At 37.8% G+C, this 100,937-nt stretch overlaps 1 protein-coding gene across 4 annotated transcripts; it reads right to left on the minus strand.

The window, feature by feature from the left end:
• Positions 1–4,979: 4,979 nt before the first annotated feature.
• On the minus strand, positions 4,980–89,489 carry KLHL5 (kelch like family member 5). 4 transcript variants are annotated; one of them, XM_060111068.1, is made up of 12 exons: positions 89,211–89,489; positions 69,825–70,298; positions 55,769–55,951; positions 52,582–52,718; positions 51,855–52,051; positions 35,926–36,138; positions 26,670–26,856; positions 23,393–23,617; positions 18,724–18,886; positions 12,682–12,894; positions 10,978–11,149; positions 4,980–6,231 (listed from the first exon to the last, which is right to left on the minus strand). In XM_060111068.1, exons 2-12 carry the CDS (start codon positions 70,205–70,207, stop codon positions 6,175–6,177), a joined length of 2,130 nt encoding a protein of 709 aa, XP_059967051.1. In that variant the 5' UTR covers positions 70,208–70,298; positions 89,211–89,489; the 3' UTR covers positions 4,980–6,174. The 4 variants fall into 4 exon arrangements, with proteins under 4 accessions (XP_059967051.1, XP_059967071.1, XP_059967047.1 ...); XM_060111088.1 differs by lacking the exon at positions 89,211–89,489 and adding an exon at positions 62,184–62,228 and having other exon boundaries at positions 69,825–70,304; XM_060111064.1 differs by lacking the exon at positions 89,211–89,489 and having other exon boundaries at positions 51,855–52,003; positions 69,825–70,304.
• Positions 89,490–100,937: the final 11,448 nt, after the last annotated feature.

The following is a 100,937-nucleotide window of genomic DNA, read 5'->3' on the forward strand; positions in this document are numbered from 1 at the left end:
TAATTTACTAGCTTGAAAATAGGGCAGAATCAAATTCCAAATCTTAATAACCAGCCAATTTTTTGTGAGTTCAGTCCTCTATTATAGCATTTAATTCTTTATATCAAAGCTCCCCTGTTCAAATTATTGTGTGCTTTCTGTCTCCTGATTGGTCCCTGACTAATACATCATAACTACAGAATCATCTTCCTCATATCCTTAGAATTTTTAAGCATTTGTCTCTATTAAATTATACTAAACTTCTAATAATGGATTCATGACTTTCTACTAATGGCTCATCTTTTCACTTCCACTCATTACTGCTCTACTCAGCATCCCCACTCTTCACTCTATTGACAGCACCAATTCTTCTCTGTACCCAGGACATTAAATATGCCATCCTTACTAAAATGCCCTGCTTTTGTCCTCTCACCACAGAAAGGTACTTAGTAAGGATCAGTTTCTGCATGTGTGTGTGTGTATGCACTCATGCGCATAATAGGCAGAACTACCCAGCCTGTTTCCACTCATTGAAAGCTTAAAATGTAGCACAGATGTGATGAGGGTACTATCACAATATCTAACCTTGGCATCAAATAGGTATCATCATCCTATGTAATCAGGACAGCCAGAACTCACCTTCATGTGGCAATCTTGCATAGATTTTTGTTAAAGACTCTAAGGTCATACACATCTGGTTGGTTTTTAAATTTGGCTCTGTTAGTTTCTACATCATTAAGTGGGAATAATCATATCTACTTCATAGGGCTATTGTAAAGATTAAATGTATGAACATATACATGATGTAGTCAGCACACAGTATCTGGCACGTAATCAAGTTGACTCAACCTCCCTATATTTCAGTAAACAAATGACCAAGTCTGAGGCAATTTAATAAAACATGAGCTTTTAGCCCAATTTCATTTAAATGCTTCAACACCTAAGAGAGGCTCTGCTTGTCCTCAGGCCCAGAGACTCGGTGGGGAGACCTGACATACTGAGTTCAAGGCCTCATTCCTCAGTCTTTCATCTTCTTTCAATCACCTTCTTGATGTTGGAAGCTCCACCTTGGTTTACCATTTTCTTTGCTATGTAATTTCTCCACATCCTCTCCAACTCTTATTTTCTGTTTTTAAAATTATAGTCATCCTAGTGGATGTGAAGTGGTATCTTACTGTTGTTTGGATTTGCATTTCCCTAATAACTAATGATGTTGAGAATCTATTCATGTGCTTGATGGCCATTTGTATATATCTTCATTGGAGAAATGCCTATTCAAGTATTTGCCCATTTTAAAATTAGATTGTTTGTCTTTTTGTTGAGTGTAGGAGTTCCTTATATATTCTGGATACTAGACTTTTTTTTTTTTTTTGCTGTACGCGGGCCTCTCACTGCTGTGGCCTCTCCCGTTGCGGAGCACAGGCTCCGGACACACAGGCTCCGCGGCCATGGCTCGCGGGCCCAGCCGCTCCGCGGCATGTGGGATCTTCCGGGATCGGGGCACGAACCCGTGTCCCCGGCATCGGAAGGCGGACTCTCAACCACTGCGCCACCAGGGAAGCCTGATACTAGACTTTTATCAGATATATGATTTGCAAATATTTTCTCCCATTGTGTGGGTTGTTTTTTCACTTTGATAGTATCCTTTGATACAGAGGCTTTTCATTTTGATGAAGTCCTATTTATCTATTTTTTCTTTTGTTGCTTGTGCTTTTGATGTCATATTTAAATCATTGCCAAATCAAAGGTCATGAGGATTTATGCCTGTTTTCTTCTCAGAGTTTTATGGTTTTAGCTCTTATATTTAGGTCTTTAATATTTATATATGTTGTAAAGTAAGGACCAAATTCATTCTTTTGAACATGAATATCCCTGAAGAGACTATTTTCTCCATTGAATGGTCTTGGCACCCTTGTTGAAAATCAATTGACCATAATATGTTGACCACAGTTTATTTCTGGATTTTCTATTTTATGCTTTTGGTCTATACGTTTATCCTGACACCAGTACCATATTGTTTTGATTACTGTAGCTTTGTAATAAATTTTGAAATAAGGAAATGTGATTCCTTCAACTTTGTTCTTCTTCAAGATTGTTTTGGCTCTTTTGGGTCCTTTGCAATTTTACGCAAATTTTAGGATCAGCTTTTCCATTTCTGGAAAAAAAGGCCATTGGGCTTTTGACAGAGATTACATTGAATCTACAGACTAATTTGTGGAGTATTGCCATCTTAACATTAAGTCTTCCAAACCATGAACATGAGATATCTTCCATTTATTTAGGTCTTATTTAATTTCTTTCAGCAATGTTTAGTACTTTTCAATGTATAAGCCTTGTACCTCCTTGGTTAGATTTATTTTCAAGTATTGTAAATGGAATGGTTTTCTTAATTTCCATCTTAGTTTTTTTTTGGGGGGGGCTGTGTATAGGAATCAACTAACAATTGTGTGTTGATCTTGTATCCTGCAACATTAATGAATTAGCTCTAATAGTTTGTGCATTCTTTAGGATTTTTAATATATAGGATCGTGTCAGCTGCAGATGGAGAGTCTTACTTTTTCCTTTCTAATTGCGATTCCTTTTATTTATTTTCTTGCCTAATTGCTCTGGCTAGAACTTCTGGTACAATGTTGACTATCAGTGGTGGGAGTGAACATTTTCCTGATCTTAGAGGGAAACCTTTCAATCTTTCACCATTTAGTATGCTGTTAGCTGTGGGTTTTTCATGAATGCCTTTTAACAGGTTGAGGAAATTCCATTCTCTTCCTAGTTTGCTGAGTGCCATGAAAGGGTATTGATTTTTGTCAAATGCTTTTTCTTATCAATTGAGATGATAATGTTGTTTATGTTCCCTTCATTCTTTTTTTTAAATAACAAAGAGCTTTATTTTCATATCACTGTTCTAGTTTCTTCTGAGTTCTCTTCATTCTATTATGTGGTATACCACATTGATTGATTTTTATATGTTGAACCATCCCCATATTCTTGCAACAGATCTTAGTTTGTCATGGTATATAATCTGTCTTTGTCTGGCTTAGGTATCAAGGTAATGCTGGTCTTATAGAAGGAATTAGGAAGTGTTAACTCCCTATCTATTTTTTTGTAAGAGTTTAAGACGAATTCGTGTTAATTCTTCTTTTGATGTTTGGTAGACTTCACCAGTGATTTCTACTAAATTCTGGTTCTGTACTTTCTTTGTTGAGGGGTTTTTGATTATTGGTTCAATCTCTTTGTTATAGATGTGTTTAGATATTTTACTTCTTCTTGAGTCAGTTTTGGTGATTTGTGTGTTCCTAGAAATCTGTCCATTTCAATTAGGTTATCTATTTTGTTGGCAATAAAGCTTATTTTTTTTTTTTTTTTTTTTTCTTTTTGTGGTATGCGGGCCTCTTACTGTTGTGGCCTCTCCCGTTGCGGAGCACAGACTCCGGACGCGCAGGCCCAGCGGCCATGGCTCACGGGCCCAGCCGCTCCGCGGCATATGGGATCCTCCCAGACCGGGGCACGAACCCGTATCCCCTGCATCGGCAGGCGGACTCTTAACCACTGCGCCACCAGGGAGGCCCTAAAGCTTATTTTTGATGAATAAATTTGTTTATGGTTCAGCCATCCAAAATACCATGCAATTTATCTAATATTTATAAAACCTGAAATGTATGTTTTCTTGCAGTTACTCTTCTAAAGCAAAATGTATATAAAATTCCATAAGAGAATTAAACAAAATTTCCGCCCCAATAGTAAGAAACAAAAATCTTCTGATAAGAGTGTGACTGATAAATTTCACTTCTAAAAAGCATAAGCCTTCTTCACTTTCCTTTTTGTTAAAGTAAATGATTTCTCACATAAAAGGAAACTTCTTTTTCTACCTAGAAACAGGAGTGATGACAGAATGGACTCCTGAGCCACTGCCTGTGTTTGAATCCCTGCTCTGCCACTTATTTGCTATATAGAATCTTGGGGTTAAACTCTTCATGACCCAGGTTCCTCATCTGTAAAAAGGAGAATAATAACAGAACATACCTCATAAGGTTGCTGTGAAGATTAAGTGCATTAATACATGCAAAAACTTGGCTCCTAGTTCATAATAAACATTCAATAATTATAGGAAATATTATTATTTTTCATAAGGTGGTCATTAATTGGGGTTAAAATTAAGAGCAGCTAGACATCTCAGTGCAGAAGCTAACAGTAAAAGTCAAGGCAGCAATGTTAGATGATGCACACAAGGAAGGGCCATATTTTCCTCTAGAATTATAAGATCCCAGACTAGGAGAAGAATGAATGCTTTGGTGAATGCTCTGTCACTAGAAAAGAAATAGTTTTCTTTACTAGTACCCAGAAGAGCAGAGCCTACTGATGACAAAACTGCATTAGAGAGGCCCCTTCAGTGGGATAAAAAATCAAAGGGACTGTTCTATGAATCCCATAAAGGAAAGGAAGATCCTCAGAGAAAAGAATCAGTTCCTTTACTTTAAGGTGAGTCTGACTCCACTGCGGGCACAGGGAACAAGAGAGTGGATGATGAGTGGAGATGAGAAATGATCACAAGTGTAAGTACTTTCCTTCCAAATCACAGGTCTAAGCCGCCACAAGAAGGGATGATGTACTGACATATTTCTGCTTTTGAAAGTTTTGCTTTGTCTCTTACAGCTTTTCCTCTTCTTCTCTCCCTTACCCTAAATACATAAATATACTCTACCACTGATCCCTCCTTGTCAGGAAAGTAACTGAATTCATATCCACACTATAATGAATACATGAAATATTAATGTGTTTGTCACTATCACTGCTATTTTCTTAGTGGCCACACCAGTAAAATGCCCATGGAATTTATTTTGTGCACAGATGTACTAAGTTTTTTGGTTTCCTGTGTAGAAACATTTCACAAGCATTCAAAATCAGCTAAAATAAAAAGTTTCTTTTAATTTTTAAAGGAAGCAACTAAAATAAAGGCTACCCTGATATAAAATATAAAAACACATTAACCACAATATGGACTTTTAAAAGGTGGGAATTTAGTTTATACTCATTTTATATTAAGATATAAGTTAATGACTTATACCTTAAAGGATTTATCATAAAATGTTACTGCCCAGTGCATTTTTGCAAACAATAAATAATTCACTGAGAATATTAACATTCACATATGTAATTAAGAGCTTACAAATGTACAAAACTTCGGGTAATAAACACTTTAAACTTATTTTTCAAACATTGAATAAGCCCCTTCCCCCCAAACTGTTTGATTATAAAGAAGCACAAAGGATTAACTAACTCTGGCAAAAGATAGCAAACAAGGCAGGGGAGGCAAATAGAGATCTAAGTACATAAGAATATCCAAACAGTTCTGTCAATATAAAAAGATAAAATCAAAACATTTTTAATGATATAAAAGAAAGCAAATTCACATGATTAAATGTTAATTAGGTGAAAGAACATTAGAGGGTATATAACATTTTCTCCACAAAATTTGCATATCTTAAATTTAATGCAAAACACCATGTTTCAATTCTAATTTAAGAATATCAATAACATGGAGTTCTTGGTGAATCTAGATGGAATGAACATTTAAATAGATCCCAAAGGTCATATCAAGTTTTTATTTGGTCTTTGTTGTTCTAACTCTTTAATATTTTTATTTATTCATTGGACTAAGCCGATTTTAGAAATATATCCACAAGCGAAGCATATATAATGCAGCTATTTCTGAAAACAACTAAATGCATAGTCTTTAGTATCATTAAAACAGTGGTTGTGGTTAAGTAAACAAATGAATAAAAATTACCATAATTCATGTATGATAAAGTTACAAAGCAAAACATTAGAAGTTTTATCTGGGGTATTTGCACTGTAATAAAAGAAATGTGGATAATGTGAGCAAAATGTGCTTGATTATTAAAAGAAATGAAATTCCCGGTTAACACTGGGTTGTGTCAGGAGCAGTGCATTTGTCCTCATATTTTATATCAGGAACATACATTCACAATCCACCAGCTGCAGTTTTGATTTGCTAAGAAATAAAAGTATTTAATCCTGGTTCTTCCTTGTTTTAACATCTTCCCTTAGAGACCAGGCACTTCGTGCCCCGGAATGTGGCCTTGCAAATTTACTAAAAACGTATCCATTGATAGTAGAACAGTTATACTAAAGTCATAAAGGAAGCGAATATCTTCATTTAGAAAACAAAGCACTAAGTTATAACTTTACAGTCACAACGCAAGCCCCAGCTCTTCCTAGGCACAGTGGAGCAACCTAAAAAAAAAAAAAAAAAAGACACGTGTTGGGTTTGTGGGTAAAAACGTTGATAATACCACACCAGTCGGTGAAATACTGAAATAGTTCGTACTTGTTGGCAGAGAGCTGCTGCCCGAACTCTAAGGTGGCTCAGGTCTTAAACAAGACTCTTCCTCCTGATGCCAAAGCTTCATAGACTAAATTGTTTTGGGTATATAACATAATTATGTAGTATTTACTTCTCTTTAAAGGTGATTTTTAAAGACAGCACAGGAATTGTTCTACATGAAACCTATTTTGGCCAACATGATGCACAATGTGGATGTGAGGAAATGCTGAACACTTAGAGTAACTTTGTGACTAATATGGAGAAAATACCAAGTATTATCCTGAGAGGCCATGCAACAGAAGTGCTATCTCAGAGAGAGTACACAGAATATACCACATGCCCCGGGTCTGTCGACTCCAGAGGAGCCACTAACTTCACATTCACTGATGACCTTCTCAGCGTGGCTGAAGGGTCTAAACCCATTCTACTGCTTTTTACCAGAGTGAATAAATAATAAATACTACCGATTGAACTCCTTAGGAGTGGAAACAAACCTGGTGAATAAACTCCATGACAGTGAGATAGAAGTATGAGGTGCTACGGGAAAGGTATAATCTTGACTTATGCATTAGGAGCAATTCTTAAATCTTTCACTTCTTGTTTTCTTTTTTTTTTTTTAAAGTACTCTAGACACTGGGCAATTCATAGCAGAGATAAGTGTGGACAAGGATAGTTTTAAACGAAGGACTACTTGGAGCCCAGTAAGAATCTATGCATTTGAGCTAACAGAATTAAGACATTAGCATTTGGGAAAGGGTGACTAATATAAAGTACTAAGAAAGTCTGTTTTGTGCTTATGTATGTGGGTGTATGTCATAAAGTATTTTTGTCAAATACATGATATCAAAGTGACTTTCTAGTCATTTTGACTCCTCCTCCCCAGACCAATGAGTGGATTTTAAGAATACATCTGACTTCAATTTTAAGAGAATTCTTGGTTGTTCTCCATCTGAATCAGTTGTTTTGATCACTGTTATATCTTTTTGAACAAATAACCTATTTTAAAACCATATCTACTTACAGTATTCTAGAAGTAACCTCTACGTCATTTAAATCAAAATGTCTGTAATTAGCAGCTTTTCTCAAAACACTCAAGACACTAAGTCTCTACATTGTGAATAGCTGATGTTGTCACGACAACCAGCTAGAAAGTTTAGCTTAGAGAACTTGTTAAATACAATGCAGTCATCTCCTGCTTTGGGTCAAGGCTGGTAGTGGGGTGGGTGATGGCTTAAGACTTAGTAATCACATTTCATTCCCTGTACAAATAAATGTCCTCTTGTCCATTTGTAGAAACACTGAATGGAAAACATTTATTTTTCAGATACTATGGTTGTAAATTCACATTTAGGAGCTTTAAAATCACTTATATGTAGAATCTAGAAAATACAACAAACTAGCAAATATAACAAAAAAAGAAAGACTCACAGATATAGAGAACAAATTATTGGTTACCAGTGGGGAGAGGGAAGGGGGAGGGGCAAAATAGGGCTAGGGGATTAAGAGGTACAAACTATTATGTGTAAAATAAGCTACAAAGATATATTGTACAACACAGGGTATATAGTCAATATTTTATAATATCTATAAATGGAGCATAACCTTTAAAATCGTGAATCACTATATTGTATACCTGTAACTTATAATATTGTACACTGACTGTACTTCAATAAAAAAATTTTTTTTAAAGTAATGGAGATGGCATGTAAACCAAAGAGCGATGTGGTCACAGATTATTAATTTTGATACAGGGTGATTCAGCATAAGGTATTAATTATCTGTAACAGCAAGTCTGAAATACAGGCTAATAGGTTTCCTTATAACTGGCCTAAGGGCTTAAATAAAATACATCTCAGGAAAAGAGATTCTTCTATCTCTTCTTGGATTCCTTGGTTATCATTCACAATTACTTCTGCCATGGTAGGAGGCTGATGGTAGGTAATCTCGTAATTTCTATGAAATCCTGTAGCTCTAACTCAAGTTCTCAAATTATGCCTTCTCGCCTTCACCAAGTGATCTCACTTACTTAAGAAACAAGATCAAGGTCATAACAATCTAAGCCTCTTTTTCTATCCTTCTCTTCACTTGAAAACACTTTGTATCTTTCTACACTGATATTCTCATTTTTCCCTCCAGCTTTGGAGGATAAGATCTTTCCTCCAGTCTAAGGAGGACCTGCCTTTGCTCTCAATTCTGTTCCTGTCCTTCTTTCAGAAAAGTGCCCTTCAATTTTGCTTTCTCCTTCTAGCATCTGGAATCCTGTTCAACTCTCTTGTCTTCATCTCTATTGTGAAAAAGATCCTAGGCTCAAATTCTAACTCCACCATTTATCTGCTGTGTGACGTTGGGTCAGCTATTTAACCTCTCTGCCTCAGACTCCTTCATCCAACATAGTGAGGAAATAATAGTACTTTCCTTATAGGGTTGTTGGGAAGATTCTTTAATGTAAAGTACTTAGACCAGAGTTGGGTACATAATAAGTATTAACTTTCTATCATCATCATTATTTAAAAATTGTATGCCCCTCTATCTCCCACATTTACTTTTTTTTTTTTGTGGTATGCGGGCCTCTCACTGTTGTGGCCTCTCCTGTTGGGGAGCACAGGCTCCGGACGCGCAGGCTCAGCGGCCATGGGTCATGGGCCCAGCCGCTCCGTGGCATGTGGGATCTTCCCAAACCGGGGCACAAACCCGTGTCCCCTGCATCGGCAGGCGGATTTGCAACCACTGCGCCACCAGGGAAGTCCCCCACATTTACTTTTACTCTTCTCTTTACTTTTTACACTGTGTGGTGGCTTCTGCTTCTATCATATTCTCAAAGGTCCTGACAACTTCATGAATGACAAAACTTCATTCTTCCTTACACTGTTGAAATTCCCCTCTCCTTTTTTTTTTAAAAAAACATTTTATTTATTTATTTTTGGCTGCGCTATGCAGCATGTGGGATCTTAGTCCCTCCACCAGGGACTGAACCTGTGCTCCCTGCATTGGGAGGGCAGAATCTTAACCACTGGACTGCCAGGGAAGCCCCCCCCACCATCGCCTCTCTTTTAATGCTCTATTTCATTATCTACTAAGACATTCTCTGATCACTCTTTTGTTGTTTCCTTCAGAAGCTGCACCTCTCTATACAACCTAGTAAGTGTATAAATTAAAAATAAACAGGACTTGGTAATATCTCTTGGATCCATCTGTATATTTAACACCTCAAGCCTTATAACTGAAGTAACTTTATAAATGTTTTCCTTTCACCCAGGCTTCACTTACCTTGCCCCTAACCCAACTTACCCTGTCCCCAGCTGCTGACATGTGGACTTTCTATTACTGCATTGCTCTCTTGGTTAAAAGTCTCCACTGGTTTCTCATTACCAAACTCTTTAGGTTGACCATTGCAGACCTCCATCCTGACCCCAACCTTCCTCTCCAATAAGAACTCCTACTCTTCTCAAGTATGGAGCCTTATAACCCGCCACACTTCCTTAATAGAGCCTGCATACTTCTGCTTTAGTGACATTTCTTTCATGTTTTCTCACACAATTTCCTTTTTCCTCCTACCTTTTATTTTTTGGCCACGCTGCACAGCATGTGGGATCGTAGTTCCCTGAACCCTCACCCCCTGCAGTGGAAACAAGGAGTCTTAACCATTGGACTACCAGGGAAGCTCCTTCCTTCTATCTTTTTGAATTGGATCAATTCATTAAGGCTTAGATTAAATCCCACTTCTTCCTTACTGAAGCCCTCTCAACAGCCATTTTCTCTCTTCTCTTTGATTTCCTAGGCCATTCACTGCCTATACCATGGGACACTTCATACCAACTGCTCCACACTGTGGATCCTCCCTTTACGTGAGCAGATCTCACCTACCTAAGTAGTTAAGCTCTGGGACAGCAGGGATTCTCATAAGTATTGTTTTCTTGACAGTACTTACCACTGCTCCTTGTAAGTAGGAAAACCTTGGCTCAATTAAACATTTGAGTGCCTTTTATGTACCATATACTGAATTGGATGCCAGAGGCAGAAAATTCCTGGTTCTGTTCTGGGTGATGATGGAAACAAAGATCTCAAAAGATCATTCTTAGAAGCACTAGGCCCTCTCAGAAATAGACAAAGAGGGAATTTTTTCTGTTAACTTTGTCAGGTCAGGTTTCTTACTTGTTAATGTAATTTAGGATTGCCATCTCTACTAGGTTATAGCCAGACATTTGATCTGCTCCCAAATATCTGTGGCTTAAGTATTTAAAAATTATTGCTCATGTATGGGTAAGTGGTTCATTTGTTCCTGACTACTATCTTTGTTTTTAATTTTCCACAATCTCCCTCCCTTTATTACAGCCCTCTTGTGGTCCTATCAGCTCTATCAATGCTAGAACATCTCATCAATTTTCAGCAAGTAAATGGTGGCAGCTAACAATAATAATAATAACCAACTAATAAGAATTTCTTTGAGTACTAACTTATACTTTAAAGGTAATTTTGGATTTTAACTATACTATAAAATTAAATATTCCCTCTGTTTTCTTATATTTAGTTAAAAGATGACTTTATCATGTTTATGCTATATATTTTGGACATAATTGAGAGGATTTGTTTTACCAAAACAATTGTTTGTTAACAAAAACAGTGTAAGTGTAATAATGAAAAATGAAATGCCATACCTGGGTCCACTCATTTGTCTGGGGATCATAAGCCTCCACTGTATTAAGGTAAGTCTGTCCATCATACCCTCCGACAGCATATAATTTATCACCAAGTAAACAGACTCCCACGGCATCTCTGCTGATGCTCATAGATGCCACTGCAGTCCACATATCCGTTTTAGGATCATATCTGAAAGAAAATTTTAGAACTGGAGCTGATATTGTTCTCACAATATTTTACATAAAAATAGTTTCGTCATTTAATCTTATCTTATCTGCTATATAAAATACATTTGAACATATTTTAGAGAAAAATATCAATATTTTCCTGAAAACTTTTAACTTACAACATAATAGAATTATTTTGCAGATGCATAACACTTAAACTAGTCAAAAGAGCTAATGTAAATGTTGAAAACTGCTTTAAGGTTTCAGGTTGCCTACTGAAAATTTGAGGAAATCAATTCATGAAGCTCTATGTAAGATGACTTACAGTCTCAATCATTGCTAACTGTCCATTTTTGGAGCTTCTTGTTCCTTTCATGAAGTATGTTAATTAGAACTGCCCCAAATTGCTATCTAAGAGCAGATAGATCATGCTAAGATGACTTAACACTGCTTCCAATACTTCTTGTATCAATGAAGAATTTTTCACTGGATGCAGTCCTGTAGTGGGCCTGTAATTTATGGGGCAAAGTTTATAAAGACTTCTATATCCCTTTCCTGGATTACAACATGTAATAAGCATAGTCTGAATTATTTTCTCCCCAATACAGGTGAAATGTAGGTGTAACTATCATGCTCTCTCAGAAAACACCAACCAACTCTGCTTATTATTTCATAGAAAGCACTTGTTGTCATCAACAAAACCTTCATTTCACTTTTTATTCTTCTTCTAGTCATTTATAATTTATTGAATAATATACACACACACATTCATTAACTTCCCATTGCTCTTTAAAATCCAAAGTCTTTAATAAGGCCTCAAGACTCTGCATGATCTGCCCCAATGTCCCCCCACTCCTTTCCTGCCACTCTCTCCATCATTCTTTGTTCTCCAATGACAGTGGCCGCCTTCCAGTTTTCTGAATGAAACATATTCCTTCCTGCTTTGGAGTGTTCATACACACTCCTATTGACTCTACCTCCTAAAGCCCTTCAATTCTCCCCATTCCACTGACCATAGCAGATGGGAGCCTAAGCCACTGTCCAGAGCTTCCACTGACGTTGGGCTCTTTACCTAGGCCCATATTTGAGTTTCGAACAAGGATGACTTGATCAAGCTTTCAAGCCTTACTAGCCCTTTATTTTCTTTTAGTATTTCATACTACTTCATTTTATATCATAATATGTCAGGAATGTCCCTCTCCTTTTTGCTTCTTATTTGGCCTCCAGCCTGTAACTAATTCTCTGTGAATTCTGTCAAACCCCTTTTCTTATTAGGTACAATGTCCAGTACAAAATAGGTACACAATAAATGTTTGTCATATGATTCAATTAATAAATTGTATAATCAATTCTAAGGTCAGATTGAGAGAAGACTGAGTAGGCTCTTGGTGACAGACTGAGAGATGGCCTGAGCAGACCACCCAGTGTTTACAGAGCTCCTCAGGAACTGCCTTGCACATGGTGGATGCTCAATAAAGAGTTACCAATTCGTGTGGAAGTGTCAGAGGCTTAGGTTTGATTTTTTATTCCTAGTTTTCCTTCACAGGAAATTACCTCTCCACACAGTCTGAGAGTCTGGAAGTCAAGTTGGATGCAGGTGCGTCATGGCCTCCGATGGCGTACAGCAATCCATTCCAGGTAGTGACTCCTACTCCCCCCCTCCTTTTTGACATTTGTGCACAGAGTGTCCATTTATTAGTATGAGGGTCAAAACATTCTACTGACTTGAGACAAGAACTGCCATCACGACCACCAACTGCATAAAGTCTGTAAAAACAACAAATGGGATGATAAATAAGAGATGGTGTTATTATTATGCATAAGACAGAGGTTATTCTTACGGTATTTCATTGAATTCAAGGTGCCTATCAATGATAAGAAATACTGTCAATTTATGTGCCATTAAGAAAGAAGATGGGACTTCCTTGATGGTGCAGTGGTTAAGAATCTGCCTGCCAATGCAGGGGACATGGGTTCGATCCCTTCCAGGAAGATCCCACATGCCGCAGAGCAACTAAGCTGGTGTGCCACAACTACTGAGCCTGTGCTCTAGAGCCCGCGAGCCAGAGCTACTGAGCCTGTGTGCCACAACTACTGAAGCCCACGCGCCTAGAGCCCATGCTCTGCAACAAGAGAAGCCACTGCAATGAGAAGTCTAAGCACCGCAACAAAGAGTGGCCCCTAGTAGGCACAACTAGAGAAAGCCCGTGTGCAGCAATGAAGACCCAATTCAGCCAAAAATAAATAAATAAATAAATTTATTTAAAAAAAGAAAGATGTGCTACCAATTAAATGGCACATGTATATATCATATATTATTCTGTATATATATAAAAAAGAAAACATAAACTCACATGAAAACAATGACAACATTTTCACAGCTGCCATCTGTTTGACAAGTTACCATTGAGTGTAAAATGCATCACAATTTTAGAGATGTTAAAGTATGTCTTAAAATAGATAAAATATTGTGTATAAATATACTATGATATTTCTTAAATAGCTAAGATAGGACCTGGTGATAAATGAAAGAAACTAACCTTCTCTGAGCACCTACCATAGGCGAGGCACTTTACATATATTAATTTAATTATTATAATGATGCTATGACAAACCATTTGTATCCCTGTTGCACAGGTGAAGAAACTGGGGTTCATGGAGATTAAGAGACTTGTACATGGTCACCCAGGAAGAAGCAGAACCAGGACAACAGTTATATTAATGAGCAGTTGGACAGTCAAGAGTCATCTGGTATGTACTTGTAATAGTGAAATATGAGAATAAAACCATAGATTCAAATATATTGATTTACTAGGCAACGTTTAGGACGTTAACATACCATATTTATATTTATTGGTATGTTAACGTCCTAAACGTTGCCTAGTAAACCAATTTATTATCAATCAATATACTGTATTAGTTTAAAAGTTTTTTTACTCTGAACTTAAAATATAAAATATTTTAAATATTTAAACATTTGAATATTCTTTATCAAGCACAAAATCTTCTTACACTTACTATTCACTTAGGAAGCTCTCTGTAGATATTTTTTCTATCATTTAAAAAAATAATAATAAATTCAGTTCACTGCTTGTTCAAAAGCTCACACATTTTGAATTTATGGATGCCTTAGTTAATATTTAGCTATTTTTAATTCTTGAGAAATAATATTTGAACTATATCAAATTTCTGCCCATTAAAACTCTAAGTATTTATATTTGGATAAATATACATATTTTAAAGACAGATTTCATAATTTTAATTCATAATTTAAAGTACCTATGACACTCAAACAGGTTCTTAAATAATAAGACGACCATATCTTAAACAGCAAAACATGTTTGTAGCAGTGTCTTGTTCTAAACTTAAAATATATTAATAGTATGGAATTTGAAATTTATTTGAAACTTTAATCTGTTAAAAATTTTATCTGTTAAAAACTATTTTTTGTGCTACTGTTCTTAATATTAAGCTGTCCTCATCTTTAACTAATACTTGGAAAAATAATTACCTAAATATGGATCATAGAATATTAGAAGGAATCAACAACTAGAAAATGTCAATAACTAAAAATGTATGTACACACACACATATAGTATCATAGGCTTCCAGCACCCTACCCTCTTCACAGTGAATTCATGGGTCTTCCTTGTGCAAAGTGGTGTAGTACAGTGATTTAGAGCATGAACTCTGGAGCCAGACTCTCTGGGTTTGAAACCTGGTTCTACCACTTATCACTTACTAGCTGTGACTGTGGACAAGTTATTTAATCTCTGTCTGCCTGAACTTCATCATCCATAAAATCTAGAAGCCATGCCTCACAGGATTATTGGTGATCAAATTTAAAGTACTTTGAATATTGCCTGGCACATGGTAAACATGGTATGTGTTAAAGGGGAAAAATAAATTGTCTCTATTTGCATTCATTTAGGAAATGGTATTTTAGGAGATGTTAAATGTACAAACAACATTCATATTGAGATAATATTAAGGGCTAAAATATATTGTAATACTTTCTGAAGAATCATATCTCATGCAATGGTTTTCAAACTGTATTCTAAGACCAGGACTCTGTGGAGGATGTTAGGGGCCCCCCAAAACGGTTCATTAAAAATTAAAGATTAAAAAGTAGTTTTAATTTTCAAAAATATCACCTGGCTCAATTAAACATCATGCAAAATTCAGAACTCATCTATCTTCCCCATGACAATATCTATTACAATAAAAAGAGAAATATTATGTCAAATTGCAATAGTATTGTACTAAATATTTAAAAATAAGATTTAGGTTTCACCTGACTTCTAAAATTATGATCAAGAATACAAGTGGTTGGTAGATACTGTTTGAGATTCAGCTGAGAAAAAAAATGTCTACTACTTTCAAACTACTTGAGCAATTTAACTGAAGAATTTCCTGTGATTCCAATTAAATTGCTCTAGTAGTTAAAATAACTATTACCAATTTCAGCTTCTTATCTGTGAATCAGGATTTTCTTCATACTGGACAACCAAAACAAAACAGAAATAATCTGTGTTCTTTAAAACAGACTTATTCTTCTACATTGATTTTTACAGTAAGTAAATATTATAAACTCAAACTTATAATAAATTTAAAATAAGCTTATTATAATCTTGAACCTCCATTTGCCTTAAGTATCGAGGTTTTTGTAAGATTTCACTTGAAAGAAAGATTCTATTGACAAAAGTATTTGCCAGCCAATGGCTTAAAAGTAGCCTGAGCAACTGGAAGTTTAGACTAAGCTTCTTTCTGTTAAACATGGCAGAAATAAAAATTTTAACATTTTCAAAATTTTAAGATACAGAGTGTAACTCATAAAACATCAAAACAGTTCTTCCCTAAAGAAACGAACCACATTTTGCATCAGGAAGCATTGTAAAATAATTTAAAATAACAAAAACAGTATTTAACTGGGCTTTTCATTTTATAAATTTAAAAAATTGAGGCATAGAGAAATGATTTGTTTTAAATCACAAAGGACTGGTAGAGAGAAGATATGTAAGTAATTTTTTCAATCAACTGCATATTTAAAATATTAACAACATAATTTCTATTTTTTCCAGGTTCTGGATTTGTACCCCAAAATGGAAACTAACAAAATATTTTAAAACATTTCTACTTAATTTTAGTGCAAGCTTAGAAAAATGGTGGTTGATGGATTAACACATCCTCTTCTTGGGGTGACTAAAGCACTACTGCATATAATTGGTACCAGGATGTTCTTCACTAAGGTTGCACACTTCAGATTTATGTGCTGGATACTGTGCTAGGTGTAAGAAACAAGAAGTCAGATCAGGTCATTGAAGACCATGATCTGCTATAGGAGATGGACCAGTCAATAACTACAATAATAGAGTGGTACATGCTGCAATACAATTATATACAAATTATATACAGTAAAATTGCTGAGGATGGAATGGACAATCAGTGCAGGGGGAATGAAGAGACGAGAGTGGGGACTGGAGGTTTCCTGGAGGTGATTTTTAAGCAAGTTTCAAGGATGCTAAGTTTGCCAGGAAGGAAAGTGGGGGAAACAATATTCTAAGAAAGATGGTGTCGGTTAAAAGATAATAGGAATGTGAAACAAAATGTATTTTTCACAAATAGATTAGTTTTGCTGGAGTGTATTATGCATGGGTAGAGGAGAGAGAAGAGGCTAGAGAGGTGGACAGAGGCAAGATCAAAAAGGAGCCTTGGTCAGATAAGCTACTGAAAGGTTTTAAGTAGGAAAGTGACATGGTCCTATTTGTGTTTTAGGCAGAACATTAGGTGAGTCTCTAAAATGAAGAATGAAAGGGAGAGAGTTAAGGTTAGGGACAAAGTGACCAGTCTACCCCAATAAACCAGTTAAAATCACAACGTAGATATATGATACTTTCAAAATCAACTGTCTTACTACTTAGTAGATAAGAAGTCCTTAGCTTCTGCTATTATTAGGCACTCTCAGAATTATACTCAATAAATTGTGCTTCAGGTAGGTTAAATACAGAAATATTTATTTCTCATTAGAGAGCAAGAAAAGGTAAGAAAGTAAGATACTTCTATGCCTAGAAGTCCAGGATACTGTAGGTCTGGAAATCAGGTTTTAGAGAAGGCATTTATTCTTATGTCTTCTATTAGAAATAAATACTTCTAGCCAGAAATAGTAATTTCTTTTTCTTCACTTTCTATACTCTTTGGTGGCTGACTCTTCTACCAAAGAACTAGGAAAGAAATGTAGTGATAAAATTTGAAGTCATTTCTTTAGCTAAAACAAATGAGGGGAGGTGTATTGAGATCAGATATATTTAAAAAATGGGTTTCTATTTCTGTATCTTATTACTTGTAATCATGCTAAAAATTAACAACAAAAAAAGGACGCAACTAACAGGTTCTGAGGAAACAAGACCTTAGGTCATAAAATATAAAAATATTTCTAACATTTTCTCATTTTTTTGATAATCAGTAACAATCCAACAAATAATTTTAAGTCTCTATGTTTTAACCTTGGTTCTTTCCTCTTCCTGGAAACGATGATAAAACATTTTAAGTGAGTAAAGGTATGCAACAAACAACTTTTATTTAATAACCATAAGGGCTTCATTTTATGGAAGAAAGGCCTGAAAAAGATACTATGTATTTAGTATTTGAGTGGTGGCTCTATCCAAATTTGTTTACTCTATTTAGAGCAGATAAGAAGCAAGAAAGCACCTCTTTCTAAATGCATTCTAGTTTTCAGCAGTTTATCAAGATAAGAAGGAAGTAAAAGTAAGGGAAAATCAGTAGAAGAAATGGAAAGAATTATTTAGGGAAACATGAGAGAGACCATACAACTTTTAAAAGATCATATACTTTTAGGGGCTTCCCTGGTGGCCCAGCGGTTGAGAGTCCGCCTGCCGATGCAGGGGACACGGGTTCGTGCCCCGGTCCGGGGAGATCCCACATGCCGCGGAGCGGCTAGGCCCGTGGGCCGTGGCCGCTGGGCCTGCGCGTCCAGAGCCTGTGCTCCACAATGGGAGAGGCCACGGTGGTGAGAGGCCCGCATACCGGAAAAAAAAAAAAAAAAAAAAAAAGACCATATACTTTTTTTTTTTTTTTTTTTTTGCGGTATGCGGGCCTCTCACCGTTGTGGCCTCTCGCGTTGCAGAGCACAGGCTCCGGACGCGCAGGCTCAGCGGCCACGGCCCACGGGCCTAGCAGCTCCGCGGCATGTGGGATCTCCCCGGACCGGGGCACGAACCCGTGTCCACTGCATCGGCAGGCGGACTCTCAACCGCTGCGCCACCAGAGAAGCCCAAGACCATATACTTTTAAAGCTATATGAACCACCAGATTTTGACTACATTGAATATTCATATAAAATTTATTCACTCAAAATGACAACTAGAAATTTATAATATCTGCACATTAGAATAAAAGACTAACAATGTTGAGCTATTTATATTTAGAGCTATTATAAAAAGAGACTATTTAAAAAGTTTGTTTACATCACTCAGAGTTATCTCCCTCATGATTTCTATATATCTTTAAGTTGGACAAGATATAGCTTAATACATTTAATTTATTGTGTTTTAAGTGGAACCTTAAATATTTCCTTACTTTCCACTTAGTACTGCCACGCCTACTGTGCTTCTGGGAGTGGACATAGTGGCAACAAAATTCCACTGGCGAGCCTGAGGGTCCCATCTTTCCACTGTATTCAGATAGCTCCAACCATCATGCCCTCCTACTGCATACATAGGACCTTCCAATACAGCCACACCTACAAGGAGACAGGAAAGAAGCAATGACTTAAAAATCTTTTAACTGAAATGCAAGTACAATGAACCTTTAACATGCAAACTTAACTAGGCAAAAATTTATGATAAAGATATCTGGTGGGCTTCCCTGGTGGCGCAGTGGTTGAGAATCTGCCTGCCAGTGCAGAGGACACGGGTTCGAGCCCTGGTCTGGGAAGATCCCACGTGCCACGGAGCAACTAGGCCAGTGAGCCACAATTACTGAGCCTGCGTGTCTGGAGCCTGTGCTCCGCAACGAGAGGCCGCGACAGTGAGGCCCGCGCACCGCGATGAAGAGTGGCCCCCGCTTTGCCACAACTGGAGAAAGCCCTCGCACAGAAACGAAGACCCAACACAGCCAAAAATACATAAAATAAATAATTATTCTAAAAAATAATAAAAATTAAAAAAAAAAGATATCTGGCTTCCTCATAGCTCTTCTTGGTAGATAGGTGGGTGGGTGAGGGGGAGCAATAGCACTGTAGCCCTTAAAAGTTTTAGAGGCAGTATTTTGAGGTCCAACAGGGGAAAGGTATTTTAAAAAAATACAAGATGCACACAGTGCCATATTTAAAACATTTTTCAATAATTTGGATTTATAATATATTAGAACACAGCAATTTTTATTCTTTTCTCCCTTTAATTCAAATTCATGAGATTTGGGCCTCCCTGGTGGCGCAAGTGGTTGAGAGTCCGCCTGCCGATGCAGGGGATACGGGTTCGTGCCCCGGTCTGGGAGGATCCCATATGCCGCGGAGCGGCTGGGCCCGTGAGCCATGGCCGCTGAGCCTGCGCGTCCGGAGCCTGCGCGTCCGGAGCCTGCGCGTCCGGAGCCTGCGCGTCCAGAGCCTGTGCTCCGCAACGGGGGAGGCCACAACAGTGAGAGGCCCGCATACCGCAAAAAAAAAAAAAAAAAAAAAAAAAAAAAAAAAAAAAATTCATGAGATTTTGCTGTAGATTTGATCCCACAATCTATTGGTGTGTTTCATTGCGAGGGAACCAAGCCAAATTTCATTTGTTCATTTATTCAACAAATAGCTATTGAGTCTCTACTAAGTGTCAGGCACTTAGAACATAATAGATAAGGGCTCTACCCTGATGGACCTAATATTTTATTTTATTTTAATCATTTATTTATTTATTTTTGGCTGCTTTGGGTCTTCATTGCTGCATGCAGGCTTTCTCTAGTTGTGGAGAGCGGGGGCCACTCCTCATTGCACTGCGTGGGCCTCACTGTGGTGGCCTCTCTTGCTGCGGAGCACAGGCTCCAGGCATGCGGGCTTCAGCAGCTCTGGCTCGTGGGCTCCAGAGTACAGGCTCAGCAGTTGTGGCGCACAGGCCTAGCTGCTCCGTGGCATGTGGGTTCTTCCTGGGCCAGGGCTTGAACCCATGTCCCCCGCATTGGCAGGCAGATTCTTAACCACTGTGCCACCAGGGAAGCCCCGACCTAACATTTTAGTTAGGAAACAGATACAAAGTATATTTCAGGCATTGATAAGTGCTAATAAGAAAATAAAGTAGCGGGACTTACCTGGTGGCACAGTGGATAAGAATCCGCCTGCCAATGCAGGGGACATGGGTTCGATCCCTGGTCTGGGAAGATCCCACATGCCAAGGAGCAACTAAGCCCTTGAGCCACAACTATGGAGCCTGCGCTCTAGAGCCCGCATGCCACAACTACTGAGCCTGTGTGCGGCAACTACCAAAGCCCGTGCGCCTAGAGCCTGTGCTCTGCAACAGGAGAAGCCACCGTAATAGGAAGCCCGCTCACCGCAACGAAGAGTAGACCCCTCTTGCCACAACTAGAGAAAGCCCTCGTTCAGCAACAAAGACCCAACAGACAAAAATAAATAAATCAATAAATAATTATATCTTAAAAAAATTTTTTTTAAGAAAAAAAATGGAGCAAAATAAAAGAGTAGAGAGGATCAAGGGAGACCTCTCAGATAAAGTGATATTTGAACAAAAATGTGAATGAAGTTAGGAAACCAGACATGAAGGTATCTGGGGGAGAAGAAGGTGAGATAAAGAGAACAGTATGTACAAAGGCCCTGAGGCATGCTTAGTGTGTCTGTGGTACATACAGCAAGGAGGCTAGTTGGCTGTGGAAGGTGAGTAAGGGGGAGAGAGTAGGAGATGAGAGGAAGGGTGGAGTCAAATCACATGGTGGTTGGGACTATTGTAAGGACTTTGGATTTTATTCTAAATGAGATGGAAAGCCAGCAGAGGGTTTTGAGAAGAGGTATGATATGACCATAGTCAGGTGAGATATAAATATGTATCACTCGAAGGCCAAAACACAAATATTGTGATACGAAGACATTGACTTTTGTGAAATCATGGCCAGATGACATAAATAGTCACCATTCATGTATGACCAAAACCAACATATCATTCCACTCATTTGTGTCCTGCCAGTACTGGCTATAGGAGATCTATCTATCTATCTATCTAATCTATCTATCTCCAAGTACATATAACACATATTCAATTATATATGTGTGTGTGTGAGTGTAATTAAGTAATTTAAAATTTACTTAAGTAAAGATTTCTTTTATAAGTTCAAATTTAAAACATTATTATAAGGTAAACTAGTTACAACAAAGCTGTTTTGAATGACACAAAAATGGAAATAAAGGCTTAAGGAAGACACTTTGAGTGATATGATCATTCTCCTCTGAACTTGCTGCAGTTCAATAAAGTCTTTTGTATGGTACCTAGAACTAATGATAGTATTTCATGCACAATCTCATCTGCACAAGACATAGCTGGATCATGGGCATTCTCATTCTATGTAATACTATATCTATAAGATTTATCTTAAGTTAGAATTGATTTTCTTTTCCCCATAGTAGGGGAAAGTTTGCAGCTGAATCACACTTTTGACCCTGGATTTTATGGTCAACACACATTTGTAAGTCCTGTTCATGTTGCTTTTAAGATATATCTTCCCGTTCTGTGCCTACGTAATAGTTGATTTTATGGACTCAAGAGTAACGTGTTATGGTTTTCTTTGTTAAATTTCATATAGTTAATTTTAAGCTCTTCTCTCAGTACCTTAGCCCCAACTGTCTGGTTTTACTCACTTACCTAACTTGAAATTTAAGATCATCTTTCATTGAAACCTAAATGCAACTAGTAGAATCCCTTGTCTCTTTGATTTTTTGCTGTACCCACCACCATACCAATCTTCATGCCTAGATATTTTTCACTGGCCTTTTGGGCAACCTCTACTGTGGTGCTCAGTATTAATAAATTGAGTATAGTAGAAACCTATGCTATCCAAACTCAACTATCCTTTCACTGCTACTCATTCATCTTTTAACTCATCTTTTATGATAACCTATCAAATTCTTTATTGCGACTATTTTAAACATTTTCCAAATTGTGATAAATTGACGATATGGTCACATATTCTTCCTTTCCCAGAATACATGCTTATTTTCAAAGTGATTCTTGTAGGTCCTCCCATCAAGAGGAGGAGTCTATTTCTCTATCCTTTGAATCTGGGCTTGGCCATGTGACTTGTTTTGGCCAATGGGATGTTAGCAAACAAGAGGCAAGCAGAAGCTTGAAAAGTGTTTGTGCATTGGAGCATGCCTTCTCTTCCGGCTTTTGAAACCCTGTGACTGCCACCATGTGCAGAAGCCTGGGCTAGCCTGAATGGTTGCATCATATAGCCCAGTTGCCTCTGCTGCCCAGGCTGACAGCCTGTCTACCAGTACACACGTGAGTGAGGTCATTCTAGATCAACCAGACAACCAGCCTGCCTGCCCAACCTAGATTCATGAGAAAACCCAGCAGAAATCTCCTAAGACAGTCCAGACCAGAAGAACTGCCCAGCTGATACACAGATCCATGAGCTAAATAAATGGTTCATGGTTTAAGCCTCCAAGTTTTGAAAGTGGCTTGTTATGCAGCAAAATCTGGATGATACACATACATTGCAAGCCTCATCTTCCTCATCTTTGTATACCTACAGAACACAGAGCATGGCATATAGCACACACTAATCAATATCTGCTCAGTGAATTATAGAATTAAAGAATAAAAAGTCTCTATCATTACATTCTCTGTGCCACCTCAAAATTTTTCTGTGTCGTACTCATTTCTGCTTAAAAAATAAGGGATATAGATGAAAAACAATAATGCTAAAGGTTTTTAAATAAGTATGCCTTTCAATTAGGTTAGATAACACTAACTGTCAACATAGAACCCACATGTCAAAAGGTGGCTTGTCAGTCCATCGTGGTACACCACAGTTCTTAAATATTCACATTTTCACTTGTGCTGGTTGCACAATATACATTTATGTACAGGCTTGTTTTCTCTGTTTCTGCTTCTCAGATGACAGGGAGCATGTGCAGGAACGCTTGGTGACTGCTGTTGGCCCAGCAGCTGCCACACTGCTCTTCTGCCTGGTAAAGAATGTGAAAATGCCGTGCAAGCCTAGGGTATGACCTTATGAACGAATCTGCAGTTATGCTTACCAAGGCCATGCCTATGTGTAGACATAGGAGGCATCACACTCCAAGTTTTTGTTTTGGGGTTGTAGCATTCTACAGTATTCAAAGTCTTCAGTCCATCTCTTCCTCCAACCACATACAGTTTGTCATCTAACACTGCAACGCCGAACTGCAGCCTCCTCCCATTCATATTGGCTACAGGAGTCCACATATTTGTACGGAGATCATATTTTTCAATGCTTGTTGCTCCTTAATAGTGGTAGATAGAAGTTAGGCAAATAAAAAGCTCACCATGCTTGAGTGTTTTATGAAATTAGACATACAAAAGTATATTATTAGCAGTGACAGTAATACATTTAATAAATTACAATAAGCCCCCTGCATGAGCTCATCCTTGCTTGTATCTCTGTCCTCATCTACTATTCTCTAGTACCAGAGTACACCTGGCTCTGGTACTAAGAGGTCAAATGAGAAAGGATTATCAGTCAAAGGGGGCTGAGTAGCAACAGCCAGAACTGGGAGGAAAGCAGGGTAGTTTAGCACCGTGGAAGCCAAAGTAAAAAAGTGTATAGCTGCTGAGAGTATCAAGTAAGATGAAGACTAAAAAGTATGACTGGATTTAGCTGCATGGAGGTCACTGATGACTTTAGGCAGGGTCCCTTGTTTGAGCAGTTGAGACATGATTGGGAGGTGAGGAAATGGAGACAGTGAGCATAGATGATTCCTCTAAGAAGTTTGGCTACAAAAAGGAAGAGAGAGATAAGAATTACTCAGTGGGTTGAGGGAGGTTTCATTTTGTTTTGCTTTTAAAAGTGGAAAAACTTGAGTCAATGGGAAGGATCTAGTTGTGGGGAAGGAAGCTGAAAATACAGGAGATGAAGGGATCCTCATTAATGGTGGGAGGTTCCTGAAGAGGCAGGAAAGGGCAGTATCAGGGCACAGGGGAGGGGCTTTGATAGGAGAAGGGGGAGGATACACACTCTACTGCAACCAGGAAAGACAAGAGCATAAGTGTGCATCAAGTGCTTTGGGAGCTATGAGAGTGGAAAGTTTAGGGAATAACTGCTGGACAGTGTCTACATTTTTTTAAGAATTAGAAGAGCCAAGGAACTCTTTTGTTCTCTTTATGAGGTAAGAATAGTGGAATTAAGAAAAAAAAAGACCTACTCCGCTAAAACAAACAAACACCCAACCCCCAGGTATGAAGAGTTCAATTAGTATCGACTTTACTTCTCTCTTCTAAGCTTCTAATACAACATGCTATCAGTGCTATTCTTACAAAATTACAATCAAGACAAACATTTATTCTAAAGTATTTGCTACAATTAGGTCACCAGAGCACAGACGTTATTGATATCTCCTAAAATTTAGAAACAGTTTTGCCATATACATATATGGCAAGAAACCTTTGAAGGTTTATATATATGTGTGTGTGTATATATATGCATATATATAAAATATATTTTTCTTATATATTTGAGTTTTATTATTTTTTATTTACTTTACAAAAATTTTAAGTTATTTGTAATAAATACCAAGTCTCTTTCCATCTTTGCATTCTCAGTGGCATATAATAGACTCCACTGTATACAGTAGCTGTTCAAAAATATTTTTGAGGACTTCCCTGGTGGCACAGTGGTTAAGAATCCGCCTGCCAATGCAGGGGACAGGGGTTCGAGCCCTGGTCCGGGAAGATCCCACATGCCGTGGAGCAACTAAGCCTGCGTGCCACAACTACAGAGCCTGCGCTCTAGAGCCCATGAGACACAACTACTGAGCCTGCGTGCTGCAACTACTGAAGCCCGTGTGCCTAGAGCCCGTGCTCCGCAACAAGAGAATTCACCGCAACAAGGAGCCTGTGCACCACAACGAAGAAAGGCCGTGCACAGCAACGATGACCCAACACAGCCAAAAATAAATAAATAAATTAATTAAAAAAAATATATATATATATATTTGAATTTGAATAATATTCTTTGTAATTTTTAGCTTTAATGAGATTTTACTCATACACTCTGATTATTTTATGTAATAGTATACTTGAATCATCACTCTAAACTTGACCTTAAAAACTTCTTCCTTCCTCAAATAAAAAGGCATTGCTAATCATCTCTCTTCACTAATGAATTTAAAGAAGATTTTTAATTTGAATTTTAAGTTATTCCTTTTAGATCTAGTTCACTAAGCAGTATCATAGTCTTATGAACTAGTAACTAAAAATTCTTTTGCTAATATCAAACATATTCTTAAAAACATAAGATTTTAAAATACAGTCTAAAACACATATCTTAAAAAATGTATCTCCGGGCCTCCCTGGTGGCGCAGTGGTTGAGAGTCCGCCTGCCGATGCAGGGGATACGGGTTCGTGCCCCGGTCTGGGAGGATCCCATATGCCGCGGAGCGGCTGGGCCCGTGAGCCATGGCCGCTGGGCCTGCGCGTCCGGAGCCTGTGCTCCGCAACGGGAGAGGCCACAACAGTGAGAGGCCCGCATACCGCAAAAAAAAAAAAAAAAAAAAAAAAAAGTATCTCCAGGGGCTTCCCTGGTGGCACAGTAGTTGAGAGTCCGCCTGCCGATGCAGGGGACGCGGGTTTGTGCCCCGGTCTGGGAGGATCCCACATGCCGTGGAGTGGCTGGGCCCGTGAGTCATGGCCGCTGAGCCTGCACGTCCGGAGCCTGTGCTCCGCAGTGGGAGAGGCTGCAACAGTGAGAGGCCCGAGTACCGCAAAAAAAAAAAAAAAAAAAAAAAAAGATGATGTGGGACATATATACAATGGAATACTACTCAGCCATAAAAAAGAACGAAATAATGCCATCTGCAGCAACATGGATGGACCTAGAGATTGTCATACTGAGTAAAGTAAGTCAGACAGAGAAAGACAAATATTGTATGACATGACTTATATGTGGAATCTTCAAAAATGGTACAAATGAACTTACTTACAAAACAGAAATAGAGTTACAGATGTAGAAAACAATCTTATGGTTAACAGGGTGAAAAGGGGAGAGGGATAAATTGGGAGATTGGGATTGATATATACACACTACTATATATAAAATGGATAACTAATAAGGACCTACTGTATAGCACAGGGAACTCTACTCAATACTCTGTAATGAGTATTACTCTTTCCTCTATGTGAGAAAAGAATGTATAAAAAGAGTGGATATATGTATATGTATAGATGAATCACTCTGCTGTATACCTGAAACTAACATAACATTGTAAATGAACTATACTTCAATACAAATTTTTAAAATATTCATTTTTCCATTCCTTCAAATAAAAGATTATTTAATACCTTTTGTTGAATCCATTCCTCCAACTGCAAATAATGTACCAACAGTTGACTTCCTAGGTTTTGTCCGAGGACTCTGTAACATGGGCCGTCTCTCTGGTAGTAGGTGATACTTCATGGCTTCCATAATTAGTTTCTGACATTCTATATCATCTCGAAAAAGTGCATTATTTTCCATGTCTGCTAGGAACTAGAAGAAATAGTGAGTATGTGTATTGAATGACCAAGAAAATAAGGTTTTCTTATAAGGTTCTTATAAGGTTTACTTATAAAGTAAGGTTGAAAGAATAAACTAGTTCACAAATGGAAATGATCTCATTAAAAAAAAAATCCAAGGGGCTTTCCAGTGGTAAAGAATCTGTCTTCCAATGTAGGGAACGTGGGTTCGATTCCTGGTCAGGGAACTAAGATCCCACATGCTGTGGGGCAACTGAGCCCGCATGCCACAACTACTGAGCTTGCGTGAGCCTCAACTAGAGAGCCTTCATGCCGCAAACCACAGAGTCCACGTACCCTGGAGCCCATGCGACACAACTAGAGAGATGCCTGCACACCACAAGGAAAGATCCTGCATGCCTCAACGAAGATCCTGTGTGCCGCAACTAAGACCCAATGCAGCCAAAAAAATTAGAATAAATAAATAAATAAATAAAATTTAAAAAGTTAAAAAAAAAATCCAAGTCTGGACATCTATTTTTAACTAAAATATTCAACATTTACAAAATTTACACTTTACATTTCATTGAAAAACAGAAACTGGGGCCTCCCTGGTGGCGCAAGTGGTTGAGAGTCCGCCTGCCGATGCAGGGGATACGGGTTCGTGCCCTGGTCTGGGAGGATCCCATATGCCGCGGAGCGGCTGGGCCCGTGAGCCATGGCCACTGAGCCTGTGCGTCCGGAGCCTGCGCGTCCGGAGCCTGTGCTCCGCAACGGGGGAGGCCACAACAGTGAGAGGCCCGCATACCACAAAAAAAAAAAAAAAAACAGAAACTGAGGAGAAGTGGTATGCTTTAAAATCTTAATAGTGCTTATCTCTGGGTAGTGGGGAAACTGGTGTTTTAAATAATCTTTGTATGTTTCTGTATTTTCCAGATTTTCTAAAATAAATCATTTTCCTCTTTAAGTTAGAAATAGTTTTAACTGAAGAATAATAAGTAGGAGTTGACTAATTAGACTGCATTTATCTGACCTCTCTAAAGAATGTTCAACCAGGAACCAAGAGCAAAAACAAAACTTTCCAATTTTTTTAAGGGGCAAAGAACTCCAAATGGTGATTTATTCTAAATGAATTAAAATTCCTTGTACTTCACTGAATCCTATTTTTTTACCTATGTAATTTCATGTAAATGCATAAATATGGTCATACCCTGCCTTTTAAAAAATTATTTTTTTTCTTTTTGTACTTGGTTCTCCATCCCCCTCCCTGCCCCTTTATTGCCTTATTTCTTTCATTTAGGATATTGATCCATATGAAATTAATTTTTAAACAGAAGATGAGTTGAGAAATATTTTTTCTTCTAAATGAATAGCTAGTTCTATACTGGCACCATTTACTAAATAATTCCCTCCATTTCCAACTGAATTGAACCTTGGTCATAAATAGTCTCAGGATATATGAGATCTGCTCTTTGATCCTCTAATCTATTTGTCTATTCCTTTTCTAATACTATATTTTATTACAGCATCTTTATGGCATTTCCTGCTTATATGATATAAATCTACCCTCACTATTCATTTTCACAGTTTTCTTGGCTATTTTTGCATCTTTACTTTCCATATAAACTTAAGACAGATTTATCTCATTTCCCTTTGCCATCTTGATCCTGTTGGCATTCTAATATGAACTGCATTCAATTTATTAATTTTGGGAGAATTTACATTTTTATGATGCTAAGTCTTTTTGTTCAAGAAGCCTTTCCACTATTTATAGCTTTCTTTATATAGGTACTATTATGTCTTTTTAAATTAAATATACTAATTTTATATTAAATGTATTAAATAATATATTAAATATATTTTAAAAATTATTTTTATTGCTACTGGAAATGGATTTTTGAATTTCCACTTTACATATCTTTTGTCATTGTATACTTGTATCATAACTTACTACTTTACCACATTCCCTTATCAAACTCTAGCTATTAGGCATATAATCATAATAATCACCAAATAGGGATAGTTACATCTTTTTCTAATATGTATGCCAATTATTTCATCTTTATTTTATTATTGTAGTTGCTAAAACCTTCAAAGCAATGTTAAATAATTACGGTGATATAGAGTATCCATTTTTCTGGTTTAAATTGGTATGTTTTTAGTGTTTCACTATTTAAGATAATAGTTACTATAGCATTTAGTAATCCATCTTTGTTATAGATAGGTTGTTTTCTTCTCTCCCTATTTTACTTTAGAGTTTTAAAATTAAGAATGGTTGCTAATTTTTCCAGTATCTTTTATACATCTATTAATATGATCATATGGCTTTTTCTCCTTGAAGTTACTGATATAATTACCTTGACAGGTTTCCTAATACTCAACCATTCTTGTATTCCTAGAAAAAGACCTTCCTGGTCATAGTGTATTATCCTTTTGATACACTGTAGGAATGTATTTGATAATATAAGGTATATTTTATATATTTTATAATTCACCATTTCAAGTATACAATTCAATGATTTTTAGTAAATTTACCAAGTTGTGCAACCATTATCATAAAAGTTTTGAAACATTTTCATTACCCTGCTTAGATCCCGCATGTCTGTTTACTGTTAATCTCTGTTCCTATCTCCTGTTCCAAGCACTAATCTGTCTCTGTAGATTTGCCCTTAGATGTTTCGTATAAAGAGAATCATACAATATGCGGTCTCTTGTATCTTGCTTTTTTCATTTAGCATGTTTTTGAGGTTAATCAATGTGTAGCATGTATCACTACTTCATTTTTTTTTACTGTTGAATAATAATTCATTGTATGGATACACCACATTTTGTCTATCCATTCACCAGTTGATGGACACTTATATTGTTTCCAGTTTTGGGCTATTAGGAATAAAGCTGCTAAGAACATTTATGTGCAAGTCTTTATGTGGATATATGTTTTCATTTCTCTTGGGTATATACCTAGGAGTAGAATTGCTGGGTCATGTCATAAACTTATATTAACTTTTTAAGAAAGTGTCAAACTGTTTTCCAAGGTGGCTGCACTATTTATATTCACACCAGCAATCTATGAGGGTTCCTGTTTCTCCACATTCTCACCAACAATTATTACTATCTTCTCTTTTTAGCCACTTGAGTGAGTGGGAAATGCAGTTTTACTTTGCATTGCCTTAATGGCTAATAATGTTGAGAGTATGTTCATATTTTGATAATGGAAGAGAAGGAAGAGTCTCTAACAAAAGTCACTGTAAAATAGTTTGTGGCATTTGGAAAATTAGAACAGCGTGCTAAAGGCAAAAAAGCCAAATTAAGACATAAGTCTCAGGACCTATGCCAGAGTATAAATTCTGGTATTAATTATTCTATATTATTCTGTGCACACAAAATATAGTTATACTTGCTAGAGAAGCCATTAATGAATATGCATTGAGTTGGTTCATTTAGATTAATCTTAGTGTTTATATTACTTCGGTTATATATAATTGCTTTAGTCCTTTGAAAAAAAAATAAATGTGAAAAAATTATAGAAAGTAAAGTCTTGTAAGACTCAATAGTTACTGCAATATGAAGTAAAATATATTTCTTAGCATGCTGACATTATCTATAATTTTTGAACAAATGGAATTAATTATATTTAAGTAGAGAGATGAAAATAATGGAAGGAAATATGAATCCATTAATCTAAGTATCAGATTAATCAAATGGAAGGTACCAGATATCATTTGGAAAATCATTCAGAAGGCACTGATAAAGCACTACAAAATACAGATTCTCATACTCTTCATTTTAGGTGAATACTATGTACCTTCTCTGCCATAAAAGAATGGCAAATTATTAAAATGGAAACATTTAGAAAATAGAAGAAACATTTTCCATTTGTAAATTTTTATCTTCACTCACATACTTGTTCACTATATGACTATTTCACTAAAACTGTCCCTTCAACTACTACTAAGAGTGAAAAACAGAATGTGAATGATTTATGAACTCTACAGCCTTTAAAAAAAGTTTTGGTATCCAAAACTTGTAAAATAAAATACTAAATGTAAATACTGACTCATTTTATATTTCTGAATTTTAGTAAAAAACAATAATGAGAATTGAGAACAGAATAGTGGAGGCCAAGTTACTTGTAATACAGGGTAACCATTGGGAACATTAAGAATTTAGGTGTCAAAATCTTTAAAATAATGTCCTAATGCAGTTGACCCTTGAACAACGTGGATACAAAACACACAGGTCCACTTATATACAGATATTTTTCAGTAGTAAATACCACGGTATTACACAGTCCACTGGTTGAATCCACAGATATAGAGGAACCTCAGATATGGAGGTTATACATTATACACAGATTAATCCCCATGCTGTTCGAGGGCCAACTGTATTTCTATGCACATTATTTAAAATGGGATCAAACAGAAAAGCCTGAAATGCTTTTGAAGGTAAAATAAAACTACACACGCACTTGTCTTCTGGATTATTCAGAGTTAAAAAAAAAGCCACACTAAAATGATCATTTGGATGAGGATTACAATGATATATATGATTTCCTATATCATTTTAACTCCTTAAAATAAATAAAATTTATTTATTTTACACTACAATAAATTACTATAAGTCAGTTGAACTCTTTCTAGTTAGGGTAAATAGAATGTTTCTTATTAACGGAGTAGGGTAAAACCTCATTGAAAAAGGAATTATTTCACAAAAGTAAATTCATTAGGTAACTGGATCTAATGTCAATTAAAAAATATTAGTCATTTATTTGATAGGCACTAGACTTCTTTTGTTTTCATTTTTCACTTTTGTTTTTTATTGAAATATAATTGACAGAGAACATATTAGTTTCAGGTGTACAACACAATGATTTGAGATATATATATATATATATATATATATATATATATATATATATGAAAGTGATCACAATAAGTCTAGTTAACATCTACCCCCACAGAGTTACAATTTTTTGGTGTGTGATGAGAACTTTTAAGATCTTAGCAACTTCATCCTTTTCCTATCTTTTAAAATAAAACATTCAGAATACAATCCAACATTTTCTTGATGATTTCAGAGTCTACTTCAATACTTCATCACTTGACAACTCTAAGTCTGCAAACTTGCCCTTTACTTTTAGCAAGGGAGGAAAAAAAAAAAACCCTGCTAGTATCTCTAAATGCCATAATGGTGCAATAGAGTATTACCACTGCAGAAAAGAAAAACAGTGCTCCAAGAGGTGTTATTAACTTGTTTAAATTATACAGAGCAATGTGGCTTCCATCACTGCTACTCATCAAGCTAAGACAGTGGTTCTCAAACTTGAGTGGGCAACAGATGCACCTGAGGGCTTATTAAAACACAGCTAGCTTGTGTTTTAATAACCACCCCCAGAGTTTCAGATTCAGTAGGTGTAGACTGGGGGCCTAATAACTTTCATCTTAAACAATTACCCATGTGGTGCTGATCCTATAGTTGGGGATCACACTTTGAGAACCATTGGGCTAATCCAGCGGTTTTTCCATCCTTATCTGTTTTCTCTGTAGCATCTGATGATGTTAAAATTTCCTCCTTTCCTGGTGGCGCAGTGGTTAAGAATCCGCCTGTCAATGCAGGGGACACAGGTTCGATCCTTGGTCCGGGAAAATCCCACATGCCACGGAGCAACTAAGCCCGTGCGCCACAACTACTGAGCCTGTGCTCTAGAGCCCGCGAGCCACAACTACGGAAGCCCGCGCACCTAGAGCCCGTGCTCTGCAACAAGAGAAGCCACTGCAATGAGAAGCCCATGCACTGCAACGAAGAGTAGCCCCCTCTCGCAGCAACTAAAGAAAGCCCACGTGGCAACTGAGACCCAATGCAGCTCCCCACCCCCCAAATTTCCTCCTTCTAGAACTTGCAATCTCTTTTTAATGGTACTACAGGTATTTAGGCAGCTTTGGGACTACCACTAAATATTAGTAATTCTTAGGGTTCCACCCCTAGTACCCTCATGTTCTCTTTGATCAGTGTCACTCTCTTCCCCTTGGCTTCAACAATGTAAATAAGTAGTTTTCAAAACTTCTTAGACTCTAAGAGGATTAAAGGTGTCGAGAAGCTCTGGAAACATGGTTCTTCTACTTTCTTCCCCACCTTCAAAATCAGCTCTTCATCCTGTATTCTGTCTTAATCAACAGCACCTTCATCAACCTAGTTGCACAAATCAGAGTTATTCTGGACCCTTCTTTTTCTTTTTTACCTGCACCATTCAGTTGGTCATTAAGTTGCATCAATTCTACCTTCTAAATAGCTCTTGATTCTGGTAATTAATTTCTCTATCTCCACTTCCAGGAAGTGATTAATTCACTGGTCTGAATCCAAAAGACTTCCTAGGGTATTTCTACTTTGACTCCTCGAATCCATTCTCTGCAATGCAGTTATAGGATCTTTCTAAACTAAAATGATAATTATGCCATTCCCTACTTAAAACCCTTTAGTGCTTCCTCACTGCTTTTAGGATAAAATCCAAACTCCTTGGCATGACTGAGTTCCTTCACGATCTGGTCTGTTTACCTCTCCAGCCTCATCTCAACATTGCCCTTTTGTTTCTGTACTCTAGCCATGCAAGCTATCTTCAAATTCCAGAACACAATATATTTGCTCATGGCTCTATAACTAGAACCCCTTCTTCCCTGGGCTATTATGCCCATTCTTTTGGGTGGTGAACTCAGCCTGCAAACTGACTGACACTTCAGAGGTTCTCCTAGCTTCACCACCATTGGTCTGGGTGGGTCACTCCAATTATTTTCATAATACCATGTTTATGTATAGATCACAGCCTTCATCTCATTATACTGTAATTACTGATTTATTTTTATTTATTTATCTTATTATTATTTTTTTGCGGTATGCGGGCCTCTCACTGTTGTGGCTTCTCCTGTTGCGGAGCACAGGCTCCGGACACGCAGGCTCAGCGGCCATGGCTCACGGTCCCAGCCGCTCCGCGGCACGTGGGACCTTCCGAGACCGGGGCACGAACCCGTGTCCCCTGCATTGGGAGGTGGACTCTCAACCACTGTGCCACCAGGGAAGCCCTGATTTATTTTTTAATCTATTTCTTCCTCCACCTGATGTCCCTCCCACCACCTCGCAAATTTACACAAAGTACATTCAAAAGGCAGAATAGTTCAGTGGAAAAGGCATAGAACTTTATTTGGGTTCAAGTCCTACCTCTGTCTCATAACTCTAATATACGATGTTAGCCAAGTAACAAAGCCAAAGAAAACTACAACGTAGAAGGGATTTATGCAATCACTTTGAGATTTTGCGCATATGGTTTTACTTTTTTGGTCTGTTACTTCATTTGTACAACAGGTGTTAGACTAAATGTTCTCCAAAGTGCCTTTCAACTCTAAGATCTTAGGGCTATGATTATCAGCAGTATCCTGGATAAAAGAAATTTTAAAGATCTCTTAGAGTCATGCAAATATAGTATCATAAATATTTGAAGCTACAGGACTGAAGTAAATTGTCAGGTTACTTAATTGCACAGATTCTTTTCAAAGTCCACTAGGATTTTTCAGATTTTATTTTCTTTCATTTAGAAAAGGATAAGAAAAAAATTCTGTTGGCTATCAGCAAAAATAGTCCTCATATCTTGAAATCTGATTTTAAGAGAAATGTTTTATGATGTTATCGTTCCTGAATTGTCATCAGTTCGTGTAGTTTCATTCCTATGAATTCATACAATATTCTATCTGTGAAGAGAGGTCTTTCTTATAAAGCATCAGCACTGATTTTTGTTTCTATAAGGTAGAGAACAAACAGTAACTTTTGCTCACAACAGATGGAAATAATATATAATGCTCAAGATAAATACAAATAAAATAAAACTCATGGCACTTTAAACAACAACAACAAAAAATCTGATCTCAAGCAGTAACAGCTCATTCTTTCTTTACTTTCAAGGACTCTATTTAAGGCCTCAAAATAAGTAGCAAAGTATGCAGAGGAAATTTTTGTATATTCCAGCTGAAATTGTAAAAAGGGGAAACCATGCATGTCAATATGTTACTGATTGCTTTGAATATACCAACTAGATCTCTCTCAATTCTAAAATAATGATAATAATCATACTAATATTATTTATAACACATTTTATTTCACAGAGCACTTTTCTGATCCTCATAAAAATCCTGTGAGATAGAAAGGATGTTATCTCCACTTGACAGATGAAGAAACCGAGGTAAGTGAATTTGCCAAGTCACAGAGTTTTAGGATGTCAGAGCCAGAACTACTAACATGTTATTAATTTATATACCACCAGAATCCAGCATTTAGTGGATACTTAAATAAATGTGTGGCAAATGAATTAATCTAAATTTTCTGGTTCCTAGAGTCCAGTGTTTCTTTCATTAGCAGCTTTATTAATTCTTCAGTTGCTAGGATAGGTCTGCAGTTGCTAGGATAGGTCTGCAGTTGCTAGGATAGGTCTGCAGCTGAGTCAAATAAAATTACTAACCTCAAAGCAACAATGTTACTTAATGGATGCAATTTAGATAGTCAGACCTTCTGGGTTGAAAACAAACAGAATTTTTTTTTTGCTATCTTTTCACCTTAACATTTCATAGGGATATATATAAAATAACCATATTGAATAGAATAAATAAGCTCACATTAATGTAATTAATAGATAAGCTCATATTAATGTAACTAGCATAAAGTGAATACAGTAGTCCCTCAGTATTCTGGGGACGGGGTTGGTTCCAGGATTCGTGTGGATATAACATTTCACCTCAAATATGTAGTATTTGCAGATAACCTCTACACAGTCTCCTGTATACTTTAAATCATCTCTGGATTACCTACGATACCAAATACAATGCAAATGCTATGTAAATAGTTGTAAATGCAACGTAAATGTTATGTAATAGTTGCTGGTACAGGACAGCTTCAAGTTTTGCATTTTGGAATTTTCTGGAATTAAAAAAAAATATTTTCAATCTACGCTTTGCTGAAATTGAGATGCGGAGCCCACAGATGTGGAAGGCTGACTACTCAAAGTCGCAGCAACTACTATTGTTGAAATTATGACGTTGATTTTAAATAATCAAAAAGAGTTTACCTGTGGCGCAAGGAGAGGTAGCCTAATATAAGCCAAAAGTTTACTGAGATCTTTTCGTCTCTGTTCCAAATCATGACGGACCCAAGTAAGAAGTGCATTCAATATTGTCTCCTCACTAGGAATGTTCATGTCATCACTGGCCAAGAGCTTTGCAATTTCACTGGCTGGTAATAACACAAATTCCTGGTTTCGAATTACTTCCATGAAATGTTCCTAGAGGGAAAAAGAGCATATAATTGATATTGTTTCTTCTGTCCATCACAGTTTAAAAGAAACTAAACATTTTTTAATTAGATGCCAAGACACAGTTTATACTTCAGCCCTTCCTTACAATGTATTATTGCTTGCAAGGGAAAAAACACAGCAGAAAATAACATTTAAACTGTAATTATGTTGTTAAAATTCTTATTTCTATGTAAGTAGAATTAAAGCGTTGTATCATTTATTACAATTAAAAAATAAATTTGGGACTTTTACGTATTGCTTTGCTCAAGTTAGGGAATAGTTTTGGCAAGTCTTTCAAAGGAAGATAGAAAAAATGACATAGACACTTTGTATGATTAACATCAAAAGTGAGTTTAGATTTGTGGTGCAGAAGATTTTGGCCAAGAGGGGAGTGAAATACCTGGGTGAGAATGAAGTTATTTCTCTTACCCAGAAATGGCCTCTAGGGTGGCTAAATTTCCCAAGACCATTCTGAACCACGGAAGTCTTCTCAGACTCTGCCTGGGAAGAGAATGTGTCCTTAGAGCTATCCGTGAGCCAAACTGGCCTTTAAAAAAGTATTTTAATATTATGTATAAGACCACCAAGGATTTTAGGTCTGATTTGAAAACTTTAATCTCTTCTTACCTGATTTATGTACAAAGTTCTTTTAGTCTCATAGGAAAAACAGCCAAAACAAAAATGTTGACCTACAGTACACTGGGACTCCAGGGCCTTAGACCGAAGATGACTCAGTTCTGGCTACATTCTAGAATCAGCCTCTTTATAATTTGAAATGGAAGATAAAAATGCCCTTAGACCGGGTAAGATGGCGGAAGAGTAAGACGCGGAGATCACCTTCCTCCCCACAGATACACCAGAAATACAGCTACACGTGCAACAACTCCTACAGAACAACTACTGAACGCTGGCAGAAGACCCCAGACCTCCCAAAAGGCACGCCCCGCACTCCGTGCCCCTCCCTCCCGCCCGGCCTGAGTGAGCCAGAGTCCCCGAAGAGGCTGCTCCTTTAACCCTGTCCTGTCTGAGCGAAGAACAGACGCCCTCCGGCGACCTACACGCAGAGGCGGGGCCAAATCCAAAGCTGAGACCCAGGAGCTGTGAGAACAAAGAAGAGAAAGGGAAACCTCTCCCAGCAGCCTCAGAAGCAGCGGATTAAAGCTCCACAATCAACTTCATGTACCCTGCATCTGTGGAATACATGAATAGACAACAAATCATCCCAAATTGAGGAGCCAGGAGTCAGTGCTGTGCCTCTGAGGTGGGAGAGCGAACTTCAGGACACCGGTCCACAAGAGACCTCCCAGCTCCACATAATATCAAACGGCGAAAATCTTCCAGAGATCTCCATCTCAACACCAGCACCCAGCTTCACTCAACGACCAGCAAGCTACAGTGCTGGACACCCTATGCCAAACAACTAGCAAGACAGGAACACAACACCACCCATTAGCAGAGAGGCTGCCTCAAATCATAAAAAGTCCGCAAACACCCCAAAACACACCACCAGACGTGGACCTGCCCACCAGAAAGACAAGATCCAGCCTCATCCACCAGAACACAGGCAGTAGTCCCCTCCACCAAGAAGCCTACACAACCCACTAAACCAACCTTAGCCACTGGGGACAGACACCAAAAACAACGGGAACTACGAACCTGCAGCCTGCAAAGAGGAGACCCCAAACACAGTAACATAAGCAAAATGAGAAGACAGAAAAACACACAGCAGGAGAAGGAGCAAGATAAAAACCCACCAGACCTAACAAATGAAGAGGTAATAGGCAGTCTATCTGAAAAAGAATTCAGAATAATGATGGTAAAGATGATCCAAAATCTTGGAAATAGAATAGACAAAATGCAAGAAACAGTTAACAAGGACCTAGAAGAACTAAAGACGAATCAAGCATCGATTAAAAACACAATAAATGAAATAAAAAATACTCTAGATGGGATCAATAGCAGAATAACTGAGGCAGAAGAACGGATAAGTGAGGTGGAAGATAAAATAGAGGAAATAACTGCTGCACAGCAAAATAAAGAAAAAAGAATGAAAAGAACAGAGGACAGTCTCAGAGACCTCTGGGACAACATTAAACGCACCAACATTCGAATTATAGGGGTTCCAGAAGAAGAAGAGAAAAAGAAAGGGACTGAGAAAATATTTGAAGAGATTATAGTTGAAAACTTCCCTAATATGGGAAAGGAAATAGTTAATCAAGTCCAGGAGGCACAGAGAGTCCCATACAGAATAAATCCAAGGAGAAATACACCAAGACACATATTAATCAAACTGTCAAAAATTAAACACAAAGAAATCATATTAAAAGCAGCAAGGCAAAAACAACAAATAACACACAAGGGAATCCCCATCAGGATAACAGCTGATCTCTCAGCAGAAACTCTACAAGCCAGAAGGGAGTGGCAGGACATACTTAAAGTGATGAAGGAGAAAAACCTGCAACCAAGATTACTCTACCCAGCAAGGATCTCATTCAGATTTGATGGAGAAATTAAAACCTTTACAGACAAGCAAAAGCTGAGAGAGTTCAGCACCACCAAACCAGCTTTACAACAAATGCTAAAGGAACTTCTCTAGGCAAGAAACACAACAGAAGGAAAAGAACTACAATAACGAACCCAAAACAATTAAGAAAATGGGAATAGGAACATACATATCAATAATTACCTTAAATGTAAATGGACTAAATGCTCCCACCAAAAGACACAGACTGGCTGAATGGATACAAAAACAAGACCCATATATATGCTGTCTACAAGAGACCCACTTCAGACCTAGAGATACATACAGACTGAAAGTAAGGGGATGGAAAAAGATATTCCATGCAAATGGAAACCAAAAGAAAGCTGGAGTAGCAATTCTCATATCAGACAAAATAGACTTTAAAATAAAGACTACTAGAAGAGACAAAGAAGGACACTACATAATGATCAAGGGATCGATCCAAGAAGAAGATATAACAATTGTAAATATTTATGCACCAAACATAGGAGCACCTCAATACATAAGGGAAATATTAACAGCCATAAAAGGAGAAATCGACAGTAACACAATCATAGTAGGGGACTTTAACACCCCACTTTCACCAATGGACAGGTCATCCAAAATGAAAATAAATAAGGAAACACAAGCTTTAAATGATACATTAAACAAGATAGACTTAATTGATATTTATAGGACATTCCATCCAAAAACAACAGAATACACATTTTTCTCAAGTGCTCATGGAACATTCTCCAGGATAGATCATATCTTGGGTCACAAATCAAGCCTTGGTAAATTTAAGAAAAGTGAAATTGTATCAAGTATCTTTTCCGACCACAATGCTATGAGACTAGATATCAATTACAGGAAAAAAGCTGTAAAACATACAAACACATGGTGGCTAAACAATACACTACTTAATAACGAAGTGATCACTGAAGAAATCAAAGAGGAAATTAAAAAATACCTAGAAACAAATGACAATGGAGACACGACGACCCAAAACCTATGGGATGCAGCAAAAGCAGTTCTAAGAGGGAAGTTTATGGCAATACAATCACACCTTAAGAAACAGGAAATATCTCGAATAAACAACCTAACCTTGCACCTAAAGCAATTAGAGAAAGAAGAACAAAAACATCCCAAAGTTAGCAGAAGGAAAGAAATCATAAAAATCAGATCAGAAATAAATGAAAAAGAAATGAAGGAAACGATAGCAAAGATCAATAAAACTAAAAGCTGGTTCTTTGAGAAGATAAACAAAATTGATAAACCATTAGCCAGACTCATCAAGAAAAAAAGGGAGAAGACTCAAATCAATAGAATTAGAAATGAAAAAGGAGAAGTAACAACTGACACTGCAGAAATACAAAAGATCATGAGAGATTACTATAAGCAACTCTATGCCAATAAAATGGACAACCTGGAAGAAATGGACAAATTCTTAGAAATGCACAGCCTGCCAAGACTGACTCAGGAAGAAATAGAAAATATGAATAGACCAATCACAAGCACTGAAATTGAAACTGTGATTAAAAATCTTCCATCAAACAAAAGCCCAGGACCAGATGGCTTCACAGGCGAATTCTATCAAGCATTTAGAGAAGAGCTAACACCTATCCTTCTCAAACTCTTCCAAAATATAGCAGAGGGAGGAACACTCCCAAACTCATTCTACGAGGCCACCATCACCTTGATACCAAAACCAGACAAGGATGTCACAAAGAAAGAAAACTACAGGCCAATATCACTGATGAACATAGATGCAAAAATCCTCAACAAAATACTAGCAAACAGAATCCAACAGCACATTAAAAAGATCATACACCATGATCAAGTGGGGTTTATTCCAGGAATGCAAGGATTCTTCAATATACGCAAATCAATCAATGTGATACACCATATTAACAAGCTGAAGGAGAAAAACCATATGATCATCTCAATAGATGCAGAGAAAGCTTTTGACAAAATTCAACACCCATTTATGATAAAAACCCTGCAGAAAGTAGGCATAGAGGGAACTTTCCTCAACATAATAAAGGCCATATATGACAAACCCACAGCCAGCATCGTCCTCAATGGTGAAAAACTGAAACCATTTCCACTAAGATCAGGAACAAGACAAGGTTGCCCACTCTCACCACTCTTATTCAACATAGTTTTGGAAGTTTTAGCCACAGCAATCAGAGAAGAAAAGGAAATAAAAGGAATCCAAATGGGAAAAGAAGAAGTAAAGCTGTCACTGTTTGCAGATGACATGATACTATACATAGAGAATCCTAAAGATGCTACCAGAAAACTACTAGAGCTAATCAATGAATTTGGTAAAGTTGCAGGATACAAAATTAATGCACAGAAATCTCTGGCATTCCTATATACTAATGATGAAAAATCTGAAAGTGAAATCAAGGAAACACTCCCATTTACCATTGCAACAAAAAGAATAAAATATCTAGGAATAAACCTACCTAAGGAGACAAAAGACCTGTATGCAGAAAATTATAAGACACTGATGAAAGAAATTAAAGATGATACAAATAGATGGAGAGATGTACCATGTTCTTGGATTGGAAGAATCAACATTGTGAAAATGACTCTACTACCCAAAGCAATCTACAGATTCAATGCAATACCTATCAAACTACCAATGGCATTTTTCACAGAACTAGAACAAAAAATTTCACAATTTGTATGGAAACACAAAAGACCCCGAATAGCAAAAGCAATCTTGAGAACGAAAAATGGAGCTGGAGGAATCAGGCTCCCTGACTTCAGACTATACTACAAAGCTACAGTAATCAAGACAGTATGGTACTGGCACAAAAACAGAAAGATAGATCAATGGAACAGGATAGAAAGCCCAGAGATAAACCCACGGACATATGGTCACCTTATCTTTGATAAAGGAGGCAGGAATGTACAGTGGAGAAAGGACAGTCTCTTCAATAAGTGGTGCTGGGAAAACTGGACAGGGACATTTAAAAGTATGAGATTAGATCACTCCCTAACACCATACACAAAAATTAGCTCAAAATGGATTAAAGACCTAAATGTAAGGCCAGACACTATCAAACTCCTAGAGGAAAACATAGGCAGAACACTCTATGACATAAATCACAGCAAGATCCTTTTTGACCCATCTCCTAGAGAAATGGAAATAAAGACAAAAATAAACACATGGGACCTAATGAAACTTAAAAGCTTTTGCACAGCAAAGGAAACCATAAACAAGACCAAAAGACAACCCTCAGAATGGGAGAAAATATTTGCAAATGAAGCAACTGACAAAGGATTAATCTCCAAAATTTATAAGCAGCTCATGCAGCTCAATAGCAAAAAAACAAACAACCCAATCCAAAAATGGGCAGAAGACCTAAATAGACATTTCTCCACAGAAGATATACAGACAGCCAACAAACACATGAAAGGATGCTCAACATCTTTACTCATTAGAGAAATGCAAATCAAAACTACAATGAGATATCATCTCACACCAGTCAGAATGGCCATCATCAAAAAATCTAGAAACAATAAATGCTGGAGAGGGTGTGGAAAAAAGGGAACACTCTTGCACTGCTGGTGGGAATGTGAATTGGTACAGCCACTATGGAGAACAGTATGGAGGTTCCTTAAAAAACTACAAATAGAACTACCATATGACCCAGCAATCCCACTACTGGGCATATACCCTGAGAAAACCATAATTCAAAAAGAGACATGTACCAAAATGTTCATAGCAGCCCTATTTACAATAGCCCGGAGATGGAAACAACCTAAGTGTCCATCATCGGATGAATGGATAAAGAAGATGTGGCACATATATACAATGGAATATTACTCAGCCATAAAAAGAAATGAAATTGAGCTATTTGTAATGAGGTGGATGGACCTAGAGTCTGTCATACAGAGTGAAGTAAGTCAGAAAGAGAAAGACAAATACTGTATGCTGACACATATATATGGAATTTAAAAAAAAATGTCATCAAGAACATAGGGGTAAGACAGGAATAAAGACACAGACCTACTAGAGCATGGACTTGAGGATATGGGGAGGGGGAAGGGTAAGCTGTGACAAAGTGAAAGAGCGGCATGGACATATATACACTACCAAACGTAAGGTAGATAGCTAGTGGGAAGCAGCCGCATAGCACAGGGAGATCAGCTCGGTTCTTTGTGACCGCCTGGAGGGGTGGGATAGGGAGGGTGGGAGGGAGACGCAAAAGGGAGGGGATATGGGAACATATGTATATGTATAACTGATTAAATTTGTAAAAAAAAAAAAAAAAAAAAAAAAATGCCCTTAGATAACTTTTACTAGGCTATTATGCTAAACAATCTAAAGAGAAAAGAAACAGTCTTCTGTTGTAAAAGGTTACGAGTCTTAATGCAAGTCTTAATACAAGTCTTAATGGGCTGCTTACACAGTTATAATACAAACACAAATGCTAGAAGTATTGTCCCTTAATGTTTTTCTTATGCTTCTTAACGTACTATGGCTGTCTCAGCATACAGTTTTAATAAAAAAAGCTAAGGCTGTTTAAATCAGAGCTACTTAAAAATAGCTCAAGCTATTTAAATTAGAGCTAGAGATAAGGACTATCAACAATTATCTTCTATATTAAGATGAGAATTGTATTTTCCATATAGCCTCCAGTAATCCAAGTTAGGTACTGATCTAAGATGTATCTTGGGTTGACATTTCACTCCTTTTCAAGAAATTCTTAAGAGGAAAACCATACATGAATAATTAACTACATTCAATTGCCTCAATTCATCATGATTTGTTAAAGATGCCCAAATGAATCTATTTTAAAATGACTGATTATCATTTTTCAGAAATATATTTTAATAAAACCTCAGGGCTGGAATGGCTTCAAGCAAACTGTACTACTCAATTGTATACTGACATTATAAAATGATTTGGTAACACACAGCAAGAGCTATAAAAATGTTGAAGCTCTCAACTCGTAGTTATACCACAAGTAGTTTAATCCTTAGTAAATAATTCACAAGAGGGGGAAGAAAAAGCTGATGCTTCTCTAATGGTGCTTCTTTGTATTATTATTTATAATAGTAAAACAAATGGGAACTAGCCTAAATGTCCAGCTCTAGGGGGTTGTAACTCAATTGGCTATTATTCAGGCATTAAAAATTTTAGGAACAAAGACCACATTGATAAATGGAAAGATATTTATTATATAATGTTAGATGAGATTCTGAAGAAATCAAAATAATATACATTTCTAATTGTTCAAAAATATAATATATAGTACTGTCAACAGTTATACAACACTGAAGTAACTACTGCCATACTTTCAAATGGAATTAATTGCATTTTATCAATGAGAAAAAGATTAAATATTCATTTAATTAATAGTTTATTTGTTGATATATCTATTTCAGAACAATGCCCATTCCATTCTGGTATAATTTGTATTAAGTAAAAATGGAGTTTTTTAATATCTTATAGAAATACTACTGAACTCAAGGTTAAACACAAAGTGCTTTTCAAAAGTATTAATTTGGTTTTGAAGCAAGTATTTTAGCAAAATTCAATGTTTTTTACAGGTTTTCTAGATCAAGAAACAAAATTTAAAATTGGAAAATCAAATGTTTGTATTTATTTTATAAATCCACAATGACATTCAATATTTGTAATGATATAACCAGTCTTAGATTTTTTTTTGTAGAGGTTACATGATGTCTTCCAGGTCATGTTCAGTGGCAGTCATAACAAGAACAAAAGTTTCCAGATTTCAGGATTAAAAGAAGGAACTTTTCATCCTTTTCTATTTGTATTCGTGCAGGATGAGTGAATATCCCAAGTACGTGCACTATTTGCTAATTGTAATAGTTGATTTCACTCTGTGGCATTGTGCTTACTTCATATTTTAAATCCATTTTATGATACAAACAGCTATCATGCTACCAAACACTTGCTAGCATTATGCTCTTTCCTCCTTTGGAATAGTTTTCAAGCACATGAAATTACTGAGGGATTTATTTAAATTGAAGATTGAATTATGCTATATATTTTGATTCAGTTCCCACAGCAACAACTCAAATCACACAACTTGCCTCTAAATTACTTATTGTTATTAGAATTCAATTACATGTCTCTGTTGAAACAGAATAATGTCAAATAATGGCCTTGGGGAGAAAGAAACTACCACAACTAATTGGCTATGAAAATAGCTTTATAAACATCAAGCTAATTTAAATTTAATTTATATCTAAGCCTTAAAGGAGCAACTGTGCCTCTACTGTAAAGAACAGCAATGACCTAAATGCATACAAATGTTTGCATGTGAATAAAACTCCTTCTTAGGTAAGAGATATTACATAAATTATGTAATGATTACAAAGGAAAAAAAATCCAGCTTTATTTTATTTATATTTATCTTATCCAAAAAAATATTTGAACCTGAGCTGTAAAAGTTAAACTAAGAAATCTACAGGGAAGAATAAAGACTGGGGAGGGGGGAAGATAACTTCAACCACCAGAGGGCAGACAGCAGAAGCAAGAAGAACTACAATCTTGCAGCCTGTGGAACGAAAACAACATTCACAGAAAAACAGACAAAATGAAAAGGCAGAGGACTATGTACCAGATCAAGGAACAAGAAAACCCCCCAGAAAAACAACTAAAAGAAGTGAAGATAGGCAACCTTCCAGAAAAAGAATTCAGAATAATGATAGTGAAGATGATCCAGGACCTCGGAAAAAGAATGGAGGCAAAGATTGAGAAGATGCAAGAAATGTTTAACAAAGACCTAGAAGAATTAAAGAACAAACAAACAGAGATGAACAATATAATAACTGAAATGAAAAATACACTAGAAGGAATCAATAGCAGAATAACTGAGGCAGAAGAACGGATAAGTGACCTGGAACACAGAATGGTGGAATTCACTGCTGTGGAACAGAATAAAGAGAAAAGAATGAAAAGAAATGAAGACAGCCTAAGAGACCTCTGGGACAACATTAAACACACCAACATTTGCATTATAGAGGTCCCAGAAGGAGAAGAGAGAGAAAAAGGACCAGAGAAAATATTTGAAGAGATTATAGTCGAAAACTTCCCTAACATGGGAAAGGAAATAGCCACCCAAGTCCAGGAAGGGCAGAGAGTCCCAGGCAGGATAAACCCAAGGAGAAACACGCCGAGACACATAGTAACCAAACTGACAGAAATTAAAGACAAAGAAAAATTATTGAAAGCAGCAAGGGAAAAATGACAAATAACATACAAGGGAACTCCCATAAGGTTAACAGCTGATTTCTCAGCAGAAACTCTATAAGCCAGAAGGGAGTGGCATGATATACTTAAAGTGACGAAAGGGAAGAAACTACAACCAAGATTACTCTATGCAGCAAGTATCTCATTCAGAATCGACGGAGAAATCAAAAGCTTTACAGACAAGCAAAAGCTAAGAGAACTCAGCACCACCAAACCAGCTCTACAACAAATGCTAAAGGAACTTCTCTAAGTGGGAAACACAAGAGAAGAAAAGGACCTACAAAAACAAACCCAAAACAATTAAGAAAATGGTCATAGGAACATACATGTAGATAATTACCTTAAATGTGAATGGATTAAATGCTCCAACCAAAAGACACAGGCTCACTGATTGGATACAAAAAGAGATCCATATATATGCTGTCTACAAGAGACCCACTTCAGACACATATAGACTGAAAGTGAGGGGATGGAAAAAGATATTCTACGCAAATGGAAATCAAAAGAAAGCTGGAGTAGCAATACTCGTATCAGATAAAATAGACTTTAAAATAAAGAATGTTACAAGAGACAAGGAAGGACACTACATAATGATCAAGGGATCAATTCAAGAAGAAGATATAACAATTATAAATATATATGCACCCAACAGAGAAGCACCTCAATACATAACGCAACTGCTAACAGCTATAAAAGAGGAAATCGACAGTAACACAATAATACTGGGGGACTTTAACACCTCACTTACACCAATGGACAGATCACCCAGACAGAAAACTAATAAGGAAACAAAAGCTTTAAATGACACAATAGACCAGATAGATAAGGTACTTATAGGACATTCCATCCAAAAACAGCAGATTACACTTTCTTCTCAAGTGCACATGGAACGTTCTCTAGGACAGATCACATCTTGGGTCACAAATCAAGCCTCGGTAAATTTAAAAAAACTGAAATCACATCAAGCATCTTTTCCAACCACAACACTATGAGATTAAAAACAAATCACCAGGAAAAAAACGTAAAAAACACAAACACATGGAAGCTAAACAATACGTTACTAAATAACCAAGAGATCACTGAAGAAATCAAAGACAAAACCAAAAAATACCTAGAGACAAATGACAAAGAAAACATGACAACCCAAAACCTACGGGATGCAGCAAAAGCAGTTCTAAGAGGGAAGTTTATAGCAACAGAATCCTACCTCAAAAAAACAAGAAGAATCTTAAATAAACAATCTAACCTTATACCTAAAGGAACTAGAGAAAGAAGAACAAACCCAAAGTTAGTAGAAGGAAAGATATCATAAAGATCAGAGCAGAAATAAATGAAATAGAAACAAAGAAAACAACAGCAAAGATCAATAAAACTAAAAGCTGGTTCTTTAAGATAAACAAAATTGATAAACCTTTAGCCAAACTCATCAAGAAAAAGAGGGAGGGGACTCAAATCAACAAAATTAGAAGTGAAAAAGGAGAGGTTACAACGGACACCACAGAAATACAAAGCATCCTAAGAGATTACTACATGCAATGCTATGCCAATAAAATGGACAACCTGGAAGAAATGGACAAATTCTTAGAAAGGTACAACCTTCCAAGACTGAATCAGGAAGAAATAGAAAATATGAACAGACAAATCACAAGTAATGAAATTGAAACTGTGATTAAAAATCTTCCAACAAACAAAAGTCCAGGACCAGATGGCTTCACAGGTGAATTCTATCAAACATTTAGAGAAGAGCTAACACCTATCCTTCTCAAACTCTTCCAAAAAATTGCAGAGGAAGGAACACTCCCAAATTCATTCTACAAGGCCACCATCACCCTGATACCAAACCAGACAAAGATACTACAAAAAAAGAAAATTACAAATATCACTGATGAATATAGATGAAAAATCCTCAACAAAATACTAGCAAACAGAATACAACAACACATTAAAAGGATCATACATCACAATCAAGTGGGATTTATCCCAGGGATGCAAGCATTCTTCAATATATACAAATCAATCAGTGTGATACACCATATTAACAAATTGAAGAATAAAAACCATATGATCATCTCAATAGATGCAGAAAAAGCTTTTGACAAAATTCAACACTGAGTTATGATAAAAACTCTCCAGAAAGTGGGCATAGAGGGAACCTACCTCAACATAATAAAGGCCGTATATGACAAACCCACAGTCAACATCGTTCTCAGTGGTGAAAAACTGAAACCATTTCTTCTAAGATCAGGAACAAGAAAAGGTTGCCCACTCTCACCACTATTCAACATAGTTTTGGTAGTTTTAGCCACCGCAATCAGAGAAGAAAAAGAAATAAAAGGAATCCTAATCGGAAATGAAGTAAAACTGTCACTGCAGATGACATGATACTATACATAGATAATCCTAAAGATGCCACCAGAAAACTACTAGAGCTAATCAATGAATTTGGTAAAGTTGCAGGATATGAAACTAATGTACAGAAATCTCTTGCATTCCTATACACTAACAATGAAAGATCAGAAAGAGAAATTAAGGAAACAATCTCATTCACTATTGCAACAAAAGAATAAAATACCTAGGAATTAACCTATCTAAGGAGGTAAAAGACCTGTACTCAGAAGATTACAAGACACTGATGAAAGAAATCAAAGATGACACAAACAGATGGAGAGATATACCATGTTCTTGGTTTGGAAGAATCAATATTGTGAAAATGACTATACTACCCAAAGCAATCTACAGATTCAATGCAATCCCTATCAAATTACCAATGGAACTTTTTACAGAACTAGAACAAAAAAAATCTTAAAATTTGTATGGAGACACAAAAGACTCCGAATAGCCAAAGCAATCTTGAGGGAAAAAAACAGAGCTGGAGGAATCAGACTCCCTGACTTCAGACTATATTACAAAGCTAAAGTAATCAAGATAATATGGTACTGGCACAAAAACAGAAATATATATCAATGGAACACGCTAGAAAGCCCAGAGATAAACCCATGCACCTATGGTCAACTAATCTTATGACAAAAGAGGCAAGGATATACAATGGAGAAAAGACAGTCTCTTCAATAACTGGTGCTGGGAAAACTGGACAGCTACATGCAAAAGAATGAAATTAGAACACTCCCTAACACCATACACAAAAATAAACTCAAAATGGATTAAAGACCTAAATGTAAGACTGGACACTATAAAACTCTTAGAAGAAAATATAGGAAGAACACTCTTTGACATAATTCACAGCAAGATCTTTTTTGACCCACTTCCTAGAAAAATTGAAATAACAACAAAAATAAACAAATGGGACCTAATGAAACTTAAAAGCTTTTGCATGGCAAAGGAAACTATAAACAAGACGAAAAGACAACCCTCAGAATGGGAGAAAATATTTGCAAACGAATCAACGGACAGTGGATTAATCTCCAAAATATATAAACAGCTCATGCATCTCAATATTAAAAAAACAAACAACCCAATCCAAAAATGGGCAGAAGATCTAAATAGACATTTCTCCAAAGAAGACATACAGATGGCCAAGAGGCACATGAAAAGCTGCTCAACATCACTAATTATTAGAGAAATGCAAATCAAAACTACAACGAAGTATCACCTAACACTGGTTAGAATGGGAGTCATCAGAAAATCTACAAACAACAAATGCTGGAGAGGGTGTGGAGAAAAGGGAACCCTCTTGCACTTGAAATTTTGGTGGGAATGTAAATTGATACAGCCACTATGGAGAACAGCATGGAGGTTCCTTACAAAACTAAAAATAGAATTACCATATGACCAAGCTATCCCACTACTGGGCATACACCCTGAGAAAACCATAATTCAAAAAGACACATGCAGGCTTCCCTGGTGGTGCAGTGGTTGAGAGTCCACCTGCTGATGCAGGGGACGTGGGTTCACGCCCCGGTCCGGGAAGATCCTACATGCCGTGGAGCGGCTAGGCCTGTCAGCCATGGCCACTGAGCCTGCACGTCCGGAGCCTGTGCTCTGCAATGGGAGAGGCCACAAAAGTGAGAGGCCTGCATACCGCAAAAAAAAAAAAAAAAAAAGACACATGCACCCCAATGTTCCTTGCAGCACTATTTACAATAGCCAGGTCATGGAAGCAACTTAAATGCCCATCGACAGATGAATGGATAAAGAAGAAGTGGTACATATATACAATGGAATATTACTCAGCCATAAAAAGGAACGAAATTGGGTCATTTGTGGAGATGTGGATGGACCTGGAGACTGAAGTAAGTGAAGTAAGTGAAGTAAGTCAGAAAGAGAAAAACAAATATCATATAGTAACACATATATGTGGAATCTAGAAAAATGGTACAAATGAACTGGTTTGCAAGGCAGAAATAGAGACACAGATATAGAGAATAAAAATATAGACACCAGGGAGGGAAAGCGGGTGGTGGTGGGATGAATTAGGAGATTGGGATTGACATATATACACTAATATGCATAAAATAGATAAGTAATAAGAACCTACTGTATAAAAAATAAATAAAATTCAGAAAACAATAAACAAACAAACAAACATTTAAAGAGGGTGCCAGTCTCCTTAAAAAAAAAAAAAAGCCTTGGCGGGGGGGAAATATTTCAAAGGACTTAATTTAAAAGATGTTAAGCTAATACGATGCTAGGTCTGTACAGTACTGCCCTGTCACACAATCTCTATTTTTTCACTTGAAACACTTTGACATCATAAATAAGAAACATTTCTAAGAAGCAATTACACCACAGGGAGAATAAAGGTTCTGCTTTTGCCTGAGTGCTTTTGCTCACTCACATAGATCCCTATTGTGTTGAACAGAGTAAATCTAAATAATGATGATGATGATGATGATGATATCATTTATTGACTGGGTATACTATGTATCAATTGCTGTTTTAAGTGCTAAACTTCTACTAACTCATTTAATCCTCACATTAAGTTCATGAAGTAAGTAGAATTAATCTTCCTAATAGTTACAAATATCTATTCTTATAATTTTTCCAAATCTCTATTTCTCTAGTAGAAGATTCCTAAAGTACTGTTCAATCCCTTCACCTACAAACCAATTCAATGGAAGGAAGGGGGATGGAGGAGAGGGTAGACAAAAAAATCTCTCCTAAATGTTGACTAAATCATTAACATGGATAATGATATATGTGTATGTGAATGTTCACATTCTTTCTTCTCTCAGAAGCTGTATTGCCCTAAATGAAGCATTTAAAGCAAAAATTTCAATCACTGTCCAGGTGTGAAGACCCACGTGTAGCAGGATGATCATTCCTTAAAAATCCACACACCTCCGTTCCCCAAATCCCTCTACTATTAAGATGGTGGAGGCTGGTCCCAAGAGTATGCCCTCAACATGCCCTTATTTTCTTGCTGTCCTAGATCAATCTATATCTACTATCCTCCAGGCTTCTGAATCAGAACCCCCTGTGTTTTAGTTTGAGCACATAATTTGCTACAATTAATAAGAACATTTTTCTATGTAGTTAAAGACACTTCTAACATATAGTCAGATTTATCCTTAATAAAAAGTCTCCCTCTCATCCTCCTACCTTCTGTACTAGTACTGCACCAATACACTACAATCACTATCACCAACTTCCATCAATATGTGGACAATTCTGAAATTCATCCATGTGCTACAAAATAAACTGTCTGGGGGAAATCCTGCTTTAAAAAGCAGCAGATCTAAAAATCTTGAATGGAATAGTCCTAGGCTACTGCTCTGCTTCTTAGTGGCTATAATAACTTAAGGCTTGACTCATAAATCCAGGAGAACTATTACTTGATGTTTTTTCCTCATAACTCAATGAAAATATGACAAACTACACAGTGAGCCTGAACCTCAAGACATACGGCAGAGCCATGGGAAGACAGCAACATGTACATAAGCCTGCAACAATAAGGAATAAGGCAAAGAGCATATACCTTCCTGCTTTTCAAAAAATACATACCATAGTATAATTGTGAGCCACTTTATGCAAATCTGTACAACCTTGAGCATCAGCAAAAGAACGGATTCCAAGGCAGTTGGATGGGTGAAGCTGTTTCATTAAAAACTTACAGCATGCTTCCACCACCTGTGAAAGCTGAAGAAGGCAAGCTGTAGATAACAGGCACTCAATATTATCTTCTTTTAATTCAAGGCGGCCTTAATGATAAGAAGAAATTCCATTAACTATGGAATTATATTAACTTTAGTTTATAAGGTAATTGGTGTTAACAGTAATAATTCTAAACAAGAGCTCATTACATGCATTCCAGACATAGATGATTTAAGACATTCCAAAAAAAAAGTACTAAACATGAAAAAATACTATTAGCACTTTGTGACTTCTACTAAAATTTAAAAATAGCTTGTTTCCAGAATTTTTAAAGAATGATTTAATTAGTAATATATCTATTACATATAACTAAAATTTTAAATGCAATAATTAAAAAACATAACTCATCAAATTATTACATTAACATTTAAAATATCATTCAATAGCTTAATTATGATAACCATTTTAAAGGTTCTAATATAGAGATTTTAACCTATATACATACCACCAGGGGTGGTGATTATAACAGCAGAATTAACTGTTAGCGGTGGCAGGCTTTATTAAAAGCAGAAATCTGAAATCTAATAATACGACTTAAATCTACGAAGTTTTAAATTCATATTTTCAGATTTATTACCTGTATATGCATACTGAATCAAGGACCATAGTGAATTCGGTTCTACACCTTCCATTTTTATTTCTTCTTGTCTTGCTTCCCTGACATCATTAGTAAACATGGCAGCAAAATAATCTGAGACAGAAGAGAGCACCAATCTAAGAACATATTAGAAGAAAAACAACAAATCAGTGACATCAAAGCTGATATTCATTAGTAAATGCTTCTGCTTTCTTTTTCCTTATTTTTCTTTTCCTTTTTAAAAAAAATTTTGTTACCCATAGAAAGTGTTTGGTACTGAGAAATGCATTTTAAGTTTGACAAATTGCTTTATGCTCTAGCTCCTTCCTTTGAGTAACAAATTACCATTACTGAAAATTTTCTGCTGACATAAATGATTTACTCATTCACTACTTAAGTATCCCTTTTTGGGGCTTCCCTGGTGGCGCAGTGGTTGAGAGTCCGCCTGCCGATGCAGGGGACACAGGTTCGTGCCCCGGTCCGGGAAGATCCTACATGCCGTGGAGTGGCTGGGCCCGTGAGCCATGGCCACTAAGCCTGTGCGTCCGGAGCCTGTGCTCCGCAACGGGAGAGGCCACAACAGTGAGAGGCCCGCATACCGAAAAAAAAAAAAAAAAATACATCCCTTTTTAACATCCTGAAAAAAAAGCTACAAGCTCACAGCATTAAACTGATGATATTAAAAATGGGGGGGAAAATGTAAAGGTTCTTCTTTTCATCACTTTTGAAAATAACCTAAGTTTTTTTTTAATTGTAGATGTAGTCAATATATGGAAGACATTTGAGACTGGTTTTAGGTTATTTTAAAAAAATATTTATTTATGTATTTGGCCAGGTCTGTGCAAGATCTTCATTGCCACGTGTGGGATCTTCGTTGCAGCATGTGGGATCTTTTAGTTGTTGGCATACAAACCCTTAGTAGCAGCATGTGGGATCTAGTTCCCTGACCAGGGATCAAACCCGGGCCCCCTGCATTGGGAGCATGGAGTCTTAGCCACTGGACCACCAGGGAAGTCCCTAGCAGGTTATTTTTAAACTTCATGATTTTTAAATTATTATAGTATATTATAATGTTTGAATTTTGTTATAAAATTATATCGTTATCACAATACAAAACTATACTTTGTATTTTGTTATAATACATTATTATATATTAGGTATGTCTCTGTCCAAATTATTGAGAGTCATATATAAGCAAAAATAGGTTATAAATATATGTATTTGAAATGTGCATTTTTCATTTGATAATATGTCTTGAAGATATTTTCCATATCAGCACACTTACACAGATTTACTTTATTCATTTGTTAAAGAAGTAGAAATTATGATACAGGTAATAGTTGAAGCTCTCTCTGTGTTCCTCTCTAATTCCCTTCACCTCTCTCCCCAGGAGGGCACTGCTGAATCCTATGGTTTGCCAAACTGCTCTCCAAAGAGCTGTGCCAGTTTAGTCTAGCACCAGCACTGCATAAGAGTTAACCTTTCCCCACAATATTGTCGATGTCAAAATTTTGGCCACCTGCAAGGTGTTGAATGGTATCTCATGGTTGTTTTAATTTTCATTCACCTGATTGTTAGCGAGGTTGAAGGTGTTTTCAAATGTTTTTTGGCCATTCAGGTTTCTTCTTCTGAGAACTGCCCATTCATTCAGTTATTCACTGAACAAAAAATAATGCACACCTAATAAATACTGGGCACTGTTCTAAATACTTGAGATGTATTAATACCTTCTCTTATGGAGTCTTATATTCTATAGGGAGACAAACAATACCCAGCAGAAGTAAATTCTATAGTACATCAAAAAGTGATAAGTGCCATGGGGAAAAAAGTAGGGTAAGGGCAAATGGGGAGTGGGTTTAAATAGGTGGTCTCATGGGAAGGTGACACTTGAGAAAAGACTTGAAGGAGGTGCAGGAATTAGTCACACAGGTATTTGGGAACAGCATTCAGGCAGAGTAGCAGCCAGTGCAAAAATCCAAAGGCAGAAGCGGCATGCCTGCCACATGCAAGAGACCACAAAGGGGTCAGTGTGCTTCAAGTAGAGTGAGAAAGGAGGGCAGAACGGTAAAGAGGTAATGGCAGGCTGGGTCACATAAGTCACTGTGAGGACATGGGCTTTTACACTGTGACATGAGGAGGCACTGGAAAGTTTGATCAGAGAAGCAACCAGATCTAAGTTCCATTTTAAAGGATCACTCAGGGAGCTGTGTAGAAAATGGAATGTAGGGGGGAAAAGTGCAAACAGGGAGACTAGTTAGGAGTTTCTTGCACTGGTAATCCAGGTGAGATGGTGATGGCTTTCACAAGCATTGCAGGTAAGGTAATGAGTTTTGTTTTGTAAACAGGGAATTTGAGATGCCTGTATGAAATTCAGGTTGGAATATCTTTCTAATAAACCCATGCTCACAACATGGACTTTCTGTCACAATATATAGTAGCATCTCAATAAATGTATGCTGAACTGAGTAACTGAAAACTTTAAGACCAAGCCCATTTTTTGTAATTTTACTTTCGCTTTGGAGGGTTTAACAAAATTTTGGGACACAGTATTAATTAGTTTTGAAAGGTATTATAAAAAAAAACCTTTGGGATCATAATGGTGATTAACACTGAACAATTAAATATGTAATTATTAGGAGAAAAATAATGAATTGTTATTTATTTAACAGCTTCCATTTCCTTTTCTTACATCAAGAAGTAATACTTAATTTCTGTTAAAGGCTTTTATTCCCTAGCACCACTGCTTTTCATATATCTTGCAGGCAGGCAAACAGAAGTTGGAATAGATGTGGCTATTTAAAAACTCAACAGTTTTGCCACTCCATTCCACCAGACTTTTTGTTTCTAAATACTCAAAGCTCTAATTTCTACTGAGCTTATTGAAAGTTATTTAATAGATAGAATTAGGTGGAGTGCTGCTCATAGTAGCTGAAATCTATACCAAACAATACTAATTTCAGGCTGGTATGTTTTGATTTTATGCTTCTACAGAGGGAAAGTGATCCTTTTGGGGTCATTTAATGTCTAATAATTTCATATGCACTGTCTTCTTTGCAGAAACTCCATGAAATATACCACTTTACCAAAAGAGTCCATTGCATAATCAATTAGAACAAGTTACCTCAACATACATAATTAAATGATCAAGGAAATATTTCACACATATAGAGATTTAGAAAACAATTACCTATGAGCTGGAATTCTGCGATCACCAGCAACTAGAATTACATCGCATAACTGTTTGTGTCTCAAATAGTTTTCCATCTTTTTGAATGTTTGTTCAGCATGATTAAGGGCTTGGAAGAATTCATCTGATGAACATGGCTCCATAGTATGGCAGGATGATAATGTCTGACTGCTATTGGAAGTCCTGAAAAGAAAGAAAACACACATTTTGAAAAGTCGCTAACACATTAAAAATATCTTTCCTATTAAGTCCTTTTAAATCCTTCAAATGTAATAGAAGCAATGCTATCAGTCTATACTAATGAACAATCATTCATCATTTTTGCCTTTGAAAATCAAATGATGGCTCAAATCATATGTGTGTCCTGCAAACACTGTGAATGTGATACCTTCTAGTTAATAGCTACATATACTCTTTGCCTGTTCCTGAGGTCTCTTCTCTGGTTAATACGACGTCTCTGCTGAAAAAAGAGCCAAACTATATTCATATCAATAGTCATAGCTCCAACATTATATTTAAGGGCATAAGAGGTTTTTGTTTGTTTGTTTGTTTGTTTTACGGTACGCGGGCCTCTGTTGTGGCCTCTCCCGTTGTGGAGAACAGGCTCCGGATGCGCAGGCTCAGCGGCCATGGCTCACGGGCCCAGCCACTCCGCGGCATGTGGGGTCTTCCCGGACCGGGTCACGAACCCGTGTCCCCTGCATTGGCAGGCAGACTCTCAACCACTGCGCCACCAGGGAAGCCCAAGAGATCATTTTTTGAAGGCAGAAAGGGAATTAAACTCTTTTGGAGATATAAACCCAAGCCATCCTTTATTTAAAAATGGGTTATGTTCACAGTTCATTTATAACTGTTTAGAATACAAAATATATTATAAAATTATAAATTATAAATAATTATAAATTATAAATAATTATTAATAGATCATTATAAATAAATCACTATAAATTATAAACAAATCATTTGATTCTTGACTAGTCTTCAATAGCCCAGGTAACCTATAACTTAGATTATAGCTTAAAAGAATTTGATGGCTTAACCCAGGTATCTAAAAATTATTTGAAATTTCCAAATTATAATCTGAAGAGTATGAGTTCTATATTTTCATTATGATTCATTGATGGAAATGGTGAAAAAGTGAAAAGATTGGGACTAAGAATGAAATCCTAAACCCACCCCTCTCCCCTAGATCCCTTCTCCAAGATCACTTGAATCAAGTAATCAACATCCCTTGGTTATGCAATTAACTACAAAACCACCGACTATGCCGTAATTTAGTTATCATTTCTCATCAGATCTACTTTTAAGGATATAATGATTCTGATAAATGCTTTGTTGAATTAAGCCTCACTATATCTTAAGAGAATTTTCTTAATATAAATATATAATAATCTTATCAAAAAGTCTTTGGATCTTTTAAAATAAAGGGAACTGAAGCCAAGGAGATTAAGTGTTTTGCCAAAAGCCAGAGAGTTTGTTCACAGCAGAAATAGGGCTTTCGTAGAGAATGCTATGTGTTCACCAAAACCCTTTTTCTTTTTCTCCTGGGAATATAGCTAGACTACATTTCCCAGCCTCTCTCGCAGATAGGTGTGGTCTTATGATCGAAATGAACTGTGTCAACTCCAGGCTAGAGTGGCTAAGAGCAGGTGTGTATCTCCCATTCTTTCTTTCTATGTCCATGTGGACTGAGGACTTATATGGAGGAAGAGGTAAAATATACACAGGAGTGTTCTTAATTGAGAAGACTATACTCACACAGACTATACTCACAAGGACTCTCAGGTTGATTGAGATTTATCAGTTTTTAAAGTTAGCAGTGCCTCGACTAATAAATATCTCTAGCTAAATCCTCCCAGCCCATTGCATTTTCAACGCCATACAAATATGGGTCCTAAAATATGTTCTTGGGGGATAGCTGTCAATAATGATAACAGAAGCAAAATATATATTATCTAGAAGGTATATATTGCACACTATGAATATTATTGGTGTAATGACTTGGGAAATCTGGTATAAAATACTCAACTTTACATTTAAGATCATTAGTATAAAAATGTATTGAGTAATGTGTAACTATATGCTGCTTATATAAATAAATGAGAATTAGAAACCATTTTAAAGTCTAGGAAAAATGTAACATAAGCAAAAACAAGTAATGTTGATCTTGATGAATACCAAATTGAAGATTTAAAACATTTCTCAATAAAATGAAGTTTTATATTGTCAAAATACTGACAAATGATTGAGTATTAGTGATCTAAGGATGAGGGAAGATTAGAACACCTGATTTTTATAAGCCCAAATTCTTTCAAGAACAAGAAAATATGAGGTAAATAAATCAAGTACTTTTTTTAGGGCTCCTATATTTTGTATTACATTTCTTATACTATATAATAAATTCTCAGTAATGACTAGACAATGAGTTAGTTGAATGTTTTTGAGTGATGAATTGCCATCATCCAAACATAAATGTTAATCCATGTCAAATTTTGAAAGAACAATAGAACTTCATAACACCAACATCACTAAATTATTATAGGCTAGCTTTGATGTTGGTATAAGCCCAATTAATAAAGAGACCATCTTTTTTCTTGTCAAGAACTTTCAGAGTGTTTAGTTCTTCAGTCTATGACATGAATCAGGATAATCTGGAAAGCATTTCGGCATTTGTGTTCAAGGTCTCATTCCTTAAGACTGATTCAGTAGGTCTGAAGTGAGACCTGAACATCATATTTTTTAAAGCCCTATGTGCGATCCTAACACATCACAGGCTGAAGACCACCAGTACACTTCAGGCAAGAGATGGATACATTACACAAATCAACATGTGTTCGACTTACAGATTCAAAACATTGATATACACAATAGATACTTTACTTCAGACTTGTAAACTGAATTTCTTTGAATATTTTAAATGTACTAGTAAAACTTAATAGAATATTTGTTATATTCAAAATGAGCATAAAGGTAAAACATCAAAATTGTTTATGTACACATTAACAAAACAACTATTTATGATTCTAAAATAATATTTCAAACTTTTTTTTTAAAAGAGGTGTTTAATTTTTATTGCATCATCCAATGCTTCTGAGAATCTGTTGAAGCTTTTCCCAAATAAATGCATAGTTGCCTTACACAATTTTGCATACAATTTCCGAGGAGATTCTTAGAGCCCCCTGAAGCCTGTTCACTGATCTACAAGTTAACAACCACAGCCCTAAAGAGATAGGAGGACCTGTCTGAAGGCATTCAAACACCTAAAAAGAGGTCACATCAAGTGGAGGAACAGGATCTGGAGGTTCTGGAAGGCCTTATGGGTAGGCCCGTCCAAGGGCTGTTAGAGAGACAGCCTCGGCTCCAGGACTTAAGACTGGCTCCCCTGGGCCCACATCCTCTTGTGGCAACTCTGGGTTGGATTTGGGAAGGTCCTAGAAAAGAGGGACCAGCTGTCCTCTTGACCACCAACCTTACCCTCTTTGCTGATTTGTATTAGCTATTTGGCTCCTAGGAATTCAAATTTTCTACTCCTATTTACACTCTCTGCTGAACATTTCGAACTTCTTAATTTGCTTTCAAGGCTTCAGTTGCTATCACATGTTAAATAAACATGTTATTTCAATGTGACAATTGATTCAGAGATTTCTGGGTATAGCAATCACTCCCACTGCTCCAAATGAAGGATCAAAAGAAGTGCAGGCTTCTGATTTGTAGTCTATGGAAAAGCAAAGCTATCCATTCACAAAAGGAACATGAAAGGGGTAGGAACAGAGCTACTCAGGCTTAAAGAGCTGCAGAGCTTTCTAGTGTTTCTTGTTCTGTTTTAAGAAATTTGGGGCCTTGCACATACAATTTTAATAATGGAAGAATTTACTTAAAAAAAGAATTTACTGCATATCCATACAACTGTAGAACCTAGGTATCAGAACCATTATACACAGAATTTTTACATCTAGAAGGAACCTATGTAGTCATTTAATGCAACTCCCTTATTTTGCAGATGAGAAAATTTTGAGGCCCCAAATGGCTCAAAGTGATCAACCAAGGACATATAGGCAGCTGGATACAAAACCAGGGATCAGGAGGCATTCAGAATGTTGGTCAAATCACTCACAAAGGAATGGAAATTTTTGCTTACCTTTACCCTAAGGCATCAGTGAGTGCAAGGACCAAGGGTATGAAGGGAGAATGATAGTACAATATGAATGAGGATAAGTTAACAATAACAACAACAACAAAAGACATGAGAATTCAGGATCCTAGGCAAAAGTCTACTGCTCTGTTACTGCCCCTTAGCTAGGGTTAAGACATCAAGAGTCTCTTAGGTTTCCATGGGGCAGAGATAACATCTCTACCTCTGGCTAATCAAATGTTTTTAATACTCTGGCTCTGTGTAATTTATAATGTCAGTACTTTCTTACTATTTCTTTTCTTTATTATGTGTTTTGGTTTGGAAGCTTGAATTGGAGAGGTGTGGGGTAGTGATTAAGAGCATTTTAGGAAGGTTCTAGAGCTGTGCTGTCCAATATAGTAGCTGCTAGCCCCCATGCGGCTATTTTAATTAAAATAAAATAAAATAAAAAAGTTCTTTAGTTGAACTAGTCATATTTCAAATGCTCAAGTAGCCCCATGGGGCTAGTGGCTGCCAGATTGGATGGTGCAGATATAGAACATTTCCATCATTGCATAAAGTTCTATTGCATAGTGCTGATTCAACTCTGTCACTATGTATCTGGATGAGTTATTTAACTTCTCTAAGTCTTACCTCCAATAGCAATACAGGAATAAGTAATACATAGTACTTTCTTTTAGAGGATCCTTCATGGGAGGATTATTAAATTAATGCATAACCCTAGCACAGAATAAGTACACAATCAAGGTAAATAAACTCCTATTAGTAGATCCTTGCTTTTCAAAGGCCAATGGGAAGGCCTGTAGTCTCAGTCTTTTGTCTTATACAATGTTGTTTGTTTGGTTGTCTTCCTAAAAAACGATCGCTAACATTATCAATTTTTATAACTAAATTTCCTGATTCCTAATTAAAATGGCCTTTAACAAACCCAGCAGACACCCTAGCCCACAATATAAACATCTGGGAATAGGCCATTTATGGAGCATTTAAAACATATTTCTCTGTGATTTCTACTAGATCTTTACATGGTAACAGAGGAAATATATCTAACATTTCTGCTTAGTTTTATTTCTTTGATGTTACTAAGATGGTAAGTCATATTTCAAAGAATTGCATCATGAGTTCATTCAAATCTTTTGTAACAGACGTTCACTGTAATGAACTCTACATTGCTGGATATTTCCAGGCTACCGGGAAACATTTAATTTTTAGCTTATTGACCCTCTGCAGTAGGCTATGAATTTGTAAGTCAGAAAATCCTAAACATAGAAAAGAGGCAAGTATCAAACAAATCAAATCACCAACTATTTATAGAGTAACTCCTGAGATGCAGCATTGCACCAGTTGTTAGAAACTGGGGATGCAAAGAAGGTATGATTTTTTTTTTTTTAGTGAAGGGACTTAGAATTTGAAGACTTAAGTTTTATAAAGTGGAAAAAAGTAAACAGCAATACTAATACTTGCAATTCTTCAGATTTCACACATTTGTGTGCACACAATATGCACCATGGCCAATATTATCTTTTTATTAGAAACTATTTAGATTTCCTCACTATCATCACCAGAACTTGCATTAGGCTTTCTTAATGGAGTAATTTTTCAAAAAGAAGTTTTCAAAATCACTTCACAGGGCTTCCCTGGTGGCACAGTGGTTGAGAGTCCGCCTGCCAATGCAGGGGACACAGGTTCGTGCCCCGGTCCGGGAAGATCCCACATGCCGCGAAGCGGCTGGGCCCGTGAGCCATGGCCGCTGAGCCTGCGCGTCCGGAGCCTGTGCTCTGCAACAGGCCACAACAGTGAGAGGGCCGCGTACCGCAAAAACAAAACAAAACAAACAAAAAAAAATCACTTCACAAGAATTATACTGTATATGATTTTGAGTAGAAAACAAAGCAGCATTGAAACTCTAAGTGGTCTGTTTGGCTCACTCCCCAGGTAAGTGATAAGCTGCCTCATAGCTTCTGGCATTCAGAATTCATGCTTTTGCCAAAGTGCAGATTACTATATCATGAATCTTTTGACATCTTTTACACATATTCAAAGTCACAAATGTAAAATAAGAATGTAAATTGCTTAGTATAGGCTAGCAGTCTCTAAAAAAATTTTTATGCATATCCTTTTCAGTATACTTTTAAGCATGTACCCCAATATATGGATATTTATGAGTTTATAAAAGATATACGTATATCATTGTACAATTATTATTTACATTATAAAACAGAAAAAAATAGATTTAAAAAATAAAATGTAAATAAACATTCTAGTATATATACATATAATTACCATTTCTCCAACAGATCATCTTGTACATCCCCAATTGGAACGTAACTGCGATCAGAATTTACAGAAAGGAAAGATCAGTATGGGCTGGTGTTCAGAAAGGCAACAAGCAGCAGGTGAGATCTGAAATACATCTTAAGGTTTAGATGAGCAAGGATGAAGAGGAGTTGGGGTTGTCTCTTTTAAGGAGAGGACAAGGCAGGTGCATAAAGAGAAATGGCAAGAGGCAAAGAAAAAGAATACCTTCACCTCTTCCCTTCTCAAGAGAAATACTTTTTCATTTTGGAATTTAAGGAGTTCTCTGCTGGTCCTGCAGTCAGAATATCTGTGGTGAAAAGAGTCAAATGTTGTTTATATAAGAATCAGACTTTCTTAAATAACCAGTGTGAAGGAGAAGGGCCAGTGGGCCCTCTCATACGATGCTGCTGAGAATTAAAAGAGGAGTAATGTTCCTGAAATAACTTTGAGAATACAGATCAAAAACCCTAAAAATGTGCACACCCTTGGGACTTTATCCAGAGGAAATGGTCATCTGTATGTAGAGATCTAACTATGGGGAAGGGGTTATCACAGGTTGTTTCTAACAAGAAAATATTGGAAACAATCTAAATTCCAAAAAAATTAGAATATTGGTTAAATAACCAAAAGGTATGTCTGTGCAAGGGAGAATGATGCAGCCATTCAAAAAGATACAGGAGAACATTTAATGACATAGCAAGCTGTTTTACTGCACACTGCTTTTGCCTATCCAGGATTCTTTCTATGGTAACAGACCCATCTCGACCTTTTGGGAAACCACACATACCCTACCTCAGTTCACAGGGCTTGGGCAGAGTTGAGTCTTCCCCCTGGGCAGAGGTGAGCAAGCGACTGAGGCCTGGCCAACAAGAGTATCATATCTTCTGGTTATAATGACTGATTTGGGTGGACATAAGATCCAAACAAGACCAATGAGAGTCCATTTCAAGACGTTTGTTGGTACTCTTGGAAAAGAGTCACTCTCTTTCCATTGAGGAGGTTAAGCTGATAAAAAGTAAACCTGAAGCTGCTAGTGGCTTTTTGCTACCACAAAGAAAGCCTGCCTAAGGAAATGCCATCACAAAGGAAAACAGATACTAAAGAGGGGGAAAAAAAGGATTTCTGGTGTTATTTGAGTATCTGGATTCATCATGTCTAAAGTTGAGTTTTTATTTACTTATGTGAATCAAAATGTGCTACTTTTTGCTTGTCAGTTTGAGTTGGGCTTCTGCCTTTTTTGACCAAAAGAGTCTTAATTTTATGTTTACATTAGGGCAAAAAAGGTTACAAAACAGTAAGTACAATAAGATTCAGATTTTTATTCTAAAAACATATTTTTATTCTATACTTACCTAAAATATACTGGAAGGATACTTCCTCAAATTGTTAATGGTTATTATTTTGGGGTGGCAGGGTAATTTGTCATTTTTGTTTTTCCATTTTTGCTTATCTCTATTTGCTCACATCTCAGTGGTAAAAATAGTAAATAATATGGGAAAAACTCATTAAAAAATTAGATCCAAAGATTCCGAAGAGTTCTATCCAGCTGTCCTCACCTCTTGCACCCTGTTGATTATAATCTCCAAACCATTCTTCACGTCTACCACAGTAATGAGTTTTAGCTGGACACACAGCTACCCAGGCAGAAACCACAGCTGTGCCTCCTTTGCTACTAGTTGTGGCCATGTGACTAGGTTTTCAACAATGGCACGTGAGCAGAAATGATACATGCAACTTGTGTTATTTGCTTAATGTCCTCCCTTTTCTTTCTTTGGTCCTTCCCATAGGCTAGAATGCAGAGGGGGAGCTGAGGAAGCTTTGACCATAAAGAAATAATAACACCCTACAGGATGGAGAAACAATTTGGAAGGAATCTGGGTCTCTGAGGGAACTTGTGTAGCAGAGCTACCTGTCTGCCCTGGGCCACTTCCCCATTTGTTAGGTGACAGAGAAATAAACTTCTATTTTATTTGAGCCACTATATTTCTGAATCTCTTTGTTATATTATCTTAGCCTATTCTCTACTAATATATTCCCTAAAGTTAAATGGACAAATTATATGGCTCTGTGCATATGAGTGATTATGTGGGGTGTGTATGTGTATCACTGTTTTCATGCCTAATATATCGTAATTCTAAAAATGTAAAACTTCACTATCCAGTTCCAACTAGATGAAAATAAAATATAAGCAATAAGTGTCATAAAAGGTTCTTTTGCCTTAAAAATCTGGACTTATAAAGACCAGTTGTGCAACTGTAATGCTCAACATTTTTCCTAAGCTGATTCTTTCTAGGAACTAATATGATTCCAATAAATTCCTATTCTGTTTAAACCAGCCATTTTCAGTTGCTTAAAACTAAGAACACTGATTGATACAGTGTACAGACAGGTTTTAGAGGGTTCACGAATTCCTTGAACCCCATATGAAATATTTAACACACACGTGCACATATGCACATGTATGTGCACACACATATACAGACGGTTTTCTGGGGAGAGGTTCCATGGCTTATGTCAAGGGAATCCACGATATGACTTGGGCATACATATGTGAGGGAGGACACTGCAATACATCCTTCCCAGATACAAGTACAATGTAGCTGAACTTCTTTGCCATCTCTGGAAGCAAAATTTTTTTCATGTGGAAACATATAAGATTTTAATTTTAAAGTGAACCAGAATTAATAGAATGGTTCAAACAAGGAGATACAGAGACAACCTAAAGACGGTCAAGAAAAAGGAGATAGCACTTGAGAAATGGTATATTATGAAGATAACCCCTTGTTGGGAGAGAAGGACCTAAATGCCTTCAAGATGAGTCAAAGAATAGCAAATCAACTGACAAGGTATAGAAGAGTTCAAGGGTATCTGCAGTTGAAACACAGAGTAGCAAACAACGGATAAGACAGATCGGATGACTGTGGGTAAAGGGTTGTGGGTGTGTTGAGAGAGATTATACCTGTATGCCAGCCAGGGTTGGCTTTTTCAAGAACCAGGCTGAGAAAAGTAGTTGAGGAGAGAAAGTGAAACTGGATAGATTGAATCATTAACTGTTAAGTTGATCCAAGTTGAACTCATTGATTAAATGAATAGTCACAGAGAACTGCTTACTGGTATGTGTGCATGAAATCTACATGTTAATCGTTTGGGTTCAAAATGCAGCTATTTCCAAATGATCAAGGTCAATATCAACAATGATAAGTTAGATTGATGATATGTATCTTTGATATGATGTGCTGAAAATGGTACTTTACCTTTGTGGTCTTCCTCCTTAAAACTCATTAACCCCCACCTAAGCATGAGAAAAATATCAGACAAATCCCAACTGAGTAAGACATTCTACAAAACACCTGACCACTACTCCCCAAACTGCTAAGGTCATCAAACAAGGAAAGTTTGAGAAACTGTCACAGCCCAGAGGAGCCTAAGGAGATATGATGATTAAATGTAACTGGTATCCTGGACTATAACAGAAAAAAGGACGTTAGGACATTTTCTGTAGTAGAAAAAAGGAAATTAAGGAAATCTGAATAAAGTACGGGCTTTAGTTAATAATGATGTATCATACTGGTTCAACAGTAACAGATACACCATATTAACATATTAGTAATAGGGAAAACTGGGTGTGGGCTATAAGAAACTCACTATACTATCTTTGAAATTTTCCTGTAAATCTAAAACTATTGTAAAAATATAAACTTTAGTTTTTTAAATGCAGTTTCATTTTACTTACTAATCTTGAGCAAGTTACTTACCCTTTCTGTGCCTCATTGGCCTCATCTCTACAATTAGAATGATAATAATAGCAATCTAATTCAGAAATTTGTGAAGACTAAATGAGGTAATATAGTGCTAAAATGCTTAGAACAGTGTCTCACAGATAGCAAGCACCCAACCAATATTAGCTATTATAATTTTGGGATATTTGTATAGAAGTATTTTATACATATTGACTAAAAATAGTCTGATATATAAAATATTAAACCCTAACTTTATAAACAAAGGTTGAAGTAATGAAAATTTCTCCAATATGTCAATATTACATAATTTCAAAATTGGCAAATCCAGTAAAGTGTAAACCGTGTTTAAGCTATGGTCACATGGTGAGCCACTATGTAAACCTGGCTGGCCCTGGTGAAAATTCATCCTGAGTTAAAGTCATTGGAATCTACGGCTCACATAGGTCACAACTGTTACTCAGGGTCTAAAATTCCTCATGGTATAAAAAACAAAGTTTGTATTTTAATAACAAAGTAATGACTTAGAGATGATTCCATAGGCAGAAAGTGGCTAGGCTATAGACCCAAGATCCAAGTTAAAAGATAAGAAACTTTCAAATCACTTAGATGTGTGACAGCAGAAATTACCATAAGTCGAAGGCTCAGGCAGACACTTCTCCTACTTAGAATACAACTGATCAAACATATTAGCAACATATGCTGCCTCTTAACTTCTGCTTTAACTTGTCTGGACCCACTGAAGGTGCTATGATTCTGTGTATGTAAAACCACTAAGTTGTCTTCCCTTTTTTCTAATAACTCAAAATTTCAATCTAAGTTCTGAGGTCTATGCAAGTATTATGACCGCTTAAATGAGAAATTCTTCGTATATTGTACTTCCCCACCATGTGATATCAATCTATAGTATACTCAAATAAAATGTTTACTATATATTTTATTATTTGCAAATATTATATAATGAAAATAACTATTTCCAAGTTATATACAAAATCTGATGAATATCAGTATAGCTTCTTTTGACATTAACAGTGATAGTTTTTGATTTGTTTACAGTAGAAGGGCAAACACCTAGAGAGACTGCTTAATCAAAAAGCTGGGGGCAAATAAACTTATCCTCATAACGAACATCAAAGACTCAGAGCTGGAGAACTAAAGGAGGATGTGAGAATTAGATATATTTAATCTAGGGAAAAAAATGGAAAAGTAAAAGTATACACACAAATGACGTTTCTAAAATCTAGAATGCTTTTTACTTTTTTGCAATAAGATGTTGGGATAGAAATTTTAAACCACCAGGAATATTAAATTTCTTTAACAGATTTCCCCTCTTATATCTAAAAATCAAAGACATGTTCTCTAAGTACATTTTATTTTTGAAATAATATTTTAGAAATAGTTTGGTCACTGCAGATGTGAACTGTTCACTCCCATCTTATTATTTACTTTCTCAATCTTCTTGATTAGCATTTTAAAAACATTTATTTTAAATTTTAAAACATATAATTTTCTTATTTTTATAGCTCCTACAACTAAAAATGACAATTGTATTTTCTTGAAGTATGCACATAGCTACCTCAGTAAAAAAAAAAAACAATCTTTTTCTGTCATAATGAATATTCCATCAAGATGATATTTTAATATGGACACTAAAGAATAGATTAACTGGGCCTCCCTGGTGGCGCAAGTGGTTGAGAGTCCGCCTGCCGATGCAGGGGATACGGGTTCGTGCCCCGGTCTGGGAGGATCCCATATGCCGCGGAGCGGCTGGGCCCGTGAGCCATGGCCGCTGAGCCTGCGCATCCGGAGCCTGCGCGTCCGGAGCCTGTGCTCCGCAACGGGGGAGGCCACAGCAGTGAGAGGCCCGCATACCGCAAAAAAAAAAAAAAAAAAAAAAAGAATAGATTAACTTAATTTCAGTAATCATTAGCTATGCAAACTACTTCTGTTGAAGGAAGTAAATTATAGTGACCTATGTGTGTACAACCTTTCTAAGCTTATACATGTATATAAATTTTATATTCACATATGCATAATCTCTCCAGGTAGTAGATACATGTTAAGATTTTCATAACTAATGCTGGTAAACGAATGAATGTTTTAGTTTTTTTTTTCTAATTTTGTTAGAATATTCTTGATACATTGCATTGGTTTCAAATAAAAAGATGATTACTCTTTGGTTTCCCACCAAATGGGAATGGTTTTATCCCAAAAATGATAAACCCTGAACCTTTTTTTTTTTTTTTTTTTTGTGGTACGCGGGCCTCTGTTGTGGCTTCTCCCGTTGTGGAGCACAGGCTCCGGACGCGCAGGCTCAGCGGCCATGGCTCACGGGCCCAGCCGCTCCGCGGCATGTGGGATCTTCCCAGACCGGGGCACGAACCCGTGTCCCCTGCACCGGCAGGCGGACTCTCAACCACTGCGCCACCAGGGAAGCCCCCTGAACCTTTTAATATATACTTTATTCTTTTTATGGCAACAAGTATCCAAAGAAAATACAAAACAATGAAACCATATTAATTCAAATGATCTCCAATCAAAATTATTCATGGCTCCTATTCCCTTAAAATAATGCTAAATCATGAACTAATTAAATTAAAAAAAATTAAATACACTAGTTACCTATGTAAAGATATTCCCCTCTCTCCATTACACAAATGATTATAGAGGACTGTTCTATATTTGTTATTATTCCAGCATCACAGTTCAGAATTCCATATTCTGAAGATTAGAAGGCGGTAAATATCCCCAAGTAAAAGATATTTGAATATATGAACTCATTTTGTCTCCATCTCTTATGATGCCTATATTAATAATAACCAACATACAAATTACAAGTGTTATCAAAACCTGTAAAGAAATTTTAAAAGAAAAAGGATTCAGTAATTAATCTAGAAAAATAATAAGCCTTTAAGTATTTTTGAATGAAGATGAATCAGAAAGATGACTTTCAGGCCCTAACTTGTTACATAATATGCTATAGTTTTGATAGTTTAAATTGATTAAGAAGAAATTCATTTCAGAGGTAAAGCCTGGTTCCATGGGTGAAGGTGGATAAAGTCATTATGAAATTACCAATCTTTAATTTTCTCTCCTCAAACTCATTTCCCCTTCTTTTTGCCCCCTTTTCACCAGCTGACCACATCTAGCTCCTCTATGTTCCCTTACACTCTCCTGAAGGAATGTCCTTCACTTCCCTAAATAGCACAATTTTCAGAGAAGTGAAGGCAACAGGAATTAGTAGCTGTCATCCTAGAAAGAGACATGTTACTGTATTCCCTGAATTAGTCTGGAGGGCTGCAACATAAGACAAAGAGAAATAACCATAAGAAAAATATTATTGATAACTACAATGGTGTAAAAATTATTGGCAACTACAATATGCCTCTCTTCATAAAACCTTTCATTTTCATAAAAATTTTAAAATGACTCTATAATCTGTTGCAAACTAAAATGTCATAAAAATTTTTATACTATAGAAATGTCTTCTATAGTTTTGCTATGACTATAGAAGATAAACGAATGAAGCAAAATGCAAGGCAATGATGCATAAAATTGCTACCATGTATTATTTTCAGGGCAGAGCCAGATCTATATAGGGAATACAAGATATTTCAAAATGAAAGCTATTTGTTGTCTTTATAATTTTACAGAATTAAAATCAATATTAGAACATTTAAAAAAATCCCAGCAAAAGTACCACATATACATACCAAGATATTACGTATGTGTATATATGTAGAGGTATGTGTGTATATATATATATATATATATATAAAATCATAGATTTTATAAAATCATAGATTTTAAATAATAATACTAAATTATTTTAAACAGTATATAGAATATACCCCCACACCCCATTTCTATCAGTAAGAAAATAATCAACCTGCTTGAACTGGAATCAGATTCATTTTCTTCTTCACTAGTGCCATCATCCACTTCTGGTCTATCCAGCCAGTGTGCACCGCCACAATCTTCTGCTGTAAACTCAAACGCAGGGACTTCAGAGGTGGATGCCATTGGCCAAGAAGGTGAATTCTGAAAATCCAGTTGGCTGGACCTTCGGTAACCAATTGACGCCAAAGGCAATTGTAGGCTACACGGATCTAAAAACTTTCTCCCACCGTTTGCTCCAGTCTGTCCTCGATTCCAAAATTCTCCCTGCTGGCTGTCAACTGTAGAATTCGGAGATGATGCTTGATGGCTAAACCACCTCCATCTGATTTTCAAAATCTGCTTCACATCAAACTCTTTACGAGAACCAGACATCCTCAGAGAAACCAAGTGATCGTCTAGGCAACGGGCAAAAAGCACTGCACAGAGATTTGTGCATCCAACCAAGACAAGAGAAGTATATGCCCTGTTGTACACAATAAACAAATTGAAAGGAAAATAAATCACACTCATATATATATCTACATTTACTTTTATACCAATATATCAGATTATAGAGAACAAAGGACAATGAAAAAAAGATGAAACACGGTGGAACATTCCATTCAATCAGAGCAAACTCTCATCCACCTATCCTGAAACAGCTAGACCACTGTCCCCTACTCTCCTTTCCCTTACTGACCATTAGCTCTCACAAACACTGACAGCATTCATTAAAGTCCTTTTAAACACAGAACACCACCCCCTTTTCTTAAACCACAAACGACAGTGACAGAAAGCACTATCCCATCGCAGTGTCTCAGTCTCTGCTGCTTAGTATATTAACTCTTTTATTGCTGAAACAAGAAATGTATGCCACAGCATTTTCCTTTGTACTTAAAAATCACTGTAAAACTAAAATGTTTCTATTTTTATACTAAGTTCCTAAATGAGATATCACAAAACAACATGTTGTTTTAAAGTTTTTTTAAATTACGTGAGTTATAGTGATTTTCAAGCTGGCTCTTTGGATGCGGGGTCAGGAAGAAGGAGGAATACAAAGGTGGGGTTCCCGTTCACTGCTCTCCACTTCTAACTTCTCCCTTCAGGAAAGGAGTGTGTTTCATTAATACAGTAAGATCTGGGTAACACTTCATCTGAGCAAAGAATATTTAGAAGACTAAGAAGAAAGAAAAAGTCTGAAAACTACAAAGGATCAAAATATGACAGTACTTATTTTTTCTCAAATAAATGACCTGAAGTCCATATTGCTCTGTACTTAGGATTGAGCCACTCTGAATTACAACAATAGCCAAATTTCTATGACACTACTTAGGAAAAGGCAAGTGTGGCTCAAGAAAGCTACCTAGGACTGGGATAGGATTATTTCTTCGGTATATAAGTACCCTGATGGTGCCCTCTGTTGTTGGCAAAACGAAGCAATGGTCTGAACATGGTTACAGCTAAGGAGAACTGATAAAGCAAATAAAAATCTATCAAATGCAATCAAATTTTAAAATATTGAATGATTATTGTGAGCAAGACACTCTATAGGCATTATGGGGGAACAGATACATACATCTTGGTTCCTACCCTCAAAAATAATTAAATCGAGTTACTGAAACAACAAAATTGATAACTTAAGTATAAGAAATATTATAACGCTGCAGTATTAGCATTTTGTCATCTACAAAAACAGAGTCTGAGTTTTCAGGGTGCTCAATATCTAGTGCTATATCAAAATGACAAATGACAAAATGACAAATAAATGACCAAAAAAAGCTGCTTTGGAGGCTTACAAAAATATTGTGAGGTACATCTTAACCTCACACAGCTCTTTAGGAGAATAAAAATTATTGAGAGAAATAAGAATAATAGGCATGAAAAGCCATATATAATTTTGTGCCAAATACTGTAGGACAAACCATAAATACTATAAGAAAGAGAAAGGAGATATCAGGATGGTGTGGAGTGCTATGGGCCAGTTTCATTAGGGAGAAGGCTTCTAAGAATAGTAAGAAGTTTTACAGCCAGCATGATGAAAGACTTTATAAAGGAAGAAAGATATTAACAAAGCATGAAGTGAGCATACTGACAAAGAAAGAGGGGGGAATATCAGTTTGGTCAGCCAACCAGAAATACCTAATTAATATTAAGGAGAAATAAGAGATAAATTTGGATGCATAAGATGACATAAAATGCCCTGAACACACATCAAAGGTGTAAAGGTTAGCAGGCAATGTTTTAGAAAATTAATTTGGCAGTAGTATGCAGGATGCATTAGAGAGTGAAATGACACCATTCCCTCTCCTCTCACCTCTGTCAGACTCCTTTTATCAACACCCTTCTAACTCCACTCTACCTATCCAACTTTGTTTCTAACTATTTTGCAAATGGACACACTGCTTCATCAGTTAAGACAGAGCCTACTGTGCTTCCTGTTTTACATGCTGTTTGTGTCCCAATTTCTCTGGTTTTGAAATCCCACTCATCCCTCAAGGTTTAGCACAGATACTGCTGCCCTTAGAAAGGCTTCTCCAATTACTCTAGCCTTGTGGTTCTCAACAAAGGTAGCACCAACCCTCTGCTCCCACACCCCAGAAAGGCTTCTGGAAGTAGGGGGCATGGATTTTTAGTTGTTGGAATGACCAGAGAGGGCTATGGGCATTGAATGGGCAGGGGCCAGAGATGGTAAACATCTTGCAGTGCGTGGTATAGACCCACACAATGAAGAAATGCCACTGTAGTACTTCACAATGACCTTGCCATCACGTCTTCATGCAAATAAGTATTTACCAAGCATTTACATGTTTAAGGCACCACAAGAGGTAGAAAAATAAATAAGATCTTTCTTTAAAGAGGGCTATACTCTGGTGGAGAAAAGGATAATTAAATGAATATTACAAATAAAGAATACATTTTAATATATATAATTTTATATAAATATAATTTCAAATTTTAAATTCAATCTGTCAATATGAGAACAATTACCAGAGAGTCCATTTACACTGTGCCAGCTCCAGAAGCTAATTTTAATTGTTTTGCTGTTTGGTTGATTGGTTGGAACCTGAACACAAGAGTGGACTTCATTAAAGACCACTGAGATGGGCCTCCCTCGTAGCACAGTACGTAAGAATCCGCCTGCCAATGCAGGAGACACAGGTTCGAGCCCTGGTCTGGGAAGATCCCACATGCTGCGGAGCAAGTAAGCCCATGCGCCACAACTACTGAGCCTGCGTGCCACAACTACTGAAGCCCACATGCCTAGAGCTTGTGCTCCGCAACAAGAGAAGCCACCGCAGTGAGAAGTCCGTGTACCACAATGAAGAGTAGCCCCTGCTTGCCCCAACTAGAGAAAGCCCACGTGCAGCAATGAAGACCCAATGCAGCCAAAAATAAAAAAGTTTAAAAAATTTATTAAAAAAGACCACTGATATGCAAGACATTTCCCAATATAGAGAAGAAATCCAAAGACGTGAACGTTAAAATGTTGAACCATGCCTCCACTCCCAAGAGGGGCCAAAGACTCTCTTCACCAAGACAGTGAGATATACATTAAATAAATACCTCTTTAATGCAGTAGCTCTTCGGAGTAGGCTAGAGATGCAGGTGGGAGATTAGCCACTGAAATAGGCTTTCTGATTTTAAAGGGATACTAGGATCTTGGGTTGACAAAGGCCAAGTAGCAGCCTTTAACCACTGTTGTAATAGTCATGGATTTGGTTACATGCATACATACATACATACACATGTATATACAAAAGCTCACCACCACCCCAACCTTTTGTATCGGTGGACTCATACTGCGTGCTATTTTTCACTGAGACACTTATTTTGTCAATCTTCCTCCTTCTTCCTGGTAATCAGTGTTGACAGCTTGGTATACAGCCTTTCACACCTGTCTCTTTGTTTATAAAACTCATATCCAAACTTATATACACATATATAGGAGCTTTTGTTATTGTTTTATAAAAGAGATCATACAGTATACATATTTTTGGCATTGTGCTTTTCCCACCAAAATTATATACATGGAAATATAAACTAATAATGATCTTTTTAATAGTTGCATAATATTCCATAATCGTAAAACACAATTTATTAAATTACTTCTTTGCTAGTGGGAATGCAGATTGATTTCAGGTTTTTTTGTTTTATGTTATTAAGATAATGTTAAAATAAACATCGTTGTGAAGCTTTTGTGTCTCTGGAATTTATTCACAGGAGTGGAACTGCTGGGTTGCAAGTATGTGCATTTTAAATTTGAAAAGATAGTTTACTTTTCTGAAATTTACATTTTCAAAAGTAAAGTGAGTGTATCCTTCTCATTCATTTTCACAGGCCCACCAGTCAACAATAAGTATTATAATTCTTTGTATTTCTAATATGAGTCCTCTATTATCAACATCATTTTGATATAAACCACCCTTTTCCCACTGAATTGAGGTATTATTTTTGTTATGAATTTTAACAATTCAGGATGCTAATTCTGTTGCACCATTTGTCTATTTTTATGCCAATATTAGTGTTTTAATTACAGTACATTTACAATATGTTTATTATTTGTTAAAGCAAGTTCCTATCTCCACATATATTCTTTTACAATAAATTTTAAACTAATTTTGAATATGTACTCTTCTATATATACTTTAAAATAATATTACCCAGTCCTCTCAACAAAAATCTCCAACCCTAGGGACTTCCCTGGTGGTCCAGTGGCTAAGACTCCATGCTCCCAGTGCAGGGGGCCTATGTTTGATCCCACATGCTGCAACTAAAAGATCCTGCACACGACTGGCACAGCCAAATAAATAAATAAATAAATATTAAAAAAAAAATCCAACCCTACTGAGATTCTAATTGGAATTGCATTAAATTTGTGTATTAATTTTAAGATGATTGGCATTTTATGATATCAAGGCTTCACATCCAAGCATATGTCTTTTAGTTTGTTCAGATCTTATGCTCAATAATAAGATTTTAAAATCTTTTAACTATAGGTCCTGTGCCTTTCTTATTAAAATTTTTATCATGTTCTTTTATTTTCTCTTTTTTCACTGTTGTAAATGCAATAAATTTTTTCTAGCATTTCCACGTTTATTGCCATTATAATAAAAGTATTAAGTACATTTATCTTATATCCAGTCCTTTTATCATACTTTCTCATTAGCTATGATATTTTTAAAAGTGTTCATTTCTTGATAAGTTAGAGGCAACTTTGAGACATCTAGGTTGAGCTGTCAGGTAGCTGGATAAATGTTCCTGGAGCTCAGATCCAAGCTCCAAGGAACTCTAACAGATAAAGGCAAAGGACACTAAGAAGGAACAACCAATGAAGTAGAGGAAAATCAGCAGCCTATGGTGTTAGGCAAGTCAAGGGATAAAGGTGTTTCAACCCAAAAGCCATGGTCACAATGTCAAATGAGAGGTCAGGTACCACGTGCAAAGAAAAATGTCCACTGGAATTGGCAACATAAAAATTTTGCCAAATAAGATAGGAGCAGTTTCAGTAAAGGGTTGGGACCAAAGCTAGACTGCGGCGGGTTGAAGAGTTAACGGAAGATGAGAAATAAGAGAGAGTATGTACAGACAACTCCTCCAGAAAATTCTGCTCAGTAGTGAGGCTGTGGAATGAGATTACAGCTGGAAGAGTTGAGGAATCAAGGCAATGGATTTGTTTTGCCTGCTTGTTTATTTGTTGGTTTTAAAAAACACAGAAGATATTAGAATGATGAGAATGATCCAACAGGAAGGTAAGACTGGTGATTGCAGGCGGAAGCACTGGAGCAAAAAAAGTGAAGACTTTGATAATAGAAAAAGGAATGGCACCTAAGCACAGTGGATGGCTTGGATAATCACTGTAGGTGGGATATTTCCTCTATTGTAAGATTTATGACTTTCTAAATGCATTGATTATTTTAAAAGGAAAGAAAAGACATGCACTAGTCAGCCTATTCAAGTTGAAAACCAAATAAGCCCTCTAAAAGGAGTCATGAAATAATAAAGATTAGAGGAGAAACTAAAGAATTAAGAAATGAAATGATAGAATTGGAGATCTAGCTCTTTAAAAATTTGCTGGTACTGATGAATTGGGAGATTGGGATTGACATATATACACTAATATGTATAAAATGGATAACTAATGAGAACCTGCTGTATGAAAAAAAAAAAAAAAGAATCCACCTTCCAATGCAGGGGATATGGGTTCGATCCCTGGTCAGGGAACTAAGATCCCACATGCTGTGGGGCAACTAAGCCCGCACACCTCGACCACTGAGCCCCTGTGCTCTAGAGTTCACGTGCCACAAAAAAAAAAAAAAAAAAAAAAAAAAAAATTGCTGGTATCTTCTCTTACCTCCTAGCAAGTTCAATCAAAGAAAAAACAAATTAGAACTTAGAATGAGGATAACATGACCATTCGAATAGAATACTTAAATAAAAGACTTAAAAAATAAAAGATCACTATTGCAACAAAAACTTTAAATGTCATATTGAGTAATGGAAATGATGATAAATGGAGAGAATTTAGGTAAGCAAAGTTGGAAAATACTCCTCAAAGACAGAATTTGCTCAAAATCTTTTATAGCTAGGTCTCTAACAATTTTCGCCTAAGCTTAAGCCTGTCTAAGCATGGGTATTTTGGGGAAAAATCTTTACTCTTACAACATACATTAAAAAATGATCTATTGATAAAGTAGCTTGTTATAGCCCCCTGATAGAAAGGGGTTTACAGAAATATTTCCCGGCTTTAACTGAATTCTTGGGCCAAATACTTTATGAAAAATATGTAGTAAACTTAAGCATTAAGGTTTTCATGGCATGGAATTCAGCATTTATTTAAATAACACTTTTTCTTCTGTCCCATCAACATTTACTATACAATATAATACTGTTTCACTCAAAAATTTATGCATTTCTGATGAGAAGTGCTTCCTAGGGTAATTATTTATGAAAGAGCAATACATACTAAAAGGCATTACATTGTTAAATTATCAAAATGGTTTGCACAGGCTACTCTATATAAATTAGATCCCTCATCATTCTCTATCCCCTTGACCCTCTTGATTTTTTTCACAGCACTTATCACCCCCTGGCATATTAGATGCTATTCCCTTATTATTATCTTTACCCTCACCACAAAGTTAGCTGCAGTACAGCTTTGTGTGACTCGCTGCTATAGCCCTAGCACTCAAAACAGTACCTGAAAGACAGGTGCTGAATAAATATTTCTCTAATGAATGAATGAATCCAATAACTATAAGAGCAATAATAAAAGATATATACTTATTATGTACATTTTTGAAATTATAAAATAAACTTAAGGGGCTTCCCTGGTGGCGCAGTGGTTGAGAGTCCACCTGCCGATGTAGGGGACATAGGTTCGTGCCCCTGTCCGGGAAGATCCCACACGCCGCGGAGCGGCTAGGCCCGTGAGCCATGGCCGCTGAGCCTGCGAGTCCGGAGCCTGTGCTTTGCAACGGGAGAGGCCACAACAGTGAGAGGCCCGCGTACCGCAAAAATAAATAAATAAATAAATAAATAAAAATAAACTTAAGAACCAAATGTTAAAAAGAATATTAGAAAACATTTACCTCTGGTGACAAAACCTTTTTAGTATTTTTTCAACTTAAGAAAAAAAGCACAAAATATTACTCAAAGAATTTCTCTTTTCTATTTCATTCTTTAGGCATAAAATTTGCATCACTTTGAAATCTACTGGCTAAACAGCAGATATGTTTTCAGACTGACATTTCTTTCTTCAAACTGATTATCAAATTATATTCTGTACCTCTTTCTTGTTTTAACAACATTGTTTTACTTAAATTTGAGATACAAAAGCTCACACAGTATTTAAAATAGGTGTGTCAATTATGAATACATTTTTTAAATGTAATTAAGAAATCCACATGCAGTTTCTGCTTCAAAACTTCTGAAATGTTAGTTTGTGAATTTAAAAGATGAGATTATTCAATATGACAATAGCAACACTGAGATGTCACTATGATAGACTGCAGATGAGCTCACTTCAACAGTATGGCTTTTAAAGCTATGGTTTCACTCAACAATTTAAATTACAAACATTTAGTAACTGGTTTATATGTGTAATCTTTATTATACAAACCTTTCTTCACATAATTTTTACGAAAACAGTATTTGTTTTCTGAGTAATCAATTTTAATGAATCTATTCCTATAGTTTTAAGTGTGTACTACATATTGCATAAAACACATTAAGAATTAATTTTACTGTACTAACTTAGCAGCACTTCACCTCCCCAATTTTCCCCTCAACTATAAAAACAATAAGTTACAACACATGATTTCAAAGAACCCTTTAAAGTTTGATAATTCCAGGACACTTTTTTTTTTTTTTTTTTTTTTGCGGTACGCGGGCCTCTCACTGTTGTGGCCTCTCCCGTTGCTGAGCACAGGCTCCGGACGCGTAGGCTCAGTGGCCATGGGTCACGGGCCTAGCCGCTCCGCGGCATGTGGGATCTTCCCGGACCAGGGCTCGAACCTGCATCCCCTGCATTCGCAGGCAGATTCTTAACCTCTGCACCACCAGGGAAGCCCTCCAGGACACTTTTAAAGCTCTGTCAAATTAGGTCTTTTATGAGAATTTGGCTTATTTTAAAAATTTGAAGACTGATATAATTCCACTAACATTTAAAAATGTATGACAGCAGGGCTTCCCTGGTGGCGCAGTGGTTTAGAGTCCGCCTGCCGATGCAGGGGACACGAGTTCATGTCCTGGTCTGGGAAGATCCCACATGCCGCGGAGCGGCTGGGCCCATGAGCCATGGCCGCTGAGCCTGCGCGTCCGGAGTCTGTGCTCCGCAACGGGTGAGGCCACAACAGTGAGGCCCGCGTACCGCAAAAGAAAAAAAAAAAAAAAAAGTATGACAGCAGAAAATGTCAGTCAAGTATTTACCCAGGTTAGGAAAGATTTGAGATTTAATTTTAACTTTAATTCCAGAAACAGATATTCTGTACCTCTTCCCCAAACTCATTAAAAGCAAACATTATAAATGTAAAAAAAAAATCCTGTATTTATATAAACTCAACAAATTTTGCTATAAGCAGAAAGAACTCAAAGATGAGAAATATAGACAGTAAAATCCATCAGGGCAGGGGCCACTATATCTGTAACAACTTGTATAGTGCATGACATTCAAACTTTTACTGAATTTAAACCAAAGAATAAATGAATAAATTAATGGAACAGACCTTGAAAGATCCTAAAATATAGCAGGAGAGGGTTTTGAATGAAACCCTTACTAATTATCAAGAGGTAGGTATGTCCTTTATTTGGGAGAGGATGAGGTTCTTGAGTTAAGAATTTTGAGGTATACCTCAAAAAAATTAATTTGGTAAGTGAAGAATGGATTTGTGAGGGAAGATGCCATTGGTAGGAAAATCAGAAAACTCTTTGAGGTCAGAGGATAGTAACCCTGGCAGGAAACAATGAGATCTGAAAGTGGGGTGGCTGTTAAAGATACTACAAAAACAGGCCTGATAAAATGTCTGTGGCAAATGGACAGGAAGAAGTCAAAGACGACAGCATTTTCAAATGTGGGTGGCTGCAAGAATGGTAATATTAACATAAATAAGGAAGTAAGAAGGATACAGTTTCAGGGGGACTGAGTGTAGCTTTAGACAAACTTAGCTTTAATTATTTACTTGGCAACAAAATAGCTAGGAATATGGAGTCTAGAGCCATATTTAGCTTATAGTTAAAAATCCGGGCCTCCCTGGTGGCGCAAGTGGTTGAGAGTCCGCCTGCCGATGCAGGGGATGCGGGTTCGTGCCCCGGTCTGGGAGGATCCCATGTGCCGCGGAGCGGCTGGGCCCGTGAGCCATGGCCGCTGAGCCTGCGCGTCCGGAGCCTGCGCGTCCGGAGCCTGTGCTCCGCGACGGGGGAGGCCACAGCAGTGAGAGGCCCGCATACCGCAAAAAAAAAAAAAAAAATCAATCTACAATCTATTTAAGAAATCAGAAACTTAAAGTGTGGATAGATGAATCCTGGGCTGTTAACATTGGGTATCTTTGCATTCTTTCCACTCGTTACTACAAACACATGGCATCAAAATTCTCTTTTGTAATAAAAACAAGCTTAGAAACACACTCTGAAATCCAAAATTAAATTTCTAGCACAATGCTAAACCTTTCACTCTTAAAAATATTTGGGAAATATTTCTGATTGAACAGTAAATGAAAATTAAAAATAAGTATTGAATTTAAATTCAGCTGTAAAAAGCTAAGAGATTTAGTTTAGCTTTGTAAGTTACACGGTAGACTGAAAACAGCAGTTGAGAACTCTCCTATACACTGAAAACTGAAGACTAACTTCATGGTAATAGCCATCTAATACAAGGATTTTATTTCTTTGTGTACCCTAAAAGTATTGTGATATATACTTATATGAGATCAAGGTGAAAAAAAATGAGTGGGGTAAATTTTAACCTTTAAACTAAATTATGTCTCCTTGCTATATGGTCACATAGCATTCCAAACTACTAGCTCAGATAATTCAATAATCTCACTGGGCTTCCCTGGTGGCGCAGTGGTTGACAGTCCACCTGCCGATGCAGGGGACACGGGTTTGTGCCCCGGTCCGGGAGGATCCCACGTGCCGCGGAGCGGCTGGGCCCGTGGGCCATGGCCGCTGAGCCTGCGCGTCCAGAGCCTGTGCTCCGCAACGGGAGGGGCCACAGCAGTGAGAGGCCAGCGTACCGCAAAAAAAAAAAAAAAAAAAAAAAAAAAACCTCACTGGAATTATTTACTTAATGTCTGCCTTCTTCCCTAGACTGGAAACTCTATGAAGGTTACAGAAAAGGACTACGGCTTTTGAAGCACTTACAATACAGGAACTGACATTCAATTTTTTTTTTTTTTTTTTTTTTTTTTGCTGTACGCGGGCCTCTCACTGCTGTGGCCTCTCCCGTTGCGGAGCACAGGCTCCGGACACACAGGCTCCGCGGCCATGGCTCGCGGGCCCAGCCGCTCCGCGGCATGTGGGATCTTCCGGGATCGGGGCACGAACCCGTGTCCCCTGCATCGGCAGGCGGACTCTCAACCACTGCGCCACCAGGGAAGCCCGACATTCAATTTTAAAACTGCAATACAGCATGGTAAAAATATACAGGGGCAAGCACAGGATGCTAAAATAGCTGCAGAGGTCAAAGATATATTTCCAGTTAAGCTGGAATTCTGAGTATAATAAAAGTCCCCTTGTTGGATGAAACCCATAGCTGGTCTATTAAATGAAAAAGTTAGTAAGCATAAAAATTATATTCACATATTCTTAAAGGTTTTATTTCAACTTAAACATAAATGCACATTCATTCACAAATCTTTTCATATAGAGCTAATGCCATATATTTGACGTGGGCCTCCTACTGAGTTTGGGTCCTCTTTCTTGCATAAGCCATGCTCACAATGACCCATCATCTACGATTTCCACTTATTGCTTCTATAAGTGGAGAGAGAACTTAAAAGCACTTCTGAAAGAATATGAATACAGAATCCATTAGTCCAAATGGTCTATCCACCACGAGATAAAAAACTGGTGCCAGAATGTAAATTAATGCACTGCTTCCTTCAAGGAGAAAGTCTTACCACAAAAAAACTCTCAGCTGAACCAAACAGTGTGCTTAATGATGTAGTTAATTTACATTCTGGTGTGGGCTCCTTATTTCCTTGAGAACCACTAATAGTCTAATGACCAGTTAGCTGGACCATGGACTTGAACACTTTGACAGCCTCTGGTTTAGACTTTGATGATGTTCCCCCTAGTCTTTTACAGTTATCCATCCTTCATCAAATTTGATAGCAAATTTGTTAATAATTCATTTATATTGAGATGACATCCCAAAGTAGTCAACTTAATTTTCAAAGAATGAATTCTCTTTTCCTTACATACTCATGAATTTACATGTTTACCAATGTTTTATAGTTACCATAACAAGCATAACTGTTAAAAACAGGTTTGTGAATAAAAACAACCAACTTTTGGTAAGTACCCAACTCAACAGGTAGGCACAGAGTCATGCAGGTCTGCCGTGGAGTAGCCTACTCAGCCATGAGTGATCACTTGGCCCCTGGGATCAGTAAGTACATTTTACAGAGGGAAAAGAGTATGTTAGGTTAAAACCATGAGTCAGTTCAGAGACAGTTGGTGGGGGGCGCTTCTGCTGTCATTTTCCCACATGGTCACTTATTAGTGGTAGCCTAAGTGGTAGAGCAGAAAGAACTTGAGTCAATAATTGAGCCACTCACCAGCTAGCTGTATAATTTGGACAAATCACTTTAACTCCTCAATCTTCAGTTTTCTACTAAGATAAATGGATTAAGTAAGTAGCACGTGGAAGAACTGAGTAAGAATCTGAATTTGTAAAAGCAGCTACCACTTCCTCAGTGTGCAAATGTGCAGGGTAACACAGAACACTTTACACTGAATGGGGCATTCAGTTGTCACAGACACTTGGGCAAACGGGGGTCATTCCGCTTTCCCCTTACACGTGAGGACCCTGAAGTGAAGTGAGGCTACATGTATCTATCTGGTGAGTAGCAGGGTTCAGTTTGAATCCAAGACTGGCTCTAAAGACCATACACTGTCAAGTACATCACACTGCTTCTTGCTTTTAAAGTATTCTCATTTGCAACCCATAGCTACCTTGTTAGAAGGCAGAGTAGGTATTTACCCTCATTGTCCAAATTGGGAAGCAGACTCAGAGTGTAGTTGATTTGTTATCTAGGTTATCAAGGTTAGCTATCTAGAAGAGAGCCATAGAGCAGACTTAAATGCTTTATCAGTAAGACTGACCAAACTAAAAGCAAAAAGACAATAAGAAAAAAAGAGTACTTACCACATCACGCCTAATATAACAAAATACTAAGTTCATCATTATTGCAATTAAGTGCCAATATGGCATTTATTCACCAAGTACAAATGCCTCACAGATTTTGCCCCACTTGGCTCCCTCCCAACTTCTGTCACTATTTCTTATAGGGTGAAGTGCTGACCCACATTAACATCAAAAGTACCTTTTCATCCCTCAACTGTCTATTGGTACTAACAGCTTGTAGTAGAACAAGTTACATTTTAAAAATCAGCTAAACTAATATTATATGGCCTTTTAATCCCCAACTCATCTATAGAAGTTATCACAATTGATACTTTGAAGACCATAGCATGATTATAACAAGATATTTACTTTAAAAAACAGCCCTTTGGGGCTTCCCTGGTGGCGCAGTGGTTGAGAGTCCGCCTGCCGATGCAGGGGACACGGGTTCGTGCCCCGGTCTGGGAGGATCCCACATGCCGCGGAGTGGCTGGGCCCGTGAGCCGTGGCCGCTGGGCCTGTGCGTCCAGAGCCTGTGCTCCGCAACGGGAGAGGCCACAACAGTGAGAGGCCCGCGTACTGCAAAAAAAAAAAAAAAAAAAAAAAATCTTTTTCCCTTCTACTCCTAACCTTCAGCTAACTCTCTTGGCTCTATTCCCCTGGTAATCTGATGGAAGTAGGTATGTCGACTATGTTACCTGGCAACATTGCTTATAATAAAAATGATCCCCCGATTAGTAAATTTGCATCTGGATTCGGAGGAATGATAAATGAACTATAAATACCTCTTAAGAAGCCATAGCTTTGACTTTCCTAAGTGTGGTGGCTCTTGTAATTGGCACATTCCCTGTGGGGACCCTGGAAGCTAAGTCTATGGAATCCTGTAAGAGAGAACTGTCTCCTGTGGGACACAAGGATTTTTTTTTTTTTTTTTTTTTTTTTGCTACATGAACTGCTTACGTGGCCTGCTGTGAGGATTACACCCACTGATGAGTAATATGTGATGCTGCCTTGCTGGCAAGCTGTGGTTCCTGTCTAATAGCCTTCTGAGTAAACAAGCCTGTGGTAGTTTTACGAGTCTGAACCCAAGAAGACCCATTCATTTGCACAGCAACAAGAGTATAAGCATGTCTTAGAATGACGTTCCAGATGTTCTACAATCTGAACCCAACCCCTTCCTCTTTTTTTTTTTTTTTAGCCTAACATGTATCCCTGTCAAATCCCACCTGATCTCTTACACAGCTTTTACTCGCCTTCCTCTGTTGTTATTTGTTCCTGGGGATCCCCTCTTCCAGGTAACATATACTACCTCTCCACAGTCCATCCCTTCAGCCGTCTGCTAAGGTGAAGCTACGGACGTTTTTCAACCAAAACTAAAGGAGATATTGCATAGGTAAAGAATGCCAAGAGAACTTTTCTAGAGAAGCTAAGTACACAGTTTACAGAAAAAGAATGGAAATTTATCAAGAATAAAAATAGGTTAAGTTGGTGGCGAAATATGGCGATCATGTTAAAGGGTAAAATGCCAAGTAGAGTGTCTAGACCAATTTGGAGGATAGAAAAGAACAGCGTAAAGCAGTCTATTAAGTGCTCCCTTCTTCCTGCATTATTAACCATGGGAAGAAACCAGGGAGCCCTGCATTAGCATCAAAAGTAGGTGATTTATAAGAGTTAGACAATTCAGTAGTCTGTACCTTGGGAGAGGGAGAAGGGATAGCTAAAAGGATTACAATGGAGATGGCATTTGCCAGTGTTCAGGGAGGGGATATTGTTGCCACAAGTCAGCTCTAGTTCTACCTTCTTATCCTGATTATTCTAATCAGCCTGTCCCAGGATATTTGCAAGCTGATGTTAATTATGTAGTAGAACTTTCACCAGCATCACAGGTTTCTTTCATCCTAAGCTATTAGAACTGCCTCCTTTATTACAAAGTTGTCAATTACCCTAGCTTGTTATATTGATATTTTAGGGCCAACTCTATTATTTTCAAATTCTGATAGTGGTTAACTTAAGAACTAACCAAGATGTGGCACTTCGAAAAAAAGTAGTTCTTTTGGAATTGCTAAAGGCTCTAGTTAGTTTCCTTTAAGTGTGTGAACTCTTAGGTTAAACACACCCATTTAACAGCAGAATAGAGAAAACCAGTCAACAGAGAAAAAGAGGAATGAAGTATATGTGCAGAGAGAGACACTGGCAAGAAATCATATAGACCTGGAGAGGGCAAGCAGCCCAGCTCCTAACTTTCTGTTATTGATGCCAGTTGCCTCTGAGACTCAGCTGCATTTCTTGCCCTTGGATTCTTTGACATAAAGCTATATCCTTTTTCTAACAAAACATTCTTTTTGCTTAAATTAGTTTAAGTAATTTTCTATAACTGTCACCAAATAATCCCTAAGACCAAAAAAGATGGTTAGAGGCAAAGTGTAACGATGTATATATACATAATCAGGTTTTATCATATTGAAAGATTCTGTTAATTTTTTTTAATGTTGTTTTAAAGAGAAAGGGAAAGAGAGAGAACTCAATTATAGTTATTTTCTGTTGGGGTATAAACTTCCCATTCATCCTTTTATCCTCATGGTATCTAACATCCTGCCTCATACACCATATTTAACAAATGTTTATTGAATGGACATATAATTAAAAAATAATGAAATCCACTTGGCCAAACAGTTTGTCTAATTGGGAGTTTTCAAAAGCATTGCAGTTCCAATTAATAAAATATGTTCTTTAAATTCTCATTAGCATAATTCTACGATTATATATATATATATATACACAAAGAAATGCTGTTTTCTATTCTCTAAATAGAATACTGAAAAACACAATCTGGATTTGATTTATTCAGATTTTGTATTAACTTGTGGTACTATAAAGTCTGCTTAGGTTTTTCTTAAGACTATTCCTGTTCTCCTCCTTCTGGGCACGAGATAGAATTGCAGTTCTCCACCTCCTTGAAGTTGGGTTGCAGTCATATGACTTGTTTGGCCAATGAAATGGCAGTAGAAGTTACTGTGTCACTTTCATGTAGAGCCTTTAAGAGCCAATGTGCAATTTATCACATCTTCTCCCCTCCTTAACAAATGTGGAAGCAGGTGTTGAGATGGAGCCTCTGACAACCTGGAGCTCTAAATGATTACTGCAACAGAGCTCTCCTGCTGACCCTACCTGGACATGTAGCCTGACTGAGCAACAAACCTTTGTTGTTTTAAACCACTCAGATGTGAGGGCTTTTGTTACCACATCATTATTTACCCTACCTGATATACTCTGCAAATCCTTCTCATTGTCTTCAGAATGGTGACATTTTGTACAGCAATGCATCATTTATAGAATACTTTCTTATAGAAGTATCGCTCATTATCCAAACTCTCAAAATCCAAACACAACTGGATGGAGTCAAATAAATTTTTGGACTAATCCCTCATTCTCTCAACCCCTCACTACTTGCTACCTGAAACTCAGAGACCAAATATATTGGGATAGGATGATATTCCTTGCTGTTCAAACTCTTGCCATCTACACTCAAGAACAGAAAAAATTTGGACAGTAAAGGATTCCTGATACATTATTTCATTTGTGCCCTTAAAGCTGTTTTTCTACTACCCAGTACCTAACTAGACTCTCAACATCGATTGAATGAATTGTGTGCTGTCATCATTCTAATCTTACAAATAAGGAAACAGATTCAGAGAGGTTCATAAACTTACTGGAAACAACCCTGCACATTAGTGGCACAATCCCAGATTTTCTGGCTCCAAACCCCTTTCCATTATGTACCATGCTTTCCAAGAAGATCTCTTACAGCTACAGAATTCTAGGATTTGATAGTAATAGTACCAACAGTGTTTAGGATAAAAAGTAAATGTTAATGACATATTTACATCCAAGAATAATAAAAGTCAACCTTTAAGGAGTTCTACTTGCCTAAACCTAGTTTAATTCAAGACCCCGAGTACCCTGAAGCACAGAACAGGAAAAAGTTCTCGAGATCATTTGGCAATTTGCAGAACAACGAGGAACTATAAAAGGACTCCGGGGAAAAGTAGCTTTTTTCCTTTGATATATAGTATTTAAAAATTCTGACTTTTAGGGGCTTCCCTGGAGGTCCAGTGGTCAAGACTCTGCACGTCCAACACAGTGGTCGAGGGTTTGATCCCTGGTCAGGGAACTAAGATCCCACATGCCGCACAGCCAAAAAAAAAAAAAAAAAAATTCTGACTTTTAGATTATCTTCAGTTTGGCTCTTAATAAACTGGCTAACCTCAAACCCTTTGCTCTCTAATTCTTATCAAACCTCAGCTGTAAGAAATATTCACAAAGAATCGCCTGAAGGGGCCTTCCCTGGAGGCATAGTGGTTAAGAATCCGCCTGCCAACACAGGTGACAGGTGTTCGAGCCTTGGTCCGGGAAGATCCCACATGACGCGGAGCAACTAAGCCCGTGCGCCACAACTACTGAGCCAGCACTCTAGAGCTCATGAGCCACAACTACTGAGCCCATATGCCATAACTACTGAAGCTCACGCGCCTAGAGCCAGTGCTCCGCAACAAGAGAAGCCACCACAATGAGAAGCCTGCACACCGCAACGAAGAGTAGCCCCTGCTCGCCGCAACTGGAGAACGCCCAGGCGCAGCAACGAAGACCCAATGCAGCCAAAAATAAATAAATTAATTAAATAAAGAAAAAAAGAATCACCAGAAGGATAGGCAATCCACCCATTTCTACAGGTTCAGTGGTTCTCAATTTGTGTTCCATAGTCAAATAATTTTGGAAAAGGTCACACAATACATCCCCCTTTAAAACAGTAAACTTGAACATTAGCCAAGAAATTGAGAAAAAAAAAACTATTGAAATTTGTCTAACCCAGTTATCTCAAACTTATTTGAGCTCAGAATCTTATTTTAAGAAATAAACTACTAATTTCTGATGCCTAAGAACACAGTTCAGGAAATACTGTTCTAGGTAATTCTAAACGTTATGAATGGATCAAGTTAAGCCTTCAGAGAACTCACCTTTAGAGTCTTACCACTGTCCTATACCGAAGAACAGTGTTATCGAAAATTCATCAGTTTCTGTAGGGATATTTTAGAGCTGTTGTCAACTGCATCACAACAATCTTCCTTTTTATTAGGGCCCATGAGAAAATGTTCCTCTCAGGCCTCATTACTAGAAAATGTCGTGCTTATGAAGGAGAACTGGTTTGTTTTTATCTTGGAATTAGAAACACACTGAAACTTATTTTATTCCACTCTCTCTCTTTTTTTCCGCCTGGCTGCTAGGGAAGCCCAGAGCCAAAACTGTGACTCACCTCTAGTACAGGATCTTATGCACTTGGTGTTATCCTACCCTTGACTTTGTAGTCTTTTTTTCCCCTGCTTTGCCTCAATTTTTCTCATTTAGTTTTGTTTTACCCTACAATACCATATGGACACTAAGTTGCTTCAAATCATTTTTGAAACTATTGTATATACTAAGTCCTATTTTCTTACAATTTCATATTGATATCTCCCTACCTGTCCCATTACCCCAAAATATCAGTGTCACCTTTGTGTAAAAGTATCCACATAGTTATGACAAGCCAACAGAACATACACATTCACAATATAATCAAATTCTCAACGCTTAAACCAGAAGACAAGTTACTACTGTTTTTTCAGAGGTCTAATACCAAAAAGACTTATTAAACTCTTTTCGAAACGGAAGAACAACTACCATTTATTGGGTACCAGTAACTGCTAGGCACTTAACACACAACAGTTTCATTTTATTATTATTTTTTTTAAAGAAGCAAGGACATTGGCATATACGTGATCCCTGGAAAGATGCACAAGAAACTGGTAATACTGGTGGGTGGGGCGAGAGACTTTGTGTATCTCTTTTGTACCGTTTGAATTTTATGAATCTATTACTCAAAAAAAATTTTTTAAAAACGGAATGATAATAAAGTCGGCAGAAATGCTTTACTCTTTGATTCAATAAACTTTTTCGTCAGCTTTTGATCCCTGCGTATGCACTGAAACGCCTAAATGAAAAAGTTTCAACCAGACACGCCGGTTTTTATTGATATAAAGTCTCTTTCTGATTCTCCACACTCCGGGGCTGAGGCAGTTATATACTTAAAAACTTAGATTATAATCGCCTGCGGGTAACAATGAAAAAAAAATTCGATATGGTTTCCACTTTGTTTTACTGGTAGAATAGGACGGGGAGGAAGCACTGATTCTGGACAGCAGCCTACGCCGCAGCAGGCCTGCCACAAACGCCGCGTCCAGAACTTTGCACAACTCGAGGACGGCCCAGACGCCGCTCCGGACTCTCGGCTGCGCGGCGGGAGACCGGGCCGGGGTTCGAGCCCCGGGTGCGGCTCGGGGAAGTCCCCGCCTGGCCCACCCCTCCGGACCGAAACGCCCCGGGGCCACCTCCCCGAGGGCCCGGCCGGAGTCGGGCAGCCGCGGCCGGGCGGGAAGCTCGCGCGGAGACGGGAGCGGGCCTCTGCGCGCGGCCGGCCCACTGCGGCCCCATCCCCGACGCCGAGGAGAAAGTCGCACTTACCGCGTCGGGCTCTGGAGGCGCCCGGTGGTCACGGCGGGGCGGGGCGGCCAGGCGGGAGAAGGAGAGAAGGCGGGGGACGGGGGCCGGCGGGCCGAGGAGAGGGATGCTCGGCCCCTCGGGCGCCCCCAGCCCCTTCCCGGCAGCCTCACCCCCGGCGCTGGCCGGCCCGGAGCGAGCCACTCCGCCTCCGTCAGGCCGCACCAGGCCAGTGGGGAGAGAAATTCGTCTGGCAGCCCCGAAGGGGGGGGAGCGAGCCAGCGGGGGGGGGGGGTCGGGGGCCGGTTCGCCCGTCAGACCGGGCGCGGCGCGAGCGGCTGCCCGCCCCGCCCCCTCCAGCCAGGCTCCGCCCCCTCCTCGCCGGCCCGCCGACCCCGGGAGACCGCCGCAGCCAGCCGGTTGGCGGTTTCCCTTGCCCCCGGAGTGGTGCGCGCCGACGGCCTGGGCCCGGGGAGGGAGAGGAGAAGGAGGAGGGGCGGGGAGTAGAGGGAAGGCAAGGCCGCAGGCTGCGGGGAGGGGAGCTTGTGGGGGAGGGGGACGTCAGGCTGGGTGGGGCTCTGGGGGGAGGGGGCGGGGCGTGGAGGACCTGACAAAGATTCCGGTTGTTCCCCGCCCCTTGAAACTGGGATAAGGGGGAATTCCTGGGGGTGGAAGTTTAGGAAGAGGTCCCTCTGCAGGGCTGGAAGCCGATCAGAGAGCTGGCCTGTGTTTTTTTGATTCCTTGGAGAACAGGACTGTATTGTCCTAGAGCTTTGGGGGAACTCACCAAGAGTTGCCTCTCTTCTCCAGCCCCTGCAACCCTTCCCCTTGCAACACTCGGATAATTATTGTGCTCCAGGTAGTGGGTTTGTGGGTATTGTGACATAGCAATTATGATCCTCAACTCTGTGGCCATAATCATTGGTTTCCAATGGTGGGATAATAAGAATTCCGCAAAAGTTGGTTCCTTATTTATTTCTCTAGCCAATGTATGTTAATGTATATATATGATAGATGCTGAGAATGTCAATGACTAGTTTATTCAACGCCATATGGCAAACACAAATCTAAAGCGCTTTATATATGTTAACTCAATCAGTCTTAAGCAAAACAGTTAAGGTCCCTCCCCCACGGAGCTCACGGTGGATAAGGGAGGGAAGGGGTTTCCTTAGTTTGTCTCAGACTGATGTGTAAAGGAAATGTCCACCTTTTTGTTTGCTTTTTGTTCTCAATGTAATGCATATGTTCATTATTTGCAGAGTCAGTGTACTCTGGGCCATCTCTATCTATCCTATCGGTGAGGGCTGCATGTGGTCAGTCGTCCCAAAATGACTTACTAAGAAGGTCTTCAGTACGTGTCCATAATGAAAACCCAATGGAAGCAAATGGTCCAGAAGACTGATGGGTCAAGTCATCAGCAAAACAACATAGCCAAATTGTGGCAACAGCCTGGGGTGCCTGGGAGATCTATTTAGGGATCTATTTTGTACACTCCCTCTTGGGGAAGTGGTTAGAAGAAGCAATGTAATGTAAAACAATGAAGCATTGATATGCTAGTTCAAAGTGGATGACCTGATTTTAAACTGTTAAAATCAGGAAGAGATACTTCACAAAATCTACCACTGAGGGCTCCAACCGCAAAGCTCAGGATACATTTTTTATCAGAGACACCTGGAAGAGACTCCCCACTCCCTCTTTGCAATCTCACCTACCATGCATAGATAAAAATTACTTCAATAGCATTGTCTTTAAGTACACAAGACAACCGTGTAAACCCACAGCCTGAATTTATAGAATTTGGTACTAATTTTAAGCTCTCATTTGATTTTTCAGTGTTAACATTTGTGCACATTGACAGCAAATGACATTCTTCTCATAGTTTTGTTTCCTCTCATAGTTATTTGTTCAGTTTTGGAAATTTAATTCAGTCTTTTTCATTTGGGTTTATAGTGAGAAAGGCTAAAAAAGCATTACAATCAAATCAGATTACAATTGCAGTAAAAAAGAAATAGGAATTCCCCCTCTCTCTCTCTTTTTTTCCCCCATGCTAAGTATATTGTTTGTTCGGTCCTGAAATCTATTCTCTTTGACTTACTAATCTGTTTTCAGTTTATTTGCTCCTCCACCCCAGTGAAAGCAAATCAAATAAAACATCCCTCATGATCTGGCATCCTGCTGTTGGCCTCAGCTCGCACCATGCTTGCTCTCAGGCTGTTCCACACAGTGGACCCCTTTCACTCTTGCCAACAAACCAAGAATTCGCCAGTGAAGCCTTTGCATGTCTGTCTGTTTGGAAGGCTCTTAGCCATACACATGACTGTCTCCCTTTTTTTTTCATGTCACCTTTCCTGACTATGTTATGTAAACCTGCAAACCGCCACCCCACCCCATCTCCTTTTCTCAACACTTAGCACCACCTGACATATATTTGTTTCTCTACTCCCACAAGAATGTAAGCTCCATGAGAGCAGAATCCTGTCTGTTTAGTTCACTGTTCCATATCCAGTGTCTTATTACTTACTGTTGTCTGTCACACAGTAGATACTCAGCAAATATATATATATATATATATATATATATATATACACATATATGTTTTAAATGAATGAATGACTTCACATAGGAAAGATAGCTTGTATCCCTTTTTGTAATGGCCAAAGGGCTTTCATGAAATGTATCTTATAACTGAGTCATATGACTTAGACATATTTATAAGGTCTAAAATACAGCCTGGTTTTACCCTATTTAAAATTAGAATTTGAAAATGGCAGGTTTTAATCTCTTATTCTGGCAATACACTAAGAAACAGGGATTGAAGAGGTATTCCCAGCTAAGAATGTATGCTGAGATCTTACAACTTGGCCCAAAATGGATCCATAGAATCAGAGAATAATGATAGATCAATAAATGTTGTCAAAGTCTTAATATTTTTCCCTGAGATGAAACAATATAACAGTAATCAGAAGCAGAATAATTGAACCTAAAATGTGATTACTCTACTGATAACTTGATAAAGGGTGCCAATACAATGTCCTTTGTGAGTGCTCAGATGATTTTAGTTGGTAATAATCATGATAGTGAGGTTAACAATTAATGTTTTAATCTGGTTAAAATGTAGCACCGATAGATAGCAAAGAGAACTTAATCCTAGTGTATAGATGCCCTTAGTAAAGAGGTGTTTTGACTTTTCATTTTCTGCTCTCATTACCAGTTGTGTGAGTGGGGAGAATTAAAGGCTTAAATATCATTATATACAGTATGTTCAAAATCCCAGGAATGGGATCTTTTTTAGAGACTTTAGGATTACTTTTAACAGTATTGCTGCTATCCATGTTTTGACATGAAACAGTTTCCTATGACAATACAGAGCTTTAAAAGGTCTGAGCAGATCATACTCCTGGAAGGAGAATCTCCAGGTTGGGAGAGATAGATGGCCAAGAAACCCAACCCAAAATGTGTCCCCTTGAAGTTCACTTCAGATTCTCACTCTGGTTTCTCTTGGTCCCCCAGGGTAATTTCATTTCCCTTTTTAACTTGGTTCAAATACCAAATTAAATTAAATTAAATTAAAGGTTTCCTTGGCTTTCTTTACCACAGCCAGGCCAGTCTAGAATTTTCAAAATGAACTTTACTAAATTCTAAAGGAAAATAAAAATGAAATTATTATGGAAAATATAAGCAACACCCATAACTCCATTCATTTGTTCAGCTGCTCTTCTCCAGTTTCCATTCTTCCAGGATCAAATTTCCATCCCCAAAGGGCAGGTATAAATTTGCAGGCAATCTACCTAGTTTCCTTCCCTCTTGACTTCCTTTCTTTCTCCACATGGTAGGGCCATTTTTTCTGTCTTTCACATGAGAGCCATCAGGCTTGTCCCAATCACAACTATTGGACTTGTACACCTGTTCAATTCTTACTTCTGGTCCGAGGGCTACGGTATAGTCCCAGTCCAGTGCCAGGACTCTGGGGACTGACACAATGTGAGAGTTCCTTCTTCAGGTGGGACTCTCTTTATGGAGGAAAGGTCATTATAAGCCCAGTGTCAGGTTACTCCTTTCTGTCCCCACAGCATTCACCTAAGAACTACCCTACAATAGAAAGACTCACAATTATGTCTAAAATAAGTTCTGTTCACAATAACAGGTGACCTAGATCTTAGGAATTAAAACGTTTAAGGACTCCCCTCTTGGGACAGGGGCCTGGCAGTGCTGGGCAGCAGAGACAACAAAGGCACTGACCGCCTGAGGGTTTCTTGCTGGAGGGCGCCCCAGTTCTAAGAAGGGAACACCAGGGGCAAGGGCAGCCCTATGGCGAGTGATGCTCAGCAACAGACACACAGTGGCCTTCAAAGCACAAATCCATGGTCATAATTCAGCCGAGGTGGCAAACTTGGCACCTGTCTGAGTCATGAGGGGCTCCTAGGAGACACCACTGGCAATGCCTATCAGGAAACAGACTGACAGAGGGACAAGAAGTGACTTGTCTAAAGCTGCCCAGCAAGTCAGTGGCAGAACTGGGATGTACCCAACAGGTCTGTCCTCCCACAGTCCAGGACATACCACCATATCACAGATGGCCGTATCAGACCCGGTCCTGAGCAGAGAGATCTGGCATCTTGCCCGACACACGGTCTGCTCAGCAACCCCCCTCCCATGGGAACACTGTGGCCCCTGGCAGGCTGGGTAGTAGTCCTCAGGCTCAGGGGCTGTGAGTCGGAGGGCACTGGGCCTCGTGGAGGGGCCCTGCAGCCCTGCCTGAAGCTTGTAACCATTCAGCAGGGCCCTGCTAGGCTCAGGTTCACGCTCTGTGGTTAACGATCATGGCGGGTGGGTACCAGCCCCAGCTTCAGGGGGATTGCCACGGTGGTCGCCAAAATGGCATAACTGAGATAAGTGAAAAAGTAACAAATAAAGCCAACTTTTTACCAAAAATTAAGAAAAGTAAACCACAAAAAAACCCCAAGCCCCCCCACCCCCCAAACCTGCTGGGGACATTGGGAAAGAATGTGCATTCTCTCATGCACATATTTCCATCCACTCATTCGTAAGTAGGCCTTTTATAATCAGGCTGTGTTCTAACCAGAAAAAAAGGTTTTTGTAAAACAAATTTAAACACTTCCTGCCAGTCTCCCTAAGCTTGCTAAAACACAAAACTAATTCTGTTCATCCCCCAGGACCCTGCTTAACAAGCTTTAGTGACTCCATTGCCTTCAGGGTAAAAAGTTCAAACATCTTAGCATGGTTGTAAGATCCTTTATAACCTTACCCCTTTCTTACCTCTCCAGGCCTGTGCCCATTCTGAATGATTTGCAGTGTCCAGAATGTATCATTTCTTCTATAATTATACTTTTAAATATGTTTCCTCCATCTGGAATGTCCTGCCTTTCCAATCTCTGCTTGCATGAGTTCCTCAAGACTCAACTCAAGGGGCATCTCATCTGGCAATCTTTATACTGAATTTTCCAGGCTGACCTTGTTCCTTCTCTGTGTTCCCATAATATCCTGCATACTCCTCTATCGTAACAGGTACTTAATGGGCTATGAACATTGGTTTACTTGTCTGCCTCCCTGACAAGCTGAGAAATCTATGATGGCAGACACTCATAAATATTTGTTCAATGAATGAATGAATTTTTTTCCCTTGCCTATGAAGCCTTGAGGAATAGCAACTTATTAGGGTATGGCCATTTCTACCCCTTAGCATTATAACATATATGAATAGAAACTTTCCTCTAATTTATAGTGTTAACACTACCAGTTTCATAAAACTTTAGAAGGTCCTTAATTTAGGATCCTATTTACTTATAAGGCAAGAGAATGAACACAAAGTACTTGTATTTATTTTCATGCATTAAAAAAATTCTTCCAGCATCTCAGTATACTTGTTTTGCTTTTTAAAAATGAAAGTTGCGAGACTGCTAATTGATGTTGATTTCTTATGAGTTAAAAAATGTTCCTCGATGTATCTTCGTATTTGATATATTACTTCCGGGTCCACTGCCTAACAGACAGGAAACACTCCTCTGGCTTCCATCTCAATGGTCTCAGAGAAGAAGTTGATAACCACTATGCAGGGTTAAGCATTTAGGTTTGGCACTGTGCTGATGGTTTGCTCTTCGAATATTCATGCAGCAACACTCACCAGATGTGATGAAGAGGCCTGTAGCACAGAAGACACAATGCTACTTGTTATGGGAGAAAGTATTAAACAAAGATGATTCAGACAGATATGTAAACTGAAAAGTTCTTATCAATCATTACGCTTCCTCTTCCTCCTCCATTTTGCTCATCTTTTTTTTTTTAATGTATTTATTTATTTATGGCTGTGTTGGGTCTTTGTTTCTGTGCATGGGCTTTCTCTAGTTGTGGCAAGCGGGGACCACTCTTCATCGCGGTGCGCAGGCCTCTCACTATCGCGGCCTCTGTCGTTGCGGAGCATAGGCTCCCAGACGCGCAGGCTCAGTAATTGTGGCTCACGGGCCCAGTTGCTCCGTGGCATGTGGGATCTTCCCAGACCAGGGGCTCGAACCCGTGTCCCCTGCATTGGCAGGCAGATTCTCAACCACTGCGCCACCGGGGAAGCCCTGCTCATCTCTTTTTAAAAGCACAAATCCCTCTTTGTTCACAGCGGCATTCTATATTCAGTATCTATACTTAGCACAGAATTCTTGAGGAAAGATTCAGGTTGAGTAATAAGCTGCTGACCTGAGATACAAAAACAGTGGGTGACTAGAAAGTGGCATGTTCTATACACATTCAAAGACAGTCTCAAAGTCAATGGTTTCAGCAAGACAGGGAAGAAAACAAACGTTTCATTCTCCTTCCCTAGTCCCTAAGAAAGTCAAGACACAGTATTACTTACAGATTACATGTATCAAGAGACGGAGAAGCACAATCAGAACATTCTTCATGATGCTAGAATATAACAACCTTTGACTCTTTAGGAAATAGAGTAAAATCAATCGCTCAGCATCTGAAAGTATTAGGTGCAACAGGTCCAGTCTCAGATATAAAGAAATTGCTGCAACAAGAGGGCATTTCAATGTCAAATTATGAATGCATTTCATTCTCTTCCCCTCCATTCCCAAGAAAATCAAGAAATAGTGTCGCTTAGATTTAGAAGAGCCCTCCTATTGCAGCCAGTTCTTTTTATCTGAGTATAGACCTATTGGACCTAAGCTTTCAGATGCTCAGCGATTGATTTTACTCTATTTCCTAAAGAGTCAAAGGTTGTTATATTCTAGCATCATGAAGAATGTTTCGGTTGTGCTTTTCTGTATCTTGATACATGTCATTAACGTGATAATGCATTTCAAGGTCAAGCTAGTTGCCCAAAACTTTGTTCCCACAGGCTGAAATACTGCAGTGGTCCAAGGAATCCATTCCAGGGTGGCTTTCCGTCTAGCCTTCCCTCTCTGACTGTACTGTCTGGGCAGACAAGTCTGCCTCTTATTCCTTTTAAGGAAAGTGGTCCCGACAGGTTCCTTCCTGCACAGGCTGCTATCTCTGTTCAACGGGTTTTGTTAGTGAAAACAGACTCTGCTTTTCCTGCCACAGGTGATGGGGTGGGGACAGGTTAGGGAAAGTAGCCATGTATGGGCCAGGCATGTGAAGGCCTGACACCTCTGAGGAGGCCTGTGGGTGAAGATCTTGGGTGAACTCTGCCTAGTCTTGAGAGTTCTAAACACAGCTGTGGCAGAGCAAACCAGATCCTCCCCAGAGGGGAGTTGAACAAAGAAAAGGCAGCTCAGTGAACCGTAGTCTGTGGTCTGAGCATATTTTCTGGTTCTCTGAGGGGCCAGGTGTACATCAGTGAACCGTAGCCTGTGGTCTGAGCATATTTTCTGGTTCTCTGAGGGGCCAGGTGTACATCCCACGTTGGCCCGGCTCAACTGGCTGCTAACAGGTGACCTCCTGTGTGCCCACATGACCTCAGTTCTTTGCAGCAGCCTCACTACAGCCACTAAAGGTAACAAGGCAAGCAGGGGCAACACTGTGGTCTCCTGTCAGCCTGACCTGAGGCTTTCTCTGAATTTCTCTCCAATTAAGTTCAAGTTCTGGCCCACACTCCCAGCCTCAGGAACAACATCCCAGTCTCTTTCTCAATAATCTTTGTTTCTAAAACAGTAAAAAGCCTATGTGGAGAGAGAGAGAGAATTAGTTTACTGAGTTACAATTTACATAAAGTAAAATCTACCCTTTTCAGTGTACAGCTCTAGAGTTTTTGCATACAGTTGTATAATAGCCGTCATCATCAAGATACAGTCAAGATATATAATATTTCCATCACCTTAAAAATTCCCTCCTGTGCCTTTGTAGTCAACCCCTCCCTCTACCTCCAGCCTCTGGCAACAACTGGCCTGTTTTCTGTCTCTGCACTTCTGCTTCTCCCTGGTGTCATATAAAAGAAATCATAGAAAGCCTTCTTTAACATCCTTATTTAAACCAACGTGTACCTTGCCCAACTCTCTGTTAGCACATCATACTCTTATTTTTTTTCAGAACACTTAACATTACCTGAAAATGAACTATTGTCATTATTTTCTTGATTGTTGTCTGTCACTGGAATGTACACTCCCACCAGAATGTGAGAGCCAGGACTTTGCTTCATTTCCCACTTCAGCTCCAGGGTTCAGAACACTGCCTGACACTGTGTAGGTGTTCACTAAATGTCTGCTGAATGAACTGCAAAATGAATGAGGACATTGGAGCATCCCCCAAACCTCTCTATACTTAGGCAGGCCTCATTAATAAAAGATTATTTCCGCCCACAAAATGTGTTAATCCAAGCATTGCTGTGTTGCCAAAGTAGATGGTTTATCTGCAAGTAATACAATTAGAGGTAATTAGACTGATCCAGATTATGAATTGTCCTTTAAATTCACTTTCTGGATGATTAGATTATCTAGAAGAGAACCGGTCTGAAGTGGGTAGAATGGAAATAATGACAGTAACTATTTCATACGGCTGTTGTTAGGATTAAATGACTTAATGTAAGTGAAGTTTTTAGCACAGTAGTTCTCAACTGGGAGCTATTTGGCCCACCCCAGAGACATCTGGGATTGTCTGCAGACATTTTTTGTTGTTGTTGTCCAAACAGGGGTGAGGAGGGTTGCTACCGGCCTCTGCTGTTAAACATCCTACAATGCACAGGATAGCCCCCTACAAAGATTTATCCAGCCCCAAACGTTGGTAGTGCCACCTGTGAGAAACCCTCGACTAGAGCAATGTCTGGCACACAGAAAGGACTATACAGTAAGTCCCCTACATATGAATGGGTTCCATTCCAAGAGCGCGTTCATAAGGCCAGTTTTGTTCCTAAGTCAAACAAAGTTACCCTAGGTACTAACTAACCAACTAACACAATCGGCTATATACTGCTGATTTTACACTTGCTTCTGGACAACCTGGGCTTGAAATAAAGATACTGTACTACTGTACTCTATACAGTACTGTACAGTAAAGTACACAAAAGCACAACCACTTGTAGAGGATGCATGCATGTGACTGTAAACGCCAGACACGAGAACTAACTTACATGATTGGACATGCGAACGCATGTTCGCATTTTTGAAAGTTTGCAACTTGAAGGTTCATATGTAGGGGACTTACTGTATTTGTGTTTGCTATTATTATTATTTCATAAGTGATCCTTCTCTGACAGACAAATGTTCTCACACAGTCTGTAACTGGGGGTAGAGCACAGTGGTTGACAGCATTAAATCTACAGTCAGACTCTGTGGGTTTGAAGCTTAGCTTTACTGTTTATTAACAATGTGATTTTAAGCACATTACTTGACTTCTCTATGCCTCATATTCTTTGCCTATAAAATTGGAATAACAATAGAAACTCCCTCAGAAAGTTGCTGGGGATTGATTAAAATAATCCATATAAAACACTCAATAATGTTGTAAAAAATTAATCAACAGAAACCTCAATTAAATAGAGTTGGGAGACCAGAGCAGGGAGCTCCCATGTCCTACAACAATAGAAGAGCCTAATAGGAAGAAGAAAGACTCCTCTTCTTGCCTGGCAAGAGCTCAACCAATGAGAGACTGTCACAACTCAGCCAATGAAAATCCATGGACTCTTTGTTTACTATAGTCCTCCCAATTTCCTTTCCCCTTCTATAAAAGAGTGTTCCTCTTCACTTTTGCTGGGGACTTGCTTGTGGCTTGCCATGATTGCAGACTCTGAATTGCAATTCTTTGCTGATCCTGAATAACAACCCCCACTTTTTGTTTCCTGGAGAAATAATTGGCAGTCTACTTGTTGTAAGTCAACAATGTGTAATAGCACATAGTAAACATTTAATAAATGTCATTGATCATTGTTATTGTTTTTGTTGACCTCAAAAGATCTTTCCACAGAATATAGTGAAGGGATTGGGGGTAGTTTCAACAAAGAAAAAATAGAAAAAATATTGCTCATATAAAGTATTACAAGTGTATATTTCATATAATAAGAGATAACTACACAGAATTTAAATCCAAACCATCACTTTTAAGACTATTATTTTTTAAAACTATGTTGCTCTTGCTTTCCTGGTAGAGCAGCTCCTTGAAATAAAGGATTCTCTCATTTTAAAAAGTTGTATCTAGCACACAACATACGATTATTTAATTAAGACTTTTTTCAATTAGAATTATAGATACACTAAAGTATTTCCAGAATCCAACTCTCAAATATGAAATATAAACTTAGGAAAGTTAAACACTAGTACAGAATCAACAGTCTCTTGTGTTTTAGATTTATTAAGGTTTTATTCCTTCACTGAGATAGTAGAGAGAAGCCCACAGTAGGTAACTGCAGATTTGTAGTCGTCCTCTTTTTATAATCTGATGTTTGTGAAGGTGCTTTGGAAATTGTCACAAAATGGGGGAGAAAAACCCCACCATATACAAAACAAAAGGGAACATGACAACCTGGGGAAAACGTTTGCAACATATATGGCAAAAGATACATATTCCCAATAGAGAAAAGAGGCCTATAGAGCAACAACAAGGATATGAGTGCTCCCATAAAAGACATGAAGAGGCAATTCAAAAGAGAAGAAATTCAAATTGCCAGTAAATATGGAATATGTTCAGACCTACTAGCAATCAGAGAAACACAAATTAAAACAAGTTTTGTTTTGTTTTTTCCCTTTCAAATTGACAAAGGTTAAAAGAATAAAATGGCCAGTGTTGAAGTTTGGTGATACAAGGGCACTCTCATCCACTGTGGGTAGAGTATATGTTGACACAACTTTGCTGGGAGACAGTTATCTATATGAATTAAGAACTTCAAAAATCTTTATGCTGTTTATCTTCATAATTCTACTCTATAATCAGACTTGCACAAAGATATATGCATGTGACTATTCACATTGTGGCGCTATATAAAAATTTTTAATGACAAATGGAGTATGCTTAAATAAATTTTGATCTATGAACCATTAAAAAATCAAATAGTCTTTATTTTATTTTTTTAACATTTTTATTGGAGTATAATTGCTTTACAATGGTGTGTTAGTTTCTGCTGTATAACAAAGTGAATCAGCTATACATATACATACATCCCCATATCTCCTCCCTCTTGCGTCTGCCTCCCACCCTCCCTATCTCACCCCTCTAAGTGGTCACAAAACAGGGAGCTGATCTCCCTGTGCTATGCGGCTGCTTCCCACTAGCTATCTATTTTACATCAAATAGTCTTTAGAAATAACTTATTCTGTAGAGTTTTCATGTTTGGCTGACAGAGAGGTGATG

The sequence above is a fragment of the Mesoplodon densirostris genome, chromosome 1, assembly GCF_025265405.1.
Source record: "Mesoplodon densirostris isolate mMesDen1 chromosome 1, mMesDen1 primary haplotype, whole genome shotgun sequence".
NCBI lineage: Eukaryota > Metazoa > Chordata > Mammalia > Artiodactyla > Ziphiidae > Mesoplodon > Mesoplodon densirostris.

Excerpts from the sequence above, each read along its gene's own strand:
- KLHL5 (XM_060111088.1), bottom strand. The coding sequence starts at position 70,207 with ATGTCTGGTTCTCGTAAAGAGTTTGATGTGAAGCAGATTTTGAAAATC. Across the intron at positions 52,719-55,768 it reads CGCAGAATTCCAGCTCATAG|ATTGGTGCTCTCTTCTGTCT; the intron begins GTAATTGTTTTC and ends ATATGTTCTTAG. Across the intron at positions 18,887-23,392 it reads TACACATAGGCATGGCCTTG|GTGTGGCTGTATTGGAAGGT; the intron begins GTAAGCATAACT and ends GTCTCCTTGTAG.